Genomic DNA, 124,131 nt, shown 5'->3' on the forward strand with positions numbered 1-124,131 from the left:
GTTCTTCTTTGTATTTATATATTTCCCTCCAGTTCCTTCAAATTCTAAACCACAGCAGCCTAAAACTAGTGCTCAACAAAATACTTAACCTTAATTCAGTAATCTTTCAACAGGCAACCCTACGCTACAAAGTTTTATCTGACCCGCAACGACGCTAAGTATAATCCTAATTAATTAGCAGACAGAATGTGGCCCAGATATTACACGACCATACAGTGGGACATCCCTACAATAAACATACGACATAACACCCACTGTTTGTATGGTATTTTTTATTTTTTTCTTCATTTTTTGGCAATTTTTTTGCATATTTTTTTTGTAAAGTAAAGAGGTTTTATTTACACGTATTGTTGTGATTTATGAATGTAAAGAAATGATTTATTTCATTTTTGTTTGTATGAGGAATAATCTAAAGGTTAAGTCCGAACTGAAATCACGTAAAGTTTTTTCAATTCATGTATGGCTTCTGCAATTGAAATAAAAATGTAATAGTTTCTATTAAATTAATACAATTTTAAACAGTACAGTAAATATGTAAATGTAAATTACTAGTTTGAAAATTTGAAAAAATTGAATTGTGAAATACTAGTTTGAAAAAGTGTCATAAGGTAACATATGGTACATGCAGAACATTCAGTAACATATTTGTATCCACCATGTTGAATGCTACAGTAAGTCGTGGTGGCCTAGTGGGCAAAGAACCAACCTCTCGAGTATGAGGGCGCAGGTTCGATTCCAGGTCAGGCAAGTACCAATGCAACTTTTCTAAGTTTGTATGTACTTTCTAAGTATATCTTAGACACCAATGACTGTGTTTCGGATGGCACGTTAAACTGTAGGTCCCGGCTGTCATTGAACATCCTTGGCAGTCATTACGGGTAGTCAGAAGCCAGTAAGTCTGATACCAGTCTAACCTAGGGGTATTGGGTTGCCCGGGTAACTGGGTTGAGGAGGTCAGATAGGCAGTCGCTTCTTGTAAAGCACTGGTACTCAGCTGAATCCGGTTAGACTGGAAGCCGACCCCAACATAGTTTGGGAAAAAGGCTCGGAGGATGACATGTTGAATGCTACACACATAGTTTAAGAACGTTCACTCCAAAAGGCAAACAATAGTCTAGTACCTAACTCAGTTGTTCTCAAAAGCACGTGCTCATATATTTCATTACATTTCTATACTTGAAGCTGAGATTTCACATCAGAGGGAACACGTATTGTTGCAAAACTTCCTATTAGTCATTTCATTACGTTCTCTCTCGGATAATCCGAGCTAGGGATAGGTAAATAGGACTTTAATTCGTCTCATTAAAATCTAAATTTATATGGCTATGCAACATCTGGATTCGAAGTAGATAAATGCTGAGATAAAATACTCGTAGCAAGCAGGGATGGATAAAACGTCAAACTGATGGTCCAGCTAAACCATTCAATTATTTTATTTCTTAGTCTCATACACAATTATTTAACTTATAGTTTTCAAGAACTTTCAAGTCTTCATGCATGAAGGATATTATCACACTATTACAACGAAAATAGTATAATAACTTTGAATGGAATAGTCTGAAAACTGTGCAATAACACGTGTTCAAAACTTCCACAGTTACATGATAAAACTGTTATCGAATGTTCTTCACAAAACTCACCTGTGAACCAACATTAGTATTCTCAATGTTGCCATATGAACTTGGTTTAACTTCACCATTTTACTCTTAGTACAGACTGCCAGTTACAATTTTAATGGCAATTTTTGAAAACAGAACCAATGCCTTCATGTCATAAATTCCTATAATGACCTCCTTTTGAGTTCGATTTGAATTTCGAATAACATTTCTGCATTCTGCCTTGAGGTTTTAGTTTCTTGCTAACTGTACTCGGCGGAATATCATTTGCCTCAGTCCGCTTCTATTCTAGCTAACTCTGTACTAGCAAAGTTGGAATATAACTAGGAAATTCTCAGTATCTCTTTAACGTCAGATCTTTCTCACTAAGGCCTTATTTGTAAAGTTGCACAATACCTATGTAACATGATTGCTATACAATATTAACCTTCATTTGACAATACATTTGTGTTAAATCTAAATTACAATCTTGAATCTATAGTGTATTGTTGTATCAAGGTTTATTTGAATGCGGTTTAAATTGAAATATGGTATCACTGGTTAGGGACAACTATTGTCCATCGCCTACACGTAAACTTTATTGTTGAGCAAATAGAGTTCATTTTCCTGTAACACTGTTCTTGTCACCGTTACAAAAGAGGTTTATACTAATTTATTTTTGAACGGCTTTTGTTTCCATAATGTTAAATGCCATATCGTTTTTTCCAATCAAGGTTAGCAATAATTAGAAGTTTTTTTGGGTAGCTTACTCGTATTTACATTTGTTCAATGAAGTGTAACCACGAAAAAAAATATTTATACTTGATGGGGAAGTAATGGGAAAGAAAATGTTACATAAGTTCTAAAGCTCTCTTTAATAATGCTGTAGGGAAGACGTTAAAAGTATTCGAATATTATGCTTCAATAAAAAACATGAACTTGATTTTGAAAAAGCATTTTCTGCCGGAAAATTAAAAACCAGGGTAACATATCTGAGAGTCTGCAAAGGGAATATCTTTGAGCTTTGTAATGATCGTTCCTACGATCGTTCGATACGGAAATTCTTTGACTAAAGAGATCAATAAAAATCCGTTTTACCTTTAAATATGCGAAAGCAAAACCACAGTACCGTTACCTATCTTCTTTATAAAGCCATCACATTTGCATTCATGCATCAACACACAGCATAGATTAAAGAAATGTGTGACTCGTGGGCGTCTAAACCAATACCGTACGTCTTAACAACTCACATAATTAAGCCATTTCGAAAAAATAGAGAAACATTTTAGAAAATTTCTTTGATTTTTATACTACTTTAAATAATTATTCGAGATCCCGCTGTAATGGTCGCGTCTGTTTTAATATATTCTTGGGTTAATAATAACAGTTCTTTGAGTCAATTGACCGTGAAAGTCTCGCTTACTCAATAGTGTGCAATAGTGGTGCCCTATTAGTGTACCTACGAGATATTATTGGAACAATGTTGCCAGTGTTGCAATTTTCCTTTTATATAGAGAACATAAATAATATTTACGAAAAGGATAAGTTTTTCCATTTTTTCACTACACGTTCAAGTTTCAACTGTTCAGATTTTTCCGCACGTGTTTTGTTTTTCATTCGAGGAAATAACCCATTTTCAAATAAAGTAACATAAACGACTATTTGAATGTGTTCATATAAAATGTTCCGTAGTGACAACGTAACAGAAAAAAGGACGAGCATGTATTCTTTTAGAACGTGCACCATGGGATACATTCCCGTAAAACGGTTCTCTTTAGAGTTTCCCAAGACTATTTTCCAAATACGACTTTCGCCCGATACTGGCAACACCATATCAAAGATACCTTTCCGGGGTCGTTGCACTTTGTTTCACCCACGCACATTAAGCCGTGCTGTGTCAACATGTCGTTCTCCGTTCAAAAATACTAACCTAGTACCATGAGTCATTTTATAGATCCACTTAACGCAATGACTCATTACCTTAATAATGATAGCGATACAACCCTAGAGACCAGATTATAGTACAACGTATTTTGAACTTTATAGCTATAGTAATAAAGGCTATGTTAACGGCATAGATTAACGGGAAACAATCCTCTGGGGATGCATGTTCTTTAGTGGGACGTCACGCGATCAACGGCGCCAGTCCCTGTTTTAACCTAATGATAATCAAATGAATTTCGCCGCTACATTTCGTTTGTTGTCCTCGTCTTTTATAGTTGTGTAGACAGAGAGGGGCGTAGTGTTCGTGTTTACATTTTGGCGAGTCCCTTGTTTTATTGATTCCCATGTAAACAGCGGGCGAGAAACATTGGTTTCGTGATATAAAGACTGTCAGACGTAAAAGGTGAACTACTGATATGTACAAATGTACAGATATACTGTAGGTTGTTTCTAAAAGCGTAACTTTGTTGCGGTAGATTGTACCCGAATACAGTGTAACTTTACATCAGCTACATTTACTTTAATTAAAAACTCAGGTGCGGGTTCGTACGAATATTAGACATGCCGTCTAGAAAAACTTAGGTACACGAAATACATTGTGAAGTTTATTAAAGTTGAACATGGAATGGTAAGAAATGCAATTTGTTGCACAATAACTACGGAAAATGCTGGTTGTTTGTGTACTGAAAAGTACAATGGGTCCTTCACAGAAGCTGTTTGCTTGGGAACAAAGTTTTCGCGAAAAAATGGAACATAAAAATAATTGAATCACTTCTATAGAAATCTTAATTCTGTGAACTTCTTGGTACCTACTTACTGTATTCAGTGCAAGTGCCTTCTTGAGAAAACCATGCAAGGAGAAGGATGAATTATAAAAGTTATGTCATTCTTTACTTTGCCAATAATGTTATTTCATACCTATACAGTGTCATCTTCTAATTTATCTGCTTATTTAGCAGTGGCTACTCAGGAAAAGGCTCGGAGGATGATGACTCAGGCATTCCAAAACAGGTTTTACTTACCTAAAGTCAATTTCAGTACTAAATATACATAGAGAATTCCCCATAGTGTATAGAAGTTCTGCTAACAACGACAGCGCTCGGCGGCGATTCCGACTCTTTCGACACCGATGTCGAGTCGAGCCACTCCAATCCACTCAAGTATTCTTGGTAACAGAATGGGATCTTTTTTATTCGAATATCCCCTGATTGTGATTCAACATTTTTATTTTCGGATTCCACGTAATGAGTATGGTAAATCGAGATTTGAAGTATAAAGTGAAATATTTTGTAGCTTTTTTATTCGGGTGCGCGGAGTGATTTCCACGGAAAGCGGATGAAACCGGTGGTGCGAGATAGTTGGAGGTATATCTCGGAAAAGATCGTTAGCAAAATGTGTTTTTATACAAACAATTATTTAATCTTCATTTTAAAATATGTAAAGCTCGCTACACTGTATTGATCAAAATATCTACTTAAAAAAACAAGGCAAAGAGTACAACTTACGTTGCGCAGACTTTAAGTAACAGTGAGTTACATAAATATGAATGAGGATATAAAAGCTAAATCAATTCATTCATAAAACTCGTCTATGCAGACGCAACTGAATGGAACATATGGCGAAGCTGTAAGCCGTTTCAGCCGGCAGCTGCAACTTTATTTATGCACTTAGCTTCTGCGATTTAACGATCGATGTTTGATATAAGTCAGGCATTGCATATGTGTAGTTTATGCAAAACTGCTTGCAGAAAGAGAAGTCTTGAATTTGAATTTCTGTCTAACTTCTCTAAGGTGCGGCAAAATAATAATGAATTAATCAATTCAAAGTTCAAACGCCCGCAATCGTGGACAGAAGCCAGTACACGCACACTATGCCAACAAAAAATAAAGAGCTAATAAGCTAGCCCCTCCCAACCTGTCATCACCACGCCAGCAAAACCTCTCATATCTTTCATCAAAACTTTTAACGACAAAATTCATAACCACCAATTTACATTTTTTATCGTCGTTGTCATCAAGTTAACGTTATCGTAACAAACGAACTATCATAATTTAATAATGTCCGCGCCATTAGCACAGATAATAAATAACATTTCGTGACCGACCGTCTGGCTGAAAGCCAAAACGCTGTCGCCTAAACATGGGTAAAAGAAAAAAAAATGCATTTATTTACGAACCTATTTGGTTATTGCAGTTGGCTAAAAGAACGTTTCTTCCGTGCCAATCGACCGTTGAAACCAAAATGCGCTGCAAATCGAGACATAAACTGTAGCAATCTGCCAGAGCTGAATACAGGGAGCATTTGAAACTAAGCTAGAACAAAGGTTCGTTCATCTGATTCCAATTCTAAAACAATAAACGGAATGGTTCAATCGAGCTCCTTGTTTTACCAAGTATTAGCCATTGTTTGGTTATGATCCGTGTAACGTTAGCATGAGAGATGACGAAATAATGATAGTGAGAGTTTTATGATGACTTTTAAGTCTGTAGATCCTTGCCATTGTCTTATTTCGTGAAGAATAAATATCCTGGAAAAAGTAAAATATCCGGGAAAGTTTGTACTTTTCATGGCTGTAGTATTGAATTACACAGAACATTATTTACCGAAATAGAAATAAATTCTTTGTCATAAACCCTATTCATATTTACACTTTTAGTACCTAATATTACATGTCTGTGTAAAAATAGCTATAAACACAAGCGTCCGACACGAGCCTATGTTTTGAGTAATAACTACACGGCTATTTTCGCACACCGGTTTCTAAATGGCTTATAAGAGTGACCTACCTTAGCAAGATAACAAGAGCTCATTTGATTCCAAGAATTTTCCAATCGATAGACAAAGTCAGTCGTAGTCAAAGGAGAATGTATGTAAGTTTGAAATGTATACAGCTGTGTTCAGGCGGGAACACGCTGTCCGGAATATAATATGCGAGAAAATTTATTTCATAGTAAAAAAACAAAAGAGATTAGCTTTTCTGCTAATCTCGTCTCGATTTAGATATTTGGAAAGGCTGGTGTTTATAATTTCTTCCTCTCTTTGCACAAAGTCCGAATCTAAAGCGGACGAAGTCGCTGGCAGAAGCTAGCAAATTAATAAAATAAATATTGTGCCTTGTCAAATATTATTTCTGCTTTTATTAGTTAAAGGTTTTGTTAAAAATGGCAACCTTTATTTTGATGGCTAGCCGGGGTCATTGACACTTGCGTACTTTGTCTCTGCTTTGCACTTGATGTTCTAAATTTAAATTTTGAAAACGAAAAATAATTCATGTGGCTGGTAGGTACCACTGAATAGACTTGGTTAACATTTTTGGAATTCGTTAAAGTATATGTGATAGGATTTAATGTGATTAGGTATGACGCATCCGATGTAATGAGTAGCTTATTCTTATCCACTAGTTTGCCTAAGACAAACTTTTCTTATACAAGTTCTGTATTAAATAGCCATGTGTTATGAACAGAGTAATAAATAATAACGTACATAAAACAAATATAGTGACAAGCATGAATCGAATTCCCAATCCATCTCGCTAAAGGCTACACAGCGCCCACGCAACATACAACATAATTTAGTACAAGTACACGATCTTAATGAGGCAATTTTTCATTAACCTACGCAAAACAAGTACTAAAGAGATCTATTAGCAATAATAACAAACGTTATTGACCTTATTACAGAGGTGACTGCGAACCACAAGTGTCAGCTGTCGTGTCGTGTTACAAAAACGAAGACAACCAAAGCACTTTAATTAGGAATTGACGTACTTTTACACACACGTTCTTGTATTTCGACAAAGTATTTTATTTTTTAGTTAACCAAACTTTATGTCTAAAAACAAAAACATGTTGGTCTATTTCAAATTATTATTACGTATTTTAAGGCGAATACGTAAGGACTTCTGCAATATTAATTAGTAGATATGCATTCCGTCTGACCGTCCCAGGAAAAAGAGTAAACCTATCAACCTAACCCTAGCCAAGAGTGGCTTTGACTTTTTGTAAATTTAATTTGTATTTTCTAGTACACATGAGAAATGTAAATATCACTGCCCATTTAAAATAAAGGAAGGACAATAACGCAAAGAATCGAATACCACAAAAGGCCACGAGTTAAAAATCCACGTCTCCCAGTTGACGCAGCTGGAACGAGGCAAGAATACCGTTTGATGCTCATATTACCTTTCTGCTCACCCAATAAAGAAAAAGAGCGTGACGTGTACAAACGGTACGAGGCGAGACGAACTACGTTACGAGCGGACAATTTGTCAATGAGACACACTGGGAGCATAAACACGAGGATACGTCTCCGTCACAAATTAACGCCCGACCGTGCAACTTCGACACAAACTAATGGAATTTTTAATAATAGTCTTAAGTGGAACGGGGCCAAACATATCGACACGGGTAACCGCTCACAATACTAATATTTGTTCCGGAGCAAGACCTTTGCAAGTAAACCAGCCATAAAGACTGGTTGACTTTACGGAGTGCGGTGTGCTCGCAAGAATTTACAACTGGTGCACGCTGGGAAAAGACGATGTATTTCAGTTCTTTTCTAAATAGAACGAAAAAAATGCTTTTACAGAAATAACATTTTATGGAAATGAAAAAGAACATAGAACACTGCACACTTGAAATACATACAGTAATTGGTGAACTAACGTCAACATTTGCTCAAAGGTTAAATTAATTACGAGAAAGAATTAATAACCTTCATACTCCCGCTTAATTTTGCATAATTATTTTGCTTCCAGTAGCCGTTTGACCGCATTGACGTCAACCACCGGAATGGCTCCATATTCCGTATGACGTAGGCAGACATCAAAACGGACACTATTAATCAAAGTCCCATCAAAACAAAACACAGTGCGACTAGTTGGAAAACGTTTGTGTGTCCGAAGCAAGTGTACCAAACCCACACACCCGCAGGAACAAATTAACGCCTTTATCTGTTCTGTTCCTTTTTACCCTCATTCATCCACTTACACGCGTGTCTTGTGTTTTAAGTGAATGTTAATGTTCTTCATCATAACGTTAATTTAGTCTGTCACTGTTTATTGTAGCCTCGCTTGTATATTATACTTTATTTCTTTTAATTCAGTTTTCTTTATGAGCATCGAAACAGCCGTGTGTGTTATTGGTCTTTACAAGCATGATGTAGGTGGCCTGCGTGTTTATTCTTTCTTACAATGCTTTCTTTCTTAAATTCACTTAAGGATATTATGTTTTTGTTTAAAACAATCGAAGGTTCAGATTATTTTCTTTGTAAATTATTAACATTATCACATCATTATGCATTGTTTTAGACTTAGCTACAGTCGACGAGATTTGAATAGCAAATAAATCATTACTAAAATACAAACTAATATCAATAGAAGTTTGAATCCGATTTTCAATGCAAATCCATTTATCTTCATTACTCGCTTCATTAGACATCGTAATACCAAATGAATGACTTGATTCACCTATAACTTTATTAAGTTCATTTGTAGCAAAAACTTTGCCTATAAATTACAGACCAGTTACAAAATACTATTTTTAAAAAACATCGCTTTTATTGGTATAACCTATGGAGGCACGAAATTTGTTCATAAAGCAAATAACTTCGTCTTTCATGGACGTAGATTGGTTATGCGCTTCCTCAGTGAAACTAAGTTACAAAGCAAATCTAACTTAACATTAGTAGAATATATTGAACTATCAAACTTAGAAAATAGAAAGGAAAAGTTTGCTACAACGAATATGACAACAGACTGATTCAGAAAAACTGGCGATGGTGACGGAATCCATAAAGCCTTCCAATTATGAGATATTCCTATCACACATATATCCTCATTAACAAAATACGTTAACCTTCATTAACGAGTACACAGCAACTAGCCGATGCTCTTAATTCCTAACTCGATATTATCATCCTCGCCGCAAGCCACAAGTAACATGACTACATAATAAACGAAACGAGGGTAACCTTCGCACCAGGAGTAGTCTGATCTATCGGACTTATTAAAGGGACGTCCCTTCCTTCGAAGATGTTATCTCGTCGTCTCAGGATTATTGCAACCCAACCCCCACTGATTAAGGGACCGCCGTAACTTCTATCTTATTCCACTTATTTTAAGGGTGCCGTAAAGAGTTTTATGTGTTAAATTAAAATGTAATTTGGTAGGATTGTGATTAAAATTATGTTTGAGTTCAAAAGACAAATGTTATAAGCAGGTGTAATTGCGTTTCTGAAAGAATGTTCCTAATGATTTAATCGGTCTAAAAATATTTTTAGTATCTATTTACTAGAACTAGAACTCTAAATTCCAGTTACTATGTGATAGGGTTACGTAATTTCTTCTCAACCAAATTCTATGTAAAGTTACACCATCCTGAACATAAACGTATTTAAATGAACTTATAAGTACCGCTTACAGAATTGACCCAAAGAAACTTCTGGAACAAATGGCCCTACGAACGACAGATGCGAATAATTGGGATAAGTGATAGAAAATTACCAAGAAAACACTTTCTAGTAGAAGACAATTTGTGCTAAAGTATTTTTAACGAACGAAGTTCGTCATTAAAATTCGGTTAACTTAGCTATTACTTTGCCGCGCGCCAGTTGAAAACGTAATAACATATCATTATTTCGCTCTCAAATTCTTTTTTCTGTAATAAAGGGCAGGCCGCGTGTTAAAATATGTCTATACTTTCGTTGACTGTGTAATTACCATTTTTATAAAATTTAGGATTTCAAGTGAAGTTTTAAAAGTGGCCAGTGTTACGCAACAGTAATTTTGGTTTTTATGTTTTATTTATTACCTTTCAACTTTATAAAAAAGCCGGTCACACATCTCTAAACTACTCAGAGAAGTAAGAATAGAAATGAATAATAACAAAATAGAATAGGCACGTAACACATAGCATAAAACCCACGTGCCAAAGGCTTTCAAGAAATGTGATCCCAACTCAGATTCAATTAACCGCTAGTTTAGAACTAATTCAACCGTCTTACAGAACATCTAAGTTCATTTAACCCGAGCTCTGTTGAGATTGCCAAATGATGAGCATTAATTAATTCCACGAAGACTAAACCGTCTCGCCAGTAAGCCTGGAAGTACTAAACGCACGCATTTCAATTAACACGACAAATATATTACTAATTGATGACTTCATAAACCTACCATCCTACGGCCGTTTGATTAACCCAATGTCTATATAAAAAGGTGTCATGAAACGGTTATCAAAGGTTAACGAAAAAGCTCACAAAATACGAGCGTTAATTAAGCCTGCCATGATATCTGAATAAAAAAGTCGACAGCGTTTTGCAAAATAATCCCGAATTCGAGGACAAAATAGCAATCGCAATGTTCCGCTCGAATGATCGGTATAATTATCCAAAATTCTTAATTGCCACACTATTGATTCTGACGTAGTTTGGAAGTGAAACCTTTTTTGATTTCATATCGTCGGGACTGGCAGCTTTAATTAATCCTTTAACAAGGACTTAATTATGACCATTTTCGTAAATGTGAATAATTGATGTATCAAAATAGAGCGCTCCAATTATAACTCCGTGCCTATTAAAACACTTGATTGGATACACGATCCAATTGGAACAAAAAATCGTTTTCGTATTAGTTGCACAGGTGATGAAGGAGGGCACTATTACCACATCGACATACGCTGTTCCCTCACGTACAGCGTTATCGATTCTCTGAATAGTTCTCGTCCACACGATGGTGACTCGCAGTTTTTAGCCACAACACTATTGTGATGCAATTCAACAGCATCAAGCATCGACCTCCAGCGAGACGTAATTTGATCTCACATCAGATAACTAATTGGTAACGGCGACGCGTAATAGAATAGAACAAAAAATATGGTAAACACGACCCTCTTGTAACCACTTTATGTCATAACGTGATGAGGGATACGATATTTTTTATTACACATTTCTCATATGTAAAACGAGATTTCATTCTGGAACCATGATTCATTCGAGCGAATAAGTTTAACACTCCGAGGTATTGAGTAATATAATTTACTGTCGAAGTCTTGACATTCAATTTTCTGACTGATAAATTCACAAAGCCATCGACCCAAATGTATGTTTCGATAACTTGAAAACGAATGCCAGCCATTACTTTAAGCCGTAGTGTGCAATAAAGAAGTCTCCACAATGGGATCTTAAATCTTGAGCGGGGTCAGACGGGCAACGCTCCCATAGATTCCGCTTAGTCAGTCGGTCTAATTACACGTTGCAGAGATCGTACACAGATTATATCAGAGCCAGTGTTACCATTTGTCAAAACACCGTTCCCCGCTCACAAAGCTTAAATAGCAACAGTTATTTAGCATAATGTTTACAAAAGATCGACTAGATGACTCGTTGATTCCCAACACTGTATAATCATGGCTGGTTAACTGGTTAAGCGCTGACAGCAGTAGATAAAATATGGATAAAGATTATAGCAATCATAGGCGTTTTGCGCATCGTTATTTATGAGTTATAACTGTGCTCACTAAATAATACAGCGTTGGTACCTCCTCGATTGACATTGCGCGTTTCTATTACACTGTTATTATAGAAAACGACAAGGTAGGTCGCAAAAACCTGCCTCTGATTATGGCCTAGAGTGGGAAGAAACAGCCGCCCGTAAAGAGGCTATCTTATACTGGATACACTAACGATGACACACGTATAAGAAAGCCGTCGTATTATCCAAAGCAAATTACACGTACATAGACGATTGCGGTCGATTACTTCGTCCAATAAGTTCCAAGAAAACTAAATAGACTAAATAGGACTTTCCGAAGCGGTTGCTATAAGTATTTTGTTATCCGTAAAAGTCGCGTGCAGCAACAGATCGATAACCATTTCTGTTTATTTACGTCTAGGCAAGTGGTCGATGGAAACAAACAACTCGATCTATTATCCAATTGAATTGCGCCCACGCTGAATAATAAATCCGAATTTGTCTCGTCTAATTGGTGTGCTCTCGGAGGCTGGCTCAAGGGCCGGGTGCGGCCTGCAGGCAAATTGCACTACTCTCATAGAGCGATGGCTCTCGACTCCAGTAGAAGCTTGCTCCGTGCCAAATTGGCTGGGACCTTTATTATTAAATTGAACAACATAATGCCTTGTCTAGGTGCTCGCTAAACTATGTCTCACTAGGCGAGCAGCGCAGAGGAAGCTGTATTTTTTCATTTAAGTGACATATTCTTGCAGGTCGAGGCAAAGACTAAAAGGCAGACTAGTTACATGTTATGAATTGATGTATATACCTAATAGCGTACTTTCATGATCGTCTATTCTATGTTATTGATCGCTACAGTTAACGAATTCCAACACAAACCCCAAAAGCTTCAATTTTCTCCATTGTATCTACATTTCACATTGTATTTTTGTCTAAACTGCTGGCATGATTTCGTGTTATACATTCTGGGAGTTAAATGTAAAACATAAAAATGCCGAACATGCTCCGACACGAATAGGTATCCATCTCTCCTCGATCGTTCCCTCAATTCTGAGGATCGTGACTCCTTTTTATTTCGTCAACCAGTTGTCTCCATCGGTTACGTTCCGTTGCTTGGTGTAGTGCAGTGCTGACAGATATCTCCAGTTCCTCCGATATCTGGTCTGACCACCGTTTGGGACTTCTACCTCTAGGTCTTTTGCCTTCAATTTTTCCTGTTACCATCAGGCGTTCCAAGTTGTTAGTGTCTCTGCGAGCAACGTGGCCGAAATACCGTACTATTCGCTGCAAGCAGGTAGTGGATAAGCGTTTTGTCTTTTCTAGCTTTAGTTGTTGTAGAATGGATACATTTGTGCGGAAGGCTGTCCATGGTATCTGCAGCATACGGCGCCAACACCACATCTCAAAAGCGTCGATTCTCAGCCTGTCGGCAGCTTTAAAAGTCCACGTTTCCGCACCATATAATGCGATGGAAAAGACAAGAGTGCGGACCAGATGTATTTTGGTCCGATATCTGATGTTTCGGTCCTTCCAGACTTTGCTCAACTGGGTCATCGCTGTCTTTGCCATGCCAATTCGCCTACGTATTTCAGGTTCGCTACTTCCCTTATTTGTTATTAACGAGCCAAGGTATTGGAACTGGTTTACGGTCTCGTAGTCTTGTAGGATATCAGTGCGTTGAATAGTGTCAAATCGATCAACGATCATGAGCTTGGTCTTAGATTTGTTAATTGCAAGTCCCATTTCCAGACTGGCTGTTTCTAAACGACGCAGCAGCTCCGCCATTTCGTTTTCGGATGATGCGAAAAGGGTGGTATCGTCTGCATATCTCAGATTAGATATCTTGACTCCACCTATCTTTATGCCACCCTCCCAGTCTTCTAGCGTTTGACGCATAATGTGTTCTCCGTAAATATTAAAGAGTATAGGAGAGATTATGCATCCCTGACGAACGCCCTTCTGGAATGTGAAACGGCTTGATGTTGTGTCTCCTACTGTTACAGTGCCATAACTCGACTCATAAAGGTTGCGAATCAGCATTACGAGGTGGGAGGGTACCCCCGCTTCGGTAAGTACTTTCCATAGTTTCTCCCACTTGACGCAGTCAAAAGCTTTTTGGTAGTCCACAAAACACATGAAAGTTGGGGTGTTATATTCGTAGCATTTTTCTATTATGAGCCTTAAGTTTAATATTTGTTCTCTCGTTCCCCTTTCTTTTACAAAACCCGCTTGTTCTTGGGGTATTTGCCAATCCAGGAAAGCTCTTAGTCTGGCATTGAGGATGTTAAGGAGAACTTTGCTGGCATGGGATATTAGTGCAATAGTTCTGTAATTACTACAGTTCCGCATCGATCCTTTTTTATGGAGAGGAAGAATTGCGGAGTGTACCCAGTCAGATGGCCAAAGTCCTGTATGCCATATTCTATTGCATATATTATGCAGGCATGTTATTCCATTTGAGCCCAGTCCTTTCAAGACTTCCGCTGTGATTCGATCCGGCCCTGGTGCTTTATTTCTTTTAAGTTTCCGGATCGCATCTTCAACTTCTGAGCGGAGAATGCTGGGCTCTTCATCTCCTATGATTTTATTTGATGAAGTGGATTTGGATGATTGGTCTTGGTAGAGTTCCTCGCAGTATTCTTTCCATCTTTCAGCTACTTTGGCAACTTCATGTATCGGATTCCCATTTTTGTCATCTATCACCCACGAGGAAGGTTTGACTTTGTGTGTTATTTGTTTGACCTTTCTGAAAAGATCAGCAGTTTGATACTTGTCCGCATGATGTTCGATTTCGGTACAGATGTTCTCCAAATACTGGTTCTTATCCCTTCTGCACTGTCTTTGAATTAACCTGGACATTTGAGAGTACTTCACTTCGAAATTTTCGGGTCTTTCGCCACTTTTGAGTTCTTTACGTAGCTTTATGTTAGACCAAACCTCCTCTGACATCCAGTCTTTTTTATCCATAGGTTTTTTGGCTATAAAATCTAGTGCATTAACAATTTTCTCGCTAAACTGCTGCCATTGCTCTTCTGGATTCATATGTGCAATTTTAGGGGTGAGTTCTGCTAGATATGATTCCGTATTGTTCTGGAAACCATCGTATTCCGGTTCTGAGAGCCTAGCTAAAGGTTTTGCTTTCTTACGACGAATCTTTAGACGCACTCGTAGATCTGACACTAGCAGTTGATGATCAGAGCCACAATCCGCTCCTGGATATGTTCTAGTGTTCGTTATGGACGACTTCCATCTGTTTGCAATCGTAATAAAATCAATTTGATTACGGTATTTTCCACCGGGTGAAGTCCATGTATATAATCTTCGCTTGTGGTGTTTGAAGCACGTGTTGGTTATAGTTAAATTATTGCTTACACAGAAATCTATGAACATTTCACCCCTCTCATTTCTGGTGCCAAGTCCATGTTTTCCAAGTATGTGGCGGATGTGGTCATCTTGTTCAGTGCTCCCTACCTTCGCATTCCAGTCTCCTTGAATTATTAGGATCTCGCGCTTGGATATGTTCTCTACTGTTGTTTGTAGAGTTCCATAAAAATTGTCAATGTCTTCCTTTGTTGACTGTGCTGTAGGTGAGTAGATTTGGATGATGTTTAGGGGAAGTGGGGTACAGTTGATGCGCATGGTCATAATTCTGTCATTTATTGGGTTGTAGCCAGTGACGAATTTACGTAGTCTACGAGATACCAGTATGCCTACGCCATTTTTGCTATCAGTTTCGTGACCGGAGAAAAACATTAGATTGCCACTCGAAGTTGTGAGGTGTCCTTGTTGCTTCATATGAGTTTCGCATAATCCAAGCAACATAAGATTGTGTTCATTCATCTCCTTCTCTACAATCGCGAGTTTTCCCGGTTTCAGCAATCCTCTTACGTTCCATGTTCCCATTCTTTGCTTGATGCGCATGGATGGTTTCTTGTTGTCCTCAGTAGCATCAACTGCCTCGGTAGCCTGATGACACACTATCGAAGAGTCTTCGGTCGCATATTTCACACTCGTCGACCCGGGAATCGGCGAGCGCCGAGGGTCAGTCGGATCGTCCGACGTACTAACTTTTCTGTCGTTGACCTTCATGGAGTTCTCTTGGGAGCATAATCGTAGTGGGTTCCCATTACCTTCTACGTCGGTTTGTTTTGAGGGTATTTAGTCCCCAGGGCCACCGTAGCCATGTTGTTGAGTAGGATACTTCACCGCCGCCTACTACTCGGCGTTGGCGTATTTTACAGCGGTCTTATTCCCTGGTGGTATTGGGTGTACGCCGTTCACCAGCCAACCCTCCTCCTTTCGCAACCGGGCTTGGGACCGTCTATGGCGGAGTTAAGGTATCCATCACTCTCTGTGAATTCGACAGCGCTTTTTGCTTTTTACACAAATGAAAGGTTTGGCTGTAGTGACGTCAAACACATTGTCAAAATTCACGCTGATATTCTTCGACGCCTCGGGTATAATAATGTTGAGAAGATACCTATAAGTATATTTACTTGCTTCAGTTATTGTAATGTAGTGTTGAAAGATTCATGGCAGATATTCGATACAGTGTAGCAAGCTTCGTGGAATTATGGGATTATATTGGGAGCTTGCTGAAAGATCCTTCGTAAAAGCCAATTGCGTACTGATATAAACGAAGTGAAGTTATTAAAGCTATACTAAATACAGTTATTTTAAAGTGACTTGATCTGTGACGGGCCTCATGGAACGGAATGCACTTATGCAACTTTTCCCAAGATTCAATGAACATGAGATATTTATATCAAAATCATCCTATGTGGAAGTTTACAAAAGTATCAACATAAATGGCACTACATTTATTACGGAGAATTATATTGAATAGAATAATAATAAAATCTAGGTATATATACACCATCGACTAAGAACCCTAACTGAGAACGTCAAAGACCTAAAATATTTAGGAATTGGCAGGGTAGCCTTTATCTATATTATTATCTATCCAAATTTTTGCGATGACCAATTCAGCCCAACCGCCATAATTCCGCCCTCATGAAACCATTTCACATCGCATCAATATTTCATAGGACACTTTTACTTCAAGCCCTGCCTAGATATTGAAAATATCGATGTAACATAAATCCTATAAAAATGAAACACAGTCATGTGGCACGCGGACGGCATGAAGGGTCCTCATAAATAACGGTTAGGCCGCACCTGTCTCAGGAAAAATGTACGTATTGAAGGAATATTACCCTTTTATCTGTTTACTTACGACTAAGGAGTTTCAGGACAAACAACACATAAATATGCAAAGGCATGATGGTTAAAAATCACCTTTATTTTTTGCAGATCATGTTTGAGAGTTACTTACGTCCTTTGTAGATAGAAGACGGGATATATATTGAAACTGAACCTTCAGAAATTATAATCATGTTTGGTACCTAAGGTAGGTAACATGGAAATGAAACGGAATTATTTATTTCGCTACACGGAAGAATTCTTTGACAAATACTTTTCATAAGTTTGATGGTATCGATATTTTATCTGACAGGACTTGACGAAGTTTAGCCTTAAACCCAACTCAAGATTCTGACACTTTAGTCTTAAGATTCCGTTAGTGTCTTAGTCCAAAATTAGACATTGTCTTATGAAATATCGTTGTACTATAACTCAGTGGCTGGAGTACTAAGCCGGTCGTTTGTGACCATCATTAAGTAACTCGTTCCCAACAGCTGGCTCTTTGAATAGAGGAGATAAACCAAGCCGATTTTGTTTCAAGGACGTTCATCCATAATAATACTATAAATGTTTCAGTAACTCTATCTGAGTGCCTGTTATGCAGCTCTGTAATATAACCATATTACCATTATAGTAGTACCATATTCATACCCTTTTCATCCAAAGTGGATGAAAAGGTATAAATATGGTTTGCACCCTAAGGTAGGACATGATTACTTGATTACCCCAACTTTCATCCTTACACGTCAAATACATAGTTCCCTTGAACCACATAATAGTTTTTTTAGAAAATACTAAAGATCAAGTTGACTTTGACGACCTGTCTAAATATTTTACGTAGGTACTTCTTCAGACGCAAATTGAAAATTGCCAATTGAAAAGATTCCTCGGAAAATAGATTCGCAGTCAAACTTTTTCTTGATAGCATTATGAAGTGCGAAATTATATTAGTCTTGCTACTGAAAAGTTGGAGTACCTAATACGAAGTTATGGAAAATGTGTTGCTGTTGTCATCGTAAAAGGTTTTTCTAATATAAAAGCAATATTTAGAAATGCGCGCGTAATATGAAAATATTGCACTTAATGTGAGTGTTTTACTGCAAAAAATATATTTAGAAATCCGTTGAAGAGATTCTTAAAGTATCGTCAAGTGAACTATTTTCTTCTCACATAAATCATATGCCAACTTTCCTCAGTGGGAACATCATATCGCGATTATAAACTTCTAAACGCATAACTTAAGTATCACATGAAGTTTTCATCCGCAACACCATAATTAGAGTTAAACACATGTTCGTAAGAGTCCCAACGCTATTCCCACTCAATCCTACCCCGAGATTGGCAAAGTTGAAACTATTCCCTTGGCGGTATATTACGGTAAATATGACCACAGAGCAAAGTGACGTCACACGTTCCCGGAATCTGCCACGTCAGTCATTGACGAAGCTCGGTTATGAAACAGCGGTAACGCAAGCGAGAAATGTCGGAACGAATATGCAATTTGCTGAGTAGATATGCTGTCCTGGTACTCTGGCTTTAATTTAACTACATATTTGTATTTTGCAATTATCATGAAGTTGGCAAGAATTAAAACTGTCGATCTGCGTAATTGGAGTCCGAGTGAAGCGGCCATTTCTTGAATATAACAATTTACCAACATGTGAATCTAGCTATATAGTCAGCTGAATATACTCTACTATATTTTCCAAACACAAAATAAGTATGTAGGTACATCTATTTTATGAAATAGGAACCCAAACGTAAGAAACAAACCAAAACATCACAATGTAAACTTAACCACAAATAAGTTAACTTTCCTATTTCAATTAAGAAAAATAATACAACGTGTACAAAACAGCCAGTATGTGGCGGGCAATTTGTCCCCAGTGCCATACATTGCACTGTGAAGAATTCCCGGCGTATGTCGGGAGCGTCGAAACAATTGTGTGCCCAGAATTGTTTTAGACTTTATGCGGAACCATTTCCTGAGAGGACTTGCACATTCCTTCATTTTTAAACGTTTGTTACGTCGGTCGTGTATGTCACGGTCCTGTCCTAATATTATTCTTGAAATTTTACGTTCCACTGAAAATTTTAAATGGACATATTCACTTCGTTCGTGAAACGAGAGCAGAAAACCGTCCTGAAAATATTTTAATGTTTAAAGAACTTTATACGCGCAAGAGTTCGTGTGAAAAGGACCCTAATCTAGAGAGAGGATTTTCCCCTTACTAACAAATTCTATCACAACGAAATAAACAATCAATTTTACTAAACATTTGTGTCAAAATCAGGAAATCGGGAGCTAGTAATAGTTATCAATAACATTAACATAAATAATTAACAATGTATTCCGTCCGGCGCAGACGTGGGCGTAGCAGGAAGCAACGCCCAGTGCAGAGCCATACAAGTACAAGTAGATTGTACAGGCAAGTGAAACAGTGCAGAAGTTGAAATTGCACTTGTTGAACTTTTGGATAGAATATTCGATTATTCGACCATCGATAAATGTGACAGAATAATTGGTCGGTTATTCAATGCTCGATTATCGGACCGTTCCGACTTAGGATCAAAGTGTAAAGAGAATTTTTACCAAGTTTTTACAGGGGACCTAACCAATGAAAGAATTGCAACAACAACAACAATAATTTCATAAACAATAAATCTTTTTAGGTACTTGAAAGGTACTGCTAAGTAAGTTAGTCTCATCAAATACAAGTTAAGTACGACGCTATGTCTTCAGAGACCAGATTGTTTATGTTTTACTAAGACCAAAGTATAAAACTCTCTAACAACATTTTCGTATTTCACAGAACCTACTTGAGTGGCTAGACTTGGAGTCAATATGGCACTCCTCATAACTTCCAATCGAAATATTCTGTCAAAAGCAAAAGTTTTTCGTACTTTCAAGTAAAATATTATACTCAGCCATTCACATTTCTATTAATAAGTCTTTAGAATATTATCCTCCCTCACAGACTTGTTTAAATCTTGAATTTATAAGAAAAGTTTTTATTAATCATTTACTTTTTAGTTCGGTATATAATGTTCTTGCTGTACCTACAAGATTTTATTCCATTTATTTTTCACAAGCTTTTTCCATCATTTTCACCCACGTCCTGAGATGAATAAGAATTTATTAGTCCACTCCTTACATCTTTGTATCATTGTTTCTTAAAATATCTTGTAATAAAATGATCTACTCTACAATCATAACAATCTTTCTTTCTTTAACATCTACAATTTTAGCAGTCTTCCCACTTTCACACTTCGCACAAACTTTACCTCCTGCACTCATCTTCATCATCCACGAATGTACCAGTTCAGTTGCAACTAACTTGTTAGCATTACGTATGATAAATGTACTTCTATTTCTGTTTGGCTGTTTGGTCACGAAACAGCAACACCTACAGGAAGACGTGTTGCTTTTTGAAATTATACCCTAAGTGGCATTTGAAAGCACCGACATACGACCCAGTAATCTGATTCAGACACTTATTTATTCAAGCCAAGTTTATTTTTATGGCTAGACTACGAAAATAAATCCAATTTTAATTTTATTTTTAATACATTAGTTATCTACCAGTATAGTCATTTGGGATTGACCAATCTATTTAATATTTCATCTATCTACACGATAAAATAAAAGCATTGAAGGTACGAGTTTAAAAATAATACTTAGGTCTAAAAATATCAATCGTTATTAGTATCTTTTTTTGACTATCGATATCCTGTCTTCACTAAAGTGAGCATTGAGTTTGAATCGATTTCAATCGTATGAATCTAATCATTGTTCTAATCGACAAAGGAGAATATCTACAATACGGCAGATCTTATGAATATGTAGATTCACTTAAACGGTTTCATAGCTAGATCTTCCGGCTTATCAAGATTAGTTGCACATGCGTACTCGATATGTTCACTTCACTTAATCCATGCAACATTGATACAGTGTTTACTGCATCATAATCTTAATCGATAATCGGCCATGCTTCGAGCGTTATTGTTCTCGATACAGGAGTACTAAGATTAAAGCGATACTCGATTGTATGATGCAATACGTAATTGTTGGCATCGGACACGGCCGGCCGAGAACTCGAATGCTAGCATGATATAGGGTTGTTTACGATCTGACGGGATTTATAGACCGCTAACGGGACCCTATCGAACTTGTTTGTTTAGGAGAATATTTTGAAAAGAAGATACACCTATACTGACTTCTAATAACTTGACATAAATTAATCGCTCACCTGTCTAACATTGAGATGCGATCAAAAGGTTATCTAATCTATATTAACCACTCGATACAGATCAGATAATGAGTCCTGAACTGATTAGCAAAATCTTCTCAAGTCGTCTTTAGATACAATACAATTGCTTTGATTCACATTGTGCACTTCAAACGTGTTTTGAAATCATTGTTATTATGCCAACTGTAATCCTTTTGATATTTCCTAGAAATGGTGGCATGTGCAAGTACTTACTAAAGAATATTTGGAGAAAACCTTATACAATTATAAATAACCTTAACTTCTTTTAAGAACCCAACGCGTGCCTCCCCCTACCTGCGTTTTGTCTACATTGAAACAATTTCCACTTAAATCCAAAATCTCTAAAGTCAAAGATTTGTAATAAAGTCCAACATTAAAGCATTTGTAATGGCAAGAAATGCACGGGTATAATGGCGTCCACAAGTGGTATGGTAATAAAACTTTGAACGGCCACTGAGTTGTCCTATTTAGGACCGGAGTCAATATTATGCAGGTGTCGGACTGACCTGGTCATGGTCATTTAGTAGCATTACCTTTAATGTGTAGAAGTTTCAACCGGAAAATTATTCTAGTTTTTCGTTGTCGTTTATACTTAGCTTAGTCATCTAAATGTTTAGTTTGTGCATCATCGCCTCTTCTGTTTTGGTTTTCAATCGTGGTTATTTCTTCCCTGATCACTAACTAAGTAAAACTTTTTGTAACCGACACTTCGAAAGAAGCAAAAGGTTCTCAATGAGCAGTTTTGTATGATTATTATTTGGTTTTAAATCCCGCATTTTCATTACTTTGTTAGGTAGGTACCATTGTCATTGCCATTTGGTTATGACACAACAGCAGCAACAAAGTTAGAGTTAGAACTGGCACAAACATATAATTGAATTTAGAAGCAAAATATAATTCGGTGAAACCTTTCATGAACAGTAAAGGACAACTCTATGAAATCCGTTTTGAATGAACAAAGTTCACAATTCCTCTAGTCCACACTATACGATTCCGCTGCAACTTTTGACAAGGACTGTTTCACAGCTTACATCACAGTACAATACCTATAACCGGCTTATCTAAACACATACATGAATTAGTAAACACTTTACAAAGCCCGCATCCAGCCTATTTCCATTCATGACCTTATACCAACCGAATCCCATACCGATTCTACTCGATTCGACTACTAACAACATCGAGTAAATTCATATCACATAGCAAATCGATTATTATGATCCAAGTACTGGTACAATGGACGGCAGCGATCGTTGGCACGCCCGGTGGCCTAACAAAAACTCTTCGCGCGAATAATCATTCACTATGGTAAGAGCACGTGCCAAAATACTTTACAACATGGCTGTACTTTCCAATTACAGATTCGTAACCCTTAACGTTTAAGGAATAAGGTTGATATTTGAATAGCATTGTTTTGTTCAATATTTTGTGTAATAGTTAGCCTACCTATGCAGTATTTACAATTTGGACGTATGATTTTTATTTTATTGGATTAACTGGCACGTTGTTTATTTTTGCCGTTAACTACAATTGTGCGTTAAACTAGGATTGGTTTTGTGAAAATGTTAATCAAAACGTACAACAAAATAAACTAACCTGTACTTTTATAGAAATGAAAGCGATCGTTTTCAGTTTGATATAAAAATTTGTGAAAATAAAAAGCTACCTTTTTCAGAAATCTATTAAAAAATCACTATTTCATATTGATTAGGTTGTACCTAGTACGCACATATTCATTATTTGAAAAAAGTGGTAACTGAGTGACAGAATATCTTAGGGTGCGTCCACATCTGGCGAATGCGCCGCGAATGCGCCGCGAATGCGCAGCACGCGAGCCGATCGCGAGCTGTCCGCGAGCTGCGCGCGTGCATTTTTGTTCGTGCGCCGCTTCTGCGCCGCCCGCGCGCAGCTCGCGCGCGACCTAAGCGCCGCACGCGAGCGGCGCGCAGGCGGCGCGCGACGTCTGCCATCTTCGATAGTACTGAGCCAATATACGGAACTGTAAGGGCGTGAACTGATTGCGCGCAGATCGCGCGCCGCTCGCGCGCTCTATACGAGCCTTGCGTGAGTTACGCTAAAGAGGCGCACCGAACTATTGCAGTGACTGCACGCGCGCAGCTCGCGGACAGCTCGCGATCGGCTCGCGTGCTGCGCATTCGCGGCGCATTCGCCAGATGTGGACGCACCCTTACATTATTGTGTCCTTACAGGAGCAGAACCAACCAGACAGGATTTATCATGTACTATGTATGGTATTCAGTATGTTCTTAAACTAACATAAAATTTCAGTATCAACTATTATTTTATTCAAACGTAAAAAACTGCTACTTTACTATACCACAAGTCATTATCATAATAAATAAAAACTGTAAAGATATCTACGCCTATTATACTTTCAAAGCGGAGGTATGCCGCTTGGTAATACTAGAAAAGTTTTATAAAAAGAAAATAAACTAGGTCAAACTGTCGTACCTAATTTACCTGTATATTAATGTACTGAAACCCGACACCTAGGTATTTGTCTAGCATTTTATTTCTAGATTAGACATTAGACGTTTTATGCTACTTAATATTTTCACTGAGGATTTTTTTAATAAATATAAATTACATATACAGTACAGCCTCTATTGAATAATGAATAGAATTAACAAGTTTAACCTAATGAAACAGAATTTAATTTGCCTTAATTTTTCTCGAAAACAGATAAATAAACTATAAGTTTTGCGATACGAAGTAAATTTTTAAATTAGTATATTTTTAAATTCCTCAACATAGCCTCAAAAAAAAAGAATAAAATCGTGTCCCGATTTGAAAAAGGAACACACCTCAGTTTCGAAACGTAAATTCTATTCAAATGAGTGGAATGCAAACCATAATTTCCAAGAACGGCTGCCAGTATTTTGTATTCGCTAAGGATAAAATGGAAGAAGGATTGTTGGCTCGTGGCTACCACGTGACCTATTCAATATGCGAACTGCATACAAACAATAGCCAAATATCTTATTTACCGAAATGACTGTGTAATTTAAATACATGCTCGTGTTAAATTTTAATATACGAAACGGTGTAAGAATCAATGATTTTGTTCGATATGTGCGTTAAATGTCTAATACGTACGTAATTATGAGTCACTGCTTTTGGCAGCTATTGGCAACATTAATTCGGTAATAAATTTGCTATGAGTTAGGAATTTCAAAGTAGGTGTAACATAATAGAATGCCTATTTAGTGAAGTCGATGTTTACAAATTAGTCATCCAATACTACGATGGCCAATAATTTTCAGGCAAACCTGCTCTTGTAGTTTATAAAGTGCTTTTCTCACTATTTTAACATATTCCTACTACATCCCCGTTTTACTGAAAAGACGAACTACTGATACAGGAACTACGAAAGAAATCTTAGATTTGAGCTTTGAACTGTCTAAGAAAATAGAAAAGAAAATCTTTACCAATACTTTAATTTATATCGTAATAAGTACTTGAGTAACGTAGACCAGATTAGAGTGTCAACTTAGGTACATCATTCTACAACCAGCTCTTTCTTTTTTTTTCAGATATAGACAGAGTATTCCAGATATAGAAAGATTGACTTTGAATAAATTTCTTAGAATATTCGAGTGGTATAAGATGGTCCATTGTGTAAAGACGCCTCCAAGCAATAATATGTGGGTGGCCGTGTGTAACGGGAAAAAGCGTGCAAATGAAAAGAAATGAGCGATGACATCTCAGAGTTCCTTTGTTCCATGTTCAGCGGCTGTAAACGAGATTCTTCTATTATATTATATTATATTATTTGTACCTTATAAACAAAGTTATTTATGTAGACGTAGCTGTCTTGAGTACGCCTATAAAAAACCTAGACTTTTGTAGAAAATGTCAACGTACATTCAGAAATATAAACTGTTTTTAGATTTTATAATAAATGAACATTAGTGAACTACGTAATAGGATATAATAAGATAGAATAAGGAATACAGATAGTATGAATTACCTAAGTACACCTAAGCAACCTAAGTATGAATTAAAAGTTGAGTCTACTTAAAACTTATCTCCTCTTTGGTGTTTAAATAAAATTCTACTGAAATATACTGTCAATTTCTATTTAAAACCTAAAGCGAAATGCCTCGTCTCGTGTCTAACAACTGTGCTCGTTGTATTTTACGCAGAATCTTCCAGAATACATCATCATACATCACTGGTACAAAAAAATATACCTATTCTACACGTCACATAAAAATATTATTCATTCTACAACTCTACTTTCTTTCATCCCCTTTAGTGATCGTAAAAACAGAAACACCCCACTGCTTTATTACGCATTACATATGGCTAATAAAAAGTGTACATATCTACCTAGCTAGTTGTTTGTTTATATTTTATCGAATATGTAGTCCCCTACTCTTAGCACGGTGACAATAAAGTTACTTTTGAACTGACGCGTTCCGTGGCGAACACCCGCGGCGTTATAACGTAAACTAGTTAAGTTAACACAATAAAACGTAACTCTAAATTAGCTGCTCGTTTTACAAGCAATAAATTTAATAGACCCCTACGAGAGGGTAAGTCGCGCTTAAAATTTTAACTCGGCGACAATTCGTTTATAGACTCGCGAAGTTGACGTAAGATTAAAAGTTACATCAAATTACGTTTTATAAGCGACGTCGTATTCAAAGTTAATCGATCCTTATGTAAATGGTGCAGTATGAATTCTATGAGTATTAGTCACTAGTTAGGATTTTTTAGTTTCTTAGTAGGTAGGTACGATCCAGATGGAAACTACATTAGGTATATCTTACAGGATGTTTTTTATACTAGCCCTTTTTGTTTAACCACATAGGGTGTTGAACTTCGCGAATCCGCTGCTGCAGCTGCCCAACACTACTACAAATAAGCGCAGTATGACATATTTCGCGCATGTGATGTCACCGCACGTCGCTCATTATCAATTCCTGTCCCGTACAGTTCGTCTGTCATCCAGACATGTAACGGATCGAAAGCCATAGCACTTGCCATACACACCACTCAAGCCTGTTATGACATTCGGCTAGTCTTTGACTCTGCGGTTGAAAGACCTATAACAATCGTCATCAATATGCGAAATTACTACAACACGACCGTCTGGTGCCTAGACAAGAATAGACTTTATATTATGCTCTTGAACTCTATTGACATTCATTTGTTATGATCGGCTTTCAATTCAGCGACAAAGTATCGAGAAAAATGAACTTTAGTAATTACTGAAAGTTTTATCAAACGATCGAAAAGTTAAATAACTTATACTTACTTATTTTCTTTCGTCTCAAAACACAATATATTTTTTTATTAAAATATAATATTTGCTGATGTAACTTTCGTTATGAGCATAGGAGCTAGTCAAAAATCATGTGGAATAATCAACTTTTACTGCATTTATTGGCTTAGACCCCGAGGGGATGAGGGCTGAACGTCACAGGGGGCCACTTGGTTATGAGTGGCTCAATTTGTACTGATAGATGAAGATTAAAGTGTAGACTTCCCTTCGGCAAACAGAACTGTGTCAACACAAACACGTCATATTCATCGACAGACGATTGTAAGCATGTGTCAGATAGCTCCTGTGTTTCTATTTGTATAGGATTGTGTCTGTAAACAATGGATGTTGGACACGCTTCTGTCTTTAATGTCTATTGATGAATAACGCTTTTGTGTATGACATCTATGCTACAAGGTTTCTAGACGACCGAAAACGATACACATTTATATTGTATGTGTCAATGTGTCTTAGAAGTCCAAAGTAATACTTTTTCATTAAAACAACATGGAGTTAGTGCCTGCCCTTTGAATTTTCATTATACTATCTACCCAATATTAAATACTTAAATTAGAAGGTCGCCTAAAGATTTTCACTTATATCCCATCAAACTGTCTATAGTTTTATATGATAGAATCGATAAGTAATACTAATAGGGCCCGCAAGTCCCGCAACACCAAAAGAGTTGCAGGTGTGCAGCCGACCTTTTAAAAAGGAGAACACTCATTTATTGAAGATTTCAAAGACGTTTCGATTCGGAAATACTAAAAACATAGCTATGTGATGAGCAACATTTCTCCGCATCACCAATCCTGACTTTTTCCGCCACTTTGTATAAGAGCCTCCACAAAAGCGGACTTTCAAAGATAGATGGGATGTCTAGCCTTCCACCGTATTTGCTATTAATTCCCGGGACGACTAGCGCAAATAGATAAAAACTTTTAATGGTATTTCTATCGGCTATAAACTAGGATAGATCAATAAGGAAATTATAAATTTGTTTTTATATTGAATTGTTGTACGTGTTATTAATACTTGATTGTATTTCACAGTAGACGATGAAATGTGTTCAGCATTATTTTATTTTTTTATTATTTACTAGCCGCTTTCCCGCGCTTTCACCCGCGTCCCGTGGGAGCTACTGCCCGCACCAGAATAAAATATAGCCTATGTTACTCGCAGATAATATAGCTTTATAATGGTGAAAGAATATTTAAAATCGGTCCAGTAGTTTTTGAGTTTATGCATTACAACCAAACAAACAAAAATAAGTTTTCCTCTTTACAATATTAGTATAGATTTATTATGACTACTAGTCTACTTCGAGCTTCGAACTTTTTCGAAACTGTAAATGAAAATCCTATATTCTATTTCCACATGACGTGTCGTAAACGTAGAACTTACAGTTTCAGTATTGACCTACGTGAATCCAGCCTGCAGGTTTTTTTTAAACTCAGTCCCTACTTCATAGGTTTTACGATCCAATTTAGGTACATCAGCACTCCTTATTACACATTCCGGAACCCTCTACATAATACTGGAACCATCTCCTCGGGACTCGGGATTCCTCTCAAACGCCTTTCCTTACAGCCGACCTTCATCCCGAAGATTCGAGGTACTTACCTCGCGACAATAACTATTGGAAAGACATTGCTGTTCAAAGGTTTTCTAATAACGTTGCCTAAAACTTTACCTTGTAGTTTCTCTAGTGAACGGTTGAACTGCAGTAGGAAAGTTGTTTTGAGAACGATATAATGAAAGATGTTTCAGTTTTGTGTTTATTCTACACTATATAACAAAGGCCTTGTACTTACTGAGATTTTCTCTTAACGACCTCGTTACGACGGTATTTCCATGTTAATATTGAGTAAATGAAAACAATAAACTGAAAATGAAAGCCGCAGAGTAAAAATAGCACTTGGATAAAATTAACTCTACAAATAGGTTCTCTCTAAACTACAAACAATAACAAACACAAAACAAAACACTACTCCCAAAATCTCTACCTAACAAATACTTTGTCATAATCATAACAAGACATCCTGATAAACTACCTTGACACAATAATAACCCAACATTTATATCACAATGTTTTCACTCAGAAACCTGACAATGACTCGGGCCTCCATAATAGAGTCGTAATTTAGGAAAACGGCCCAACATCCGGACGCTTTAATTCAATACAAGTACTTAAGCGCATGTAAATATAGAAAAAAGTATTTATAATAAATGGATTATAATGGAAAGCCAGCGGACCATGAAGAATAGAATTGTAATGTGCTTGAAAATGAACGCAGTGCTGACATGGGAAATGCTGTGTCAACTGTGTGAATTTCTAGTAGGTGAAGGAAAATATCGTGAGAAATATGAAAAAGGACCACCTAAGAGTTAGCCGTAGCTTGCAGACAGAATATTAGCTGGAACATCGACTTGTCATATGGACCAGAATACAATTTCGCTCAAGGTGTTTAGTTCTGAATTTAATTAACTGTGACTTGTAGCTGTGAGCATACGGTCCCAAATGTAACCAGTATGATTTAGGCTCAACAGGAAACCAGTATGATTTAGGCACAGAACTAAAATATCAGTTATAAATAACAAAGCAATAAATAAACAAATATCTCGACTTATGTCATTGTTACCGTTATAGCACTCACATGCACTCACATGTATACTTCTTATTTGTTTCACACGAAACCAATAACATTATTACTACAAGAATTGGAATGAAGAATCTAATATCAAAAAGAAACCTCATTATTATGAATCATCTCACATCAGTTCAATGTAAAAAATGCATTGTTGTACTTATGCAGATTCAGCTAAAGGTTTAAAAAGTTGTATAAATTGTTAAGCTTTCACATTTCTCCGACCTCCGACCCAGCTATGGCGACCAAGATGTGAAATTCCGATAACAATGTCACCATTTCAATTCCGTTATTTAACACCATACACCTTGCACATACTCCATCGTATAGTGTGCAGTACTTCGTGACCTTAACCTGAACTTCACGCTGCAGTTAAATCGCCAACACAAGTCACAAATCAAGAATACTTTGTAAAATAAAATGTTTTGAAAAAAAGGGAATCACTATGACTTCATCAAGTAGGCAGTGATGGTCTGTCTAACTAGCGTTAGCGTTTTTTTAATGCAATTCATGTCTAAGGCAAAATTTACGGGACATCAAATAGTTTGCTATTGCTGAATTTAAAATTATATAAAATGTTGTAAAATGATAAATAATTTCAGTACGGACATTTATACTATAGTGTGAGAGTATAAGTATGAGGAGTTTCTAATGTAGTCTTGAAATAATAGAGTTTATTACTTTGTTCCGCCAGTTGGATCCTGTTGCGTTGTTTTTTTTTGTCTTCTCTGCTCCGCCTTTAGTTTTTATTTTAATAGTATTCGGTTTTGAATTCAGAATTCTCTACTAGATATTAAAATTCTAATTTCGAAAACATTGAGCCTTCTCACTACGCCTAACTTCTAATTTCGAAAACATTGAGCCTTCTTACTACGCCTAACTTTTAACACTCTCTAAAGAGGTTAGGTATTTCATATCGGTATCATAGCGAAAACATGACACACATAATTTACAGTTTACAAACAGCTCGGATGCCTTAAAAGCTTCAAGTTTGGACACTAACGACCTAGCCTAACAGGTCAATCAGGTCAGATTTAATTACTTACCGTTATTCAGTCTAATCGCCCATCCTTTTACAGCTAGTGCTACTAATCTTCAAATGTCGATGAAAGTAGAACAGCCTGGCATTCCAAAATAGCTAGAACTGGTGAATATTATAAAGCTGTCACTGGCAGATTATAAAACCATAATTGTTGATGAGCAGAAAGAAAAAAGTAATGTTCATTTCCCTGGTACATATATATGACCTCTGGCGTAACAGATGTTCAAAGGTCCAGGAGAGCGTTATTCCAAGTTTAACCTCACAAGTAGCTCATTGTATTATCGACAATTACATCACATAATATGACTATCAATACACAATCGTTCAACTACAAAACAAAGTGATCTAACCGCCATGTCACGTGTCAAGTCAAATCGACCTCTATTCAATTACGGACATGTACTATTTTACATTGACTTATTTTATGAAGAAAATTAAATTAGGTCATGTTCAGATATATCGCCTTGGACGCGTTTTATTGATACCGTTACAATTATCCATTCACGCTGTTCTATTAAGTCTGTTCGGAACGTTTTGCTAAACTTTTTCAAATAAGTTAAAGAATCAGTTCTCAGCATAGTGTTTGAATAGATTCTTGTTGAAGTCAATTTTATCTCCAAACTGAAAGTCTAGACGAAACTAAGCAGGTACTACATTTTATTTTATCTCTTTAACGCTTTTAAAGTTATAGGTATTAAGTCTGCGATGAGATACTATTGGAATATTTTGACTCAGAGCAATAGAACTGAAAAAAATATATGAAAAGTAATCATAACTTTTGGACTAGGTAAACTAGGTAGGTCACGGCGACTTGTCTGACTTTGTAAAATGCCAGTTACATTAGTGGATCCATTTTTCACCTTCAACATACATTGCTAAGTCTCTATGATCGTTTAGACACGATAGTTGCGACTGCATCATTTCTAATTGAATCCAAGTTATTTATAAAAAAAGAAGTTGAAACAAAATCCAAACGAAATCTAAAATCGCTTCCAGATTGTAATACCAAAGAACAATATTGACAATAGCAATTTGTCCATCAGAGCGCCCAACCCATTGCAGGCCTTGATTCACAAAACCCGTAGGAACGTAAACAAACAGTTTTAGTACAATCACTTCCCAACCTTTTGTGAAACAATAGCTCGCGACCAAACAACGCGACACGGCTCAGTAAATTAAGGGAATGTAATCAACTTCTGGCTATTTTCGTACGATGGGCACCGTAGATACGAACCAACGAAGTCTACGTATTTCTGTGTGGGTGAGAAATAATTAGGCTTGACAAACGGATTAGGACAAGTTTAATATTCATTGCGCTGGTGTACAAATGAATTACAGCAATGAATACATAAGCAAAGCTAAAGAATTCGGTCTCGTTCTGACCACTACTTACTAGCATTTAAAAGATACCTTGTTTTATTCATGTAGCTTTGCTAGAGCTTTTATGTATTGATTTTTTTTTAGAAAAATACTTAAAAGTATATCTCAAAAAGAAAAACTTATACCTTACATTTTTTTCAAGTACTCGATCCATCTTAAGAATTAGGACTACAAATAAGAGTTTACTAATGCAAAATCGTCTAGACTGTTTGATTGATCTATTGCTTATATCTCTATATTACCTATATATCTTTGTTATATTTTCAAAGTTATCTTAAATGTGTGGGTAAAATCCACCACGTAAAACCATCTCGACCTAATCTCCACTTACCATATTTGCCGAACAAAGGTTCTTCCTAAAACATACTTACTCAAATAAAATTCCAAATTAGACGTGTTGTGATCCATTCACAATTTCACATATACCCACAGAGATTAGCACCCGCCTACGCCTACAAAAGAAACTCTTAAGAAACCTACTTGACGAAAGTACCAGGAAACCACTTAAATGTTCAAGAATTCTAATGAGCGAAATCAGCCTACGCTTGTGTAATCTTTTTGATAACACGAAGAGTTTTATTGAAAATTTTAGTATCAAAGATTGTTGTTTTCTTTATGATTGTCTCTTTGAATTTGTGAGGTCTGTTGAGCAATATTTAGAGTTACTTATGTAATTTTGTTACCGTCTGAATCGCCATAATCGGGAAGGTGTAAAACTTGCTCATACATACATGTGTATTATTTCAATACCTAATAATATTTCAATTAATAAAGAAGCGATAAGGTAGAGTTTTTAAAACATATGTAAAAAGAACGTATACGTACGTATGTTCTCAAATATACTAACTCAAAATACCCTAGTTACTGTCATTTTCTTTCAAATGTTTTTCATTCTGTGTTTCGGATGGCACGTTAAACTGTAGGTCCCGGCTGTCATTGAACATCCTTGGCAGTCGTTACGGGTAGTCAGAAGCCAGTAAGTCTGACACCAGTCTAACCAAGGGGTATCGGGTTGCCCGGGAAACTGGGTTGAGGAGGTCAGATAGGCAGTCGCTTCTTGTAAAGCACTGGTACTCAGCTGAATCCGGTTAGACTGGAAGCCGACCCCAACATGATTGGGAAAAGGCTCGGAGGATGATGACTGTCATTTTCTTTCAAGACAATCTTCAACTCTTACAAAAGTGGCGTGTGTCAATTATAAACATTTTACTTCAATGAGTCACACGAGTGCAACAAAAATGCTCGAAAACACGTTGGTCTCATATTCCATTCATTAACTTAACGCCCTTCCTGATTAACGTTAATTAATGATTTAAAAAGTCGTTTCCAGTCCCCAGAATATCATTTACGAATTTTCTACAGTGTAGGCCCATTTGTGTGTCCCAAATTACATTGTTACAAAACACATTTGGGCATTTGAGATGTTCAAATAAAATAAAAAGAAATCTATTAAGTGGATACAAGTCTCGTTGTCTCATTGTAGCTGACGAAGTGAGCCAAATTCAATCATGTAACCTGCGTCATCATACACTTGTGTACGCGACTCACGGCGCTTCGTACTAACGTACATAAAATTGTTACGTAGCTGTATACAAACTCTGCGAACCGTTAGTGACTGCAAAAAATACAAAAATCGATATAGTTTTTGCTGTTGCTGTCTCATCGAGATGTGCTGTTATTTATTGACCAACAGATTACGCACATTATATAACGCGGTTTTCCTCCTCAACATATTTCCAAAGTTTATTTATTGTCTGCCTTTTTTGCGGTTGACGTAGCCTCGAATATTGTATGTTTTTGCTAGAAACTGTTATGTTTTATGGCATACAATCTAGAATAATAAACATTTTGGTATCGGAACGTTTGGCCTCAAAAGGCTAATGACAAGTATTCAAATTGAGAGAAATTGTTAGCGTGTCGCTTCCAGATTTTCTTTTGTTCATATCAACGGCAGGCGTGAAATGTAAAACTTCTTTAACACAATAGTATCCAGTTTAATATAAAAGAATAACGTGATAATGGTAGTTACAATAATAAATTTAAAAAGTCATCATCGTTTTAATTCTAAAAAAGTCGTGATTAGCAAAAACTACTTTCTTTTTAACTGTGCCATTTTGTAGTTAATGGTGTCCGTCGCCGGTAACGTGTTCTGCTCTCACACCGGCACAGGGAAAATTGAGAAAAACTTTTAATGGAAATGAGCATTGCAAGCGAGTGGAGCTTATCATATAGCTGCCTATTGAAGGCGTACATGTCGGCAGTGTTTGCCTCTCATTCTTGTTCTGTTTACGTGGACCAGCTGCTCCATTTCAGGCTCCGCTCGTAAAAACTGAATTGGAAACAGAATAAAACATGTATTTTTAATGTCTCTACTCGCGCATTTTTACTACATCTTCATAAAATGGCAACATTAAGGAAACTGTCTTAGTAGATATCAGAAATGCATTGAAACTAAATATTTTCGTTTATAAACTTCTTTAATTACATATCTATACAAACATCAGCCAATTGAATTACAACTACACAATAATTTACAGTCTTTCCGAATAATACTTAAAACATTTTAAAAAAGTAATAAATACGAAGAAGCAAACCTTTTCAAATGCGAAAAATTTGGTATCGTTATTGTACAAAAGTTACACATAATGCTATTAAAGATACTCGTAGATTATAAAGTTTTATAAATATTTACAACTTCGGACGATTTTCGTCTATAACAAAACAAGTTCTTTAGCGTTCGCCTAAGGCTAAGACTAAGGCCTACAGATCAATTATTTAAGAGATCGTTTGGGTTAATGTTAAATGAGGTCCTTCATACCAGGTACGTTTGAACAGTGTGCTGAAATACGACAGATTGCGGCTGATTGTGCCGCCCTTGGAAGTCGGTGGACGAGTAGTCGGAGTCTATCGTGGAGTAGATGTGCTCGGACAGCGGCCGGTCGCACGGGGACCGCTCCGCCGAGTTGGCGGACTTGCCGCACAGAGTCTGGCAGGTACTGTTCAGCACCGACGCGTCCATTGTATATGTGTTAGAATTTCTTCCATAATTTAGCCTTTTCAACTTCTGTCCGTGTCGTTTAGATGACGGCATGGCATAACGTAACCTCTCCCAAAACCGTTTCTCTTTCCACGTTATTTCCAAACCCGTTTTGAAATATGACTTCAACTCCGGATCTCGTGGGATGAGCCCTACACTCACTATTATTAATTTATGTGGATTCTTTTGTAGCGCTTTCTGTAAAGCTTGTCGGAACTCTATCTGTGACCACTCAGTTGAGATAAAATTCTTAGTTAAAACTACTATGATACGCCTCGACGCCTCGGTGGCCTCGACCACCAAGTCGGGGAACTGCGCGTACGTGGCTTCGAACTGCGGAACGTCTCGGTAGTGTAGGCAGAGATGGTACGACGGATAACCGGTCTCTAATTCACGAGCGAGCGATTCCACGACAAACTCCTCGTCTTTAGGGCTATAACAAATATATGCGTCGTAAAGCTTATCAGCATCCTTAAAAGCGCCCGCTAGAGGGGAGAGCTTAATTCCGCAATTCGAATACAACCACATCCTACAAGCGTATCTAAATGTGAATACTAAAGCTAATATTAATAAAATAAGCATGAACCCAGTCAAAGCCGAAGCCAATAATGGCAAATTGTGAGAGACGAAGAACGCGCTTATCATCGAAGGATCGCTTATTTCACTGCAAACTGTCACATTTAAATTCAATGGCTTCTTTGCCGGGTTCATGTTCTCATTCACACACCACAAGTTGGGAATATCTATAATCTTTTCGACATTTTGCGACACGTAAGTTAAAAAGCCTTGCAAATATTTACAGTCACAGAACCAGTTGTTACTGCCAATGTACAATGTTTGTAGCTTTTTGTTATTGTCTAAGTGCCACAGACCGTAATTCACGAGTCTGTTTCCATCCAGGCGCAAAACTTCTAGAGCTCCCAAAAGGGAAAAAGTTTCATTAGAAATGTACTCAATTAAATTACTTTGAAGATACAGTTCTTTTAAGTTGCTTAGCTTTGAAAACTCGAGACCCAGTAATTGTTTCAGTTTGTTGTTGTCCAAGTGTAGGATCCTCAGATCTCTTAGCTGGCTGAACGTATTGTTCTGTATATTTATTATGTTACTGGAATTCAGATACACGACGACGGCTTTACGCATTGAATCGAAAACAGATTCGTTAAGTTCACTATAAATATTACCATCTAAATATATATGAGTTGCATCTACAGGAAAATTCTGAGGTATTGATTTCAATTGTTTAACAGAACAATCAACGACGCTAGTGCTTTTCGCGGAATCGTGATAACACGAACAATTAATTGGGCACAGTGTTTTGCAGTTACAGTTATTGAAATCACAGCAATGACAACCATCAGGGCAGTAACTATCGTATTTGCACAAAAAGTCTTTGATGTGGAGGGAACTGACCGGGAGATATTTCACGCCGCGTACGTAGGATTCCTTGCAGATTACATTTTCCAAGTCCATCACGCGCGGGTATTCTCGAGACGTAATGGAATTGATGAGTAAGAGCCATTTCATTGTGCAATCGCAACGAAAGGGATTGCCGCTAATGTAAAACTCCGGCAATGCCCGTTCATCTGCCACTCTCGAAATGCGCAAACTATTTATGTCCAAACTTTCGATCTCATTGGCATACATATCCACTCGAGTTAAATTTCTCTTCTCAAGGAATGTATCCGTCTCTATACTTGTGATAAAATTGTTGTTTATAAACAAAAGCTCAACGCTGTTTGGAATCGACATTGGGGACAGGGTCACTAAACGGTTATGACTTGCGTCTAATGTTTTGACGTGAAGTTCATTTTGAATTTTGTAATAATTACCAAGAATTTCAATGAAGTTAGCATGGATATCCAACCATTTCAAGCTTCCCGGAATGAATGCGTAGTCAAACCACACTAAATGGTTCTCGGATAAATTAAGCCACAACAGTTTAGTTAGTGCCACAAACACCCCGTTGATATCAGAAATGAAGTTACCATCCAAACGCACGGCTTCCAATTGAGTATTCTTTTGAAAGGTTTCAGTTTCGATCGACTGTATTTTATTTTTGGCCAAGTTGAGTACTTGCAGGCTCGGCATGCCCCAGAACATGCCCGCAGTAAGGTTTCCAATTTGATTGTCGATTAATCGCAACCCAGTCAGTTGAGATAGATTTTGGAATGAAGTGTTTGTAACTTCTGTCAGAAGATTTTCACCCAAGTCTAAAGATTTCAAGAACGGTAACTGTAAAATTGCGTCAGGGACTTTCGCAATCTTATTAGAACTTAGATCTAATTCTTTCAAATCTGAACAATTTCCAAATGCATTTTCACTTATATAAGATAGTAAGTTATTATTTAAATTTAATTTATTCAATATAAACAATCCATTAAATACATGATCTTCAATAGCTTGTAACTTATTCTGACCTAAGTTTAACGTGTGTAGATTAAAAAGCGGTGAAAACGCATTATCCTCTATGAACCCTATGGAGTTGTTGTATAGATTCAAAATTTGTAAAAAGAACAAGTCTTTGAACATGTTGCGTGAGATTCGTGCGACCGTGTTATGGGACAGGTCGAGCACGATTAATCTTATTAGACCACCGAACGTTTCATCTTCTATGTGGTCGCTCTTCAATTTATTCGCCGAAAGATCTAAAACGAGCAATTGTTCCAACCGATTGAATATTCTCTTAGGCAAAGTTTCCAGTTCATTATTTTGTATATAAATTTCTCGAATTTCTCTAGTATTATAAAATAAACCATCCGGCAAATAACTAATAGCGTTATCCGAAAGGTTCACAACTTTTAACGAGAGTAAGTCACTAAAAACTTCGCCTGGCAGCTCATTTATTTTATTATTCTGAAGAAATAACTGTGTCAACCGGCGTAAATGTAAAATTTCGGAGTCAGCTGGCAGCGACATGATGTCGTTATGACTTAAATCTATAGTCTGTAATGTGGACCCGCATTTATGACCGAAACCCAGTTCATCGACAAACTTGATTTTGTTATGCGTTAAATTAAGAGAAATTATGTTTTCCAGTGCACAGAACAGGTCTGAAGGTATCTTTCTGATGTTATTGTGACCTAAGTCTAACGTGTGCAGCTCCCTCAGCCCGTTGAAAGCTCCCAAAGAAAGTTCCAATTCTTTATTGTTGCTCCACTCGTTGTTCATAGTACGAATGTTCAATGTTTTCAAGCCTCGTAATCCCTCGAAGACATTGCCGGGGAGTCTTAATATTTTGCAGTTATCTATGGTTATCTCCGCCAAACCTTGCATTCTTCCGAAGTGGTGATCTCGCAGCGTGCTCTCGAGCAGCAGCGGGCTGCATCGGATCGCGAGCCGCTCCGCGCCATCCGAGTGCATCGAACCGGCGACGTCCCTGTCCGACGACAGTGTTCGTACGTTGCACTCCACCACACCATTCTCACCGGACACACGGAAACAAACATCTGCATCGTCAGGCGCTTCCGTAAGCGCCGCGCCCATCACTAAACAAAAGAATATCGCGTTAATTATCATTTTAAACGGCACTGTGTCCATATCATTTTCGTCACTTGTCAGAATAGAGTTTTGATGAATGAAACTTGAGTTCGTAAGTCGCGCACGGTCATGTTCAGCTGTTGTGTACGCGTGTACTACTCGGAAACAATTCGATAACGACGATTATGAGCGGTGTAGTAAATAGAGCAGTGTGCGTGCGGCGCAGCATGGCAAGGCAAGCACGCGATCCCCCCGCGGTGGCGAGGCCGCGACTGCCGCGTACAATGAAATGCCATGAATGCGCGCCGGCTTGGAGGGAACGGACCGCACCAACATTTCTATTGCCGCATAATAAGTAACCCTCGTAGTTTTGACTTTTGTACGAAACGGAAACCGTTACGTGACTTTTGTTATCATAAATTTTATCCAGGAATACCCTTTACCTAATTAAATTTAAATAAAAACCCACTGTGTGTGTCTCTACCGTAGTAGAGCTGCCCAAAGTTTCAAGTTAACTTTCTATAAGTACTGAATATTTTTTTTTCTCGAAGCTTGATGTTACAGGTAATATTTTATGGGTACCTAATCGCAATAACTTAACGAAATAAAGTTCACTGAAACGCAAAACTGCAATCAACAAAAGGCAGCTAAAATTTTTAAAAATGTCTTTATTTATAGGTTTTTAGGGTTCCGTAGCCAAAATGGCAAAAACGGAACCCTTATAGTTTCGTCATGTCCGTCTGTCCGTCTGTCCGTCTGTCCGTCTGTCACAGCCGATTTACTCGGAAACTATAAGTACTACAGTGATGAAATTTGATGGGAATATGTGTTGTATGAACCGCTACAAAAATATGACACTAAATAGTAAAAAAAAGAATTGGGGGTGGGGCCCCCCATACATGTAACTGAGGGATGAAATTTTTTTTTTCGATGTACATACCCGTGTGGGGTATCATTGGAAAGGTCTTTTAAAATGATATAAAGTTTTCTAAAAAACATTTTTCTTAAAGTGAACGGTTTTTGAGATATCAGCTCTCAAAGTCGTAAAAAGTATGTCCCCCCCCCTCTATTTTTATAACTACGGGGTATAAAATTCTAAAAAAAATAGAGGTGATGCATGCTAATTAACTCTTTCAACGATTTTTGGTTTGATCAAAGTATCTCTTATAGTTTTTGAGATAGGTTGATTTAACTGTAATTTACGGAACCCTTCGTGCACGAGTCCGACTCGCACTTGGCCGGTTTTTTGTTTTTATTTTCAGAACTACAATAATTATCAAGAACGTAATCACCATCTATGAGCTAACTACACCAATGAAAGCTTTTATGTTACGGAGACAAGACTCCTTGAAAGTGCGAAGGCAGTAAGTACATACGTAAAATATAGATAATAAATACTGATACATATAGATGCCTATTTATTTGAACATTTCTATAATTAGATAATGCATAAAATAAAATCCAAAGCACAAAGAACTACCCAATGAATTCCCTACTTCCACTCCATTTAAGAGGACGAATTGGAATTTTTGGCGCCAAGGATCTCAATTTTTCTCAGTAAATACAAAACGGATCAAAATACAACTTGGTTACCTGAAAGTTCATGATATAAACCTTATTTTGTTAGACGTGAAAACATGATTAGGTAACTTTTATAACAGATAAAAATATATCAAACATACCTCTTTTTAAAAAGAGATTCACATATTATGGGCGAACGGGACCGATTTAAGCCTCTTAACTTTTTTAGTAGTTGAGTATATACATACTCTTTAAAATTGTAGAAGGAATTTTTATCAAATTATCATTTCTAAATAATAAAATTACAAAACCATTTTGTCGCTTACGACTTTTAGTTATAAGCTAGCGCGCGTATTGTTATCCTCGCCCCGCTCAGACGCTCCGACCCCTTTTGGCGCCTTAGATGCGCGTGCCGGTTATGGAATTATTGTTGACCAATTCCTCGCCTTAACACACATGCAAAGGCAGAAGCAAGCTGTGCTTGCGGTTGCTCTCTTGCGCACCTTTACGAAAACATCCGCATTCACGCGGGTACAGGTAGTAGGCACGGGACACATTGTGTTGGGTTGGCACCTGGTGTACCCGAATGCTGGCTGTTGACAAAACTGACGGTACGGACAAATCTGCGGGAACTTGGCCAACACAATTCCTGATAGATACTATTTCTGCATTTGTGGCTCTGGTTTTTAGGAGCATGGAGTGTTTTCGAAATACGTAGGTATATGTAGGTATATACATGCGAAAATGCGAATATTAAAATTGTTACCGTAAAACTCAGAACGTTGACATTGCAACCATGTTAACACATATTTGATTTTAACATAGTACGTAGGCTTTTTTTGGAAAATATAAGTTTTTTGTTAGTTAAATAATTACGAAATTGTCGCAATCATAAAAATATTTAATCCGAAATAAATATTCTGTTAGTTGGTAGATATGGTACTTGCGAAATTCCGTATCTCTATCTCTAGTGATGATGACACTAGTAAGTTTCCAAGTTGTCATTTGTTTTTATTTGATTCACCACGCTCACTCAGCCACGATAGGAATATATTGTATCGATTATGCAATTACAAATCGTCATCATCACTCTCCGTGCGTTGTTAGGTATAAATTAGACACACATATCAAAACAAAAAAAAATATGATCGTACAAAAATGTGCGAGAATCGAACTTATGATACGCAGATATTTAACCACTGAGTTACAGGTCCTGCGTCAAGAATTACAAAATATAGTTCAGTACCTGCAAGAAGCAAAGGGGAATATTCTGATGAATGTTCGGAATTAGGTTTTATTTGTCATCCCGTCTAGCATTAAAAATAGTTTTAGCACCTCAAAATAAATAGAAGCCAATACCCTGCCCCATCGTCTGTAGAAAGCAGATTGTTCGGCGCGTGGTTAAGTATTCCCTGAACACTTGTGACTAATGCGTTATTAAGTACTTTTGCCATTAATAGATTTTCAGGCACCTATGCTACTACGTGTAAGTTTAAGAGCTAGGAGGAATAGACAAACAATCAGTCAAACAGTCAGAATACGATTTACGTTTGGTTTCTTAATTCCAGCGCTTCTCTTGTACACAACCCAAGATGTACCTACCCTTTTTTTTTAACGACGTCAAAAATCATCAAATGACCCCTCCCGCTGTGGGTTAGCAGCGGTGAGGGAGTGTCAGACTCTTACTGACTAAAAACCGTCGTGTTCCGTCATAGGCCTTTTATGTACCAGGGCCGCGGTATCTCTTTCGAACAACCCGCAGCCCCGGCAGGCCTTGGCCCTGCTGGGCCCCGCTGGGGTTGCTGTCATCTCTTTGAGGAGCGCATGGAACAACGCGCGCCGTCGACACGGGAAGATGTACCTACTTTCCAACTTTATTTAGCAAATGGCCAAATTCTACCGGGTCAACGCCATCTACTGGCATCTAGCGTCATGTACAAATATGGTGTACAGACCTACAGAATAACATAACTGTTTGCTCCGAGGTGCCGTGTACCTAATGAGATGAACATCTACAGATTTGAAGTATAGTGAGAAAGTAGATATTCAATATAACAAAAATCGGCCATTATGTTAGCCAATAAATATCTATTCTTAGAGAAAAAATATAGCAAACAGAAGAATACCAATTTCTGATACTCAGATAAGGAAAGTTGCGGTAAAGAGACCTAAAAACAGATGACGTAGTTCAATGACGTCAGGGCTGGACGGGACTCTACAATTGAAAGCACGGGCGGAGTCACACCGGATTGGTAACGACCGGTGGCGAACACCAGTCGATGGACAATTGGACAGAAAGCGTGGTCTTGCGACCTATCCAAGTTTTTCAACCGACTTCTTTACTTTTATTTTTCAAGCGTCATCTGGGTTGTTCCAAATTATTTCACTCTGAAAGTGATCGCCGATTTGCTGCCACCCTCTTGTGACTCGACCCTACCAAATGTTGGATCCTACTCTATTGGATGGAGTAAAGAAGTAGGTATGTGCTTGAGCTCGCAGTTAGCATTTCACAACTGTTTTCGAGTCTAGCTCTAGTTATAATAATATATAATAGGCATTGAAACAATTATTTATTTGAGCAACCAAAAGCTTCCCCTAGGCTGCGGCCGCGTAGGCGTTGTATTTATAACATGTTGTGGATTTGATTCGGATGTATGTATAGCCATATTACCGTTAAGTTCCGCGTGAAAAAAAATTCAAGATCGAAATAAAATAAAACCACAATATATTTTTCAGTTTATTATGTCGTAATCTAGACTTAATTATTATTTACAACAAAACGGCAGGCAATGACAAAACAATTGGATAAGTCACATTTATAGCCATTACACCTTACACTACCATATGCTCATTATTACATCAGATTAATTTGAGAAGACAACATTATAGTGTTATTTAGCAATGAACTTCATGAACAATAAATAAAATAAATAGCTATTCCAATATTTTCAGTTAATCGACCTCACTATAATGTTCTCTTTAACTTTCCCAATTACTTTAGACATTACAATTAAGTAGTTGGAAGGTTAAAACACCTTAAGTAGAATTTGAAACTACTTTATATTATTTGATTAGATATTATGAAAACTTGAGTAAATGTGATAACAAAGAAAATTCTTGGAACAAAAAATACATTTTTTGACAAGCCAATTTCAAAATTGAAATTCAAAATATATTCACATGGCTCAAGGAAAACATACAATTTATTTTATGTACAAGCCAAAACTTTAACACAACGTAAATGAGGTGCGTCTGCTGCGTCTAAGTATTACAATCGCTGGGTAAAGAATTTCTAAAACTATATTCGTCAAGCATGGCCATTTTATAATAGTATGTTGGTATCACAAATGATTACTTAGAATTACACGAGTCTCTTAACACTATTAACGAGTCGCCAGCGGCTGGCTGCGACGATAACTATAATTGAACTAATTTATAACTGTCTGCACTGTTAGTGTTCCGGAAATTCAGTCTTACGTAGGCTCCGGTCTCAATACAAACGGCATGTTTGGTATAACACAGAGACATTATGTTCCATTCTCCACAGTACAGTTTAAATAACATTTATTATTACTCATAACTTTGGCAAATGCAACACAAACATTGTAATAAGGCCTCATTAAAAACGACTCTATGTTACATAAACTTCCCTATCTAAACGGTTACTGTAGATTTAGCATGTTTGTCTAGTTATTGATATGAATTGAATAAAATTTGAAGAAATTCGTTTATATCCTGTGTTGATTCTCTAAACAATTAGATAGTATTATTATTCTTTCACATATTTCGGAAAATTACTAAATACAGGCTATGCAACAGTTTCTGTAAACCAACTAGAAGCAAAATCATTTAATATTCTTACCCATAACATATTACACAACTGGGTAATATATTACAGGCACAGAGGACTTAACTAGCTGTTAACATTACTTTATTGCTCAATAATTTAGTTATTACACAGTTCAGCTTGAACTTAATCAATATTCCTTTCGTAACATTACAACTAGGAACCTTTTAGCGCATAACTACAGATAAGGAAGATATCGAGATACATGAAAACTAGCGAGAATACATTTCATGTTCAAATATCCGAGAGCCTGCTTGTATAGTTACTTACCTTAAGTAAAATGTTGCCACATTTATGGTCAACAGTACTGATACATCAATCGCCCTTGAAAACTGTCGTATCAAGTCCATAAAGGATTTTGGATACCAACTCACACATAACTCAACCAAATTATATTAATATACAGAATTTGATCGGTCACAACGGGCGACGAGGCACAGATCAATGTCTATAAAGTACAATACTAAAGTACGACTACATTGATCGACACCGGCTGACAATCGGAACTAAACAGAGCTTCCAGCCCATACAATTAATATCACACGCAGTCCTTGTTCTGCTTATCATTCGTACACGAAACTTTCACTGGTTCACAATCACTTAGCACCATCGTCGTTTCTTAGACGTCCCGTCACTGGTTTGGCCGGTGCGAGCCGCAGTCTATTTGTCGGCCTTTATGTGGTCGGGGCGGTCGCCTCGCGCGTACCTCTGCCACATCTTATTGTATAACATTTCTAAGCCGGTGGCGTACGCCTTGCAGTCGAACAGCGGACTCTCGGTGCGGGCGGCCCAAACCTTAGCGCGGATTGCTTTTAAACTGTAAAGATAGGAAAACATTGTTAAAATTCCAAAATTAATTGTGTAATAAATAATCACGAACAACAGGTAATAAATTTACGATCAATATAATTGTTATGGTTATATTTCGAGTATACACATAAATGTACTTACTATTCCCTATCGGTTCCTAGTCTTACAGCTATGTCTTGATATTCTATCCTCGTTCTCGCGATCAACTCGGGACAACCAAGCGTATTCAACTGAGATGCTGCCACTCTGTAACGATAACACAAAAGATATTAGCAAGAAGTTTTTATTATATATACTTAAATACTTATATACTTATATACTTAAAGGCACTGGAGGTTTTTGTTATTGCAAAGGTACAGCTAAATATTCTTCATCTTAGCATTATGCTACGTTTTTTGGTCACAAAGAAATTACCGAATGGTATATTATAAAGCATCAGTCATTTTATAGTCGGATTAATAGAACTGAGAAACATTTTTTTATTTCAAAGCTTTTTTTTATTATTTATACCTGGAAGCCAGCGTCTCTCCCGGCAGCGTGACAACAGGCGTGCCAGTCCACAAAATGTCCATGCTGGTGGTATGGCCGTTACACAATGGCGTGTCCAGACATACGTCGGCCAGCTGCCCGCGACGAACATGCTCCTCTTTAGCAGCCACGTTTGAGAAGATAATGCGGCCAGGAGGCAGACCTAATAAACAAAAATAATATTTTGCTTTAATACTAACAATCATTAATTGGTATGGACATCATGTTGTGAGGAAGGTGATCTGTATGAATGTGGATGAGGACGACCAAAGATTAGATGGATGTTTTGTATGAAAGTCGACATTGCCATAAAGAATGTTACTTGTGAAATGAAGGCAGATAGAAGAGTATGGAAGAAGAAAACTTGCTGCGCCAACCTCGAATTAAATTGGAATAAGGACAGGGGCCCGATTCTCCTAATTTTACTTAAGAAACATACTATTCACATTCGACTGCGATCCAATCCCAACTCGATTACGATTGAAGCATATGTGGCATTCCGCTATTTTTTCTTTGATATAAACGTTTTTATCCTTTTCTGTCATTCAATAATTAATCATTTTGTCTGCTAATGATTTACGATTGCAATATGATTGTAGAGCAAACTACCGTATAGACCAAAATCACCAAAATAGCAGACCAATCGCAAACCAATCGAATGTCGTTGGAATACGATTGGTCTTATATTAGTAACAGATTGCCAGATATGGTTAAAACTGCTATTGCGATCATATTGCGATTCGATTTCTATTCAATTTTGACATTATTAACTTAGGAGAATCGGGCCCCAGGAGGATGAACATGAAATCGAACAATCATAAATTCACAACTGAATTGAATAGCTTTCACTAGCAAATAGCTTATCTAAATGATCCATTGTTTTAAAAACTATTGTTTCAATGGAGATGTTGTCAGTAAACTGTCCGTGTATTTGATTAGCAAAAAACAAAAAAAATATTATATAACAGCGAAGATACAACGCGTTTAGTTTATAATTTTAAGAACCCGTGACGACACAAGTCCTTGCTCTCGAATTTCAACTACTTAAACTATTTGTTATTATTACTGTTAATTTTTTTTTTCTATATATTTTTATATTTATATACTTAAAAATTTCATGACGGTATGATAAATTTTTATCAACATTCCGACACGCTCAGTTACATTTAACGATTGCTAACGTTCGTTACCAAGTGATGTGATGACTTGAATAAACAATTATGTACATATTATGTACTACAGCGGCTAGTATATTCAATTACCTAATTGTTGAGCAGTATTCTGAAGATTAGGTTCTCCAACAGCGGGGAAGCGTAGCAGCCACAACACACTGTTGGGCACATTCTTCAGTATGTACACCCACATATGCAGTGTCAACGGGTCGATCTTGTACAGTTGGTTGAAGTTGCAATACACTACTGCGTCGTCGGGTAGTCCGTACTGTTGGCGGGTAGTTATAACGATAGACTGTGGCACTTCCTCGCCAGTTGCTGCCTTGTTGTTCGTTTGTGTGGTCGCTAAGCCGTTCTGAAGAATCACTCCGTTTACTGATGTCTGCAAACAAATTACACATTAATATAACGGTGATTTTAAATTTAGTAAACATACATATTACAGGAAAAAATTTGTTGTTTTTACCTGCACTTGTCCTGAAGCAATCATGGTCTCAATAGGCGTGGTGGTCGGCAGTTCCGCTACTTTCAAAGATATTTCAACAGGTCGAGCGGCTCGTACGATTTCTTTAATCTCTTTAATGTCTGTAGTCTCCACCAGAGGAGATAGATCCGTAGCATTGATAACCGCCACATTGTCGGCTACGCTTCCTAAATTGTTATGAGATTTCACTTTGTCGCTGAGAATGAGTCGTTCCTGCAAGTGCGGGAACATTTGCTTGTGATCGCCCACGAAGTACGTGTGCGGCATGTAAGCCATTTTCTCGCTGTATTGGCTCGCCAGTTCCACGGGTGACGTCACTCCATCCGTGATTAAATAGTCCATATAGCTAGCCCCACTAGTTCCGGGATATCCGAGCCACATAACTTGTACGGGGGCCGGCCGCAACGCAAATATCTCGTTCCGCGCTCCTTTTGTGTAGCCGTTCATATTGACAAGAATGTGAATACCGTCGCCGTAGATTTTATCGGCAGCTTTGCCGTTACATTGTACTTGAGATAAGTCAATGAAATGTTCAGCCTCTCGGGCGATCTTAGATCGGAATGTGGTGCCGTCATCAGGGCTCAGGGCGTAGCAGAAGATTTCTACCTTAGCGCGGTCGTGCAGACCAGGTACCGACTGCATCAAGTGAGAAGTGGGGTGGTTACCAAAGTCACTGCTCACGTAACCGATACGGAGTCGTCCTTGCAACTCACGAGGGAACTTGAATGGTGGTTTGTGCAGAACTTGTACTTTTTCAAGACAAAGGTTAGCGTGCCGGGCCGCGATCGCCTTTCTGTATTCATGCGTGAGAGGATACAACATAGAATGGTGAGGATGTACTGACGGCAGCCTGTTCTTTTCGAGTTGCTCGGCCACAATACTGACAAGCTTCTTCATTCTCGACTCGTAGTCGGTCCAATCGCACACGATTTGCAAGCAATGAGCCAAATTGCAATACGCATCGGGGAAATCTGGTTTCAATTTCAAAGCCGTCCTATAAGACTGGATAGCTTCGGGAATGTTCCCAGAGTCTTTGTGAATGCTAGCAAGATTGCTGTGAGCGTCAGCAAATGCAGGATTTATCTGAATAGCTCTGGTGTAACACTGCAGTGCGCCCGCTACATCCTGCATCTCTTTGAGCGTGTTGCCCATATTACTGTACGCATCAGCGAAAGTTGGTTGAATTCGTATCGCCTCTTTGTAATGCATGAGAGCCTCAGTTAGCTTGCCCTGTTGTTGTAGAACTGAAGCCAAATTGCTGTGAGCTGCAGCAAATTCGGGGAACACTTCCAAAGCTTTCAAGTACAAACGAGTCGCTTCCTCGATGTATCCCTGTTCGCGTTTAATGTTCGCCAAGTTGTTGAGTGAGTCGGCGTGTGAGGGACATAGTCTTAGAGCTGTGTTGTAACACTCTTCGGCATCGGCGACTTGTCCTTTCTCTTTTAGTGCATTCGCTAAATTACAATATGCGTCAGGGAAGTTCGGTTGCAATTCAATGGCTCGTCTATACGTGTCAATTGCCAAGTCAATCAGTCCTTGTTCATAGTAAACGCACGCCAAATTGCCGTGAACCACAGCATTATTTGGCGATAAATTCAACGCACGAAGATACGCCGCAACGGCCCTATTGGACATGGAAAATTGTTGTTAATTAATGTTGTTTTCGATCGATAGACAGGTAATGCCTAATCATTAATATGCAATTAGTAATTACAGGCGTTCAAGGTTTTGCAACTATTTGAAAATAATATATCTAAAATAACTTTTAAACTCACCTGTCGAAAATTCTGGCTTCTTTGAGAACATTTCCCAAATTAATGTAAGCGTCCAAGAAATTGGGATCTAGTGCAACGGCCTTCTCAAAGTGGTGAATGGCCAGCCAGATTTCGCTCTGTGCGTTAAACACGCATCCCAAGTTACTCCATGCTACTGCAAAGTCTGGCCTCGTTTCTATTGCCTTCAAGTAACAAGCCTACACACACGGAAAAAACAAATGTTAATAACTACAACGATACTGTTTTGGTATAATGGTGTTCTGAAATGTATGTTACGCCAATGTCAGTAATTACACGTTCGCTACGACTGCTGCTGGGTGATCGCCGTACCAAAAAGCCACGATCACCAAACATCAATCGCATAGATTACACATTACGCAAACAGCACCCTAGAGAAACGAGACTACGCCGACTGCCACACACATCAGTAGGAAATGCAAACGAAAACCAGTGCAAACCAAGTGCAACCAACCGTACATCCATACGTCTTGTATCAACGTCAAATAAAATCATACGTCACGAAACAAAAGAACCAACCACGAGTGAAACGCTTCCACTTCCTAGCGATGAGAGAAGATGGTCACGACAATGGATAAGTCAAAGAGCACGAGTTGTATCCGATTCCTGTTCTTACTTTATCTTGCAAACCTTTTCCACTTTACCTGCAGCAGACATGGTGTCATGGCGGCGGGATAGCGAGTGTCGTACGAACCATAACCCAGCTAGATACAGCAGCGGTCACACCTACACTTGCCTTACCAGACAATACCTTGTGAAAATATAATAGAAAATTAGTTGATTTTGAGTCAATTTGTTTCACCCGATCGTCTTCATAAACAAATTATATTGCAAATCAAATATTTATGATTCGAGAGGATCATTGTCCAGCTCACGCTGTCATCGAGCAGAGTATTGCGACAGGCATCATGTGGATGACCAAATCATATAATACAAATAAACTCACTACGTCATACCACTAAATGAAATAAACACTACAGACTCCTCTGATCCTCCATAGTAATAAGAAATCACTACAAGCGCAAGGAATAACGTTAACTAGGTTTGAAGTAAACAGGATTTATTGTTGTCACAAACATTTAGTGTAAAGACGTGAATTAGTTTACTCTCATAACTGTTCAATACTCCACACAACATTGTTTAGATCAAGAAAAGCTAAGTCTTTATGTTACATTCAAAACGGCAATATTTACAGAGATTCCTTAGACAAAATAATGTTGTGTAGAGAATTGGTATTTGAACGCAAAATGCTGTCACAAAATATTGAGCACCCATCTTTCCCCATTTACTAGTGTTTGAAATTGTTGCTAAAATATGTACTTTATTGTGTACATGTAACATAGTTTAATATGAAACCCATGTGTACAGCAAGCTTCAATAAAAAATGTACGTGTCAAATAACATGCTACGCCAAAATGTCCTTTTACTTGAGTCAATGTCATCCATTGATATAAACAGTACATCAAACTTTATCAACGTAATTTTATTATCAGATAACGATACACATAAGATATTTAATATTTTGTGACTGTACATATTGTGACGTGCAACAAGATTGGAAAAGAAAGTTGTGTGGCCAAACAAAGCATTCGTTTTCCCATCCTGTCTCACAGCTGTGATAATGGTTTTGACAAATTAAGACTCTTCGTTAACTATTAAGATCTTGGAAGTACATTTGAGACTACTTTGAGAACTAATTGTCAAAACCATTACAAGAAAAGGCTGACGCAAGTTGCAAATTATTCTGATGTAGATACGCAAGGGCTGAGTACGCTTACAGAGCAGAGAGTACGCTAATTTAATACAGTACAAAGGAAACTTTTAGAGAATCCTGTTAACTTCGGAGCAAACCAGAAAGTAGGGGAGGAAATTATATTTACCTTTGCCTCGTCCAAACGTCCAAGTGCTTTGAGCAAATTGCCCAAGTCACTCCGAACGCAGTACAGATCCTGTGAACAAAATAGAAAACTTTCGTTTTATTCTTTCAAAGTTTAAAGTTAGAACTGAACTGAATGAGAGAAATAGTATCTTTTTAGAGGAGAATTATAGCAAAATAATCTTTAACCCAAATACAATCTAAGACTTGGCTAGCTTGGCTTTTTAGTTAAGACTGCAAATAAATGCTACAATAAAGATAGCCCCGGTGATGGTCATGCAAAGATAGATATAGCTTATTCAGGTTGCCTTTTACTCCAAAGTGAAAGAATTTTCTTTACCTATTCCTACATGTTATGAAAGAAGAAGGAAAATTATTATGAGGCACTGCTGCAGCTAAGAATACATCCATCCAACGTGACGTCATGTCCTAGTCACCATTTATGACATACACGAGTTTCATAGCCTTGTAAGCCTTGCCATTTCCGGAAACAGTTTATAAACATACGATTATTTCTACTCGATAATCACCAGCAAAATTACCGATAGAATCGATTCATGGCTGTTATTGTACCTGTTGTTTATTCTGATTAGCTGATTATATTATTTATTATTGAACATCGATACAGTCTCGACAAAATACTTATGAGAAAAGTCATTGAGATTATTATTGAAGCGTGAAACAATGTATAATGTGGAGAACAATGCATTTTCCTTCGGAATTCATCGTCAAATCGAGGTTCAATTTCAATAACAGACGAATAGTTCAGGCGTTCTTTAAATCTTGATTATAAACTTTGCCAGGTACAAATCTTTCGTGCTATCTACATACCTGCGCACTAAATGTTAATTAATTGTAACAGGAATCCGGATATTTCAAACGTAAGTACAGTCGTTGTGTTATTTATTAATACAATTATTATTCATTAGCTTTGATTAATAGTGTGTAATATGCTTATTGTACAATTTCTAAACCTGTGCATAAGAGTAGCAATACTATTTATTTATAAGCATAAATGCATAAGGAAAACAAACAATATTTCATACTGAAATAAGATAACGGTTTTCAAATAAATAATTCTACTTTAAATGAGGACCATTATATAGTCGCAATACAATGTTTGAACAGCGGTTAATTTCAAACATTTTAATTCTGGGATGGCCGTTTAATCTCCGTCGTAATAAATTTGATTTGTGCCAACCTCAAACAACGCTTAGCGACGGTTAAGCGGATTACACTATACAAACCAAGGTGGCTAGATACATGTATGAGTGTACATTTGCTAAGAAAACTGTAAATCGGTTTCAGATATTTTCCTAACGCTGATGAAGTATGCGCTCATTATCAAGATTAATTAATACGTGGTATTTATCTTATAATTTAAATTGATGGCATTCTAAGGTGAGATCATAATTGTCGTATCTCTGAGAACAACATTTTTTGATAGAGATTATCTCTAAATCCATAACATGGAATAACTGAAATATTTCAAAGGAACTACCTCATCGTTGAACATAAGACTCTAACTAATGGGCAGAAGAAACAAAATATATTATTTTTTAACAAGGTTTTATTAGGCTACACTTGTTATAGTTGAGGTCATCTATTATAATAATAGAGCGAGCGTTAAATCAGCAAGGTACTGCAGGAAAACTTCGTGGAATATTACCGCACAATCATTATACTTGATACGACATTAACGTAACAATAGGTAATCGCAGAAAACAAGGATATAATAGTCTGACATTGATAATTTATATCTTACCACTAAGCATACAAAGTTTATTTTAAGTTGACGGTTGAAGCGGTTTTTTTGTACCCAGATTCTAATGATTGATATCGCTCAGAAAAGTTGAATCTGAGATATATCTCTAATATTGAAAAACTTCTATAAAAAGTCAAGGCATCTTCAAACTTTGAAATGTTACAATTGTAGGTACTTTAAACATTTTATGTATTATGAAAGATGACCGATTTTGTCCATAAATCATTTGAAAACGTCAAAACAACCAAAGATTTTCGCACTTTACGATGCGTAACGCGGAAAACTATCGTCGTACAGAAGAGTTACTTATAGGCTACTTAGTATTCTTCCTGGTGAAATAAATTACTTATAAATAAATTGTGACGTTACATTAAATCATCATAGGTATGACAAACACGTTATCAATAAAACAAGATAACTATCGGTAATGTTTTTCATATAACCTATATCACATTTGCATAATTATTAGAATGTGAAAACAAGTACAAAAAATAAGGAATTAAAGTTATTACAGCTTAAGTTATCTACTCATAATTCGTCAGTCATTTATAGTTTTCATACAGCTCCGAGATGCATGCATGCTGCTTGCAACTAACTTGCAGATGTTCATAGGATATTAGCTCAACTTGTGCATGGTCATATTGAGTTATTGATATTGCAGCAAAGACCGCTAAAGGTTCACCACCCGTAGCGACTATTTTCATTTATTATTTCCATACCGTTCGGCGTCGCTGCCTGCCAGTGTCAAAACATTTATTTTAAACATTCGTACCAGCCAGTGTTCGTGAAAGTATTCACTTCAGTAAAATTATTAATTATTAGCAGCTAAGGCTGGTCTTGTGGGAGAGTTTCTATTCTAGATATAGATCTAGTTTATCTCGATAAAGAAACTGAAAGTCTAGACGGTGGACATCGACGGTCATATTATAGACTTTATATCGATGCCCTAGTAGACTACGTGTGCAAAGGTAAAGGTTAACTGCATCGCGACTACGGCCGCATTGCGGCATTATCACTCTTTGTGAGAAGACGATTTCGCACTAGCTACAAACATTAACAAATTGTGTTCTTATCTAGCAAAGTAAAATTGCTTAATCGTGGAGTTGTCTTCCGTATCCACGTAAATAGAATGTTTGAATTGTTATTAGATGTATAACCCTTTTTATGGTAAATATCTCATTACATAGTCAAAATTGGTACTGGTATTTGAATATTTTGTTCAAAGGCCCCACCAAACCGTTGAGCTACAGGTAAACCGCAAAAGAAGAATGATACTAAATAAGAATACAAACTCCTATTCCACAATGAGGCCCTTTAATATTTACTGTGTTTCATTTAGCTATAATCACACAACATTATAATATTTGTAACTCAAGATAATGTCGCAATAGTGATACATGTCAGTCCTAATTTTCTAGGCCGGTGAAGGGCAGCGTCATTGGCGCGGCCCGACTATACGGTTACCAAACTAGATGCCTTAGTAACAAGGGAAACCTCGGCCGCTACCTGTTTTTCTGGCACATGTCCAGCAATGTACTAAGATAGGCGGAATAATATTACCAGTGAAATATAATTCCAGACTATTTTTGTAAGTCGGAAAAATTGAAGAACCTTCAACTAGTATGACGTCACTTCGCGTGTTTGTCTGATGTATGTTGTACATTGTCAATTTATTATCACCTGAATTGCTTTGTCTTTGCGTATTCGGCAATATCATAATACAAGTTGTCACCGATAGCTAGATAGATGACTCAAAAACAACAGCTTTTAACAGCCTTGTTAGCATAAAGGTGTGATCTGGGTGTAAATTAATTCAATCATAGTAACGCATTGAGGTTCAAAGTACGAGGAATATGTACCAGTATAAAAGGAAGTATCGTATGACGTAATGTGGTTGTCTACAATTATTGTAGCTGGTGGCACTGCCACCCTCAGTTCTTTAAAATAGGGTGAGTGGAGAATAGGGTTCATCATTTCTGTCCCCTTGTCATTGGTCTTAGAGTTGAAAATGAAATAACAAAATTGTTTCTTCACAATCTGGCAGTTTTCGGTATCAGTTCTAGAAGACTAATTTCAAGAGAACTTTTTAGAATACTCACAGGATTATACTGTAGGGCAGTGACGTAAGCCTGAACAGCTTGCTCCATGTCTCCGGCGGCCACGAGGGCGGCCGCAAGGTTGATGTAGCCATCGATGAAGTCCGGCTTCAATCTGACAGCGTGTCTGTAGTTCTCTAGCGCCTCTTGCAGCTGACCGCGCTCTTTGAAAACGTTGCCCAGGTTGCTGTACGAAAAAAATAGAAGTATAGCCTTCGGTCAGCAATGTACAATGTGTGGATAAAGAAAGCAAATATCGCAAATGTCCCACTATTTGCAAATTAGTCGACGGTTAGAAAGAGTTGCTGATCAGACAATCAAATAGGTGAGAGCTATGCGATTTGACTAGATAGGATATATCGAGAAGTATCTTCCATTTTATCTTGGCCTTAATATTAGCAACTAGATTGGTTGGCATGGACTACGTCGCCGTCTACAACGAGGAAAGCTATGATGTGGTATTAATTCTTCAAACAAAAGCATTCGCAAAGCCTTGGATGCATAGATGCCGCGCGTTACAAGTTCGTAAAACACCCCTTGACAATTTACTTTTTTTACATTCGCACGACCCAATGCACTCCCCTTAACTCCCCTATGCCTAAACACCGCCGTAGACGAATACTGGGTGGGTCATTGACTCTTTATTATTTCGCTACCTGAAGTACAGGTAGGAAAGTTCCAGCCCTGCTTACCAACGGTCGCGAGTTACAAGCATGACGGTATTACTGGGCATAACAATGGGAAATGTCTTTAAGCGTAAATCATCTTCAAAGAGACCTACACGCCACATTGGTGTTAAGTAGTACAGTTTGTTTAAAGAAGACAATGATAATATTGATGCAATCTTTGACCTCAAAAGTTTGATTATTTAATTCTTGTAATTGCGTGAAGATAGTTGATGTAGATTGAATAACTGACGAAGGACGGTGATCGTTAGCCAGATACAAATGGGCTATTTAAAAAAAAATATCCCACCCAAGGTTTCATACAGAGAACAGCGAAAAACAAATAAACATAGGAGCATGTTTACGCACAACACATTTATTGATAACGTGTACCTTCTGACATTCTAAATACTAGTTAAACAAAAGCGTAACTAAAACAGATTGCGTGACCTTTCAGAAACGAATTATGTTAATTTGGATAACAATATTAAAACGGGGTTACATGTTAGAAATTGAAGGCATGGCATGGAGTATCAAGAATTGGAACGTAAAATTAACTTCGTTACATCCAGTGTACGCCATCGTTAAAAAAGAATATTAATAATGTATGTGTACTTTCCATCTCTAAATCTACTGATATTTTCTGGTTCTTTTATATTACCGTTTTGGAGTTAAGTAAGTTAGGACTAAGGCGTCGTCCTAATTGGCAGCGATCGCGCGATGGCGCGATGCGTTTTTCATCTAAGACGTCGTCCTAATTGACAGCGTTTGTACGATGACACGATGCGTTCTCGTCGTTCGATGAGTTCAAACATACAGATTTCATCAGAGTGTCCTATTTGAACCTCGCAAGTGAGATAGTGAGATCGTGAGATGAAAAACGCATCGCGCCATCGTGCGATCGCTGCCAATTAGGACGACGCCTAAGAATCATCAAAACATGTCCGCTTTACTTATAAACGTGAATTAAATAATAAGTAATACTTAAGGGCTGTTTAAGAAAATTCTTATTTATAAACGTTGCTTAAGCATGTCTTAACTAACATTTAATCACTACTTAAGGCTTTAAGTAGTGATTAGTTAAAATGTTGCTTAGAAGGTGATTAGAGATTTTTATAAGTAAGGGGTGTCCCCCTTACTTATAAAAATCTCTAATTCTCTCTTCAGTTGAATACTGAGATGAAATAAACAAATTAGAGACATGAAACTCATGTAAATATACTCATCAGTCTTAACCCAGAGCAATACATGTCAACAACTTCAAAATGGCCTAATTTTTAATGGGCTGCGGGTGCCAAAATGTTTGGTCAGTGACACATCAAATTATTTCAGTCAGGGCATCTTATTATACAAAAATGCTGCTTGACTTATTAATTGAAATGAATTCTTTTAGATTTGAACATACATACTTTCACATACTTATTTGTTCTGCTGAATGTTTTATAAAAACATATTTTAGTTTGAAGTTAAAGCCTTATTTTTTGAGTTCCAGTAGGTAGTTCGGCTCCAGGAATATTAGTATAACTACAACACTAGTAACGCTCAATCCTTCTCCTTGTGAGAGGAGGCCTGTGCCCAGCAGTGGGACGATAAAAACAGCACTACTAATATTACTACAACATGACTTGAAACTATAACATCTAATACAATGGGCACATCATTTCCACATAATATAATAACATGTTTGCATTCTAGTTGTGTTAAAGTGAATGCAAACCAAGGTCTGGAATTTGAACTATTCCTTTTGTTCTGAACAAGATAATGTTGTAGCATTGTACATACTAAGAACTGCTTTTGATTGTTCACATAGGTATTATGTACAGTAGCCAAGGTGAAGAACATGACACAACAATGTAAACAGTCTATAGTATGTCAAAAAAAAGTTAAGTAATTACCCATCAAACATGTGTTTGTTTTGCAGTTATAATTGTTATACATATTACAATATGAAGTGTACTACTGTATTTGGAGCATTATCAAAATTCCTTTTCCCGAGTCTATCTCTATAATACTTCTTGGTTTTTAATAGTTATGTGTTAAGAGAATGGGACTATCATACAAACACAAGTTTCAAGTGCCATTTCAACTCCATACAACCATTTACAGTGGGTTTCACCATCTAACTACATATACCCGATAACCCAATATATATAACCAAACTAGTTTCAGTTGACAAATGGGCAGCAAGCATACGGTTGGGAATGGTTTGATTATTATATAGTTAAATGGTGCAACTCAATGTGTGTGTTACTCACCCCTAAAATGTGAAAAATATTAGTGTAATTACCTGTATGCCTCAGCCAATAGAGGATTTTGTTTGATCGCCAGCGAAGAGAACTGGGCAGACTTATCCAATCTTCTACACTGGAAGTGGATAGAAGACAGCAGAAGGAGCACACCAGTGTTCGTGGCGTCTTGTCTCCATAGTTGCATGCAGTGTAGCTCTGCACTCTCATAGTCACCGGCTTGGTATTCTCGGTGGGCCAGTTCCAATAGCCCTGGGAACAAAAGTAAATGGAATAAATATAATTCATGTGAATATACTTTATTGAATTTTAGAAGAGGTTTGTAACTTAAGTAGGCAATAAACTCAATAACTCAAATAGTAATATGCGTGGCGTTAGAACTCAACTTATTATTTTTTAGAAAATTACTGAAGAACTGTTAATAATAGAAAACACATTTTTGCATAAAACATTACTTAAGCAATAAATAATCTTCTGCAATTCCAAAATATTATTCACGAATTTACTATTATTTAAAACCCTAACAAAGAAGTTTACTACTCTGTACGTAGGGTAAAGGGTTTCGGTAGCCGAATCTACAGCTGCTACACAAAAAAAAAATAAAGTCAGCTGCATAACCTCACATAATTATAACCCTATAGAAATAACACAGCTTCAGAGAAAACCAGAATTTATCATCCTATTTTTGCTTGTTATGCTGTTATTAAACACATAATGCTAAAAAGACAAAAGCTTTCACAAATAAATGCAATGCGAACTTTCTGACACTAAGCTTCAGGAGCCTATTGATATTCGTTAGGAAAATTCCAAGTTCACGGAAAGTTTCAGGTTTGTTGCACATTATTCACGTTCATAACAAAAACATCACGTAATACATACCAACTGTAGATATCTGTTGTATATCTGACATTTTTAATATCACTGCATTTGCTGGAACTCCAACACCAACAATTTGCTGTGACTGTGGTTGTGTCGTGACAGATTGTGGCACGGCGACATTCGCTTGTGATTGCATTTTGGTTATCATCGTTCACATAAATTACAAATCTTCGCACAACACAAAAACATAAATATCCATAAAAACTGATGTCTTTATTTTGGAATTTCCATGAGGAATTATTGAATAAGTCACTGCAATGCTTGTCACAAATTCACAATCCGCAATCCGCACTCACACAACACGACGCGACGGCTAACGGAAACAACTCATTTTTTTCAACAATGAATGTATCCTAATATTTTTAATGGACATTACATTGACTTTAATTTTTGATTTGCCATTTTCACCCTTATTTCATAAGTGACACTGAGTATAATAGCTTGATTTATTGTAACGGATATACAATACTTACCGAAGCTTGGTCATTTGTTGTCTATGATAATTATTTCAATACGATTTAACTTTTCAGAATTACCGAATATAAAACCAATAATCTATTGTAATAAATTAAAATATATTTAATAGTTTCCATCATATGTGAAATTAAGTTTTATATTCAATAAAACTTAATTTTTTGTCAGTAAAAAGTAATCATCATCTCCGTCTATCACGTTTCCGGTTGATTTGGCGGTATTTTCAAATAATAAGTGCGAAAAGGATAGAAAGAATGTGGCAATAATAAGTTTTCTTCCAACAACACTTTCAATTTAAGGGAAGAAAGATATTTATTTATTTTCCTTGCGTGGAAAGCATATATTCATTTATCGTTCACTTGAGGTTACTAAAACTACTACTGAAATAGGTACTTGATCGCTGGATACTATTGTACCTGAACGATATTTGCTTTATAGTAATAATACCCTATCTTACAGGTATGTGAGAATGATAATCATGCTGAGTTTTTATGCGTACTATCAATTTTATTATTACACAACTTTGAGAGCTTTGTCGGTAGTAGCACAGGTAGTAGGCAGTAGACCCCTAACAAAACCCAACATCTCTGAAGTAAAAGTATAATAAACTTTCGACTGGATAGGGAGAAAAATAAAGAAGATATTTTAAAAAATACAAAGTTTATTTATCAATATCACATCTAAATACTTTCATAAAATTAACATTGGACGGATTAGATATCTTACAATAATAATAGCTTGTATAAAAGGCTGTTCTAAAATGAATATTTTTTACTTATTCTATGTACGACAGCAAATATGCTACTTCAGTGAGATCTTGAGGCACAGACTCATGATAACACAAATATAATTCTCTTGGCTCTGGTTCACTGAAAACTCGGCTGAAACAAAAACAATTACATGTAAATACAAACTAATATTATAATGTTCGTTTATTTCAAAAAAGCGTGCAGTTACCTCTGCCACAGATAGAAGAAGGAGACAGACAGATATGGTTTGTATAAAAATTACCCAACAACCCAAAACAGGTATGCTTCGGAGTTCTTCTTACTAACGCCGCATTGGCTTAGAATATCGAGAGGCACTTGAAATAACATTCCGTGTTCTTTCACAGCTACCAGAATTTTGTTCAACGGGTTCGATGGAGCGTGATTCTTCTTAAATCTGGGAATGTGACATACCAACGGTTCATTAACCAGAAATAATTGGTGAAAACATTTTTTTTAATCTTACGTTCAGTATTAATACTTTAAAATGTATGTAGTTTTATAATTTACCTTATACTATGTTGCAACAGCTCATGTATTCGCTTACAAGCTGATCTAAATGTCTTAACTATGTAAGAATAGAGTACATTGTTGGCTTGCAATTCTAAGTTCTTCACTGGCGCAATTAGCATTCCCTTCTCGGATTCCAATTGAACAAAGTGGAATAAAACATTTTCTTCTCCTGCTGTTATTCTGAAAGACCAATTTTTATTAGTTTTGTATGCTCTGTTTAGTATGAGTTAGATACAATGACCATTTGCATAAGTACCTCTGTACAGGAACTTGATTAATTTCATTCAATAAAGACTTCCTGATATCTGACATGTCCATACTGCCACTTGTTCTACTCCCATCCTGGAATCAAACATAATAATCACGTAAAAAATACAAACGTCCGAAGTGAGAACCTCTTTTTGGGACCTTTTTGGGAAGTCGGATAAATAACATGTATGACGGACAGTGACGATTTTCTTGGACCAAGTTTTATTTGTGTAAACAAATGAGGTTGAGCGAGTTAGCGTTACTTACCAGCTTATCCCAATCTGATTCTGAGCCTGAAGAGTCCCTTCGATTTCGTTGTTCCCTATCCGCTCTCCGACCTTGCACGCGCTCTTCACTAACTTCGCTAAAATTCAAAATATTACACGACATTAGACCAGAAACAAGTACATAATAGGCAAGCTTAGCAAATAGTCACGAACATCATTTGTTTTACGCAACATATAAATCTATACCGTCAGTTGCACAAAGCTCCATTAAAGTTAAAGCTTCTTTAAATCTATTGCCGACTCTTTCTTTGTCAACAAAATAAAAGGTCATCAGACATCAGTTGCACAAAGCCACTGACGGATACTAATACAATAAAGAGGCTCCGCAAGCACTGAACGATTTGAAAGATTCTTTCATTGTTGGAAAGCCACACTATTCCCGAGTAACCTTATTGGCTATATTTTGTTCGGGAACGAAACGAAGTTCCCTCGTGACGCTTGAATCCTTGGGAAAACAGGTAGTTGAAAATAAATAATACAACTTACCTATTACTTTTCAAGCTATTAGAATCTTCAGAATAACTGACATCTAAGCTAGAATGTCTGTATTTTTGTGCAGTGTTGTAAGATTGTCCATACAAACTGTGATGGCTGCCATAGTTAGTGAGAGAACTCATAGAGTTCATGTCACTCGTACTTGAACCCACGTTTATTTGTTCAGAAGAATTGTGACGGCGTTTATCTGATTGTATCTTTGATAGTTTTAGAGTTGAGGTTTTGAGTGGCGAGTCTGGTTTCAGTGCTGAAAGCAAATACAGGATATTAATAAAATATATGTATTATTTTATGCTACATAGGATTTTTGTAAGGTAAGGTATGTAAATTCCTGACGTTCAAAAAGTGCTGTCTTGCAGCCAAGTTTGAATAAATGATTTCTGATTGATTGATTTTGATTGATTGTAACGGATCTATGATTTTTTGACTTCATTCAAGATAAATGGTCAGTAGAATAGCTAATTATCGGGTAAACAGCTAATAAATAAGTTATGTTACATCTACATAAACTTACTGTTAACATCCCTTATTTTTCTTCCATACTTGGTAAGATACTCTGGTGCAATTTCAACTTGAGGCTGTAAATTGGAACCATACCATGTTGCCAGATATTTATTCAGTCCAACATCAAAAAGTAACTCTAAGCAACTCTCACATTCTTCAACATAAAATGGTGATGGTGGAGTTACTCCAACAGCCTGAAATTATGAAAATAAAGAAATATAATATGTATATATGTTACCGTAAGATTACAAACATCGTTAGATTACAATCTATCTCGAGAGATTGTAAACTGTCGAATTATTGTGAACCGTAACATCTGATTGCAATTTAACGCATTATTTTTCGCTATATTATAATCTATCGATGAGAAATTGTCAAATTGTCAACTGTCCGAAAGCTCTCTCTGATTGGTCAGTCTTTTTGTAAGATCGACCAATCACGACCAGCCGTTCTGTTCCCATGGAGTTCCCGTAGAGTTAGGAATGAAATAGAGGTGTCAGTTAAATAAAATAAATGCTCTTCAAAAATTCTTCAAGTATTAAATTTATATAAAAATAACTCTTATAAAAATACAGTTAGGTATTTTGTCTTCAAATACAAACTAATATTTAAAAATAAAATAAAAGGGGTGCTAATTAAACAGGCTTCTTTTTAATATCATTATTCGCCCCCAAAAATCGTAAAAACATCATAAAAATATTTATTTACCTTCTAATTTTTTAACTCGTACCTACTGAGTTTTTTGTTTAAAATATAACACATCCCATATTAATTGACCCAGCATGGAAGTAAGCATGCAACATGCAGCAAGCATAACTTCTGTCACGGCTCCGGCGTTGCGGGGCTCCGGCGGTCCCATGCGAGCTTATCGTCGCAGATGGTTTTCACGCTCACCACCGCAGCTTCGGCTTGCTGGCCGGCAGAGCCGGCCAGCCTCAGCCGCGGCGGCGAGCGCTGAAACTACCTGCGCCTCAGCTCGCAGGCCGCCTCGCCCCTCCGCGCCTACGCGGTTTTGAATTGCACTCTAGGGGTAGGGCAGACAAGACTACGTGGAGTCGGTTTTGCAGCGATTCGTTTTCGTCACTAACTTCAATTTTTAATACAATTTTTAATTGTGTGTAATTTGAGTCTTAAAAATTAAGTACAATTTTTGATTTTATAAAAAATTAAACCGTCACTTATTTTTGCACGTCAAAGAGCTGTGACACCGGGTTGACAATTTGACCGCTCTACATCGCTCTCGATCTTACAAAAAGACTGACCAATCAGGGAGAGCTTTCGGACAGTTGACAATTAAACAATTTCTCATCGATAGATTATAATATAGCGAAAAATAATGCGTTAAATTGCAATCAGGTGTTACGGTTTACAATAATTCGACAGTTTACAATCTCTCGAGATAGATTGTAATCTAACGATGTTTGTAATCTTACGGTGACATATATATTAATATGTGCCTTAATATCTTCATATATCAGTAAAAAGGATTTAATTTTTAAATGTCATAGAGTAAAATAAACACTTACATCCTCTGTACAGCCACCTGCTTCCATCAGTGTTGCCAGTATGAAATGTCCCTTACCAACAGTAAGGAGAAACCAGCGCCCATCACAAATACTGCAAATAAAAGAAGCTGTTAAAATATTTAATAAATAAAAAACGATTTTCTTCTAGCTTCATAGAAACATATTCACTTATACTCATTTCCATCATTCTTGTTCATAGTTCTGTGTTCATTGATAAAAACCTCTTTCCAAATTACAAGTTTCTCTAGCTCCTTTTCTGAGCTCAGCTTCAAAATGCCATTCAATTGTAAATATGCATTGATTTCTTTCAAGTCATCATCTTGTAAGTGTGAACTCAACAAATGACCTGAGTAGTATAAGCAGGATCCAACTACTGTGTACAGTCTTTGAAAGTTTTCTACATCATCAGTCTGGAAATACATACAAGGAAATAAGTATTCAATATGTCTCACATTTCTAAACCTCTATATTTTTGGAGTGTTAAAGGTTCTTACCCATTCACGATAATCAGCAGCTTCCAATTCAGTTATTGCATCATCAACTTGCACCTTCACTTCCAAAGGAAGTATAACTGAATGAGCAGCTAAGACATCTTCTAAATACAAACCAGCATTTCTGATAGGATCCTCTTTGCTCCCCTTATTGTTTATTACCAAAGTGACGAAAATACGGGCAAATAAACTATCCAATTTGTCAACATTATTAGGTTTAGTGAAGCTAGTTTTAAGAGAACCATATAGAAATTCTAGCAGTCTCACTACATGAGCGATTACTTTTTTAGCTGCAAACAAATCAACTTGTTTGTTTGGGAATGCCACTAACAAAAGATCATTGTAATGTGAAGTGTAAGTAACATTGATCAAAGTATTATTATGGAGGACAGTTGAGTTTGTTGGTTCACTGGTCCCCAAAGACTTTGGTGCTAAATGATTCAATGTAACATAAGCTCCTCTAGTGTTGTATAAGAAGTTCTGGTTAAAAGGCCTTGGATAGCAGTAAAGAACACCTTTGTCATCATTACTGTTATATTCTATGTCATTACAACATATGTAAAGGACAGAACATAGTGACTCTTTCAATAAGTTAGTCAGTGAATTATCTGGAGCGTTTTTGGACTTCAACAGCTTTTCCAAATCAACATTATGACCTTCTGTTGGCACTTGAAATGTTAACCTTGGACTGTTGTGATCCTCAACCACCCTCTGTAGAATATTATTGATGTTATAAGAATTCACTTCAACACCATTTATTTTTGATAAGTAATATCCCTTTTTTATCTTAGAAGTGTAAATAGCTCTGGCTTCTGTTAAAAAATCTGCAACTGTCAAAGTCTTGCCATCAGCATGAGTCTCCAGGCTTAAGCCAAAGAGTTTTTCCAACTGGCAATTTTTTTCACTGCTAAATATCATGCTTTTGCTAACCTGAAATAGAAGATAAAAGGAGTGGTTAATGTAATTGAGGAATAAACTGTCTGAGGTTAAATGTAAGACGAGACTTTAAAAAATACAGTCACTCTGAGAACCTTCAACTGTTACCTTGCTCAATGTGCCCAACATAATGAAAAAAATGTTTAAATGCAAAATGAACACTTCAAATTCCTTTGAAAATAAATACCTGAATAATAATATTTTTCTCATCTGTTGATACATTCTTATTTGCATCTGTAGATAATACTCCCGTACTTGATTTTAAAGCACCCTCAGTATTTTTTGACCTGTGTGCTTTTAATACTTTGAATATCCTTCCTGTAATGTGTATAATTTTTAATTAGGTAAAGCCACAAGTTTTGAATTTTTTTTACAATAATTGGAGTTTAAAAAAAGTAGAATCGATAAACAAATAAAATAAACAAAGAGAAACCAGTAGGTATGTCTGATTGAATTGTAATTGAATGAGTTGTTGTGTTATACTTATATAATTTGTGTACTGAATATATCCTTACTAATATTATAAATCGGAAAGTGAGTTTGTTTGTTTGTTTGTTTGTTTGTTCCGCTTTCACGCCGTAACTACTGAACCGATTGCTTTGAAATTTTGCAGACGTAAAGTCAGAAGTCCGGATTAAATAATAGGGTACTTTTTATCCCGAAAAAATAGATATTCCCGAGGGAAAACAAAAATATTGTTTGCTTGATGGATGGATTGTAGATGGCGCTGTGTGTCGTTTAAAACAAGGTAATATATTGCAAACGAATATAAACATGTAAATTTAGAAGCTAAATGATACGATAATGAATCCCCGAAAATGAGGAATTCCCGAGGGATGATGTACAATTTGTTTAATCGTCTAAACTGTTTTTTTTTACATCTACTTATATATTGCAAACGAATATGAACATATAAATTTAGAAGCTAAATGATACGATAATGAATCCTCCAAAATGAGGAATTCCCGAGGGATGACGTACAATTTGTTTTATCGTCTTAACTGTTCTTTTTACATCTACTTATCCTGAAATAACTATAATTCAACGAATTACTAATTGGTATAAGTATTATATAGTTAAGTTATTTAGTTCTTGAGGTATGCGATAGATGGCGCTGGGTGTTTTTAAAACGTGGTAACGATGTGTTTTTAAAATACGTAAGAAGTGCAATGGTATCTCGCGCTTTAACCTGTAGCTCATTGTTCAATCGCGAGCTTCCCGATAGCTCGATAGATGGCGTTGTGCTTTTCTGTATCGCGGTGTTAAGGTTCGCCGCGAATAAAGCTTGGGTTTCCTAGGAAAGCGGTGCCGTCATATAGCGACCGTCATATTACGGACGCAAATAGACGGTCGTCTTTACGGTGATGACATGTGGAAAGTTCCACGGCCGTTTTAACACACCGTCATAAACTTTTTGTTAGTTGTATCATACTTACTAACCTGTTTTATTTAATATTTCTCAAATTTCACGACACCAATTCTGTTTTAGTTGACTTTTTCTATAATCTTTACTTTTTATATTATATATTGCTTCGTGGTTACGAACGAAATCTATTAAAATTTCGTCGACCTCGCTGCTCCAAGAGTTGTAACAAATTTTTGACGTTGTTCCGAAAAAAAAAACACAAATACGTATTAAAAAAGTTTCACCGCTTTCAATAAAACGTTCACCAAACTATCTGACACCGTCAAGACGGCCGTCATGCAAATGGCGGCACCGCTTTTTGAAGTTACGGCGTCAGTTACCGCTCTCTAGGAAACCGCCCCATTTTGTTTACATAGACAACGTTCTGGTGACGTCATTCACCGCTGTATTACGGCCGCTATATGACGGCACCGCTTTCCTAGGAAACCAAAGCTTTAGTCTTAAGGTGTTTTGAAATCAGTGGGGCCCAGTAGGGCCAGGGCCAGCCGGGGCTGCGGGTTGTTCGAAAGAGATACCGCGGCCCTGGTATATAAAAGGCCTAGAACGGAACACGACGATTTTAGTCGGTAAGAGTCTGACACTCCCTCACCGCTGCTAACCCAATTCCAACAGACCTCCCATTTCAATTTAAAAGACTACAATTTCCTATAAGGGTTTCATTTGCAATGACCATTAATAAAGCACAAGGCCAAACTCTAAGGGTTGCTGGAGTACACTTAGAAAAACATTGTTTTTCGCATGGTCAGCTCTATGTAGCGTGTTCCTGGGTTTCCAGTGCCCAAAATCTGCATGTTTTTGCTCCACAAGGGAAAATGTATAATATAGTGTACCATTCAGTTTTGGTTTAACAACTAATCGTATCCAGCGTTACATCGCGCTTCTTAGATTTTTCCGTGGGAATGAGAAGTTTTCTTATAGTTGTGATTTATACCGCAATATAACCGAATTCCACGCGAGCGAAGCCGCGGGCGGAAAGCTAGTTTAAAAATAACAAGCAAATTGATAATTTTAAATACCTTTCGTAGACCGCCTAGTTGAGGATCTTTTAAAGTTATTTCTAAGTTTGAAAGTTTCACAACTTTCTAACAAAGGCGTTTTGCTGTCTGCAGTCTCACTATTTATTCTTGTTTTTATGTATACTAATTCCCCATCTTCACCAACATCGGAATCCCACTCAGGTACAGAGCTAAAACAATAAACATCTTTGAAGTTTTGTTTAATTTTATTAACGCCGCTTTAATGAATACTAAGTAAGCACACGTTACCTTTCGGAATCTGAATACTTTGAGTCATCAGATGAGTTGGTCCAATCATTATCTGAGTCGCAGGGACTTTCGTAGCTTACTTTACCTTTATAATTGTTCATAATTACTTAAAAATAATAAAAGAAAATCATAAAAGTCTTTACAAACAATGCGTTGTTGACAAATTTTGACATACAGCAGCACAGTAAACGAAGGAAATGACTTTGTTTATCTCGTTCAGAAACTAAGGAGAATGTCAATTTTGACACCATCATTTTTAGGGTTCCGTAGCCAAAATGGCAAAAACGGAACCCTTATAGTTTCGTCATGTCCGTCTGTCCGTCTGTCCGTCTGTCCGTCTGTCACAGCCGATTTACTCGGAAACTATAAGTACTACAGTGATGAAAGGAGATGGCCAAAAAAACACCCAGAGTCGACAGGAACTTCATATGTATGATTGGATTCAGTATAATTTGTGGATTTTAAAAAGTATTTCAAATCATCTAAAAACCATGGGGTTCTCTTTTTATAACGTTTTTTCGATCAAGATTTTAGTTCACAAAAAAGTTTACTTTTACTGTTTGATGTTCATTAGAAGTTGAATGCAGACTCGTGATTGGACCGTTTTACATTGCTAAGTCATTTGTTATATTTGACAATGTCACATGGCGCGATTTTCAAAGACAATAGGGTAGTGTCCAGGGTCGAAATAATGAAATAATATTTAGTCCGCTTTTTAGATAATCAAAAAATATTGGATACGTATTTTTTCTTTTTTTAATTAAACTTAAAATGACAAAGATAATACACTTCAAAAATTAGGAGTGGGGGCCTTTTACGTCACAGTGTCCTGAAAATTGTAGCAACTTGTGACGTCACACGCAACTTTAACACGCTATATCTTAACAAGTTCTGATCCAATTTAAAAAAGAAAAAATACGTATCGCTTAATTTTGGACAATCTACAAGACGGACTAATTATTATTTTTTAGGAAACTAGCCTATTTCTCCAAAAACATTTCATAGCCAGTTGTGAAGGTTGCATGGAACTGCGAAACCTCTCCAAGTAGGTAAGGTCGGTGCTTAATCGTATCTGGAGTGGTTAAATACAAGACCTTTTAATCACCAGGCCAACTCTGAAACTATGGGGTTATTACTAGTGGCTTGTATAATGTTAGTTTACTTTGCTTTTTTATGTCCCTTGATGTTAATAATCTTTAAAATCAACATATATTCAACATAATCTATTTTTGCGATAATATGAAATAGCTCCTATACCCCATGGATTTCAGTCTGGATTTTTTGGCACCATCAAAGGTCTATCATAAAGAACCTATTGGTAACCATTTCATTGCTGTCGATTCTGGGTTTTTTTTCTATGAAAATTTGGCCATCTCCTTTGATGGGAATATGTGTTGTATGAACCGCTACAAAAATATGACACTAAATAGTAAAAAAAAGAATTGGGGGTGGGGCCCCCCATACATGTAACTGAGGGATGAAATTTTTTTTTTCGATGTACATACCCGTGTGGGGTATCAATGGAAAGGTCTTTTAAAATGATATAAAGTTTTCTAAAAAACATTTTTCTTAAAGTGAACGGTTTTTGAGATATCAGCTCTCAGTCGTAAAAAGTATGTCCCCCCCCTCTATTTTTATAACTACGGGGTATAAAATTCTAAAAAAAATTGAGGTGATGCATGCTAATTAACTCTTTCAACGATTTTTGGTTTGATCAAAGTATCTCTTATAGTTTTTGAGATAGGTTGATTTAACTGTAATTTACGGAACCCTTCGTGCACGAGTCCGACTCGCACTTGGCCGGTTTTATTTATAAATTGTAGCAATGTGTTTAACCCATAGACATAATATGCGCACCTTTATCCAAAAAACGAGCCGAGTGAAACAGTTAGTACGGAGGCCGTCTGTCCCTTTCTAATAGGGTGACTATGAGATTAAACTATGTGAGACAAATCCGAATTTGCTAAGATTATTAAACGTAGATTGGTATTGAAATTTTAACTTACGCAGTTAGTGACCTTAAAATACTAATATAGGCTTTTAATAATTAGCGGGAATTAGCAGTATAAAAGCAGGAAGATTTGAAGTGAAGACTGTTTTTTTTTTGTATTTTTGCTTCACATATAGACTGTTGAGCCGTTTATGTCGCCTTTCTTCATTTTTTGGGAAGCTATAACAATTGTATAACAGTTTTAAAATCCATCACCCATATTTTGACTCATTACAAGAATTCATGGGCACCCTAGTTATTTGATTTACGAAAATGTTATTATTAGCTAACCTGTGGAACGATATATTGCAACCACCATAGGATTCACTTTTACAAGTATAAACGTAACACTTTTTCACCATTTTAATAGTTTAAATTGATTTAATTTAAATTTTAAATGCTGATTACGCGCCAAGAATGTTCAGGGTTACCGCTAGAAAATGAAAAAAAGCAAAATAAAAATTTATGCTGTTTATGTTTTATGAATAAATACGAATACGAATAAATTAATGCGATTGTTATTAATTTGTTGACTTACAATTGTTAAAATAAGATAAAAATATAAGTGATTCAATTGTTTTTTGGGAAGACAAAACTGTCGATCACAACATTTTTTTATGCTGGCAAGGTGTTAGAAAGAGACAAACAGCCTCCGTTCTAACTATCCCTCTCGGCTCGGATTTGCCTCTGTGTATTATGCAACCAATTTAGTACGTTATTTTATTGCGTTGGAATAGAGTTCATTTTCGTAAATATATATTTTGAGCGTGCGCAATCTTGTTTAGTATATTACATCTATGGTTTAATTCATGTTTAATTTACTGCATTGACATATATTCTAGCGATAGACAAGAACATCCATACCATATCCATACAAATAATTTACCCGCTTATGTCGTCTGTTGACATCTTGTTGACGTATTGTGACATGTAGTCATCCGAGTCATCCCCATTGATGTTAATTGCAGAAGTGACGTAATATTTTCGCTCGTATTTTGCCTACATTCTTCATTACTCAAAAAGTTTATATCTAAGTGAATTCAAAATCATGTAATATATCAAAAAGTTTATTTATATCTAAGTGAATGCAAAATCATGTAAGATATTAAAACCAGGAACTTATTTTTAGGATTTTTTAATATTAATTACGATGTTTTTTTTTCTTAAGAGGGCTATCACAAATTTTCGCGAATTTAAACGCGCTGATATATCTTGTAGTGTTTTTACGAGGTCATATTATTTTTTCTTGAAAGTAAGAACATACCATGACAAAGTGTAGTCTGTTTTCATTGATATTTTACCTACTGTCAATTTTATGGCACATCTGTTTCTGCACGATTTTCTTAATCCTTAATTTTAAGATGGCGGGAAACAAATTAATGCATATTTGTAAAATTGAATTATAAATGAAAAGTATGATATACAAGCGTTGTAATATCACGAACACCGTGTAATTTTACTAACTTGACTCTCGAATAGTTTATATGTGTAAGTTTATACCTTGATATGTATTTTCTATTTTATGAAACGACAATCGTTTCATAGACATCCATCTGCCGCAGGTGTCAAAATCGCTCTGATTTGCCATTTTGGGCAATGCAAAGTCTGCAGTGCATTTCAGTGTGGCAAGCTTTTTGTTCGGAACGTTCTATCTAGTACGTAGTACATATATATCGATGATTTACTGTCAATAAAATCATATAATTTAAAAGAATGCGTAATTTTTTGCAACCATGTTTTGATCATCATTTTACTTAAAGCTATGAAAAAATATTGTTTGTTAAATAAACGACGTACGACACATGCATTATGACTTTTTCCTTTAAAAAATTAAACAGAACACTCCTCCCTCCACACCATAAGCAACTCGAAAAAAAAATGGCTCCAAAATTTAAAAATGGCGAATCCTAGCATTTTATATAATGTTTTTATATCCATAACACCTTTGAACTTTGCCAACAATTCAACTATTGTGTCTGAGCTCACATTAATGCAGTGTTTAATTGGTTCAATTAATTAATTACTATCTTTACCTAATGGATGACTGCTGCAATAAAAAATATAACAATGGATTGTTCAATTCATCGAGCTATATTATTCACAAAAAGAAAGACCCAAATGATGGCAAAGAAGCAAAGGATCCTTTCAGCAGTCATCCATTGGGTGGAAGTATCCAAGCGAAGAGGGTTGAAGAGATAAGTTTATATTCACCACGGCAGGTGACAGCGTTAAAGAAAAGCGTGGGGTCACTAAAGAACCAAGCCACCAGCGCTAGAATAACTACCCCGATAAGAACGTGTCTTGAACCTTATTGTCAAGTCAAGTTGGTATGTTACATGCACGCATTTTTATTTTCTCCATGAACTATATGCAAAGTAACCGTTCAAAATCACTTAAATTTGAACATAGATTCTATTCCCGCCAGTCTGTTGTAAAGTTGCTTCCGCGAAGCCACAAAAATGGCGCGTGATTTTGAAATCACAATAATTGAAATAATACACCTTAAAGCAAAAAATACATAATACCTACATTTTAGTTTCAAGCATTTCAAGCATTAATTAGGTAATTTAATTAAAAATATCTAAGCAATTTTAATAATATTTATTATTTATTTCAGGATTCGTTGAACGAGCTTAAAGATAGCACAAAAAAGTTATTATACCTTCTAGAAGACATCCAGTCGAAGACTTATTCAAAAGATCTTCCTCCCCAGGACTTCACCGAAGTCCTACTTGTAAAGCCGGATGGTGTATGAATTTATTTTCTTTTTTTTACCGTTTAATTTATTTTATTTTTCGGCTTGATAAGTACCTATTGGAAATCAGGTAGGTAGGTATAAATTATTCACTTTAAGAACCGTTACTATCTCTAAGATCATTAACTTATGTGTTTTGCTTCCAGATGAAATGGCCGTCAGTAAACGATGACAACGTAGATCCAGCACTGAAGAAATTGGAAGCCCAAACGAAAACTTTGAATAGTATTTACATAGAGGTAAACTGTGATTTAATTAGCTTCAATATTAAATAGGTACCTATCTATTCAAAAGAAGAAATCTGTAAACATTCCTAATTTCTCTGATATTTTATTTTAATTAAATATGAATAAATTAATAATAAAAAATATTTTTTTTCCTAGGATGACGATGACGATTGTTCAATATTCAAAAGGCTTACAAGAAAGTGCCACTGTTTAAACCAACAGGAATATAATGACTTTATAATACATTTCAACGAAGACACGAAATACTTCACAAGCACCATTGGAGAAATTATTAAAAATATGCGCATACTGAAGAAGTTTTTATATATGGGTGGCAGATACACACAAAATGCACTGACATTTTTGAATGAGGTACCTTATTTGATTTGCCACCAATTCCTTGTACTAGTAGGTACCGGGCTATGCAATCCAGAATCTTTTAGTACTGAATAGAAGGGGTACGTATATTTTCTGGGTACCTCATGAGTTAAACATTTTTTTTGGTGCGGTTAAGCATCGCCATCGGTATCGTTACGTCGATCGCTGGGTCTCGGACAAACAACTAGCCCCGAAGTTGCCTAAAGTAATACACATTGTTAGTTCTAAGTACCTACCTACACTGGCGTTCCCCAAGGTTCTATTATGTGACCCAGGTAGGTACCATTGAAACACAAGTCATCCGTAGGTAGTTAGATAAATGTTTGCTTAACACAATTTGCAGGGTTTGGCAGATTCAGGATATGTGGAGAAGGTAGAAATAACTCAGGGTTGTTCTCATGCTGACGTGTGTAATGTTTTCGAAGACCATTCCATTGTCATTATGTGTATTTCTTGGCCATTCAAGTTAGAATACTACGGAGATAGTGTGACACAGGTATTTTAATGATTATTTAATTGCATTCAGTTATTAATTACGGGTCCAACATTTGATACGAAATTATTATTTTAGAATTTAGCAGCATCATTTATATCCAAATTGGCGCAAATGGAGGAGGGTCGTCGATACTTGAAATTCACATCAAGAATAACAAATGATATAAAAAAGGTTTTACGAAAGAAAGGGTCTAGGTTGGACATGGATACTGTTGAATCTTTAAACGCCGCATTAAATGTGCTGCATCCACCAATGACACAAAATTCATCATACTTGAAGCATACTGATGAAGGTAAACAAAAGAAGTTTTCTACCGAGACCTGTACAAGTATAAAACAGTTTGAAAGTCCATGCCAAAGGGATGTTACTTCCAATATTGATATTAATATTGACGACATTACAAAGAGAAAAAAGATCGTTCCTATCTATACAGATTAACATAAATTGGACATTAGAAAATTTGGAACATTAGGTAAAATTCTTAGAATTTTTGTTAATTCAGAGTGGAGAATTTCTACTATGAGATTGCTATTTTCAGCGTATGGAGCCGAAAATATAAAAGCTTTAAAGCATTATAGGCAGTATATGACATTAGATGAAATTTTTACACATTTAGACTTACTACACAACCTAAGTATAGAAGATCATGGCAAAAAATATATGACATCAGTCTTGCCTTCCTTGCTGATCTTGTTTAAACAAATGCTGAAAGAGTATGACAATAGTGAAATGAATATAATAGTAACGGACATCCTCAACAACATTGTCTCTACTAACATGCTAAAACCAAAAGAAAACACTTGGCCTCGAACAGTGACAGTGGCACACACTGCAACAGAGGTAATACCTTTACACGTTACTATGCCTACACGACTTAATACTTACATTTTTCAAGTTATTTACCATTTGCAATATAATTAAATTTTTCAGTCTATTAAAATGAGGAATGAGATGATTCAAATGCCCCCACCACCTCCATCACATAAAAAAAGTCATACAAAGAAGGCAAGCAACAAATCAAAAAGCTATGTGGGACCTACCAAATTCCGCCAAGCATCAAGACGTAAAGGTATTCATGAGAACTCTATAATAAAATACATCCACCACAAATATATGAAACTAACAAATATGTTCATGTTAGTTTCAGAATATGAGAATCCAATTTTTCTAAACCGATCAAGAAAGTTTACCAAAGGTAAGCAAGAATGTCTATGAAATTGTTAAAAATCGTTACTGGCACATGCTTTTATAACTAAGTTTTATAACATGTTTGTTTTTCAGACAGAAAACACATCATAGTTGTTCCAATCGAAAATAAATAATACTGAGAGACAATATTGTTCAAAAACCGTTTATTTCCAGTAACAATAATAATATTATGAACCACAACATCAACCAAATATAAATCTATAACATCTAATGTTAAATTCAGAAATGGAGTAAAAATGTATACACAGTTTTTTGGAATTAAACTTTTAACATATTTACTTGAGTTTTCTGTAATATACAATTTATTTCAAGCATTAAATAGTGATTATATTCATAACAGTAAATAAAAATGCATCTGGAATGACTTTTAGTTAGCTGATATCATAAAGATGGCTGTGTAAGTTAATTTTTAAAAATAAGTATTTATAAGCAAGATTTAGAATATACAATAAATGAGATCGAAATAAACACCACTCTACAAGACTAAAAAAACTTTACATAAATAATAGCTATAAAACTAGTGTTTGTCAGATCACAAACATTCAATCAAACTGGCCATCGTCATAGTGATTGTAACTTCTGCGAGATCTGTCATAAGCTCCTATTGTTCTTTTGTTTGGTGGAGGAGGAGCACTTTGTCTAAAGAACATAGCCAACAATATATAAAACCCTCCAACAATTTTACTAAAGAAATCTAGCAATCCCAGAAACATTGGAGTTGAGTTTTTCACTAAAAGTGACAGTTCCCTTACAAGTGCTAATATAAAGTTGCCAAGAAAATTAATAAAAGATGAACTTCCTGTAAAGATTGCAATAACAAAAGCAAGCAAAAATGTTATAAATTCCTTCACATTGCTTATAGACAAGAAACTTTTCAAAGTTGCAACAAAATCAGTATAGGTCTCATTAAGAGATGCAACACTACTTTCTAATTTCTTTTCTGTGGTTTCAGTAGATTTTGTTGTCTTCACAGCTCCAGTCAAAATCGGTTCTATCTCCAAAAACGCATCTGAAATATGTCTCAAACATTTCAACTGTACCATAACTTCATCATCCCTGAATTTTAAACTCTTAATTTGAAACCAAAAGGGGCCGAAGGGCTGGTTGTCTATTTCTGTCCACAGGCAAACCCCAGATGTATAACCTAAGGTTTCCGTATCTGTGATTCCTATCCAATGTGTACTCGGACAAACTGTTATCAGTTTATGTTGTACATCTAATAAGTCTTTCTTTAGTTTAACCTCTGCTGGACTTACTACGACTATGTCTCGGTATCCGATACGTTTATCTGCAAGTCTTCTTTCTACGTAACGTCCCAAAAAAATTCGTGACTTCAATCTTTCTTTGAGATAGTTTTTAACTTTAGTCGGTTCTGCGTCATCCTGGCTGTCGTATTGGGATGTCGTTACTGATGAATTAAATGATAAATTCGACGGCACAACACTCATTTTAGCTATAAATAAATGATTAAAATAAATTGTATAAAATAGAAAACAACAAAGGCTTGTTCACTTGCCTGGCCTTTACAGACTTGACTTTGTTTGTCAATCTTGTTTGACATTAACGTTGTCAAAGAAAATTAAAATTACGTTCCTTTTTGCAGACTGAATTAAACTCATGTTGAGATACTCAATAATAAAATACGTGCAAATTAAAATTAATGTGTATCTAAGTTTTTATTATTTAAAAAATGGCAGTAATATAGCTTCTATAGCAGACAACCATAATTAGCTACTTTTTATGCATATGCGGGAAATAGTTGCTCGGGACGTAGATGAAACCACTGGTAGAAGTCAGTTGACCTGTGTTTTCAGATATGGGCTATACTCGGGAAACCTGAGCGTGGCCCGACATGGTCTTGGCCGGTTATTTTTTTCGTGTGGGTTTAAATTGCAGTTAGGAGGCGCCGTGGAAATTTCGCCAAAGGCGCTGCTAGAGTTAAAACCGGCAATGGGCACGTGAATAAAAAGGAAATGCGAGTAAAAAGGATGAGATTAATAGAACAGATAGGATTATTGGTGGTGGTTATGGTGGTCGTCCGTGCGCTACCAAGTACAGACCCGTTGTCAGTTTCTCCGTACAATTTTAATTCGCTAAAGTTGTTTAAAGTAACTTATTTGTTGTAAAGTATTTACATTTACGAAGAACAATATGTGAGTGACATTCTGTGAAAAAGTTAAAGCGATACATGTAGTGGAACTATCTCAAAACATCATTTTATTTAAATAACGAACTTGTTTTGAACTAAAAAAGTGAGCGTCGAAGTGAACTTTGGACTGTGTCATAACGGTACCAACCAACTCCGCAACCACATCGGCAAGTCGACCCAACAAATTGCTAGGACAGAAACAGAAATTTCGCCACTGTCAATAACGCATGCTTGGCGCAGTGGCTACGACGCCTGCCTCGGATACTGCGGACTGAGTTCAATTCCGGCCAGACACCAGAGATTTTTTGTCTATCCAAAACACTTTATTTTTGATTTCTTTGTCAAATATTGGAAACCCCGATTTCTAAACAAGAACATCCCGCAATAAAATTTGTTACCTTATTTTATTCGAATAATTTTTGCTGATACTCTGTTTGGTCACGACTGTTTACAATGCCGTTAAAAAGAACTCCTCCTACCTCGCCAGCGGTTTCGGAGTCTACAAACAAACATAGTAATCAAACGCAGCCATGCCTCAGCTTCTCAAGTAAATCAAATGACTCAACAATGGCGAACGTTAACACACATAAGAGGAAAAAGGGGAATGATGGCGAAATTGAATTTGAAGAAAGGCACCCTGTTCATCACCTGTTACAGCGCTCGGAAATCATAGAGATCATTAGAACCGAAATAAGTTCCGCAATCAAGAATGCCCTATCTAATGAATTCGCTCTCATGAAAGAGGAAATCCTTAGTTTCGAACAATCTATTAAGTTTATGAACGCTGAATTTGAAGACATGACGGCTAAATTTAAAGAGTGCAACGAGGAAGTAAAATCTCTGCGAAGTGAAAACAGCTGCCTACTAAAAAGGATAACAGACATGGAAGCTAGAATTGGACAATTGGAACAAGATGCCAGACAAAACAATATAGAAATCCATTGTTTACCTGAACATAAACGAGAAAACTTGGTAAATACTGTAATGCAACTTAGCAACGTTGTGTCCTATCCTCTTACTGAAAATGAAATACTATCATGCTCTAGAGTACAAAAGCTAAACGCATCCACTAGCCAACCAAGAGCAGTTATTTGCAAACTACCAAGCAAAATTAAGCGCGACAATCTGCTTGGGGCAATCTCATTATATAACAGATCAAACCCCAATAACAAATTGAACACGAAGCTCCTGGGCTACGGAGACAAATTATCCCCCGTATATGTAAGTGAACACCTCACCAAGGCTAATAAGTCATTGCATGCAGCCACCAGGATAGCAGCCAAGGAGAAAAAGTATAAATTCGTGTGGGTCAGAAACGGAAGAGTTTTCGTCAGGAAGGAGGAAGGTTCTACAGTACGTACTATAACCAGTTTAGAATGTCTGAAAAAACTAGACTAGTCATTTTGTTTCAATTATATTCTGCCACTGCCTGTGTAGTACTAGTAATTATATAAATTCAGTGAATTAATATTCTATTACCAAAATTCAAGAAGTATCCGTGGAAAGTTAGATACAATCTATTTGAATGTGCTAACAATGAATGTTCATATAATTGTTCTTACTGAAACATGGCTGAATGAAAGTGTGTTAGACTCAGAAATCTTAGATAACCGTTACCAAATTTTTAGGAGAGATAGGCAGTCGGGAACTTTTTCTGGGGGTAGGGAAGGAGGTGGCGTGCTAATAGCAGTTATTAAATCTATAAATGCGTATAGAAATAAATCTTTTGAGTCTTGTTGCGAGGACCTATGGGTAACATTAGACTTACCAACTAACTCTACTCTTAAAACATCTAAAAGAATCCACTTATGTGCGACTTACTTGGCTCCACCAGTAAATATTAATTTAATAACCTACTTCACGAATAAAGTTAGTAGTGCTATTAACGATGATTCTGTCATTATTATAGGTGACTTCAACTTAGGTAACATTAAATGGACCAAATCGTCTGCTCATCAACATGCGGAACCTAATGTTGACACAAATAATATCGGTAAAGTTTTTTTAGAATTCTTATCTTCTAATGACCTATACCAGTATAACGCTATAGAAAACAAACAGAATAGAATTTTAGACCTAGTCATATCCAATTTGATTTATCCGATTAAGGTCACGCGGTCCTGTGACGTCATATCTAAAGTAGATGATTTTCACCCGCCATTGCAGATTGCCATTCATCTCAACCTTCCCAAACCGCTTACGAATAAAAAGACTATGATTTACAAATTCAAAAACGCGGACTATCACAAAATCAGAAAACGTCTAGAAGAAATAAATTGGAATATTGTTTTAAAATCAGATACTATTGATACGGCTGTTGATAATTTTTATTTAGTATTACGAGAGATTATTGCTGAATCCGTTCCTCGACGGAGTGCAATTAAAAATTTGTATCCAATTTGGTACAACAGTAACCTAATTAAAATGTTGAAAGAAAAAGAAAAATGTCGACAAAGGATGAAAAAATACAAAAACAAACGAGATGAATATGAATACTTACTTCTTAAGGATCGATCATCCCGTAAAATAAAAGAATTATATCAAAAGTATTTACAAAATGTTCAAAATAATATAATTAAGAATCCCAAATATTTCTGGTCTTATATAAAAAACAAACGCGACGCTAAGAGCATTATTCCGAGACACATGAGGCTCAATAATAGTACTGCAACCGATGGCTTGAGCATTGCTGATTTATTCGCGGAGAACTTTGCTTCAGTTTATAGCCCTATCTCTAATATTGTACCGAACCCTACATACATCCATAACACCTGCAATAGCAACAACTTACATCATGTAACGCTATCTAAAACAAGCATACAGAGAAAACTTAAAAACTTGGATATAGCTAAGGGCTCGGGCTCTGATGGGATACCTCCGTTATTTATCAGGGAGTGTGCTGAACTTTTGTCAGAACCATTGTGTATGATTTTCAATCGGTCGTTGTCTGAAGGGATTTTTCCAAGGATCTGGAAGGAAGCCATCGTGATTCCAATTCTAAAATCAGGTGATAAAACTGATATTTGCAACTACAGGCCTATCAGTATATTGCCTACGTTAGCAAAGGTTTTTGAATCTCTTTTGTGTCCTATTTTGAACTGGCATATTAAAAGCTCAATAACGGAGCATCAGCATGGTTTCTTTAGAAACAGATCTACAGCGACAAACTTGGTTACCTTTGTCGAGAGAACTTTAGCCTATATGAGCAATGGTAAAGAAGTCGACGCTTTCTATAGTGATTTCAGCAAAGCTTTTGACAAGGTTGACCACGGTGTGTTGCTGCAAAAGCTCGAAACCACTTTCGGTGTTCACGGCCCACTTCTAAAATGGTTTGAGTCATACCTGGTTGGCCGAACCGCAAGAGTTGTAGTTAATGGACACTCATCCCGCAGCTTTGCACCTACATCTGGAGTACCACAGGGGTCTCATCTGGGCCCAGTACTATTCAACATGTTCATAGACGACATTAAACACTCTATACGTAACTCTCATTTTGAAATGTACGCCGACGATTTAAAGCTGTATAGGGTTGTTATGACCAAACATGATGAGTCACTCTTACAAGAGGATATTGATAGGCTCTGTGTGTGGTGTGAGAAGAACAGTATGATGATGAATGTTGCCAAGTGTTATCACGTAAAATTTTCACGTAAAAAACACAAATTTGATTCATCATACAAAATGAATAATCAAGTTTTAAGTAAAGTATCTGAAGTCAAAGATCTGGGTATAACCATTGATTCTGAAATGAAATTCAACACTCACACAGATCTTACGATTAACAAGAGCAACAGAATGCTAGCTTTTCTTAACCGTAGTACAAAACAATTTAGAAATTTGGCAGCACTCAAAACTTTGTTTTTCGCATTAGTTCGTAGTCATATAGAATATTGCTCCATCGTATGGTACCCAGTACATAAAATACACATTGAACGCATCGAAAGAATCCAAATAAAATTTATAAAAAGACTCTCTTATATAGCAGGTATAAAGAAAGCAATCAAAGACTACGAAGACAGACTAAAGCATTTCAAAATGAACTCTTTACACTGGCGTAGAAAGTTTGCGGGTCTTATGTTCTTGTTTAAAATATTAAATCAAAGAGTGGACTGCCCAACACTTCTGGCATCCATTAACATTAACATACCCCGAACGTCGGCTAGGCTGCATAACTATAAGCCCTTCGCTCCTAGTGGCCGTAAAACAAAGTATGGTAGTAACGCTCCTCTTACCTATATTCTCAGACATTGTAACGAAATTTTTCATGACTGTAACTTCGACATATTTTCAAACAGCCTCAATAGCTTTAAGAAATCTGTACTTACCCACATGTAGTTTTAATTTTAAGTTTATTTAATTTTAAGTTTATTTAATTTTAAGTCAATTATTTTTATTTTTTCATTCAATTTTATTCTGATAACATATAGATACATGAAATCAATATTATTTAATTTAATTTAATCAATTTAATTTAATGCATGATGTTATAATTCTAATTTACCAATTCATTATAATTTAAGCAACTAAGCATATTATTATTATTGTATTGTGAGAATCTTTTGTAATGTTGTGCGTACCTTTAATTTAGATACATGCAATGCTATCTTATATGTGAATGATGGATTACCATGAATGTCTGTGTGTGTATTTAGTTGGTTTGCCTTAAATAAATAAATAAATAAATAAATAAATTGAAATAAAACAGTCCATGATTTTATAAAATTTGTACAATTTAATTAAATAGATACTGACAAAAAATTTAAAGAAGACTTTCCATGGTGTTTAAAATATATATTCAGAGTATTTACAAACGTCTTCTGCCTTGCTTATATTAATCAGACAAATCTTGTTTCCTTGAAGCCTCATACTTGTCACATTTTTAAGAACACTAGAATATTTTACATTTAATGCTTTAGAAGTCAAGTTCTAATTCGAAATACAACAAGCCTTCGGATTTAAAAACAATTCAACATTTTTATTTTAACAACTGAACAAACATAAAAGTCTGTTCCTTATTAGAGTTATAAGAGTAAGAGCATTTAATTTTATACTAACGATTTTTCTGTAATTACCTACAATAAGAAAATATGTATTTTATATAATATTTTCTATTTATATCTAATTGAATTGTAAGTATTCTGATATACAACAAATACGTTCCATTACAAAGTTATAATATTCAATTGAAAAAAATAAAAATCGTAATTTAAATACGTTTTCTTTAAACATACTAGCATCTTAAAAGCACATGTTTATGTTATTTACTGAAATGTAAAATCTTATTCTATTCAACAAAAATAAATAGTAGCTAGGTGGATATTATTCAATTACAATATAGGATATACAGGAAATAACATCTTTAGTTATTGCGTCAGGGAAATAATCTAAGTATGTATTTAAAATACTAGTTCAAGTATCTGCCAAGACTGTCGGCAAAACTGTCGGTATGCTTCGAAGTAACGACTAAACTACGGCTTTGATACTTCGGCTATATCTACTTAATTTAAGAGAAAAATATAAACAATAATACGTAAATTCGTACACAAAAAAGTCGGTTGTATGTACTACAGAACATCAAAACAATGTTCTTACTATTCTCAAATAACAAATTGCATTTGAGATCTTAAGCATTCAAGTTCAATATAATATACACATTATAAGAATAAGTTGACAAGATGACAATATTTAGACTAATTTATTAAGACGGAGTAAAACCTGCAATATAATACGCAAAAGTGCTAAGGACTTTCCTCTTACAATAACATTAGTTGCAACGATAGAAATCACAATCGCTCTAGCAATAAGTACTAAAAATGTACTCTTCATTTTACTCCTAAGAAATATATAATACCACAGTAAAACTTCTGCATTTTACACATTCACAACCACATTTATAGAATTCATAATAACTTCGTTGTGAACATAATATTGCAGAATATAAAGCAACGAAATGATGTAAGTAAATTATGTCAACTATCAACATAATGTTGCATAAGGACTAAACAGTCAAAGTCACAGCACCCTGTGAAATATTAATTTAATAGGCCTTATTAATTTTCCAAACAATATAAAATTAATATTGCATTTTTCCTAATGGCACCTAAGAAAAATGTCATAATAAGTAACAAACTATACTAGACACAATAGTGTATTCAATTACATTTGACACAGCCCAGGGAAGGACTTAAAACAATAAACTTAACTATTCAATATATCAGACATTCGAGTCGCACAAACCGCGCAAAACAAAACCGAAGACCACATTTGCACCAATTTGGTTCACGTTCAGTACGTAACGATATAAGAGAATCGTCAAAACTGCAATTCTGCGTCAACAGGCAGGAATTGCGTACAACGTTAATCGCTGTCATCGTCATAGTCAAACTCAAAGCCAAAGCTTTCATCGTCCATATATTCCCGGCGAGCTAACCGAGCCAGTACGTACGGTAGTTATTTCACGATTAGGAATCCGTGTACACTCGCTAGGAACTTGTCGAAGTTGTCTTGGAAGCGGAGCTTGTGTGTTCTCATGCCGTCGAACAGCACTCCGTTAGTGAGCAGACGGAACGCTTCCTCTAACCGCGGGACGTTGGCGGGATCGTTCACTGCGAACGCTTCGATCAGTTGCCTTGCCAAGCCTTCCAGTAGAGCTGGTTTGACGCAAGTGAGGGAGTAAATGGCCGCTCCAGCCGCGGGAATGGAATCGGGCGGTATTTCCATCTTAATGATGAGCATAAGGAGTAGTTCGGCGAGAGTGAGCAGGGTCATTGCGTACGGGTTGTCATCGCCTAGTGTCCGCACTTTGTTGGACAGCCCCACTATGGTGTCGCAGCATAACGTGGACACGTCACACGATACCGCGGTGAGGCCCACGCGCAACGCTGTCACTACCATGTTGAAGTCGTCCATTGGCAGATTTGTCAGCTGGAACAAAAAGATGGAATTATATTAGGCTCAACACAAAGCGGGACAGCGGCCACAGTCATCAGTGGATGTTGGTCTGTGATTGCTTCGATTCAAACCTGGTCAGCATTGTCCAAGTCCCGCAGCATGCGGTAGGCGTGCTGCGCCAGCGTGGGCAGCGCGAGCAGCGGCGGCGTGACGAGCGGCAGCAGCAGGCGCAGGCCGCGTCACTCACCTGGTCAGCATTGTCCAAGTCCCGCAGCATGCGGTAGGCGTGCTGCGCCAGCGTGGGCAGCGCGAGCAGCGGCGGCGTGACGAGCGGCAGCAGCAGGCGCAGGCCGCGTCACTCACCTGGTCAGCATTGTCCAAGTCCCGCAGCATGCGGTAGGCGTGCTGCGCCAGCGTGGGCAGCGCGAGCAGCGGCGGCGTGACGAGCGGCAGCAGCAGGCGCAGGCCGCGTCACTCACCTGGTCAGCATTGTCCAAGTCCCGCAGCATGCGGTAGGCGTGCTGCGCCAGCGTGGGCAGCGCGAGCAGCGGCGGCGTGACGAGCGGCAGCAGCAGGCGCAGGCCGCGTCACTCACCTGGTCAGCATTGTCCAAGTCCCGCAGCATGCGGTAGGCGTGCTGCGCCAGCGTGGGCAGCGCGAGCAGCGGCGGCGTGACGAGCGGCAGCAGCAGGCGCAGGCCGCGTCACTCACCTGGTCAGCATTGTCCAAGTCCCGCAGCATGCGGTAGGCGTGCTGCGCCAGCGTGGGCAGCGCGAGCAGCGGCGGCGTGACGAGCGGCAGCAGCAGGCGCAGGCCGCGTCACTCACCTGGTCAGCATTGTCCAAGTCCCGCAGCATGCGGTAGGCGTGCTGCGCCAGCGTGGGCAGCGCGAGCAGCGGCGGCGTGACGAGCGGCAGCAGCAGGCGCAGGCCGCGGGCGCAGGTGTCGCCGACGCCGCGCTCGGCGCCTGACCGCGCGATGCTGCAGATCACCTCCATCAGCGCGCAGATGTCCTGCACGCAAAGAGTATATCAGCCCGGCGGCCAAGGCGCAACGTGTTGTTCCACGCGCTCCTCAAAGAGAGTCAGCAAACCCCAGTCAGGCTCACCAGGACCAAAGCCTACCGGGGCTGCGGGATTGTTCGAAAGAGTTGCCACGGCACTGGTGCATAAAGGGCTTCAAAAGGGATATGGTGGTTTTCAAGTCAGTAGGGGTCTGAAAATCCCTCACTGCTGCACTCACAGCGGTAGACGATTTCCTACCAATTAAAAAGGCGGGGCGTTGTTTTTAGCGTGCTCGCAAGCACTACTGAACATATATGGACTTCTCTGTGGATGTATTCGTAGCCGCGTTTTGAGAATGTAGTTGAGAGGCATGATCGGTGTTCTAACATTTACATCTCAAGAAGAATAGATTGTAGTCAGACCATCAAACAGTTTTCAAACGGTGATGTTACTCGGGAAGAGCAAACCAGTAACTAGGCTATAATTATTTTGAAAATACACTACAAGAATATACAGGGTGTGTTGTGGTTTGAAAGAATGGGCACGGACCGAATGATATTGGTTTAATCTGATTTCCCTGCAGTGGCGGGACAAAGTCGAAGTTATTTTTTATTTGCAAACATGGGTACAGGTACAGGTGTTACATTTATAAAAGTTTTTCATAACATGCCCATGTGACGGTAGAATATGAAAAACTTATGGGCATGTTAATTAACATAAAATTTCAGTTTCAGAAGTAATAATTAAAAATAGAAACAGTATCATTCACATTCAAATAGAGTAATAATAAAAATTAATATAGTGATAAACATCTGATTAACTGTATTTTTTTATATACGGTTTTCGCCAATAGTTTGAGTGATTATCTACACTTACCTCATAGACTTCCTCTTCAGCGTCTTGTGGAATACTCGAGATTTTACCGGAATTCCATCTCATGTACACTTCAAATGTAGTATTGCAAATTTCCAGGAATCTGTGAATATTAAAAGTAGACAATTTGATTAACTTGAAAATTCGAGTATTGTAAGTTAGTTTAAAATGTTATATTTTACATAATATTAACAACAACTATATTTATTTTTTTTCGAGAAAGTCGTGGTGGCCTAGTGGGCAAAGAACCAACCTCTCAAGTATGAGGGCGCGGGTTCGATTCCAGATCAGGCAAGTACCAATGCAACTTTTCTAAGTTTGTATGTACTTTCTAAGTACATCTTAGACACCAATGACTGTGTTTCGGATGGCACGTTAAACTGTAGGTCCCGGCTGTCATTGAACATCCTTGGCAGTCGTTACGGGCCGTCAGAAGCCAGTAAGTCTGACACCAGTCTAACCAAGGGGTATTGGGTTGCCCGGGTAACTGGGTTGAGGAGGTCAGGCAGGGCAGTCGCTTCTTGTAAAGCACTGGTACTCAGCTACATCCGGTTAGACTGGAAGCCGACCCCAACATAGTTGGGGAAAAGGCTCGGAGGATGATATATTTATTTTTTTTATTATATAATTGGAGCCACTGTGATGTACTGAGAGTTTTTGGAAACTAAAAAGTATAGCGTACTTGTTAACATTTTGGGGTTGTACAGAGTGCAACATTCTCTTCGCGCTCTTGGCGAGTAAATTCAAGGCTGGCAACACCACTCCGGGATAATTGTGATATCTGAATATAATCCCGGGTATCTTGTCTAAGGCACCGATCAGCATCATGAATTGCTCGTCCATTGTTCCAACCTGCGAAGAAAGATATAGAAAATTTTGAACAGAATTACGAATTTCTATAACCTCTCTGTCTCTGTCTCTCTGTTGATGTGTCTATTAAAGATAGGCATTTGACATTACTTATATACCTATATGGACTGATGCCGAAATTTAGTCTCTAGTGAGCAAAACAACAGTTATAGATGGTTCAACTCAGATTTGCGCGCGGCCCTATGTGTGCGTCGGCTTGTAAATATACAACTTTCATTCGTGTGACAGTGACGTCGTCCGAGCATGATGTGTTCTCATCGCTTTTTGTTATGGGTACAGTCGTTTACGAAAATGTCTAGTTCTTCACGGAGAAAATGTTTTAAGGAGTCAGGTAGCGTTTCAAAAAAATGAAACAACATTCAAAGCTTTTTATTATTACATTTTACAGTTTATCATTATTCTCTCATACGGCTTTTCAAATTGACATTGACAGTATCTAAGAAATAAATGAAGTGAAATATCTAAGATGAATTAAATACTCCTTACATATTTTCTAGCTCGGGGTACGCGGACAATAAATAAATGTGTGGACTAAGAATGTAAAAGACCTATAATTTAGTATAATAATGGAAACAAAATGTGTGGGGAATTTTAAAAAATTATATTGCTTCGCATAATGTCGACCAAAATAAGACGGAAATAATGAAACTCATAAATGAACGTTTAAGTCAAATTGATGAAGGGATGTTGGGTAATACTTGTCGACATGTACAAAAGAAAAAAGAAGAATACTATAGACATTTTGACATGGAGTCAGAATTTATAATTAACATTGGTGAAAGTAGCGAATCCGAAAATTCATCATTTGATTTTTCAAGTAGCGATACAGAATCATTATAAATAAATAAACTAAATTACGTAATAACTGTACTTTAAACAGCCGTATACAACCCCTAAATAACTGTATTTGTACCCGACTGTACCTCTTGTCACGCACACAAAGTCACTGTATATGTACAAGGGTTACCCACACATAGGCCCGCGCGCACGACTGAGTTGAACTTACTATAAATAGGTTATTGGCACTAACAGAGCAGATTGGAGAGCTATCCTTCAAACAATGTTCAAACATTTGTTTCTGCTTCAAATATGAGGTACTAAATAAAACTGGGACTCGTGTCATGAGATGCAGATGATTATTTTATATAAATAAGTCAAACTAAGTAAGTGGTAATCAGCTACATAGAAATCTTTGATGATAAGAGAAAAGTTTTAAAATATGATATTTTTTTATTGAGCCTAAACTAATGAATTGGCAGAAAACGATCATATTTGTTCCAAATCCTGTCAGATACTACAACAACAATAAGTTTTTATTTGATGTATTTACCTCTAGGACACCTTCAGTGACGCCGATAAAACAATCAAGCGTATCAGCGAGCATGTTGCGTACGGGTTCCGTATCAGACTCCATGTTGATTAGATTCATTAGCTTCTCTTGTAGTGAGACTGTACTTGAAAGTAAGCGGTTTCGGACGTCACCTGTATTGGTAAAAAAGTGATTATTAGAACTAAATGCATCATCAGCTTTTTTACTGTACTTATTTACAGCAGAGTTTAAGAGTCTATAAAAAATATTAATTGTCCTCGACGAAAATGGCGGAAACAAAATGTTTATTTCCGAAATATTTTTTTCAATGTCATTAGTATTGTGATGAAGTCAACAAGAGATCAAAATGTATACCGAACCATGATATTTGTTAATGTAAATGACACTTCCTCAATTTTTAACCGACTTCGAAAAGTGGAATAAAACTTCCTCCAGTTTTCGAAGTCGGCTAAACTGATTAGAACTGAGAAGTTTGACATGTTTGTTTTTATTCAACCAAGTTTTGACGGAAATAAACGCCCATTTAAATTTAATTATACAAACTGGGCCAAGCGACCACAGCGCCCTCTGTACATACCTTCAGCATAAGTAGCAGCGATAGCGAAAGCCCGGTGCAATTCCTTCCTCAATTCTCCCGGGAGATTGCAACCAGCCGCCTCCCATTGCAAAAGCGCTAGGAACTCTTCACAACTCGCCAGTGGATTTTGCCTTTAAAATAAAGTGATATGATTACAATGTTATAGTTCTCGTTCTGTGGCGGCTCGCAACTATTTTTACCATTCATTTTGGCATGGGCTATGCTTATTGTTTGAACATAGTAAGATGATCAAAACAATCTTTTTAATAGCCAGTTTGAAGAAAAGAAACACAGCAAAATATTTATAGCATTCTGATACTTTTTTTACCCTAAATATAGTCAGATGGGTCCATGAAGCCAGCGACAAGACATAAAATAGATGAGAGTAAAAGATTTTTCCCCTTTTATGACACCTATTCAAAGGGTCAACTAAAAACTCTACATTATCTATGATGATGTACAATCCTCCAACTTCAGCATACATGATGATGATGTCCTCCTAGCCGATTATTGGCTACGGCGGCTGTTCCCATGTATGGAGATTAGCCAGCTGCGCAAGACTTATTATAGTGCACAAGCATTTACTTGGACACAGGTGCACTCACTATTCCTTCACTCTCATAGCCCGATGGGACGGCAATCCGAAACGACCGGAGAGAGATCAGGCGCAGGACCGACATTTACGTGCTCTCCGATGCACGGGTGTATCAATCACCAACTTCCAGGCTGTTTGTGTAAGTATCTAAAGCCCACAAAGCGATTTCGGCCCGACCCGGGAATCCGAACCCGAGATCCCGTGCTCAGCAGCCGCGCTTGCGACAGCTAGATCAACGAGGCAGTTAAAAGCCAGTATACATACTTGTGCTGCGAGTGTGCCAGTGTAGTGAGCAGCTGGGTGGCATGCGTGGCGGCGGCGGGCTGCGCGGCCTGGTGGCGCAGGCAGGCGGCGGCGCGGCCCGCCAGCCGCGACACCGCCCAGCCCACGCCGCGCGAACCGCGACCGAACGCGCACGCTAGGATCGGCGACATCTGCGCCACGGAAATAGTGGAATAATTACACGGGAATGGTGGAATAAATACAAAAAATACGCGGAAAATAGAGAATAAGAAGATGACATTTGGAAAAACTTAGGAAATTGCGAGTTACTCTAAAATGTATGCCTTATTTTCGTAAATTATTACGAAGCTGAAAACTATATGAACAAAAAATTCGATGCTTTTTTTTGGGGTCATGAAGTTGTTCAGGACAATTGGCGTAGTAAATCGCAGCTTGTAGCCGTCAATCGTCTATATCCAATTCAGCCAGATCGTCATCATCCTCTTGCCCTTATCCCATTTTTTGGTGGTCTATCCAGCCTGTTTTCTTTATCCATACACTTCTATCTGAAGCCTTCAGCTCACAAGTTACATTCGTCCTAACTATATCGACAATTTAGCTAGTTACAGATGTAAAAAACTCCTCTACCTAGATGATCTACCAAGGACACTCAATGTCGATTTAATTCAAAAGTCAAATCTATTCCAGTGCATAAAAACTTTCCTGACAAAACATCAGAACTCACGTGGTTGCCATGATTGAGTGGAATAGGTCTTATATAGATCTATAGACCTCAGAATAGACTAGCTAGACCAACAATAATATAAAAAAAATCGGTAAAAAAACTTTTAAGTTAAACGGTTTTATCTTATGTGCACTGAAAACTAGAAAATAAAAAAATAGTTTCTTACCTGTCAACCTACGTAGGTGGTCCCGGTCATATTAAACTAAAATAAAAACGTGGGGCCCATTAACTATTGCTGTAGTACTTTCTTCTAGAGGTATAATAGGTGTGGATTGCATCGACTTACTATAATCGTAACTGGAGATTTTGACAATCAATAATCAGCCGTAGCGGCTTCACCAGCGAACGCCGAGCTCATGATCTACCAAAGTATAAAGATATGCTTTGCTATAGGTAGGATTTCACAGGGGCCACACGTTTTTATTTTAGTTTAATATGACCGGGACCACCTACGTAGGTTGACAGGTAAGAAACTATTTTTTTATTTTCTAGTTTTCAGTGCACATAAGATAAAACCGTTTAACTTAAAAGTTTTTTTACCGATTTTTTATTTTCTAGTTTATAGTATTTATATATTTCTAGTTTGTATAGTATTTAATGAAAATGCGTACCGAATATTCCTCATTCTATCTAATTCATTTAGTGTATCATTATTACACGGTCTCTTACCTGACAATTTATTACAATCTAATTCCTCAATACATAGCCCTTCCAGATACTTTTTTTTTTAACAACCCCAAAAATCATCACATGACCTCTCCTGCTGTGGGTCAGCAGCGGTGAGGGAGTGTCAGACTCTTGACTAGAAACCGTTTTGTTCCGTCGTAGGCCTTTTATGTACCAGGGCCGCGGTAACTCTTTCGAACAATCTCGCAGCCCAGGCAGGCCTTGGCCCTGTTGGGCCCCGCTGGAGTTACTGACAGTTTTCTACTTGTGAAGCCCTTTCATTTGATACCCGTATTGGTGGGATTGATAAAAAATTGTTATCAGCCATTTGGTAGCGGCGGCCATCTTAGATTTCAATTTTGCATAGTAAATTGTATTCTACTTGTTGAGACCTTTCATTTGATACCCATGTTGATGGGATTGATAAAACCTACGTTATCCGCCATTTTATAGCGGCCGCCATCTTGGATTTAATTTTTTATAGTATATTGTATTCTGTTTGTTGAGCCCTTTCATTTGATACCCATATTGATGGGATTGATAAAACCTACGTTATCCGCCATCTTAGATTTCAATTTTGCATAGTAAATTGTATTCTACTTGTTGAGACCTTTCATTTGATACCCATGTTGATGGGATTTATAAAACTTAAGTTATCCGCCATTTTGTAGAGGCCGCCATCTTGGATTTTAATTTTATATAGTACATTGTATTCTACTGGTTGAGAACTTTCATTTGATACCCATGTTGATGGGATTTATAAAACCTAAGTTATCCGCCATTTTGTAGAGGCCGCCATCTTGGATTTTAATTTTATATAGTACATTGTATTCTACTGGTTGAGAACATTCATTTGATACCCATATTGATGGGATTGATAAAACCTACGTTATCCGCCATTTTGTAGCGGCCGCCATCTTGGATTTCAATTTTTTATAGTATATTGTATTCTGCTTGTTGAGCCCTTTCATTTGATACCCATATTGATGGGATTGATAAAATCTACGTTATCCGCCATTTTGTGCCGGCGGCCATATTGGATTTACAATGTTATTGATATTACTATATTGTATTGTCATCGGAATTAAAGGTGTATACAAAATTTCAGATTAATCGGTTGACAGGAAGAGGGTGAAATTTGAATTACTAAATTTGACCCAAGAATGAATAAATAAAACAAACGGGGAAGCTAAATAAAACCGTTTAAAATAGTTGGTATCCTGTAATTACTGTTCAACTACTTAATAGTCTGTGACTAGGAAACTCGCTGGCTCTTTTGATTGAAGAACGAGTTCAAATTTAAGATGCACAGCTGACTATACATACTATAACATAACATATATGGTATAAACAGAAAAAATATAGTGGCTACCGCCGCGTCCCAGGGAATACTTTATGCACCCGGATTATCAAGTAGCGAGTCCAGCTTAGTAGGATATCTAACACAAAAAAAAACTCAAGATCCGCGACCGTAAATCACTTTTTTTTCTCAACAATATCCTAAATTAAAAAATAACTCTTGTCAATATAAAAACTATAAAATAACACTTGTCAATACACTAACTACAAAATATTCCTTTTCGTATTCTTACCTCAGAATAGACAGAGGGCTGTGGCATCAGGTAGGAGTTAGCCCATATCTTCAGCAGCCAGGAGATCGTGGCCGATAGTTCGGGACTAAACACACTGCCCAGACCAGCTTCTAATGCGGCACATTCCCATGCGTTTATACGCATTATCTCACCGACCAATCTGTTAATTAAAGAAATTAAAAGTAGGTAAATATTTGAAGGCAAAAAAGGTTTTTTTGTGCCGTTTTGATTTGTCAATGTTTTCTTCTCCTTTCTGGACAGGATGAAATAAAACATCATTTAACTACGGTGGTTTCATTTTAATAGCTAATAAGCAACTCAAATAAATGACGGTCATACGATGATAAATCATAGGAGCCATCAATAAAGATTCGTAAGATATAGGAAAGGATTGTTCGCATTTAACGAAAAGGAACATATAATATACTAGCTTCCGCCAGCGGCTTCGCCCGCGTGGTGTGTTGATAAAAAGTAGCCCATGTGTTAATCCAGGGTATCACCTGTCTACATACCAAATTTCAATCAAATCGGTCTAGCCGTTTTTGCGTGATTGAATAACAAACATACATCCATACATTCTCACAAACTTTCACATTTATAATATAAGTAGGATTGTACTATCTGAGACTGCAGCATTCGTCCCAAAACAAAATGTCAAAAGTCAAAGGAAACCAACTATAGGTAGTTCACAAGTAAGTAAATAAGCTAAGATTTGTCCCATATTCCCATTCATAGATTTAGTTTTTGTTATAGTTGTAAATATTTATATTTAGCATGTGAATAGAAAAGGTAAATGTAACAAACACGAGACTAACAATTGACAGGAAATGCGATAACATTGAACTTCCTTTACATGCAGAATGCATAATAGATCATAAAGCATAATAGTTTGACGTGAAAGGACCATTAGAATATGAAAAACATATTTGGAGATAACTATGGAGTTTGAATGAATGAAGGATGGCTACAGAAATAAAACCACGAAACTACTATTCTTGGGCGGTCCTTAGACATATGTACAGTAACCCTACAGTGTAGGGTCTACAGTTATTTTGCACAATTTTTAATATTGCGCAATTTAATTGATCGCCAAGTAGGCGCCATGCCTATTTTTCGTAAACAGATATTTACTTTGAAAATTGAACGTGAAAATGTGTAGTAAGCAGCTGTTTTCAGGAAATTGATGTTTATGAGTAGTAAAATATGACTCACTCGGATATATCGTGCGGAGTACCTATGTCGTCGGATAATGCGTAAGGTAATGTCAGAATTGCAAAGTTACATGGTGCGATCTATGTCATACTTACTTAAGAATGGGATCAACATTTTCAGTATTAGTACTCTCCCCGACCAAATATCTGAGAGAGGCGTCAATATTGGCGTTTTCCATTAAACTGTAACTGATGATCTCTGAAGGAATCATTACTGTTTCTCCTTCAGTGCAGTCCACAGCTAGGAAGTGACCTGGGTGAATGATAATTTAATGTTATAGCGTTTAAAATATTTTTCAAATTATTGCAAAAGAAGTTTTGGTATCATAGCAATCTACTTCGTTAAACCCAATCATGTTGTTTTCTAACCCGATTTGGATATAATTTGGTTTTTGGAAAGATTAAAATCAATAGCAACAACATATTTGATTGACATTAACATTTCCATCTTGAACACTCGTAAACTAAAGTGTGACATCATAAGTTAAAAGGTCGACATTTTACTGTCTGTATTTTGAGTTTGAAAATGCTAATGCACATCCCAATTTAAATAAATGAATTTTGAATGTTCAATACGAACCAAGATTCGAATCCACAAAGAAGCAGACAGGTAAGTATTGAGCTACAAATCTCTGGTCAAAATTACCAAGAGTATTAAGAGCTCGCGAAGGAAAGGGTATTTTATTTCGTTGGAGTTTTCTTAAAAATAGCTAAGGAATTTCTTCCACAAGTTTTTCTTTCCAGCAAGAGTGGGTGTTTTTGGGAAATAAACCTTCAAAAAGTGCTTATTTTCAATATTCCTTTAAATAAATATCTATAAAAAGTTATTATAAGTACTAATGAGTTTTTGTATTTTGTATTCGTCCAGACTTTAGACATTTTATATCTTACCAGTGATCATGAGAATCCAATGCAGGTCTTCAAACAACGTGACTAAATGACCTCCGCCACTGACGGGCAGTTTTCCCATGTGCATCAATTGCAATTGACTTTCTAGCCTATGGAGATAATAAAAAGATAAATTAGGCTTACGATATTAATTGCGGGGCGGGGGGAAGGTCTTAACTAAATTCGCAATGCATCATACATTTTTAGAAGTTATTTATAAATTGAACAAATCAGAAGTTAAACCGTTTAAGCTGTAGTCGTAGCTGATAACTATTACTAGATGTTTTTCGCAACATGGGATTTCCCTATAACCAGAGAAAAAAGTCTCTGTTTCCAAGAGTACCATTCTACATGCCAAGTTTCATCTCAATCGGTTTCGACGTTTTTCTAAAGACTATTAAGGGACAGTAAGGGAGAGCAAGGAAATGCATTGTATTGATTTATCTACAGACAGATGCTAATAATAAACGTGTTAAGTGCAGTCGTCGCTAACAAGATTACAATTACACAATGCACTCCAGAGGAACACGTGTAACAAACAGTACATACCTACTTATGTAATGATCGCTCATAAAACAGGTATATAGTAGTATTTTAAAGTACAAACCTATAAAGTGAGTTAATTGTTTTTACTTAGGTACCCTTCTTCTGCAATATTTCTACCTAGAATCTAATACAGTAATTCAGAATAAAAAGGTTACTTTGTACCTTAATAACGTACTTCAGAATAAAAAAAGTTACTTTTTAGTTACCACTAGCTGTTGCCCGCGACTTCGTCTGCGTGGGCAATTTCGTTTATTTAATCGTTCATTGCTCAACCTCCATAGGTGATAGCGTGATAATTTATAGCCTATGTGTTGAACCGGCCCCCAGGTAATAGTCATGCAAAATTTGATTTAAATCCATGCAGTACTTTTTGAGTTTATCCGGGACAAACATACAGACAAACAGACATACAGACAAAAATTCTAAAAACTACTACAGAATCGATTATGGATCACCCCCAAGTATTCTTTTAAAAAAATATTCAATGTACAGTTTTAACTTTCCTATCATTTTATTATATGTATAGATTGATCTAAGTTTAGTCACGAAATTCTCGATTATCAATCTATTCTCCTATATCTATACTTATATGACAAAGACGAATCATTCTCTTGTTTGTTACTTAGTACCCTGAAGACAAAACCGATATGAAAATTTATTACACTATTGTAAAGTTACATTATCCCTTAGTGACATAGGCTTTTGTCCCAATGAAACAGGCTATATTTTGTCCAGGCATAGGAAGAAATAGCCCTGAGACGCGGGTGTAACAGCTTGTTTAGTTAGGTAAGTTTAGTTAATAAATCGCACTCACTGTTTACTCCTATCCTGTAGCAACGTAAACAGCACATGGCAGCAATGTGCAGGCGCCTTCCTTGCGATCGCGCCGATAGTCAGCAGAACATTGCTGTGTAGTTTACGTTCATCCTCTTCCAATTCATCCTTTATGTCATCCTCTGCGTTGTCTGAAGTCCTGGTAATTTAGACAAAGTTATTGTTAAAGGGGTGTATGATACTCACATTTGGACGTGACAATTGAGATTATTAGCAGTTTAGCACTATTGTATGACGAAATTGAAAATCGAAATTGTGTTTCAGAAAAGGTTGTTTAATCTATATTTAACGATCTTCTATTCTGTATGAAGTCAGGAGAGGTAACTATTTACAAATCTGTGGCCATGTGTGCTGATGGAAATTTGAAGTAACAGTAGGTATCATGTGATCAGAAGCTCATATCTGCCCTAATATTTGACGAGTTTGAATTTCATTATTAATGATGATCTCATAGCAGCAAATATTTTGGAATGAACTATTTTAGAATTATTACACAAACCAATATTTTTTTAAGAATTACATTTTGCAAACAATTTCACATGTGGTTTATTGCCAGTGTAGATACTAGATAAGTGTATATGACTTAGAACAATAATTATTTAAGTTTTAATGAAGGCCAAGTAAACTTGCTCATTATTATATTTAAAACACCAAACAAAATTTGTTTGTCCTTCCTGTATGCATACTGCAGTGTATCAAATATTTAATTTATAATTAATATTTGTTTCATATTGTACCTTGTTCCATCAGGAGGTGCCAATCTGCATTGTAAGTAAGTGTTGAAGATCTCAATACATGGGTTCATCAATGTCTCATTTGTGTATCCATCAGTTTCATGGACTAGAGAACTCCAGCTATGAAGAAACTTGTTCAGAGACTCTCTCCATACTGTGTCATCATTTACCTGAAAACATATTGCAAAGGTCAGAAAGAACCATAGCAATAAAGTATATTGAAAAATATTTGTTTATAGTTTCATACTCACTCCTTCCTCAACAACTGACCCCCTGATGCAATGACAAGTCAGTGAAGTTAGATTCTGCAGAAACGCGAGCGGCGTCGCTGCTATCAACCCCGGAGGGAAAAACTGTATCAGTCGCCGGTATATATCCGAGATACCAAGCATTTCTCTCTCAACCGGCTGTATGTACGCCATCATGTTCAAGAAACTATTCACGTAATTCTCCAAATACTGTTGTTTCAAATTACTGGCTGATACAAACACCCCACTCAAAGAAGCCAGTTGCACCAAACACGTGAGAGAAGGACTAGCTAAGTCAGGGTTGGATCTCACATACATGTGTATCTCGAAGAAAAGCGACAATAGTTCAGGTTGCATGATAGTATCCCGCCAACTTAGGCTTAAACGCAAAGCAGGCGCGGTATCGCTTTCGTAAATAGCCTCGAATGCGCCAATCAACCTCTTCGACAGTAATGGCGACACATGACTCCAACATAACACCGTCTCTACTATAGTTAGTAGCTGCTTCGTCAATATAGCTTGATCGCCTTCCGGACGATGACCAGAGCGAACTATTTGTTCTAAAACGCCTACAGTAAACCTAAATATTCTCTTCAAATCCAGAGCTTCGAAAGACTTCTTCAGACGGAAATGGACTTCCCATATAAGACCGACATCAGCAGATTTAACGGTTATAGCGAATTCTTGCATAATAGCCAGGATTAGGGAACAGGCCAACTTTTGCTGACTAATCGGTGAGCTAAGAATAATTTTCTCCAGTTCAGCAATCAAGTTTTTCCTTTCGCGTCCTCCATCGTCGATGCTACCTCTTTTGATGATTATTGCAATAGTCTGAAATATAATTGCAGTGTTAGTATATTCTAAACTGAATTCATTATGAAAAACAGCAATAGACAACTACTAACTGGCCAAGCTTTACAAATGGCTATGAGGCATTAAAAGCATGTCCTCAAAAAAAGTTTTAGGTATTATTATTACCTGCAAAAGCTTTTCTCGCAAAAACGGTGGAGCCTCCTTCCTCAGAAGGTAATTCAGTAAGTACTCTCGCAATGAGGATATATCATTATCAGACAATAAGCTCCATTCTCTGATGAGAGCAGCCTTCAGTAAACCAGCTGCTTCAAAAAGTACGTAGTCCGATGACGATTTTTCTAGAATTTCTCTGCACAACTGATAAGGGTTTTTGGTGCTCCGAAATTCTAGGAATACACTTTCTGCTTGGTGACGCTGCTCTGATGTCACTATTTGCGGCGGTGCCTTAAAATGGAATTTAAGCATTTTGGAAAACATTCTTGGTGAAACCACAGATTACCTTAGGTAATAGTCACTGGTAAATCTCTGAAGCTGATAAAAGACTCTAAATGAAACGTCTCGTCTGACCATAAAATGAAACAGGAATGGGAATTAATTAATTTGTAAAAAGATTTTATGTTGGATATTGACATATTTCATTCCAATACGAGCTAACGCCAAGTGCAGGATAAATGGATGGTCTAAATACAAAAAAGGTTTTCACTCAGATTCAGCTAATACAAAAATTTAGAATTTTACTCCTTGGTTGTGAGTGATCAGTTCATTGTTTGTTATTCTAGTCTAGTTGTGAGAACATAGAGTGCAAGGCAAGTGAAGTATTCAATGGAGTAAACGTTCACTCCATGGATGCATCTGATATGCTTATTACAATGACACAAAAAGCCATACAAAATTCCAATTAAAAAAATCAGAAATACTATACTTAAAAAACCAAAATGGCTGTCAAAGGCAATAAACCAGTGTTGTCGGCAAAAAAGAAAACAACTTTGGCATTATAGACTCAATCCTAGTGAAGATAAGAAAAAGGCTCTCAAAGAATATAATATAGTACTCGTCTCAAAAAAATTGTTAAACTGACCCAAAAAACTCAAAATGATTACCAAATAACTAACGCAGAGAATAAGTCTAAAGCCACGTGGAAAATTATAAACTCTAACAAAAGCCAACTTCCAAAAGAAAATATTAATAAAATAAAAGTAAACAATCACACAATATCAGACCCAAAAATAATTGCTGAAGAATTTAATAACTATTATGTATATTAATTTAATAAAACCAATTAATTTTATTCAGGACAAAATACAAAATTTCAATCATATTTCGGAAAGGCTGCTCCAAATTAACATGCACTCAGCCATCACAATCATTAGATATTGTTGTTTTGGCCCAAAATTAACATACTATTTGCGCGCTTCCACTCTATGGAAGCACACAAACCTTTTGGAACAACTTGACAAAATTATTAGACACACATTAACATCAATTTTAAATGTGGCCTTGGACGACCGAGCCTGGATTCAGGCTACTCTTCCCGTTCGCATGGGAGGGCTTGGCGTCCGCAAAATTTCAAGTATTAGCCTACCGGCCTTTATATCCTCCGTCCATGGTACTGAGCAATTGACCAGGAAAATTCTTCCTATCACACTGGCCAATTGCGAGGTACCATGTCTGACTGAGGCTGTAGAGGCTTGGAAAATCACCTGCCCGAATACTGATCCACCCGTCAACCCGTCCTCCCAGAGACAGTGGGATGAGCCGCTCTGCAGAGTTATACGGAATAATCTGCTAAATACGTCAATTTCTTCTGCAGAGCGAGCGCGCCTTCTGGCTGTGGGCGAATGGGAGTCGGGTCTATGGCTTCTGGCACTTCCGTCGTCAAACATAGGCACATTGTTTGACGACACCACTTTCCGGCTTGCTGTTTGCTTGCGTTTGGGTGCTCCGTGCTGCTCTCCTCACCGCTGCCACTGTGGCGAAGCTGTCAGCAGCCTTGGACACCACGGCTTGTCGTGCAGCCGCAGCGCGGGACGATTTGCACGGCATGCGAATATCAATGACATAATCCGTCGCGCTCTTGTTGCCGTAGGCGTTCCAGCCATATTAGAACCCAGTGGTCTGGCACGCGACGATGGCAAGAGACCAGACGGTATGTCGTTGTTCCCGTGGAAGATGGGTAGGTCTTTAGTATGGGACGCGACTTGTGTCGATACTCTTGCACCATCTCACCTTCCTAGCTCGGCGCGATGTGCTGGTTCCGCTGCTGCGGCTGCAGAGAACCTCAAACGGCGCAAATATAGCACCCTGGTTGGTAACTATACCTTTGAGCCGTTTGGGGTTGAAACCCTCGGGCCGTGGGGTCCAAGTGCTCATCTGCTTTTTAAAGATCTGGCAAAGCGACTTGCTGACACTTCAAGTGACCCAAAGGCTGGTTTTTATTTTGGTCAAAAATTAAGCATTGCCATCCAACGTGGCAATGCTGCCAGCCTCTTGGGTACACTCCCGGTGGGCAGCGATGAGGAGTTTTTTGATGCCATTTTTTAGTTGTATATATGTATAAATAAGGCTTTTTTTTACGTCATGTAAATATGTACATAAACTGAACCCAACAATAAAATAAAGATTTAGTAAAGAAAAAAAAAAAAAAAAAAAAAAAAAAAAAAAATTAATTTACTCAGTAATAATAATTCATCAGTTGCGGACAACTTCAATAACAATAATCTTAAAATGAATTCGACATCTTTTAGTAATAAATTGACATTGACAAACAGCTCTTATAAATCTTTATTTTTAAACCCTGTAACCCCTTATGACATTAATATTATAATTAAAACACTTAAAAACACTAGAAGTGCTGGACATGATGACATTACAACATCCTCAATAAAGGAAGTTGCTCCCATCATCAGCCCAGTACTCACTCACATATTTAACTTATGTATTGAGCATGGTGTGTTTCCGACTAAACTTAAAAAATCCGTAGTAAAACCACTTTTCAAGAAAAATAACAAGGAAGACATGGCTTGTTACAGACCAATAGCACTTATTCCCATTTTTGCTAAAATATTTGAAAAAGTAATATACAACGCAATTAATACTCACTTTGGGAAGTACAATTTATTCGCGAAAGAACAAAAAGGCTTTAGAAAGAATAAGACAATTAATTTAGCAATTTATGACCTTTTAAAACCAATATACACGAATGTTGATAAACGTGTTCCTGTATCTGCAATGTTTATGGATATGACAAAAGCGTTCGATTATGTGAATCATGGGACACTCTTGAATAAATTATACAGTTATGGCATAAGGGGCAACGTCCATAAACTGCTGGAATCGTATCTGAGTGATAGATATCAGGTAGTTGAAATACATAATATTAATATCTCAAAAAAAAACCGAACAAAAGCATAAATCCATGCCCAAAAAAGTACTATATGGAGTGCCTCAAGGTAGCGTGCTAGGTCCCTCGTTATTTTTGACCTACATAAAATGATCTGCCTAAAGTTTCACAGCATCCAATGATCCTTTTCGCGGATGACAGCACAGCTATATTTACGGGTCAAAATACTGATACTTTTGAAAATGAGATAAATTCTACTCTTTGCAATATAATTAATTGGCTGACGTATAACAATTTAATTATAAATTTAGAAAATACGAAACTAGTAAATTAATTATGATGAAAATTGAACAAGAGAACTGCGTTAAATTTCTTGGGGTATGGATTGATAAGGATTTGTCTTGGCAGGCACACATCAACACTATATGCAATAAACTTAATCAGTACTCATATGCTCTATATAAATTATCCAAAGTAGTTGATCAGTCAGTTCTTTTGACCGCATACCATGCTTATGTCTCGGCGACACTGAGATATGCAGTCATTTATTGGGGCAATGCAACTAACAGGGATTTAGTGTTCAAAGCGCAAAAAAGATGTGTACGTGCATTGGTTGGTATCCGTGTTCTAGATTCATATAAGCCCTATTTCAAAGAATTAAAAATATTGACCTTCCCTGCAATTTACATCTATGAAGTAGCTGTATTTATAAAAACAAATGAAAATCTATTTGATAAACTTAAATCGGAAAGATATAAGTTAAAAATTGCTAATGTGCCACATAAAACTGCTCTATTTAACAAAAGCTTCTTTGGAATGGCATCAAAAATATACAACAAAATACCTATTAACATACTAGACACTAAGGAACTTCCAGTATTTAAAAATAAATTAAGAACATTTTTAATTGATAAAGCATACTACACGATCCAAGATTTCTTAAACTGTTGACCAAATATTAATTATAGTGCCAATACCTACCCATGTAAATTATTGAATGCCTATTAGGCAGGACATATTGATACTCAAATATATTGTTAAGATCTGTAACTTACATATGAATATAGAAAGATATAGAAGATATACAATAAAGATACTTTGACTTTGACTTTTGATACAATTCTGATCAAAGTTAACCAACATGCTGCAAGCCTAGCATCCCCTACTTGCTCAATTATCTAAAAGATATAGTAGCAAATTATATATTTGGTAGATAAGTTATGTTCTGGTATTCAAGATATTATATACCATTTAAATCTAATCACATAATACAGTTTGCCTCAGTTGTTTGATTCACCAAATTTTACATTTCATAAGATTTTGTGTACCTCCGATTTTTTAAATTTAAAAAAATATTATACACACTAATATTAAAAAGGCAAAAGGTTTACATCAGACTTATGTATCAGTCATTTAAGTTTTCCTTTCACACAGCTTTATTATTCAGACAGTCTCAGTGGCAGATTATTCCGTCTTTATATGTATTAGCTGCACTGTACCTAATTTCTTTGTTGCATCCTATTTGTTGACTGTTTCTTTTTAATTTAACAAAAGTGAATGTAGTTTATTCAAACGGAATTGTTTCAGAAAATAATAAATTCTTTCTTGATCACACCATATATGCTTTTAAGCCTATGGGTCAGTGGGTTGTCTTATCCGACATGGCTATGGAGCAAGCGAATGGAAGAAGATATAGCTTTGTATAGATTAGAATAGAAAGTCAATGCTTAGATGACGTGTAGAAAGCATGAATGAAAGATATACTAATGTTGATTGATTCAACGCCAAATAGTAGAAAACAGGTCAAATAGTCACAGAGTATTGAATAAAACTGTCGCTCTTAGCAGACACAGTAACCTATATTTTATTATTATTTCACTTTCCACTGAGGGTTATTTATGAAACAACAATAATCGTGTTAATTTCTTCAGGTATATGTTAGGTTCATGTTTAAAGAGGAAGAGTATTTTAGCTGTGTGGAGATAAAGAAATTTGTAGTTGTTCTTTATTTCATAAGTCTTTGTTTATGTTAATTTCCTGTAAAGCAGTACGTGCTCACCATCAGCATCTGAGCAGCCGCCTCCAATGTTTGTATAGCTGCATTATCCATTGTGACACTTTAATTCGCACGGACAGAATAAAGAAAGATGAATGAGATATAGTAGCCAAACCACTTATTAACCGTACAATTAACTAAAATAACCGAAAAGTCACATATTTATTGAGGTAAACAGTCGAAATATTACGAATTTATTTCGTAAATTTTATTACATGTCAAATTGTCAACCATTACAATGACAACCACAGATAATTTACAGCATAGATGATACACCAATAAACAGATGTTTGATGATTTAATCAAAACAAAGATTGCCTTATTGGTAAATGCATTCGCATTTTCTACATGCCGTTTATAATAAAAACCTAAAAAACTGCATGAAAACTCACACTATACCGCCGATTCGATATCTACGACAAAGAACTTGCAGGGACTCTTACGCTTAACTTGAAGAAACCATCCCGGAGGCTGTACCTCATCCATCTCTCGAGCCTTTTCTCAACTAGGTATGTTGGGGTCGGCTTCCAGCCTAACCGGATGCAGCTGAGTGCCAGTGCTTTACAAGGAGCGACAGCCTATCCGACCATCCCAACCCAGTTACCCAGAGTTATCCGGGTTATCCCGCAGGCCCAGGCTGTACCTGTACAGAAACAAATAATGTCGTCTTGGCACAGTAACAAAAATAATTTCAATTGAATCATAAAATAAATTGAAGATAAGTCCGAAGCTCCAAAGCTGGCGACGCGCGACGAGAGTTGAAGCATTCTCCTTAATACAGTGTGTAATCAATTCAGTAGGTAGGTATACAAGAAGTACATAAGGGATTTTATAGGGGCAAACAAGGGGCAGTATATAAGGATTTAGGGGTTAAAACGAGAATACATAAGGATGTATGTAGTATGTAGGAAGAGAATATACCTACATAAAGCAGTATATGAATAGGGGCAGTACCTACCTACATAGGGGAGTACATAGAGTTAGTACATGCGCGAATATACATATGTATAGAAGTAACTAACCCATGCCCATTGCTTACAATGCCACTAGGGGGTGGATTTATCCACCACTTGTCCTTACTTGAGGGGTCAAGAGCATTATGCACCCGTGTTGTACCCCATAATTAAGTATGTGAATAGGATAGTGCCCGAGATAGCAAATACATAATAGAGGTGATTTATAATCACCAATTGCCTCGAGAATTTATATGAAAAGATACCGTCGCCTCTGAACAGTGGAATATTATAATAGGCTTTTGGGCTGATGATAATAAAAATATGGGTACCTACGTGACATTATCTAAGAGGAGGTAGGTACCTTCATCACGTCACTACAGTTATTGCACAATATTTCAGGTTACAATACAATGATTTCAGGTTTCAGCAGGGGCCCGATTCTCCTAATTTTACTTAAGCGACATACGATTCACGTTCGACTCGATTCGACTGAGATTCGATCCCGACTCGATTACGATTGAAGCGTATGTGGCATTCCGCTATTTTTTCTTTGAAATAAACGTTTTTATCCTTTTCTGTCATTCAATAATGAATCATTTTGTCTGCAAATGATTTACGATTGCAAAATGATTGTACAGCAAACTATCGTATAGACCAAAATCACCAAAATAGCAGACCAATCGCACACCAATCAAATGTCAATCGAATACGATTGGTCTTTTATTAGTAGCAGAATGCCCGATATGGTTAAAACTGCTATTGCGGTTATATTGCGATTCGATTTCTATTCGATTTTGACATTATTAACTTAGGAGAATTGGGCCCCTGATATTGCTATTTTCATGCTAAAAATAAAAGATTTGTTTTGACCAACAACTTACTCTGAACCATAATTAGTTTATGGTTCAAAATAGGTTATTTAATAATAGTAACAGTCCTTTATTATAAAAAAAAAAAACAATTAGGTACCTAAGTCGATATAATTTCGTCATCATCACATGTACATATTCCATTTGATTAGAAATCCACCCCGTAGAACGAATGCCACTCGGCACTAGCAATTTGGTCGATTTTGTGTAGCCGGAACACATAGGAGGTTTCATTAATTTGACCTCTAATGAAATGAAACCTTTTAACAAATTACTGGTTATTACGAGGGATTGCTTCATGATTGTTTCCCAAAAAAACTTTCCGTCAAAATACTATATTCATATGAAGCAAAAATGTATAAGCAGGTACTTGCAATTCCACGACTGACAAACAAAAAAGTTATGTGGAGAGTTAGGTTTATTATTCGCATTTTCAGGTCATTGCTTATAAGTACCTACTTACCTACCTAAGTAAGACCTAAAGTAATTGATTTGAAAAGCTATTTAATTAGCTGGACTGCACGACACGCGACATCTCTGTGTGCAACCCATAGCATGGAATTGATGATAAGCACCAATTTATGCCAACACGAATGTGGAATTTCACATTGTATTTCCACTAACTTGTTTTCCAATTTCTGGACACCCTGTCAGTTAAACTAACACACACCTTGTCGGTCCGGTTTTATGACCAAGTCAGCATAGGTAGGTACATACATACCTATTAACTTGTTTGTCGGGCAGGTTCATGGCCACCGTCTCTTTGCTATGTTTTTGAACATTGCATAATATTTACACCTAGGTAACAAAAACTTTCTGATTTCAAAAGAAGCTAAGAATACAAACCAACAAACCACCTGCTTTCCTGTAGACCAAAGAGCTTTAACAGCCCTAGGTAACTACGCCCAAAACTCCAAATATTTTGAGCATGCACTTGTCGCACATGCTACTAATATGAAGGTTTAAATATCTGAATAGAAATCAGTTATGTTTCAGTATTCTTCACATTTTTAAAACCTTCTACCAAAACACAAATTGTTACACGATACTAGGTCATGCAATCGCTCGCCCCTGGGCGGCTGCGGTCGCTGCGGGTTCAGTTCAATACTTCAATATCAATACAGTTTTGCACTGTCCTTGGCCTTCACCCCGTGCATTTTCGAGTACCTACGAGCATCGATCGATGGGAAACATAGCACAAGCGTAGCACATCTTCCTTGCTCTAAAAGGCGGAAGCATTTTCGTTATAGCCTTGGGCAATATAGTGCTTTTAGGGCAATATCACAAAAAAGGCACTTTTAAGTATACCTACATAGTACCTATAAAACAAAGCCGCTTTTTCTGTCCCTATGTCTCTTAGTACGCTTAAGGGTGCGTCCACATCTGGCGAATGCGCCGCGAATGCGCAGCACGCGAGCCGATCGCGAGCTGTCCGCGGAGCTGGGGCCCGATTCTCCTAAGTTAATAATGTCAAAATCGAATAGTAATCGAATCGCAATACGATCGTAATAGCAGTTTTAACCATATCGGGCATTCTGCTACTAATAAAAGACCAATCGTATTCGATTGACATTTGATTGGTGTGCGATTGGTATGCTATTTTGGTAATTTTGGTCTATACGGTAGTTTGCCGTGCAATCATTTTGCAATCGTAAAACATTTGCAGACAAAATGATTCATTATTGAATGACAGAAAAGAATAAAAACGTTTATTTCAAAGAAAAAATAGCGGAATGCCACATACGCTTCAATAGTAATCGAGTCGGGATTGGATCTCAGTCGAATCGAGTCGAACGTCAATCGAAGGTCGCTTAAGTAAAATTAGGAGAATCGGGCCCCTGCGCGCGTGCAGTCACTGCAATAGTTCGGTGCGCCTCTTTAGCGCAACTCATGCAAGGCTCGTATAGAGCGCGCGAGCGGCGCGCGATCTGCGCGCAATCAGTTCTCGCACTTACAGTTCCGTATATTGGCTCAGTACTATCGAAGATGGCAGACGTCGCGCGCCGCCTGCGCGCCGCTCGCGTGCTGCGCTTAGGTCGCGCGCGAGCTGCGCGCGGGCGGCGCAGAAGCGGCGCACGAACAAAAATGCACGCGCGCAGCTCGCGGACAGCTCGCGATGGGCTCGCGTGCTGCGCATTCGCCAGATGTGGACGCACCCTGAAATATATATAGGTAGGTAGAGTAGGTACATACCTACATACATGAGTGGTGCATACTTGCTTTCATTTTCATAGGAGTTGGATCGAGATCATTTTAAATTGATTTATCATTGGATCTCGTCATCGTTTGACTAAATGATGTAGGTAGGTATGTCCCTAACGGTGCAATCACCTTACTCTGTAAACAGCTTAGTAATGGCACGGATTACCTAATAGTGGTAATAGCTTATCTTTACCACATAAGTAGGTACCTAGGCAGTCTGAGAGTGACATAATCCAATCCAAAAATCGTAACACCTCTTCAACTTGAGATCATTATCGCTCACTATCTTCTTGTACGTACCTAATTCAATATGTTTCGAGTTGTCTGCAATGCCTATATTTAGAATATCTTACGACTCGTCTGATAAGATCTTTAGGCTACCTTCACCATGACATGACATAAAGCTCATGAAAACATTATCGATGGGCTAATGAGGAGCCTGCCTAATAACTAACACCACAAACATTCATGAATTACCATAATAGTCATAGCCTAACGTCCGGGGCCCGATTCTCCTAATTTTACTTAAGCGCCATTCGATTCACGTTCGACTGCGATCCAATCACGACTCGATTATGATTGAAGCATATATGGCATTGTGATTCAAGTTCAAGTTCTATTCGATTTTGACATTATTAACTTTGGAGAATCGGGCCCCAGGCAGGTACTTATTTTTTTTTGTGTTCAGAAGTTAAACTTGTTTGATTTTGTAGACTTTTTTTGCTGACTGTACCGTACGTATACTTGCTGGTTGAGCTTCATTAAAATTGGTTCAACTGGGGCCCGATTCTCCTAATTTTACACAAGCAATAACATACGATTCACGTTCGACTGCGATCCAATCCCGACTCGATTACGATTGAAGCGTATGTGGTATTCCGCTATTTTTTCTTTGAAATAAACGTTTTTATCCTTTTCTGTCATTAAAAAATGAATCATTTTGTCTGCAAATGATTTACGATTGCAAAATGATTGTACAGCAAACTACCATATAGACCAAAATCACCAAATTAGCAGACCAATCGCACACCAATCAAATGTCAATCGAATACGATTGGTCTTTTATGAGTAGCAGAATGCCCGATATGGTTAAAACTGCTATTGCTATCATATTGCGATTCGATTTCTATTCGATTTTGACATTATTAACTTAGGAGAATCGGGCCCCTGTTAGCATCTTTGAGACCTCCGTAGTGAATAGAGTAGGTACCTACCTATGCAGATCCACTAAGTAGGTATGTATTACAAAAATTGTAAGAAATATCGCAAACGGACCTAAGATAAAACGGCAATTAAGATTTAATTAAACAACTTTTCGGTGACGTAAGTTCGTCATCATTATTTTTTATTAGACAATGTTTATCGTGAAATATTTTTTTAAGTTTGTGACGCGTTCTGCACTATCTGACCGGCCTATCGCAATTCGTGACCTTTAATAGACACCTAATCCGTCATCAATTCGAGCTTATAATTTACCAGCTGTTTCCGGCGGTTTCCAGTACATAGGGTTAGTATAAGAGGGTACATAAGGGACTATAAAGAAGAAGTACGTAAGGATGCATACCTATAGAGCCCTTCTAGGTACCTGTGCATCATTACGTACTTCGTACATAGGGGTAACTGCCTCGTTGGTCTAGTTGTCGCAAGTGCGGTCTCGGGTTCGATCCCCGGGTCGGGCCGAAATCGCTTTGTGGGTTTTCGAAGCTTTCTCGAAGCAGCCCGGAGCCTGAAAGTTGGTGATTGACTCACCCGTGCATTGGAGAGCACGTAAATGTCGGTCCTGCGGATGATCTCTCTCCGGTCGTGTCGGATTACCGTCCCATCGGGCTATGAGAGTGAAGGAATAGTGAGTGCACCTGTGTGCACCTGTGTGCACTAATATGTCCTGCGCAGTTGGCTCATCTCCTTATATGGGAACAGCCGCCGTAGCCTATAATCGGCTAGGGGACATCAATCAATCACATAGGGGTAGCATACAAGGCTGTATATTGGGGGAATAGGTTAGTGAGTAGGTATGTATCGACGCCTTAGAGTGAAAACCTCGTAAGTGCAAGAGATAACTTTTCAGGATAAGGATTGGTATTCGATATTTTTTACGATTATCTTCCAAGAAATGCAATAAAAAAAAAATATTGAGAAAAAATGCATTTTTCAGGATAAGATTAATTAGTATTCCATATTTTTTACGATTATCTTCCAAGAAATGCAATAAAAAAATATTGAGAAAAAATGCATTTCCGAGGTTTTCATTCTAAGACGACGGTATGTAGGGGGAGATTTTTTTTTCGAAAGATGGTTTTAATGCTAGATCATTTTTTACCTGAAATTATAAATAAAAGCTTAAGTAGGTAAGCTTTTCGCGAATCATCTAAACGACTTCTGCGATAGCCAAATTCTCATCCTTGTGTATGTTAACAAAAAATAGCCGTTATACCCAACCTCTCCTGCCCGGTTGCCGCAGCCATGTAAGTACTTGTGACGTCATGTCTTCATAATAAGGGCCTATGCACACCGAGTTTTTATCCTGCAGAGCTGACTTGCATGCGTATCGCGTCTGTATCGCTACAAACGCGCGCCGTCGCGACGGCGCGTTTAAAAAACGCGGTGTGCATAGGCTCTGGTGGATATAAAGGGTAATGTGAAATATTTCAGTCATGTTGAAGCATACCTACCTACTTATACCTACCTAAATTGGGATTGTTACCAGTTACTACTACAGTATATCAACGGCGGATCCAGGGGGTAGGTCACAAGGTCATGACCCCCCCCTGGGCCAGGTTCAGGACCTAAGGGGACCAATAATTGAAATGGTTAAACACGATGTTTTCAGTTTTTGTTATAAGTATAAGATAATTTTTATTCCGAGTAAATAGGTAGATACCTACATAGTTACAGGTAGAGTAGTTTTGCTGAAGAATTCGTGCTCGCAACGCTCACTCTCTATTCTTTATTTACTCTTTATCCGTACCCAAAAGGAGGAAACGGGATCCTGTTACTAAGAATCCGCTGTCCGGGTTGTCTACATTACATGCTGTATCTCATGCAGGGCCGTCTTAACCTATGGTGCAGGGTGTGCGAATAACCCGGGCGCCTCGGTCTCAGGGGCGCCGCGGGACGCCCCACCACCAGGAAATTTCGAAGAAATTACACCCGTTCGATAAGGAAGTTCCACATTGTATCATGATACTGACAAAAAAGTCGCCTTCGCTTTGTTGGATCGATCATTTTGATTATTTTTAACTTTTAACATCCTCCAACTAAGTGAAAAAATTCTAGCTCGCTACGCTCGCGAGTAAATGACTATGTCTGTACTGTATTTCTGATTATTTATTATTTTTAATGACGCACCGAATCAACGAACACAAATGGCACTCTCTCTAATCACGGTTCCTTTTTATTTGTACGTAATTCCCAGTCTGATTTGTGAGTCTTCAAACAAATAATTCAAAAAAGTTCGCGCTCGCTGCGCTCGCGGCTACTTGTTGCTTTACAATCTATTTAATCAGGTGCTTTTGTGTCGTAGGTTCAAAAAATTTTGCGCTCGCTTCGCTCGCGCAATATCATATATACCTTGCTTTGATAACTTCATAAGTCAAATATAACAAAAAAAAATATTAATGGAGTCCTCAAAAACAAAACAGTTTGCGCTTCCGACTGCTTGTTACTTTACAGCGCTTTTTAAAACTTATGAACTTTTTGTGTCCCAAAATTAAAAAAATTTGCGCGCTCGCTTCGCTCGCGCTCATCGTCGCGCCATAACGTAGTCCTGTCTCGACTTTCATAACTTAAATCTGGCCAACAGTTTGAGCCTACAATGATTCGGAAACATTTTTATAAGTCCTTTACCTACCAAAAAAGTGACTTTCGTTCGAACGTTCTTATTTATATTCCTTTTGATTTTGAGTAGTACATATTGTATGTACTACTCAAAATCTTTCAATAGATACATAAGTGGCGCTTGGGTGATGATTGCACCGAGGCGCTACATGAGCTAGAGACGGCCCTGATCTCATAAACCCTTACCATTACCCTTACTTAAGACAATTGAAGTTTTCACAGAAAATGTTTTACTGTTGCTGCAATAAAAAAAACGTACGCGCCCTTTTCTACGTACACAATACTTTTCAAACGTTTAGTCTTCAACCTGAAAAAATTCTCGCGCTTGCTATGATCGCACTTTCTTGTATTTGTGCTGTCTATCCATACTAATATTATAAATCGGAAAGTGAGTTTGTTTGTTTGTTTGTTTGTTTGTTCCGCTTTCACGCCGTAACTACTGAACCGATTGCTTTGAAATTTTGCAGACGTAAAGTTAGAAGTCCGGATTAAATAATAGGGTACTTTTTATCCCGAAAAAAATAGATATTCCCGAGGGAAAACAAAAATGCTTGATGGATGGATTGTAGATGGCGCTGTGTGTCGTTTAAAACAAGGTAATAAATTGCAAACGAATATAAACATGTAAATTTAGAAGCTAAATGATACGATAATGAATCCCCGAAAATGAGGAATTCCCGTGGGATGATGTACAATTTGTTTAATCGTCTAAACTGTTTTTTTTTACATCTACTTATATATTGCAAACGAATGTGAACATATAAAAGAAGCTAAATGATACGATAATGAATCCTCGAAAATGAGGAATTCCCGAGGGATGACGTACAATTTGTTTTATCGTCTTAACTGTTTTTTTTACATCTACTTATCCTGAAATAACTATAATTCAACGAATTACTAATTGGTATAAGTATTAGTTATTTAGTTCTTGAGGTATGCGATAGATGGCGCTGGGTGTTTTTAAAACGTGGTAACGATGTGTTTTTAAAATACGTAAGACGTGGAATGATAGCTTTTTAAAACGTGGTGACGTTGTTTTTTTTAAGATACATAAGAAGTGCAATGATATCTCGCGCTTTAACCTGTAGCTCATTGTTCAATCGCGAGCTTCCCGATAGCTCGATAGATGGCGTTGTGCTTTTCTGTATCGCGGTGTTAAGGTTCGCCGCGAATTAGTCTTAAGGTGTTTTGAAATAAATATTTTTTTTTGTACTCGCTCTGGAAGCAGTGTCTATATAACACTCATACACTTATTCGGTGCACTTTTCGACTCATTTACTTGCTGTTTTATCTTTAACATTTTACATTGAATTGTGTATTTTATAGATTTTAGGTTTTAAGCAGTAGCTGTATAATAGTTAGGTTTAGTTAGTTTAGTGCTTTTTTCTAGGTAGATATCTAAAGTAGTTATTGTTTTTTCGATAGGTTAGGTTAGGTTAGGTTAGTTTAGTTTTGTTCGTGGTTTAGATTGTTATAGTTTAGTTTGGGGTTTTAGTTTAGTTTAGGTTTATAGTTTAGTAAGGATTTTCACAATGCCTCGCAAACGTAAATCTAATTTGTCGAGCACCTCATCTAAAGCTCGGGCAATGAAAATTGCCCGATCTCAAGAATCGTCTCTCCATGCTGAATTAAGAAGGCGCGAACAAGCAGAGCGTCAGGCTGCTTCGAGAGCTGCTGAGCTACCATCTCAGCGCCAGCAAAGACTTGAGGAGCAAGCCGCTCGCCAAGCTTCTTTGAGGGCTTCTGAGAATGATATTCGTACTCAAGTCCGTTTATCGCAACAGGCTCAACGTCAGACAGCACTAAGGGCGTTAGAGTCACCTCTTCAAACGCAGCTACGTTTGGAAGAGCAAGTAGAACGACAAGCTGTTTTGAGAGCTAACGAGACGCCCCTTGAAACACAGCTTCGTTTAAAGGAGCAAGCAGAAAGACAAGCTATTTTGAGAGCTAATGAGACGCCTCTTCAAACGCAACAACGTTTAGAGGAGCAAGCTGGGCGACAGGCAGCTTCTAGAATGGCGGAGACTCCAGAAGAGTCTCTGGCGAGAAGAACCGCGCATGCAGAAATGCAAGCTGAACGGCGTCGAGCTTTTATGAAAAATACTTGGTCTGTGTTTAATAATACTGCATTTGAATACGATCCTTTGATCGATTACAAAAACCATTCCTTGGTCGTCATCGGATAATGAATAAAAAATGTAGGTTTTGTGATGCCCTTAAATGGAAGGACGAAACGGCAGGTCTCTGTTGTGTCAATGGGAAAGTACGTATTCCTACATTGGATGCACCAGAAGAACCCCTCAAAACTCTTCTTTTATATGACTCCGATGAGTCACGGCGCTTTTTAAATAGGATTCGAAAATATAATTCCTGTTTCCAGATGACATCTTTCGGGGTAGACCGGGAAATAATCATGCCCGGATTTTCACCAACTTTTACTATCCAGGGCCAAGTTTACCACAGGATCGGTTCTATGCTTCCCGCGGCCAATGAACAACATAAATTTCTTCAGATATATTTCATGGGAGATGAAGATAATGAAGCAGATCGGCGATGTCAGTACATTCAAGGAGTTGAGAGGGAAATCGTACTAAAAATCCAAAGAATGTTGCATGAGCACAATCGACTTATTAATACTTTTAAAACGGCGTTAGACCGCATGCCTCACGAACAATACAAATTGGTTATTCACGCAGATCGCACTCCGCATGGAGAACACGAGAGACGATTCAATGCGCCTCTCATCAATGATGTTGCTGCAGTGGTTTGTGGTGACTTTTCTTCATCACGCGACATCGTTCTCCGAACGCATGATAATACTTTGACACGCGTACCCGATACTCACAAGTTCTATGACGCCCTTCAGTATCCCTTGATTTTCAGCAAAGGCCAAGAAGGTTATCATTTTGAACTGCCATTAATCAACCCAACTACAGGTCAACCCATGCCTAATAAAAAAGTAACCTGTATGAACTTTTATGCTTATCACATGATGTTACGTGAGAATGATTTTAACTTGCTGCCCCGTTTCAGGCAAATTTTCCATCAGTTTTTAGTGGACATGTGGGTTAAAACAGAGAGCGAGCGCCTCCGTTATATAACTCTTAACCAAAAAAAATTACGAGCTGAACAATACATTCACCTGCAAGATGCAGTAAGTAACGATGCCAATGTAAATCCCAGTGATTTAGGAAAGATGGTTATTCTCCCATCAACTTTTATCAATAGCCCGCGCTACTTACACGAATATACGCAAGATGCTTTTGCATACGTACGCGCTCACGGCCGTCCCGATCTCTTTGTTACATTTACCTGTAACCCATCTTGGAAGGAGATAACCGATGAGTTAATGCCAGGTCAGAAACCAATTGACAGACACGACTTGATAGCGAGAGTATTCAGATTAAAAGTACAGAAACTTATGGGTGTCATTACTAAAGGTAAAGTATTTGGCGACGTGCAATGTTATATGTACTCCATCGAATGGCAGAAAAGGGGGCTGCCACATGTTCATATTTTGATTTGGCTCAAGGAGAAATTGCGACCTACCCACATTGACAATCTGATTAGCGCTGAAATTCCTGATCCTACAGAAGATAAGGAGTTGCACGACACTGTGGTTAAAAACATGATGCATGGTCCCTGTGGCATTCGTAACTCTACGTCACCGTGTATGAAGGAGGGGAAATGCACAAAAAAGTACCCGCGATCACTTATAAAAGACACTATCCACAATGAACTGGGCTATCCGTTATACAGAAGAAGATCACCTGAAGACGGGGGCCGAACGGTTACTATCAAAACCCGCAGCGGAGCTTTTGAAACTATGGACAATAGTTGGATTGTACCGTACTCGCCAATTTTATGTAAAATATTTAATGCCCATATAAATGTGGAGGCCTGCGGTTCCGTGCGCGCTATCAAATATATTTGTAAATATATTAACAAAGGAACCGATCAAGCCGTGTTCAATTTTATACAGGAAGTTGGATCGTCTGTCTTAAACGAAGTGCAAGCTTTCCAACAGGGGCGTTATGTGAGCAGCAATGAGGCAGCATGGCGACTTTTAGGATTCCCATTACATGAAAGGCACCCCACTGTCACTCACTTGGCCGTGCATTTAGAAAACGGAGAGCGTGTGTATTTTAATGAAAGCAATTTTCATGATAGAATGGCGTCTCCGCCAAAGACAACACTGACCGCATTTTTCCATCTTTGCCAAATCGACCCATTTGCAAAAACCCTTTTGTATTCAGAGGTTCCCCGATACTATACATGGAATGCCTCTAGAAAAGAGTGGAAACGTCGCATTCAAGGCACCGCAGTAGAAAACTGGCCCGGGGTAAAATCAGGGGATGCTCTTGGTCGTGTATATACTGTTCACGTGTGCAATTTTGAGTGTTTTTGTTTAAGAATGCTTCTGCACCATGTTCGTGGACCAACTAGCCACAGGGACCTTAAAATAGTGAACGGTCAAGAGTGCGCAACATACAGAGAGGCATGTGAAGTTCTTGGTCTGTTGGAGAATGATAATCATTGGGAGGAAACCATGATAGAAGCAGTTCAATGCAGATCACCTACAAAAATAAGAGAGTTGTTTGCAACCTTGATCTCAACCTGCGGTGTTTCTAATCCTCAACAGCTATGGGAAAAATATAAAAATGATATGGCAGAAGATATTTTAAAAAGATTGCAGATGACACATCCGGACATCACGTACAATGATTTTATTTACAACGAGGCTCTCACTAAAATAGAAAATAAAACTATGGAAATAATCGGTAAAAAATTGAGTGAATTTGGAATGACTAGCCCACAACGATCAGAAGAAAGCGTAAATGACATCGCCAGAGAGCTAGATTATAATGCTACTATACTGCAACAACAAGTAAATGACATGGTCCCACAATTGTTACCCGAGCAAAAAACTGTATTCGACGAAGTAACACGCTACGTAGAGTCAGGGAATGGCGCACTTTTCTTTCTTGATGCTCCGGGGGGCACTGGAAAAACTTTTTTACTGAATCTTCTTCTGGCTCATGTCAGAAAGGATAAAAACATTGCAGTAGCCGTTGCTTCCTCTGGAATTGCTGCCACGCTGCTCACTGGAGGACGAACTGCGCACTCCGTTTTGAAACTGCCTCTAAATCTTGCTCAAGAGGAATCCCCAATCTGTAATTTTAGTAAAAATAGTGGTCGGGCCGCGATGCTGCGCCAGTGTAAGCTGTTAGTTTGGGATGAGTGTACCATGTCGCACAAAGGAGCTATTGAAGCTCTCAATAGGACTTTGCAGGATATAAGGGACTGCAAGAGCATAATGGGAGGATTGGTAGTTTTATTAGCAGGTGACTTCCGGCAAACACTGCCAGTCATACAAAGGGGGACTCCAGCAGATGAAATAAAAGCTTGCCTAAAATCTTCCAAGTTGTGGGACCATGTCATAAAGTTTCAATTAACCACAAACATGCGAGTGCGATTATTCAATGACATTCAATCGGGTAATTACGCGGAAACATTGTTAAAAATCGGTGATGGGAAAATGACAGTAGATGCAGAGGGAATGATAACTTTAACGGAAGAGTTTTGTAATGTTGTGGGCAGCGAATCGGAGTTGGTAGCAAAAGTTTATACTGACTTACACGCTCATATAAATGATGATCAATGGCTCTGCGAACGCGCAATATTAGCACCAAAAAATGAAACGGTCACTAAAATAAATAAAAATATTTTGAATGAAGTTATGGGAGAAAATACTGAATATTTATCTGTAGACACAGTGATAGAAACAGAACATAGTGCCTCATATCCTGTGGAGTTTTTAAATTCTTTGGAATTATCTGGGGTGCCTTCTCATAAATTAAAACTAAAAGTAGGTGTTCCGGTGATGCTCATGCGTAATCTCGATGCCCCTAGACTGTGTAATGGTACCAGGCTGCGTGTCACTCAGCTTGGGCGGAACATTATTACAGCTACTATTTTAACTGGCGCAGCAAAGGGTGAAAGTGTACTCATTCCTCGGATTCCGATTATTCCAACAGACCTCCCATTTCAATTTAAAAGACTACAATTTCCTATAAGGGTTTCATTTGCAATGACCATTAATAAAGCACAAGGCCAAACTCTAAGGGTTGCTGGAGTACACTTAGAAAAACATTGTTTTTCGCATGGTCAGCTCTATGTAGCGTGTTCCCGGGTTTCCAGTGCCCAAAATCTGCATGTTTTTGCTCCACAAGGGAAAACGTATAATATAGTGTACCATTCAGTTTTGGTCTAATCGTATCCAGTGTTACATCGCGCTTCTTACATTTTTCCGTGGGAATGAGAAGTTTTCTTATAGTTGTGATTTATACCGCAATATAACCGAATTCCACGCGGGCGAAGCCGCGGGCGGAAAGCTAGTTTGTTATACAGCAAGAAAGCGTTTTCATCTACTTTTAGTCCTCGAACTGAAAAAAAATTTTCGCGCTCGCTTCGCTCGCGCTTTTTCAATTTCACGTCTGTGATTCTGTCCAAGAAATCGCGTTCGCTCAGCTCGGAGCATTTTCTACATAAAAACACTTTTTTAACCTTAGTCCTCGACCTGAACAAAAATTTTCGCGCTCGCTTCGCTCGCGCTTTTTTGTTTGGCACGTGTGTGTAGTATAAATACGAGAAATTGCGCTCACTCTGCTCGGGCCATTTTCTACATGAAAACACTTTTCTTCACATTCGTAAAAATTTCGAGCTCGCTACGATCGCGCTTATTGTATTTATACTACTACTTTTAATATTAACAGATCTATACGCTACAATATAATATTTTTTGTGACTTGACCACGACTTTGTGACCCCCCCCTGGTGCCGAAGCTGGATCCGCCCTTGCAGTATATCCAACGTGGGATACTTTTCGTAATTTTAGACTGTATGGGCGCTATTGTCATGAAGTGCTAGTTATCTGAATTTACCAAAATGTAGGTATCAACTGTGAACAAATCGGACGGAAAAAGGGAAAATCGTACTTATTACTATTGAGTTAAGGTGCATGAAAATCGATCTCAGTGGCGTGCACTTGGAGAGGCTTATGTCCAGCAGTGGACTGCGATAGGCTGATGATGATGATGATGAAGGTGCATGACAGTTACCAAGTGCGAGTCGGAATCGCGCACGAAGGGTTCCGTGCCTTTATTTAGAAAATGAGCAAAAAAAGCACGTTCGTTGTATGGGAGCCGCCCAAAATATTTATTCTATTCTAGTTTTTGTTGTTGTAGCGGCAACAGAAATACATCATCTGTGAAAATTTCAACTCTCTAACTATCACGGTTCATGAGATAAAGCCTGGTGACAGACGGACGGACAGAGGAGCGAAAACAATAGGGTCTTGTTTTACCTTTTGGGTAAGGAACGATTGAATTGATTGCTACCATGCAATAAGGTCCTGATAAAAGATTAGTGGCGAAAATTATGTGGGTGCTCTGCTCACACTCAGTTAGGATAAGCGTTATGTTATATAAGTAGGTATGATTGAAAAGCTAATTTCCAATATCAAGCAATTTAATTACTGTACATACCAAATTCATTCAATAATATTCAACATGGCCTTCATGGTTCGCTGATACATTATACAGCCCATTACATTTTATATAATCCTATTTATGTATGCACATTACCTACTACCTACACACCACTCATAAAGAACAAGAAAAACCTGATTTTGAAAACTGACCTCGAATTTTTTCTCACTCATGAAGTTTTTCATTTTCTATCTTTTGCAATCTCAATTCAAGTAAATCTTTGTTCAGTTTGTGCATACATAAAAACTGTCCATTTAGGAATAATACAGGTATATCATGTCTGTACAACCTCAACCATCTCACATTTTCCTTCTCAGTGATATATACTTTTTGGATTACTATTCTATCTTTATAGGGCTCTAATTCTTCCATGACTATGTCACATAGCCCACATGGGTCTTTAGTGTAAAAAGTCAAAACTGGAGGTCCATCTGTAGAGTGTGCTCTGGAATACCAAAGCATAAATTAATGAAAATCATTTGTACATATATTTAAACATTTTATTGAAAAGAATGAGAGTATACAACTTTTCCATCTTAAAGTTTATTTACAGTAGATATGGATATAAAAATTACATATTTCAACAGTATCATAAAAATCTTTTACTCTTAGAGGTAGCTAGTAAACAGAAAAAAAACCATTCAATAACAGCAAATTATTCCTAAAAGGCACATAGACATTTAAACAAAGGGTCCAGAAGTTGTTGACTTACAATTTTTCAATCATGATAGAGGTGGCACCACCTCCACCGTTACAGATAGCAGCTACACCCTTTTCGCCCTTCTTGAGAGCATGGCACAAGTGAACAACAATTCTGGCACCGGACATACCAATGGGATGGCCAAGACTTACAGCTCCTCCATGAATGTTAATCTTGTTAGAGTCAAGTTCTAGCATTTTCATGTTGGACAAAGCTACAACACTGAAGGCTTCATTAATTTCCCACATAGCTACATCCTCTTTCTTGACACCAGTCTTAGCTAGCAATTTTGGAATAGCAACTGCTGGAGCAATTGGGAAGTCAATAGGGTCACATTCCCCATCAGCATATCCAATAACACGAGCCAAGGGCTTAACATTCAATCTTTGTGCAGCGTCAGCAGTCATCAGAACCATGGCTGCAGCACCATCATTCAATGTTGAGGCATTACCAGCTGTCACCGTTCCATTCTCCTTTTGGAACACAGTTGCCAATGAGGTGAATTTATCAAAGTTGATCTTCTTGTACTCCTCATCTTCTGCAAATATAACTGGGGCAGCACCTCTCTTCTGGGGCACCGGTACTGGTACCAGCTCATCAGCAAAAGTCTTATTTTCATATGCTGTAGCACTTCTCTTGTAACTTGAAATAGCATAGTCGTCTTGTTCCTTCCTTGAGATGTTCAGTTTCTTTGCTGTATTCTCAGCACAGTTACCCATATGGATTTTGTTATAAACATCAGTCAAGCCATCATACAAAATGCCATCATTCAACTGAACACCTCCATATGGTGTATCACCCCTCTTCAAATAGTAAGGCACATTTGACATAGATTCCATTCCTCCAGCTAATATCACATCTTGAGTTCCAGTTTGCAAACCTTGCGTGGCCAATACAATGGCCTTCATGCCAGATGAACAAACTTTATTAACAGTTGTGCAGATTGTGCTTTTAGGGAGACCTCCGAAAATGGTAGCTTGCCTCGCAGGAGCCTGGCCCAAAGCGGCAGAACAGACATTTCCCATGTATACCTGCAAAAGAAAAAACATACATTATATATTTTTTTATTTATGCTACAGTGTACCTAGTTATTTTATTTAATATATTTATATGCTTTAAAAATATTTTTTTATTGCAATGTAAAAAATATTCTGAGTCCAGAAAGTGAGTAAACGAGTCTCAAAATAATCATTTAACTATGGATTTTTTAACTTTATAAACACCTTTCATTAAAATAGAAATTTAATTTAATATATATTAATTTGATTTAAATCTCTGTTATCTAAGCTGCTAATGAAGATATGAGCAAATTAATCAATAACCAGCTTTAATCTTGTCAGAACCATGACAAATGACTACATATTATTTTTACAAAATTGCCAAAATGTTAAACTCATCATGGTTTAATGATAACTGTAAATCAAGGGAAAACAAGAGAAAGTAGGGTGAATATATTAACCTCTTTAACTTCTTCCTTAGGAATGCCGGCTCTTTCAACTGCTGCTTTAACGGCGACACCTCCAAGTTCGGTGGCTGAAAGGCTCGACAGGCTACCCTTAAAGGAGCCAATTGGAGTCCTCACAGCGGACGCGATCACCACATCGTTCAGGGAAAGTTTTGAAGAATACGCAGCCATCGCTTTATAAAGCTGTCGAACAATTTCCAAATTAATAAAATTTATGTACTTCACTGGTAACAGTCCGAAGAAAGTTAAGTTATTATTATTTTCGATGGTTAGTAAGTAGTAGCTACTAGCGGGGTACGCGATCTACGACTGACTGACGAATAATAACACTGGTAGGAGGAAGACGAACCTTATTATATGCTGGCCGCATTTTGATGGTAATAATTCTATTGCCTTTCAAAAAAAACATGATTTATTCTAAAAATAACTATTATACGTATTCAAAAGACCACTACCAAACTGATTAAAGTTATAGAAAATGATAACGCTTATCATTCACAAAAGTAAAAAAACAAATTATTATTCAAGATACCCCACGTACTGTTCAAAGTTTCATTTAAATGCTTAACACTCCGAAAATAAGGTTGATTTTCGTAGTAAAACTACAGACCAAGAATTTGTAAGAAAGATACTTTGACCCACAGATTGTTCGCTTTATTGTATCAATAATACAAAAGTTACAACATTTCCATTAATTAAAAATGATGACTGCCAAAGCTGATACAATTTGTAAACTTCAATATATGAATGCCTACTTAAAAATGTTATGGTGGCTTCAAGTTATTATTTATTTTAAGGAAATTATGATATGGACATACAATAAAAAAATTTTTGACTACTGCCACCCTAAACCGAATACGCGCATTCTGTAGGAGTGAAATGACGTTGACACAAACATGACACTAGCTTGCGCTAGCTGGCGCTAGCGTTGTTGCGTTGTCTGGGGAAAGGTGTGTATCATTGACATAATTTCTAGCGATAGACAAGAACATCCATACAAATAATTTACCCGCTTATGTCGTCTGTTGACATCTTGTTGACGTATTGTGACATGTAGTCATCCTCATTGATGTTAATTGCAGAAGTGACATAATATTTTCGCTCGTATTTTGCCTACATTTTTAATTACTCAAAAAGTTTATATCTAAGTGAATTCAAAATCATATAATATATCAAAAAGTTTATTTATATCTAAGTGAATGCAAAATCATGTAATATATTAAAACCAGGAACTTATTTTTAGGGTTTTTCTAAATGAATTACGATGTTTTTTTTTTTCTTAAGAGGGCTATCACAAAGGACAATGCCAGGGTCTGGGCTCATAGTTTGCCCTGCAATGGGAGTAGTTCCAGGGTGTTCCTTAGTGCACTCTGAACACGTAATGCAAATATTTTTGAAATCGCTCCCTGGGGTCCCGAGGAAAACCGGTTCAAATATTCTCCATGAAGAGTCACTTTACGAGGCCTGAGCCATTTGCCCAGTAGTAGGAGTGGTTGGAATAGATTCTTTACTTCACTCTTAACACGAAATTAAAATATTTTTGAAATCGGTCTCAAGGGTCCCGAGAAAAACCGGTTCAAATGTTCTCCTTAGATAGTCACTTAACAAAGTCTTTGGCATTTGCCCAGTAGTGGGAGTGGTCAAAATAGGTTCTTTACTTCACTCTTAACATGAAATCCAAATATTTTTGAAATCGGTCCCTGGGGTCGTGAGAAAAACCGGTTCTAATATTCCACATGAACAGTCGCTTTACAAAGCCTGTGTCATTTGCCCAGTAGTGGGAGTGATTGAAATAGGTTCCTTACTTCACTTTTAACATGAAATTAAAATATTTTTAAAATCGGTCCCAGGGGTCCCGAGAAAAACCGGTTGAAATGTTCTCCTTAGATAGTCACTTAACAAAGTCTTTGGCATTTGCCCAGTAGTAGGAGTGGTCAAAGTACGTTCTTTACTTCACTCTTAACATGAAATTAAAATATTTTTGAAATCGGTCCCTGGGGTCCGGGTGAAAAACCGTTTCTAATATTCCACATGAACAGTCGTTTTACAAAGCCTGTGCCATTTGCCCAGTAGTGGGAGTGATTGAAATAGGTTTTTTACTTCACTCTTAACAAGAAATCAAAATATTTTTGAAATCGGACCCAGGGGTCCCGAGGAAAACCGGTTTAAATGTTCCACATGAACAGTCTGTTTACAAAGCCTATGGCATTTGGCCAGTAGTGGGAGTGGTCAAAATAGGTTCTTTACTTCACTCTTAACAAGAAATCAAAATATTTTTGAAATCGGTCCCAGGGGTCCCGAGAAAAACCGGTTGAAATGTTCTCCTTAGATAGTCACTTAACAAAGTCTTTGGCATTTGCCCAGTAGTAGGAGTGGTCAAAGTACGTTCTTTACTTCACTCTTAACATGAAATTAAAATATTTTTGAAATCGGTCCCTGGGGTCCGGGTGAAAAACCGTTTCTAATATTCCACATGAACAGTCGTTTTACAAAGCCTGTGCCATTTGCCCAGTAGTGGGAGTGATTGAAATAGGTTTTTTACTTCACTCTTAACAAGAAATCAAAATATTTTTGAAATCGGACCCAGGGGTCCCGAGGAAAACCGGTTTAAATGTTCCACATGAACAGTCTGTTTACAAAGCCTATGGCATTTGGCCAGTAGTGGGAGTGGTCAAAATAGGTTCTTTACTTCACTCTTAACAAGAAATCAAAATATTTTTGAAATCGGTCCCAGGGGTCCCGAGAAATTAATCTGATAAGACTTTTCTGAAAAATAAGTCTTACTCATATGTATATAGTCAATCTGAATGCTTAGGATCTCGCTGTCAGGATCCAGTACTGGAAAATGTTGGAATGGGTTATTTTTTTTTACTGTAATTTTCAGATAAATTCTAAAAGCGTTGGATTCTAATAAGAACTGACAATGATTTTCTGAAAAAAAGGCAATTACCGCAATATTTTTGAATTTACGGTTTAAATCTACAAGGCGCCTGCGCTAAGAGCTATCTTCTAGAAAAATCTTATCAAGACGAATAAAATAAGCTCAAACATGAGGTAGTTAGTAGATACGTTGAGGAGTTCCCTCGTCTCTCTGTCGTCTCCATTGTCAGGTCAGATCTTAACCTCCACTGTTTTGTGGTGTCTGAGACATATACCCGAATGACAAGGTTTTACTCGATATATGTCTACAATTTTCGAGAGTCGCTCCCGATTTTTTTAGAGATTCCATCACCAGACCCTGGGCCGGATGACAAAGGAAGTAAGCCCTTTCAAACAATAAAATAATTGTTGAAATCGGTTGGTAAGCGAGGGAGTTATGCACGTACAAACGTAAAAAGAATACAAATGAATTAAGAACCTCCTCCATTTTTGGAAGTCGGTTAAAAAAAAGTTGTCGTGTACAATCCCTCGTATTTGTCAATGAATATAATTCATTTCAATTAAGGTAATAAAAGTGGAATAGTTAAGAGTTCGTAAGCTTATTTTATGTAATATTGAATAAGAGTCAAACCATTTTTTCTCAAGACTCCCAGGATAGATTTCAAAATGCTTTGGTCTGGGACCTAATATAAGCCTATGGAACATAATACACTATGCAGTTACTGTGGGCAACACTTGAGCCCAACTTCCATACAAAGAATAGCATTGTCCTTTCGCGAATTTAAACGCGCTGATATATGTTGTAGTGTTTTTACAGTAGCGAAATACATACAAGGTCATATAATTTTTTCTTGAAAGTAAGAACATACCATGACAAAGTGAAGTCTGTTTCCATTGATATTTTACCTACTGCCAGTTTTATGGCACATCTGTTTCTGCACGATTTTCTTAATCCATAATTTAAGATGGCGGGCGGGAACAAATTAATGCATATTTGTAAAATTGAATTATAAATGAAAAGTGTGATATACGATCGTTGTAATTGCATGAACAGCGTGTAATTTTACTAACTTGACTATCGAATAGTTAATATTATGTAAGTTTATACCTTAATATGTTTTTTCTATTTTATAATTGTCGTTTCATAGACATCCACCTGACGCAAGTGTCAAAATCGATCTGATTTGCTATGCACAGTCTGCAGTGCATTTCAGTGTGGTAAGCTTTTTGTTCGGAACGTTCTATCTATTATAGTACGTAGTACATATATATCGATGGTGTGTATTATCTATGAGCTAGAAAGTGAATGAATCTAGTTAATAGAGTGGTACCCACAACTAGTCTTATAAATCAATTGATATAAAAATTCAATAAGTAGTCAAAGTTAAGTAAAATGAGTAAAATATGAAGTCTTATTTTTTAACACGAATAAACAATCAATTTTGATGCAAGGAGATCCATGAAC

At 37.2% G+C, this 124,131-nt stretch overlaps 8 protein-coding genes across 12 annotated transcripts; 2 read left to right on the forward strand and 6 right to left on the reverse strand.

Moving 5' to 3' along the window:
- Positions 1 to 34,297: 34,297 nt before the first annotated feature.
- LOC124633978 (toll-like receptor 7) lies at positions 34,298 to 38,612 on the reverse strand. Its single transcript, XM_047169371.1, has one exon. The coding sequence runs from the start codon at positions 38,411 to 38,413 to the stop codon at positions 34,652 to 34,654; it is 3,762 nt and encodes a 1,253-aa protein (XP_047025327.1). The 5' UTR covers positions 38,414 to 38,612; the 3' UTR covers positions 34,298 to 34,651.
- A 3,986-nt stretch (positions 38,613 to 42,598) lies between these two features.
- Positions 42,599 to 58,364, reverse strand: LOC124633692 (UDP-N-acetylglucosamine--peptide N-acetylglucosaminyltransferase 110 kDa subunit). 3 transcript variants are annotated; one of them, XM_047168996.1, is made up of 10 exons: positions 58,036 to 58,364; positions 57,198 to 57,408; positions 54,249 to 54,432; positions 50,389 to 50,457; positions 48,491 to 48,687; positions 46,698 to 48,339; positions 46,322 to 46,613; positions 45,042 to 45,222; positions 44,673 to 44,777; positions 42,599 to 44,538 (listed from the first exon to the last, which is right to left on the reverse strand). In XM_047168996.1, exons 1-10 carry the CDS (start codon positions 58,181 to 58,183, stop codon positions 44,382 to 44,384), a joined length of 3,186 nt encoding a protein of 1,061 aa, XP_047024952.1. In that variant the 5' UTR covers positions 58,184 to 58,364; the 3' UTR covers positions 42,599 to 44,381. The 3 variants fall into 3 exon arrangements, with proteins under 3 accessions (XP_047024952.1, XP_047024953.1, XP_047024954.1); XM_047168997.1 differs by lacking the exons at positions 57,198 to 57,408; positions 58,036 to 58,364 and having other exon boundaries at positions 49,153 to 50,457; positions 54,249 to 54,329; XM_047168998.1 differs by lacking the exons at positions 54,249 to 54,432; positions 57,198 to 57,408; positions 58,036 to 58,364 and adding an exon at positions 49,153 to 49,259 and having other exon boundaries at positions 50,389 to 50,436.
- A 788-nt stretch (positions 58,365 to 59,152) lies between these two features.
- Positions 59,153 to 67,157, reverse strand: LOC124634060 (protein inturned). 2 transcript variants are annotated; one of them, XR_006984814.1, is made up of 13 exons: positions 66,969 to 67,157; positions 66,720 to 66,889; positions 64,465 to 64,595; positions 63,345 to 64,271; positions 63,019 to 63,260; positions 62,851 to 62,941; positions 61,335 to 61,518; positions 60,812 to 61,067; positions 60,306 to 60,402; positions 60,046 to 60,131; positions 59,787 to 59,969; positions 59,467 to 59,673; positions 59,153 to 59,390 (listed from the first exon to the last, which is right to left on the reverse strand). XR_006984814.1 is itself a non-coding variant. In XM_047169468.1 (13 exons), exons 1-13 carry the CDS (start codon positions 67,067 to 67,069, stop codon positions 59,285 to 59,287), a joined length of 2,727 nt encoding a protein of 908 aa, XP_047025424.1. In that variant the 5' UTR covers positions 67,070 to 67,156; the 3' UTR covers positions 59,153 to 59,284. The 2 variants fall into 2 exon arrangements, 1 of the variants encoding a protein (XP_047025424.1); XM_047169468.1 differs by having other exon boundaries at positions 59,521 to 59,673; positions 66,969 to 67,156.
- Positions 67,158 to 70,595: 3,438 nt separating this feature from the next.
- On the forward strand, positions 70,596 to 74,301 carry LOC124633957. Its single transcript, XM_047169341.1, has 10 exons — positions 70,596 to 71,285; positions 71,576 to 71,707; positions 71,860 to 71,952; positions 72,097 to 72,312; positions 72,662 to 72,814; positions 72,890 to 73,106; positions 73,353 to 73,654; positions 73,745 to 73,883; positions 73,956 to 74,009; positions 74,096 to 74,301. The coding sequence occupies exons 1-10, from the start codon at positions 70,995 to 70,997 to the stop codon at positions 74,134 to 74,136; spliced, it is 1,638 nt and encodes a 545-aa protein (XP_047025297.1). The 5' UTR covers positions 70,596 to 70,994; the 3' UTR covers positions 74,137 to 74,301.
- On the reverse strand, positions 74,150 to 75,585 carry LOC124633958. Its single transcript, XM_047169342.1, has one exon. It carries the CDS (start codon positions 75,469 to 75,471, stop codon positions 74,566 to 74,568), a length of 906 nt encoding a protein of 301 aa, XP_047025298.1. The 5' UTR covers positions 75,472 to 75,585; the 3' UTR covers positions 74,150 to 74,565.
- A 1,154-nt stretch (positions 75,586 to 76,739) lies between these two features.
- On the forward strand, positions 76,740 to 77,570 carry LOC124634126. The gene has a single exon (XM_047169549.1). The coding sequence runs from the start codon at positions 76,740 to 76,742 to the stop codon at positions 77,568 to 77,570; it is 831 nt and encodes a 276-aa protein (XP_047025505.1).
- Positions 77,571 to 80,881: 3,311 nt separating this feature from the next.
- On the reverse strand, positions 80,882 to 102,443 carry LOC124633754 (exportin-4-like). Its single transcript, XM_047169076.1, has 15 exons — positions 102,211 to 102,443; positions 96,977 to 97,255; positions 96,002 to 96,829; positions 95,754 to 95,920; positions 94,997 to 95,155; positions 93,640 to 93,746; positions 92,845 to 93,001; positions 91,538 to 91,697; positions 88,577 to 88,746; positions 87,718 to 87,848; positions 87,141 to 87,292; positions 85,623 to 85,792; positions 84,944 to 85,043; positions 83,891 to 84,076; positions 80,882 to 83,096 (listed from the first exon to the last, which is right to left on the reverse strand). Exons 1-15 carry the CDS (start codon positions 102,259 to 102,261, stop codon positions 82,623 to 82,625), a joined length of 3,291 nt encoding a protein of 1,096 aa, XP_047025032.1. The 5' UTR covers positions 102,262 to 102,443; the 3' UTR covers positions 80,882 to 82,622.
- Positions 102,444 to 117,583: 15,140 nt separating this feature from the next.
- On the reverse strand, positions 117,584 to 120,344 carry LOC124633830 (acetyl-CoA acetyltransferase, mitochondrial). Of its 2 annotated transcripts, none has more exons than XM_047169192.1 (3): positions 120,328 to 120,344; positions 119,781 to 119,969; positions 117,584 to 119,352 (listed from the first exon to the last, which is right to left on the reverse strand). In XM_047169192.1, exons 2-3 carry the CDS (start codon positions 119,955 to 119,957, stop codon positions 118,330 to 118,332), a joined length of 1,200 nt encoding a protein of 399 aa, XP_047025148.1. In that variant the 5' UTR covers positions 119,958 to 119,969; positions 120,328 to 120,344; the 3' UTR covers positions 117,584 to 118,329. The 2 variants fall into 2 exon arrangements, with proteins under 2 accessions (XP_047025148.1, XP_047025146.1); XM_047169190.1 differs by lacking the exon at positions 120,328 to 120,344 and adding an exon at positions 120,136 to 120,298.
- Between the last annotated feature and the right edge of the window lie 3,787 nt (positions 120,345 to 124,131).

Source organism: Helicoverpa zea, chromosome 10 (genome assembly GCF_022581195.2).
Source record: "Helicoverpa zea isolate HzStark_Cry1AcR chromosome 10, ilHelZeax1.1, whole genome shotgun sequence".
Lineage (NCBI taxonomy): Eukaryota > Metazoa > Arthropoda > Insecta > Lepidoptera > Noctuidae > Helicoverpa > Helicoverpa zea.

Coding starts and splice junctions, on each gene's coding strand:
- LOC124633978 (XM_047169371.1), bottom strand. CDS start 38,413: ATGGACACAGTGCCGTTTAAAATGATAATTAACGCGATATTCTTTTGT.
- LOC124633692 (XM_047168996.1), bottom strand. CDS start 58,183: ATGATAACCAAAATGCAATCACAAGCGAATGTCGCCGTGCCACAATCT. Junction 48,688..50,388: donor GACGTTTGGACGAGGCAAAG/GTAAATATAATT, acceptor CCGTGTGTGTAG/GCTTGTTACTTGAAGGCAAT. Junction 48,340..48,490: donor GAAGCCAGAATTTTCGACAG/GTGAGTTTAAAA, acceptor CATGTCCAATAG/GGCCGTTGCGGCGTATCTTC.
- LOC124634060 (XM_047169468.1), bottom strand. CDS start 67,069: ATGAACAATTATAAAGGTAAAGTAAGCTACGAAAGTCCCTGCGACTCA. Junction 66,890..66,968: donor AAGTATTCAGATTCCGAAAG/GTAACGTGTGCT, acceptor TTATTGTTTTAG/CTCTGTACCTGAGTGGGATT. Junction 59,391..59,520: donor TACCTGTTTTGGGTTGTTGG/GTAATTTTTATA, acceptor TTTTTGTTTCAG/CCGAGTTTTCAGTGAACCAG.
- LOC124633957 (XM_047169341.1), top strand. CDS start 70,995: ATGGATGACTGCTGCAATAAAAAATATAACAATGGATTGTTCAATTCA. Junction 71,953..72,096: donor TGAATAGTATTTACATAGAG/GTAAACTGTGAT, acceptor TTTTTTTCCTAG/GATGACGATGACGATTGTTC. Junction 73,107..73,352: donor CTTGAAGCATACTGATGAAG/GTAAACAAAAGA, acceptor TGCTATTTTCAG/CGTATGGAGCCGAAAATATA.
- LOC124633958 (XM_047169342.1), bottom strand. CDS start 75,471: ATGAGTGTTGTGCCGTCGAATTTATCATTTAATTCATCAGTAACGACA.
- LOC124634126 (XM_047169549.1), top strand. CDS start 76,740: ATGGCGAACGTTAACACACATAAGAGGAAAAAGGGGAATGATGGCGAA.
- LOC124633754 (XM_047169076.1), bottom strand. CDS start 102,261: ATGGATAATGCAGCTATACAAACATTGGAGGCGGCTGCTCAGATGCTG. Junction 95,156..95,753: donor GCACCTCCTGATGGAACAAG/GTACAATATGAA, acceptor CTAAATTACCAG/GACTTCAGACAACGCAGAGG. Junction 93,747..94,996: donor CTACAGGATAGGAGTAAACA/GTGAGTGCGATT, acceptor TTATCTCCATAG/GCTAGAAAGTCAATTGCAAT.
- LOC124633830 (XM_047169190.1), bottom strand. CDS start 120,195: ATGTTTTTTTTGAAAGGCAATAGAATTATTACCATCAAAATGCGGCCA. Junction 119,970..120,135: donor TGCGGCCAGCATATAATAAG/GTTCGTCTTCCT, acceptor ATTGTTCGACAG/CTTTATAAAGCGATGGCTGC. Junction 119,353..119,780: donor CTAAGGAAGAAGTTAAAGAG/GTTAATATATTC, acceptor TTTCTTTTGCAG/GTATACATGGGAAATGTCTG.